Source organism: Perca fluviatilis, chromosome 13, assembly GCF_010015445.1.
Source record: "Perca fluviatilis chromosome 13, GENO_Pfluv_1.0, whole genome shotgun sequence".
Classification (NCBI taxonomy): Eukaryota; Metazoa; Chordata; class Actinopteri; order Perciformes; family Percidae; genus Perca; species Perca fluviatilis.
The window spans coordinates 4,049,548-4,193,726 of record NC_053124.1 but is presented as its reverse complement, the minus strand read 5'-3'; the positions used below and the strand labels follow the sequence as shown (position 1 = coordinate 4,193,726).

General features: G+C 41.6%; 2 protein-coding genes across 4 annotated transcripts; one reads left to right on the top strand and one right to left on the bottom strand.

Moving 5' to 3' along the window:
- Window positions 1-48,562: 48,562 nt before the first annotated feature.
- Window positions 48,563-116,716, bottom strand: lrrc3b (leucine rich repeat containing 3B). Of its 3 annotated transcripts, none has more exons than XM_039820183.1 (2): window positions 116,535-116,716; window positions 48,563-49,868 (listed from the first exon to the last, which is right to left on the bottom strand). In XM_039820183.1, exon 2 carries the CDS (start codon window positions 49,717-49,719, stop codon window positions 48,937-48,939), a length of 783 nt encoding a protein of 260 aa, XP_039676117.1. In that variant the 5' UTR covers window positions 49,720-49,868; window positions 116,535-116,716; the 3' UTR covers window positions 48,563-48,936. The 3 variants fall into 3 exon arrangements, with proteins under 3 accessions (XP_039676117.1, XP_039676119.1, XP_039676118.1); XM_039820185.1 differs by lacking the exon at window positions 116,535-116,716 and adding an exon at window positions 86,141-86,162; XM_039820184.1 differs by lacking the exon at window positions 116,535-116,716 and adding an exon at window positions 67,297-67,325.
- LOC120571302 (putative protein TPRXL) lies at window positions 68,293-82,637 on the top strand. The gene is made up of 5 exons (XM_039820186.1): window positions 68,293-68,314; window positions 81,242-81,439; window positions 81,538-81,612; window positions 81,756-81,824; window positions 82,152-82,637. The coding sequence occupies exons 1-5, from the start codon at window positions 68,309-68,311 to the stop codon at window positions 82,329-82,331; spliced, it is 528 nt and encodes a 175-aa protein (XP_039676120.1). The 5' UTR covers window positions 68,293-68,308; the 3' UTR covers window positions 82,332-82,637.
- Window positions 116,717-144,179: the final 27,463 nt, after the last annotated feature.

The following is a 144,179-nucleotide window of genomic DNA, read 5'->3' as shown; positions in this document are numbered from 1 at the left end:
AAGCCAATGAATTGAAAATCTTTAAATATGCATTGAGGATGCTACGGGATTTGCTAACTACTTTTTCACAAACCAACAGCTGTGAAAGTTGTGATAAGATGTCTGAGACATATTACAGGTGGTTTGATGTCAATATATTCATTAATTAGAAAATGGTTGAAACGACCATATTTATTGGTAACTATTAGCCTTACATTTATTTATTTTTACTAATTCACAAGTGTGAAATGTTTAATGGCTCTCCCTCTCTTTAATGGAAGTGGTTGGAGATGTCTATGTTGTAAAACAAAAAAAGTTAATGAAGATTAAAATTAGTGGAGTTGCAATTTTACGACGGTCCCTAAGTACACCTATTGTGACGGGCGCGTTGGACAGACATTCAGTTATTTGCGCTCTAAACTGTGTCCACATTTTTGGTGATTTTGAGTAAAAAATAAGTGTGAAACGTCTGTCTAAATAAGCTCTACAACATACCCAGAAACTGGGGGAAATCGAAGTATTGAAACGGAGCTATTGAAGGTAACATCCGCGAAAACCGACGAATGTCAAATATTAAACTATCTTCACCGCGGTCACATCAGTGGCCGGACAGCAGTTGCTCAGTGGCCCCACAGCAAGCCTCCACAGCTGCGGCAGCGAATGTTTGGATCGTGTGCCTCAAAAACAGACTGCAGTTCAAATAGTAGTCTGTATTAAAATCGTGCGTAGGCAAAACAGACAGCTGGTGATTGAGATGCTCGGCAGCTAACAAGAGTCTTCGGCAGCTTCAGTCCAATCCCTAGTGATTACACAAAACAAATATTAACACCAAATAAACCTAAAATGTAACTACCGCATTTAGCCCACATACCGTTCAAGCAGCGTTTGAGTCGCTCCAGAGGGAAGACGCTCCAAGAATGCAACGTGCACAGACAGCTATAAGTGCTACTCGCTTTGCATTACTGTGTTATCTCGGCGAGGGTGGGGGGGATGAACCTGCCAGCCGAAGATCTACAAACGTTTGATAGTAAAATAACGGCCGCGAATGATGGTAACAAAAAATGAGTGCAGAGGCAGCCAAACCGCCACCTTACCTGATGCCCAAGCAGACAAATCACAGTGAGCACAACCCGGAAGTGCAGCATGCTCCCGTCACCAACGAACAAGAAAGGCAGTGGGAGGACTACTGGCTGTTTTTATACGGGGCTCCACCATTCTAATTGGCCAGAAGCACGCAGGTAGTTATGAGCTGAAACTCATACTGCTACACATGGATGTCTCTTTTGTCTTTCTTTGCCACTTGGATCCTGTGCCAGATCATACTGGTATGCTCCGAGCAACCAGAGAACCCAGGAATGCCAGCCTTCTGTACGGATGTATCAATGCACTTGTTCTTCTCCAGGTAGGTGGACAACCTCTGTGCTATCACGCTGAAAAATATTTTCCCCTCAACGTTGAGAAGACCAATTGGCCGGAATTGACATATGTCTGTCATATCCTTCTCCTTGGGAATTAGCACCCCTCCAGCCCTTCGCTACACCTTAGGTATTATTCCCTTCTGCCACACTATTCTCATGAGCCTCCAAAGATAGCGTAGAACATCCGGTGCATTCTTGTAGAGCTTATACAGTACTCCATTCAGCCCAGGGGCTGATGCTGATCTTGCGCGCCGTGTTGTACTCTCTAATTCCTTCCATTTTGGAGGACCAGCCTCCAGGTTGAATTCAGGAGGTTGAATAGGTGGGATTTCATGTGGGATAACTATCTGTTCGTGCCTTTTCGTGTCGTGGTGGACCTTTTCCAGATGTTCTTCCAGTTCCTGCTTTGGAATTTCCAAGTTTCCGTTTTTTCCTTAGCGAAGAGTCCTTTGACGAACTTGAAGGGGTTGTTATAGAACCATGTTCTTGTGTGTTCCTTCTTCCTGCGGAGTTTTCTCAAGTTCTCTGCTCTTCGCAAGGTTGCCAACCGACACTCCCCCTGGAGTAGCATGAGACCCTCTCTCTCTGCATCAGAGGCCTTTTCCCAGTGCTTTCTCAGCTGCTTTCTCTCTCTGACCAGCCTTTCGATCTCCTGCTGCCTCCTGGATTTGGCTGGTGCTGGTGTTGCTTTGTCGCTTCTCCTTGTGTTCACTTTAAAGTGCTCTTCTCCGTAGTGGTAGATTATGTCGCCCATCCTTTCCAGCTTTTTCTCTGCTGTGCCCACTTGTTGCTCCAGGATTTTTGTCAGGTTGTTGTTGACTGCTTCCCACTCTCTCTTTTCAACAGCTTTGGGCCACTTCACACTCAATCTGCGCCCTTTGATCTTTTCCTCCTTGGGAGGTCTCTCAGACTTTCTATGCTTGTATTATCCTCCTTAGTGACAAGGGTGCTGATGCTCTGCGAACTTTGTTTTTTGTCCCGTCGCTGTGCTTCAATCGACTGATTTGACTGGTTGCTTCGTAAGAAGTACTGGTCAATTCGAGGCCCTTGTCTCTGCTCTCTCAAGCACCCTCACTTTCCTTGGTGGGTCCTCAACCCCCTGAATTATGTTATTTTCGCCCAACTACAGATGCACAATTGAAGTGGGCCGTGTTCTTGCTCATAGTCATGTCCGTTCCTGATCCGATACCAGCGTGTCACATATTTTATTATATGTTCTAATTGTATACTACTATCCCTGTATGGATGTGATATGATTTCTATCATTGTTGTTCGGCCTGGCTCAGGTTAAACCTTTTGTTAAACATGAACAAACACAAACAATGAGCGCTAGAACTTTATTTTATTATCAAGTTTGACAGTGAGTCACAACGGAAAAAGAACATAAATAAACTACTTTAAAGTAGATATTATTCGGGTCTAAATTATGTGGTATCTGATTGGTGCATAAACTCCAGTACTGCCCGATACCAGCATTTTAGGCGGTATCGGAGGCTTTTGCAAAACTGGTATCGGAACATCTCTAGTAATAACTTTTGTGACAAATAAAGGACATAAACCTTTAGCACCATCAGAAAAGTTCAATATTTTAGTTAGCGATAGAGATAGATAATATTTACTTTCCTCTATTTTTAAGTTTTACAGTGATGCTTCTTAGTTGTAAAACACTTGGCTAGCACTTGAAACTAATTCACCTTAATTTTGCAAATAAAACATTATGACAAAGACAATTGTAGGGGTTTGGTGTTTCTTCATAGTTGTTTGGCGTCTTTTTGTGGTCGTTTTGTGAGTCTTTGTGGTCACTTTGCATCTCTTTGTGGTTGCTTTGCGTCTCTTTGTGGTTGCTTTGGATATCTTGACCCTCAGGCACCCAGAGCCCACAGACCCCTGGGCCTGTTCCCGGTAGACGTGTTGAGAAATCCATCCATGTTCGGTGTGTTATCAACTGTATTTTTTCGCTCATTAAGTATGCATTCCGATTGTTAAGACTGAAAAATGTGTGCATGCTGGTGAAAGCAATTCATTACATGTGGAGCATTTAATGTTTGGAATTGTCAGTAATATTAAGGTTCAAGGTTCAATTTATTCACTAAAGTTAGAAGACAAGTACAATCATAATGCAGATATGTGAAATAGGACACCCTGGTAAGCTATATAAAGCTTGTGTAAAGGGGCCCAGACACTAGCAAATAATACACATTATAATGTTTGGATAAAAAAGTAAACATGTATTATACAATAACATTTACAACCTTCACAAAAAGAAAAGAGAAACCATAACTACCCTAACCCTACCTAAGTGGTCCCAAAACATTTAGTCCATCAGTCTAAGTATTGATAAAATTAAAGATGCAATAAGCAAACAATAAAGCAGGTAAATATAACAGTAGAAAAAATAAAAAATAAATTAATTCAGAGTCACTATTTAAAAGTTCCCAGCTGTTTAGAGGAGGCTATTCAAGCTTTAACATATGTTTTAATAACTGTTGTCTTAGTCTCTTTTTAAACACAGACAAAGAATTTGGTAACACTTTACGATAAGGGTACATTAATTAGCATTAACTAACCGTTATTAACAGTTGAATAAATTGTTTAATTAACATGTATTAACAATGCTCATGTTAACTAAGGTATTAATTGATGCATTATTTACCATTAGTTGATGCCTTAACTAACTGTTAATCACCGTTAACTAAGGTGTCTATTATACCATTAGTTAATGCAGTAATAAGCCTTGACTAACTATTAATAAGTTAATCAAGGTGTCTATTATATCATTAGTAAATGCAATAATAAGCCTTGACTGTTAATAACAGTTAACTAAGGTGTCTATTTTACCATTAGTTAATGAAGTAACAAGCCTTGATTAACTGTTAATCACACTTAACTAAGGTGTCTATTTTACCATTAGTTAATGCAGTAACAAGCCTTGACTAACAGTTAATCACAGTTAACTAAGGTGTATATTTTACCATTAGTTAATGCAGTAACAAGCCTTGACTAACTGTTAATAACAGTTAACTAAGGTGTCTATTTTACCATTAGTTAATGCAGTAACAAGCCTTGACTAACTGTTAATAACAGTGAACTAAGGTGTATATTTTAACATTAGGTGGTTTGTAGTCAGGGCCGGATTGGGACTCATTTTCAGCCCTGGATTTTCATGCCCACTTTACTTCACGAATGACTATATTAAAAAAATGTAATCAAAACCTTAGTATATAAGTCTGCAATAGTGCCCTGTCCTCTAAATCCTTGTAATTCAGTGTATTTTGTAAAATATCACTATTTCACTATTATAAGTGTTGCCTCACAATGTAGATTTATTAGAAAAGTTAACATCTTAACAACAACCCAATGATGTTGTATAATATCAGAATCTGTTTCTGTGAAAAAAATGAATCACAGATTAAATAAAGAAGAAGATACATTGTATTGCACTTTCTAATGACACCATAATCTATTTTTTCCTTTGAATATTTCATACAACTTTCATAATGGGTCACAAGTAATATTTGGTCATAAAAAGTGATTATATTGTAGCTAATCTGATCATGTTTTCATGTCTTCTCTTTCTGCTCTCAACGAAGGCGGTCACTTTTCTCCCTCTCCCTACCAGGCCTACCCTGCTTGCTATCTTGTCTCGTGCTGTCTGCTGTTTCTTGTACTTTTAGAGTCTCTCTCTCTGCACTGCTCCTAAACTACGAATTATGGATTTGATCAACTGGTCTCTCGGCGCAATTGACACCATATTCTCGACGAGAAGCTCGGGTTCAGGGGAACCTGACTGCCCTGCCGGAACGTTCGCAGCTGGCTACACGATGGACGCGTGGGAGAGGTGGCGGGTCGTGTGTCTGGCGGTTCTTTCCGTGGAGGACATTGAAGATATCTACCTATTCGGAACCATGATAACAGGTCTTTTGCTGATTGGCTCAGGCATTGCCCTGGTTTATCGAGAAATTAAAGCGAAGACGGGAACAGAGCAAATTACCAGGCTGCCCGTCATGGTTGAAGCTGTGGGCAGAGCTGTCGGAACTCAAATTGTGACTCTGAACTCCATGAGCCACAAATTGGATACTGTGATTATCATGGGCCCAAAATTGGATACCATCTTGGAGAGACAGTCAGCTCTGGACAAGCTGGACAACATCTTGGGGAAACTCACGGTTTTGGCAAGGAAATTTGATCGTTACGGAGACCAGAGGGGACATTTCAGAGAAGTCGGGAGTGACTAGCTGCCGGCTCCTAGCCCCAAGACAAAACAAATTCCAACCTTATCTTTTCGGCTCCTGAACCAGCGCTGGCCTTGGCCAAGGCCGGTGTTGAATACTCACTCCCCCTGGAGCACTACAGCGAGGCACACTCTTCATTTCCCCACCCAACTCCCACTGACACCTGTTGATTGTTGACTCGTACTGGGTCCTGTTTCAAGGTTGACTCCATGGCAACCGGCTGTGTATCGCAATGACAATCGTGCGGACTGAGTAAACCAGATTACGGGGGCCAGACGTAGCTTGACTAATCAGGCCTACACATACACGAACTTGACATACATACAGATACGAACTTGACATACATACAGATTTGCAACCACACCCCAGCCCCCTATCCAGCGCCTTCACCGCTTCTTTCCCCAGGCGGGCAGGTCTCGGGCCAGCGCCTTTGTTTGGCTGCAGGACCAGATGTCTGTTTGCCTGTCCTGGACTACCTCTACTCCATCACCCCCATCCCGATACCCAACATCCCACCCCCACTGCGTGTCATGTTATATTGTTATGTTGTGTTATGTGCAGCAGTGCAAATGTACTGTTATGTGGTGTGTAGCAGTGCACATGTATTGCTTGTGTGCTTATGTGCTGAGGTGTTTTTTCCTGTTCCCACACTGTTCTTATCTTTATGAGGATAGTCTGAGAGCGGCTTTTTTATTTCCCTCTCCTCTCCCAATGTCATGCTGTATCTGTTGCGAGAGTTAGGAGAGAGTTGAGATGGCGCCGCATATGGCGACTCGGTGTGTTTGTGCATGTTGCTTTAATGTTTTAATGTGATTTGCACTTACGATACCAAGACACATCCCTCGTGTGTGTAAACATACTTGGCAATAAAGCTTTTCTGATTCTGATTCTGATTTGCTTGTTCACACACTGTGATACAACAGCTTACAGCAGATGTGCCATCCACACTGACAGCAGCTATCCCTAATGCACACTGCTGGCTCTGCTTCTGATACTAAATCACATTTTATAAATTGTCATAATTCTCAGCACAAATCTCTCCTTTCTACAAAGCTTTCTGATCAAGTCAAGTCAGTGTCATTATGGTAGTGCCGAATCATCTGGCATCATTAATTATCCCAGGGCATTTTTCATATAGAGCAGGTTAACACCACACTCTTATTAATTCTTATAATACTCAGTCAATGATCAACCCTACCTACCCAAACTGGAGTTCTGGGCTTATATAGCTGCTGCTTGGTAACCTTACTGGCTCTTCATTGTCACTGTTAGCAGCAAACTGGACTAGTAGGCCTACTAGCGCGCTGCGGTGAGCTACAAGAACAAGTTTGATTCATAAACATAAACGCTGGTTTGCAGGCACTTCTCCTAACTAACTTAGCTTACCCGTCTCAACGTCTTCATTTGCGTTTTGCTAAAAATATAAAAAAAGGTCATCTGGCCGCGTCACTTTCTAGAGCTCTACTTTTTAAATTGACGCTTTTTCAGTGCCGTTTTGCGCTTTCTATTACCCGTTTAAAACAGCTTATTTTTGCTCGCGGTGGCATCCTCCAACAAGCACCAGTGACTTGTGTACGATGACGGTTTGACGGTTTGTTGTTTTTTTTAGCAAAGTGCTGCCGTCGGAGGACTCCGAACATAAATAGGTCATCATTAACCCGGCTGCTCTCTGCGAGTGGGCTGCATGAATGAAGAGAACGGTGGGCTGCAAGAAAAAATAAATACTCTAAATACAAAAAGTGGGCTGCGAGTGCAGGCAGCATAGGGACAGCATCTATAATATTCAACTATGATTTCAACCCAGTGCCATACCTGAACACCGGCCCTCACAACCAAACAACCAGACCGGCCCACCAGGAATTCTCCCGGTGCTCCCGATTAGCCAATCCGGGCCTGTTTGTAGTGGAAGTTTCCTTTACAGCAGGGCAGAGTTTTCCAAGTTTAGTAAAGTGAAACAAATAAGACAGTCTGAGACTAAAACCAAGTTGAGTTTTTTTTATTTTATTAAAAAAATACATATTTGCAAATATAGGAGCAACATGATTTCACAAAAGGCCGCAGCCCAGTGTGGAGTCAGTTCCTCAAATGAGTGAACAGAACACCAGGCTTATATGCATCTTCAGAGTGACAGCACACACTCACTTGGATTATTATGACGCTACAATTTTTACAGGCAATCTGATACACATGAAGACAATCAAGAAATACAAAAGACATCTCGGAGCCATCTCACCTCCTCCTCCCTCTACGACTTTCACCCCCCCAGTTACATCTTAACTGGCATGGGAAAACTAGAGATAGTTTTAGGGTGACCTTGTACCTTTATCGGTTCAGGCTAACAGTGCTCACATTATGTTCCAGACTGGATGTCTCACAAAGTTAGAATCAAAATCTACATATGGGAAATGAGATAAACTCTTTCAGCATTTGTGAGAGAATTAAAGTACAAATAAAACATAAAAAATATAAGGAATTATGCTTAAATGTAATTTTCCCATTACAAATGTACTAAAAAGCCTAAACTGGAAATAAAAGCTAACTAAAGTGTCTAAGTAAACCCTTAGTTGATGTTAATTAAGGTATTTCCTAATATTACTAGGTGGTTGATAAAGATGTTCGATAGTCTTACGGTTCACAGCCAAGCCATGTCATTATGAAAACACTTTGTATTGTTTATTTACGGGTTATGGTTGTCCACATACCTTTGTCCACTATATTTGTCCATCCTCCAACATATGACTTACTTTTGGTAGAGGGTGAGATCAGTGAAAAGACTCCATAGTCTCCATGCAGAGGTTTGCTTCTTCCTTTGTCTTCATGTAGACATTAACTTAAAGCCCAACCTATATAAATTATTGTGCATGCTATAGAAACATTATTTAACCTTATATGGTCACTTGATTAATGTCTAATAATACTGAATAAGCATTACTAAACCATAATCAAACAGTTATTAATGCTGTTTGGTAGCCTTATTGTAAAGTTCAGAACAGATGCACCTTAACTAACACTTAGTAAATGTATAATAATACTGAATTAGCATTACTAAACCATAATTTAGCACGTGAGAGGACGCTGGCGCTGGTTATTCGCCGCTTCTCCGTCTGCTATTCTCTTGTGTTTGTTTGTGTTCGCTGTACCCCCTACCTCTGGACAGCCTCTGTACCTCTGGACAGTCTCTCAGCTGGTTCCCGAAGCTGCCTGGGCTCCTCGACCGGACTCTCGCCTCGTCGGTTAGCCGCTAGCTGGCTGCCCCCGTTCACCAAAAGCGTGGCGGGTAATCCTAGCTGCTACAGTGGCAAACCCGATTGCTGACCTCCTTCTCACAGGCAACCTCCACCAGATGTGAGCCGCGACCGAGACCAGACATTAATCTCCTCCTGTCAGGCCGTGGATTATTTTGGCACTCACATTATTCATCCACCTCTGTGCTCCAAGCCCACGGCTAAGCGCTATCACGGAGCTCTCAGTCCCTCCGCTCGGCATCATGTTAAAATATTCAACGCGTCAACTACTCCATTCCATCCTGCATCCCAGTCATCAAACAGCTCGGACTTCTACATCGACCCCGTTACATCCACAGAAGCTCTCGCCGCAAGTTTTTTTTCTTCCACCACGGACAATCCATTCCATCCATCTGGTCACCTGCACGCTCTGTCGCACCTGTCTCACGTCATCAGAATGCTTCACCCACTGGATCACATAGGGCTGAATGCACCATCAGGCTGAACAGAAAACCCAGACTGGACTACAGTGCTTTCCCCACTTCAAATACACTTAATCATAAGCTCCAATCATTTGCAAATCGGCTCACTTTCACCCCTCAACTGCAATACCCCCACACCCCACCGACCACACGCACTGCTAACTGGGACAATCTCAGATCTCTCCAGCCAGCCCCCATCCCACCACCCTCTCACCATGCCAACTTTGCCCTCCTCAACACCCAATCGCTCAACAATAAAGCCCCTGCCCTCCATGAACTAATCCTCGACAACACTCTGGACTTCCTTCTGCTCACTGAAACCTGGCAACAACCCAACGACTTCTTCTCCCTCAACCAAGCATCCCCTCCTGGCTACAACTACATCTGCAAACCCCACCCCTGGAGGCTGGAGGTGGCTGCGCCGTCATTTTCAATCAGAACTTCCAGATCACAGAACTCCCCCTCCCCTCAGTATCATCTTTTGAATATCTTGCCTTCAAAGCTCTTTCCTCCATGACAGTCATCCTCATTTACCGGCCACCTAAACCAAATCTCTCCTTCCTCTCTGATTTTACTGAACTCCTCACACTAGCCTCATCTCTCTCTCCACGTCTACTGCTACTCTGTGACTTAAACATCCACATGGACTCCCCCACCCTCAAGCTCTCATCAGAATTCACCATTTTACTGGATAACTTCTCTCTCACCCAACATGTCACATTCCCCACCCATGAAAAAGGACACATCCTTGACCTGGTCTGCTCTACTAACCAACCGGTGCTCGACCTCCATCCGTGCCTCTTTCCCCTCTCTGATCACAAACTGATACGTTTCACCATCCCTTCTCCAACCCCACGCCCCCACCTCCTCACCTTCCGCAACCTCAAATCTATCAATCCCCACCATCTCTCTGACCTGCTCTCCACCACTCTCCACCTGGACTTAACCCTCACCTCACCTGATGACCTCACAAACCACCTCAACTCTACCTTGTCTACCTCCCTCAACATCCTGGCCCCCCTCAAAACAAAAAACATCACTTTTAACACCTCTTCACCCTGGTACACACCTGCACTCCGGAAAATGAAACAAACTGGCCGCCAACTTGAACGTCTGACAAAGAAATCATCCCTCACAGTCCATCATGAAGCCTATAAACTCCATCTCACCGCTCCATCAAATCTGCCTACCTCTCCACCATCCTCACCGACCCCTGCCAAAACCCCAGAACAACCTCATCAAGCCTCGGACCAACAGCCTCCCTACCTCTACTCCGGATCTCTGCAACTCATTCCTCCACTTTTTCACTGACAAAATAAATCTCATTTACAAATCTCTATCCCCTGTATCTGACCTCCCAATATCTACTCCAGCACCTACCATGGACCCTCCTCTCCCCATCCCTCCTGACCTCCCGACCCCTCCTCAACACTGCCTCCTCTCCCAGTTTGACCCGGTCACTCCTCCTGAAATCTCCAAACTCATCAGCTCTTCCAAACCCACTACCTGCTCCCTTGACCCCCTCCCTACTCCACTCCTGAAGTCCTGCCTCCCGGTCCTATGCCCCTACCTCACTAACCTCTTCAACTCCTCACTGTCCCTTGGAACTGTCCCCTCTGCTTTCAAAACTGCCGCTGTCACCCCAATCGTTAAAAAACCTGGTCTGGATCCCTCCTCTCTCAACAACTACCGCCCAATATACCTCCCCTTTCTGTCTAAAACCCTGGAACGCATAGTCGCCTCACAACTGCAAACCCATCTTCATGCCAATAACCAATTCCAATCTGGCTTTCGCCCCTCCACAGCACAGAAACCGCTCTCCTCAAAGTCCTCACCTCTGCTGACACCGGTTCCCTCAACAGATCCTACTTCATCTTTCTCCATAACCACACCTCTGCCACAGCCACAGTCACTCAAGGTGTTCCCCAAGGCTCCGTACTTGGCCCCCTCCTCTTCATCATCTACATCCTCCCTCTTGGTCAGATACTCTGCCACTTCAACCTGGACTTCCACTGCTATGCTGATGACACCCAGATCTACCTCAGCACCAAATCCCCCCACAATCCTCCCCTCTCCCACATCAACTCCTGTCTGTCAGCTGTTAAAACCTGGATGCAACACAACTTCCTCAAACTCAACAGCGACAAAACAGAATTCTTTCTCATCGGCTCCAAATCCACACGCAATCTTTGTCATTTTAGGCAGAACCCCACAAGTTAGAGAGAGATTAATAGAGTACACAAGAGCCTCCAAGGTTTCATTGACAATAACTTTGAGAATTTTACTAGAAATTGCACCAGCTGTATGGGAGCTTTTCATGTTAATAATGATTTTGCAAACTTTGTATCTGTCAGTTGGTTGTAAGAACAATGAATTCAGATAGTTGCCTTTGAGATAATGTCTGAAAGAAGCACCCTTAGGTTGGCAGATTTTTTCAGAGAGGTTTTTACCTACAGAGATAAAGTGATTATTGAAACTATTAGCCAAATCTATATTGTCATAATCATTTCTGTCATTTCTGTTATTGTACTTTATATAAGGTGTATATTTTAACATTACTTAAAGGGGTGATAGAATGATTATATAGGGTATTTTACACTGTTCCTTAAGGTCTCCTAATAGGGTATGTAACAGTGGTTGGGCTGAAAATTGCCCGAATGCTATTTTATTAGGCCCTTAACTACCCTGTGAATATGGCTCTATTTGGAACAAGAGCTTTTCTTCCAAATATGGTATGCTCATGAATATTTAGATAAGCTGTGCGCTGATTGGTTTGAGCAAACCACATAGAAACACATTGGAGACTCGACAGCAGGTCTCATATTTCAGACACTGTTTGTTGGGCTAATTCGTTATTAAATTCACTTCTGAGACTTTTTTAAGCGAGAAATCAACTATATAAAGCTCAAATATGGGCCGTTGCACGAAAATTGATGGCTAATTGCAAATTTAGTAAGACGTGTCGGACTTTAGCCAGGAGCTCCACACAGTCTGACGAGAAAGCGCAAATTTCCATACCTAGTGAAAGTCACCGTTTCCCTGGGTACTGGACTACTGGAATACTCTGGGCTCCGTGGAGCTCCACAGAGCTGGCTGGCTGCCAGCTGCCGGCACAACTACAGTAGCTATATTTACAGTTTGAATTTCGTCACACCACTTATATAACATCTACCCCAAGTCTTATAAAGCTAACAATGGTGTCAGATTTCAATTTAATGAATTTTTGTGAACATTAGAGGTTTTGTTAGCTGCGACTGTCCCTTCAATCCTATGTGTACAGATCGCGGCTAGTAAGCTTCATTTTCGGCGTAATTAGAGTATATTTACAGTTTGAATTTCGTCACGCCACTAATATAACATCTACCCCAAGGTCTTATAAATCAATCAATCAAGATGGCACTGGCGTAAGAGGCAGGTGTACACGTCTGCTCAATGCTTTACTTTTTGGGCTTTATATGTTTAGTTCTAGCCCACTAGTTTATATGTAACAAACTTGGCTATCAAATTTATTGAACTTTTCCTGTTTGTACGACTGATTGCAGCGATAATATTGGGCTACTTGTGTGAATAGTTAATAACAGCTCAAAAGTCTGCCATGGACCAGCAACCTGTTTCCAACAAATTAATCTGGGAAGCCATACAGCAATTAAAGGTGGAAATGGTCTCAATTCAGTCGAGTTTACAGACCATAGAAAGCTCACTGTCCACTCTTGGCGAACATGGGTCTGTACTCGAACAAAGAGTGAGTTCAAACGAGGACAATTTTACTGACCTGAAAAAACGTATTGAGACGCTGGAGAGTGATAATACTTACCTTCGCTTTGAAAGCTGGACCAAGGCCGATTTTGGTGAAATTCCACAGCCTCCGAGATCGTCAACATATCCTAAGACTTTCACGGGAAAAAAAAAAAAAAGAGTTGAAATACGAGGCCAAAAGGATCCACATCTTCCCAGACTACACCGCTGGAACAATGAATAAACGACGGGAGTTTGATAATGTTAAAAAAAGCTCCGTGAACTCGATATGGAATACTCTCTTATCTTCCCAGCAACATTGAGGATAAAATCAGCTGGAAAGATGTTCCAGTTCAAATGTGCCAAAGAAGCCGAACTGTTTCTGGACACCAGGTCTCCGGTATGACTGTCTGCATTCGCCCACTGAAGGTAGCCCACAGACTTTGATTGATATGAGTTATAGAACTGTCAGGCATATTGCTGCATTCTCAGTTTGAATTTCTTAATGCTTTGTAATGCTCTGGGGCCAGTTGTTCAAAGGTAAACTGATCGGATTGGATCAAATCTTTAAAATGGGTTGTTCAAAAGGGAAAGAAGGAATCTGAAATCAGATTAGATCACGGAATCCAATCCTAGTTTTAATCTGGATCAAACCTTCAGTTTGTGTTGTTCAAAACTTGTAGGTAATATTTGGATAACTTTGATCCAAAAAAACAAGATTATCCTGATCCCAACAGGGGGTAGGATTTCAAGGTGGATTCCAAGAAGAAAATGTAGTAAAACTTTAAAATTGGTCAAATAATATATTTGTATCATTTTGTGTATACTTTTATTTATATTTTGCACTTGACTTGTGTAACCGTTGTAACAGTGATAAAGTAGATAAAGTAGACATAGGCTACCAATTAAGCTATTTAGTATAGTAAAGTAAAAATAAAATAAAAATAAAAATGATCTTGTCCCCATGTCTAAACTAGAAACTGAAAGAGCAGAAGCACAGATACTCCTGGCAGAGGAACAAATCAAGCTGACCAAACTGCAGCAAACCAAAGCGAAACTTCAGATCCGCCTCCTAAAAGCAGGGCTTGTAAATGCTGGTCTCTCCTCCTCAGATGAAGAAGAACCCTGAACATTCTTTATTTTGTTAACTATTGGACATTTAGCCTTTTGTTTTGTTTTTAAGACATTTTAAAAATATCCACAATGTATTTCTGTATATTTTTTTTCTGATTAGCCGGTAATTTTCCTTGTTCGTTATTTTTTTACTTATTTTTATTTGTTTTGTTTTTTGTTTTTATTTATTCCTATTTTTCTATTTTTGTTTTTATTTCTGATTTAAGAAATTCAACTTACCTGACTATAATTGAACGGCAATGATTTTTGCTTCATATGGTGCGTTGTTTTTTTGTTTTGTTTTTATACCGGTACTTAAAGTGACTTTGCTCATGTCCCAATATGCGGTTATATTGACTTATGATGATGATGATGCTATTCAAACTTTTGACTGCTTTCTTTAATAATTACATAACACAATACTAAGGACTAGGCAACATGGTGATCAGTGTGCATTTAGAAATTGTAAAAATAAACAAAACAGATGGGCACCACAAAGTTTCCACAAATTTTGATTGCGCAACACATTCTCACACCCAACTCGTAAAATAAGGACGTTCGGTCAGGAGCCTTTCTCGTTCTTATTTGACGTTAAAAGTCTCCTTTAGCGTCTCATGTAAACGTGCTTGGTCGCCACTATTGCCGTCCCTTTTTCGGAGAAAAACAACGGGGAAAGGACTCCTCAAAAGCCGGGAAACACACCGCGGGTGAAGCGAACAACGGATCGCGGAGGTTAGGTTTAGGAGAAAAACAACGGGGAAAGGACGCCTCAAAAGCCGGGAAACACACCGCGGGTGAAGCGCGACAATAACGGAATCGCGGAGGTTAGGTTTAGGAGAAAAACAACGGGGAAAGGACGCCTCAAAAGCCGGGAAACACACCGCGGGTGAAGCGCGACAATAACGGAATCGCGGAGGTTGGGTTTAGGAGAAAAACAACGGGGAAAGGACGCCTCAAAAGCCGGGAAACACACGCCGTAGACGGGGGAAACAAAAGAAAAACAACGGGGAAAGGACGCCTCAAAAGCCGGGAAACACACGCCGTAGACGGGAAACAAAAGAAAAACAACGGGGAAAGGACGCATCAAAAGCCGGGAAACACCGCCGGGAGGCGGAAACACACGCCGTAGACGGGGGAAACAAAAGAAAAACAACGGGGAAAGGACGCATCAAAAGCCGGGAAACACACGCCGGAGACGGGGAAACAAAACGCCACAGACCGGGGAAACAAAAGAAAAACAACGGGGAAAGGACGCCTCAAAAGCCGGGAAACAAAACGCCACACGCGGGGCGTGAACCCGAGTCTCCTGAGTGAAAGTCCGGTGTTTTACCCATCCACCACCCCAACCACCGTCCTTATCCAGCAGTTTCCCCTTACATACCACTCGCTAAGTCTCATCCAACTGCGGCTCTCCCCAGTACGTTACACAAATACGCCGAAGGGTGCCTTTTTCGTCGCATCAGACGCTGAAGGACACTGACCAAACGTACTTATTTTACGAGTTCGGAATGAGAACGGGTTGGATTGCGAGATACAGAAAGGAACCTACTGTGGCTTCTTGCTGCTGGTTTGGACATCAAGACACCGGTGGAGACTCTACTTAAATTGCGAATTTGTAGTGATCATTTTAGAGCAGACGACTTTGAAAAACCCTGCAATCTAAAGGACCACAAGTCACTGACAACGGATGCGGTTCCATCCGTCTTTTTCCAGATGCACCAACAGCTACTGATGAACAGGTAATAACTTTTGGTAGGCTAGTTTAGTTAATAAAGCTAGCCCCTTTCATAACGTTAGCCTAGCTGCTACTGATAGATTGAGACTGACGTTAGTGGAGATAACGTTTCAATACATTGTGGAGAGCGACAACGTTAGCTAACGGTATAGCTACACTCTAATCGCTAGCCTAGGTAATATCACTGCTGTAATATCACTGCTGTAGCCTATGCTACCAACTACAGGGAACAAAGTATAACTATTGCAATGCGATGCAAGGGTAGTTTTATTTCTAACATTATTCTATCAACAGACATTAACATCAATAGTCTGGCGTTATAATTTATTTGCCTCGGGTGTACTGTGGAGTGGGTAAGACTGTTTTTAATGGCAGGCTAGCAGTTACTGTTGACTTGTGCTAGCCTAGCACCAGCAAACTCTGCAACTGGAAGGACTGGATGAAAACTGTTGAAAACGGACTCCACTGATAAATAACACACTGGCTAACTTGGAAATGAGGTCCTATGTCCAAAATTGTGAACCACCCCTTTAAGTACAAACAATATTGAATACTTTAGTACTTAAGTGTGGTGCTTAATGAACTGAATGTGTGCTGTTGAAACCTGCCTTCAAAGGGGGGTGTTTTTAAATCCACATCCAAACACACAATGGTCCCACAAGGGCTCACCCACATCCAACTGCTGGTAAAGCATCCATCTCTGTTTCCCGTTGCGGTGAATTGGGCTTTAGGGCAGACAATGCCGCGTTCTGCCAGCAGATGCCGGGAAACCGCCATTTTCCGATCCGTTAAAGAGCATTTCAACTTCTACTCCAGTCCCTTTTTGATAGAACACTTGAACTTTTACTCAAGTCTGGGTCTCTAGTACTTCATACATGTCTGGGTACATGTACTGTATGTGTATGTAAACATGTATAAATAAGTGAAACATCAAATTGTTTTGTATTTAAATTAAGTATAAAAATAGAAAAAGGGGTTAGGACTTAGGTTGAACTTCTTCCTTCTCCTTTTTGAACATGGGAATTTCTTATTTCAATCACTTACAATAATTTTGGAAGATTATGCAGAGATGTACATGTTCTTATGTTATTTTTTTTTATATATATATATATATATATATATATATATATGACTGGTCGGTCCGTGTACTTTTTCGTTCATTCGATTTTCATTTCATAAACGGGTATTAAAAAACAAAAAACGATGGTTATTTGATTTTCGTTTTAAAATACAACATTTGAAATTGAAATACAAGGCGTTTTTTCCTTTTCATGGTCAAAGGGGATGGGAGAAATTTAAAATATGCTATGATTTTCATTTTCTATTTCATATAACAAAAATAAAATCACTCGGAAATAGAAATGAAAAAAGGTTTGCTTTTTTATATTCAGAGACCGGATGTTGTCATTTCCAAGGCAACAGCGCCAGCCTAGCCTACAAGTGTTGCTTTCAGCCCAGGCTAAAATCACTTTGGAAACCTGTACTCTTGATAATGCTTGGGGGGAGTTTTATTTCATAATGTCACATTTATTTATTACCCTCTCTCCCTCTGCCTCTCTGTCTCTATCCGCCGCAGACAACTCCGCCCCAAGAGAGTCGAACCAGCTGAGGAAACAGAATTTCGGTTCACGGCTGTAACGTTACGCCACCGTTAACAATCCCAGCAAACTTTCTGTTGCTGCCGTTAAACTGCTGATCTGGCAGAGAGTCACCGGGGGTTCGGGATCAGATCACGGGGATCAGACCTCCGGTGCTGGGTCTAATATTCTAATATTAGCTGCTGCAGCTAGCTAGCAGATAGCCACCAGCCCTGTGACCTCGGTCCCCACGGTTCGCTCCCCGGTGCTGACTGACTCTGGTCCGTCTGCAGAGCTGCGTTACCCACTCTAGCTGAGCTGGCAATCTGCCGCGCTCGTGTTTTATTCATATTTTATTTTCTTTGCAGATAGTGATATGCTATGACGCACTATGCCAGGCAGGCTGGCAGTTGCTTTTAGTCGGAGTCTGTACAAAACTTCCTTTGAATATAATGTGCATATAAATAGACGGAATAAATAAAAGTCCCATGAAATAAATATAAGTAAAACATAGCTATATATTTAGGCTATTGAACTAATGACTATGCCTATGTTCATATGTTTTGCCTCATTTATGTTTCATGATCTATTTCATAGCCATATTTATGTATATTTATGTTAAGGGGGGCAAAAAACGGATAATCGGTTGCTCAGGAAGTTATATAGAATACAGTTTCCCTCAACTGCAGCCGGGACATTCTCAAACGCTTAACGTGAAAAAGCTTAACGTGGTTTAATGTACCTAAACAATGATCAATCAGATATCAGTCAGTTATCAGTCAGATAACGTCCATAATAATTGGACTTTGGGTTAGATTTTTTGACAGTTTTCAGTGGTCATGAGGAGCAATATGAGAGAGAAATTTGGTAATCATTGATCATTGTTTAGGTACATTAAACCACGTTAGGCTTTTTTTCACGTTAAGCATTTGAGAATGTCCCGGCTGCAGTTGAGGGAAACTGTAAACTTCCTGAGCGACTGATCATCCGTTTTTTGCCCCCCTTTACATAAATATGGCTAAATAGATCATAAAATAAATAAATGAGGCAATATATGAACATAGGCATTAGTCTTTATAGTTCCATAGCCTATATGTTTTACTTATATTTATTTCAGGGGACTTTTATTTATTCCATCTATGCACATGATATTCAAATGAAGTTTTGTACAGACTCCGACTAAAAGCAACTAGCAAGCCTGCCTGGCATCAGTGCATCATAGCATATCACTATCTGCAAAGAAAAGAAAATATGAATAAATCACGAGCGCGGCAGATTGCCAGCTCAGCTAGAGCGGGTAACGCAGCTCTGCAGACGGACCAGAGTCAGTCAGCACCGGGGAGCGAACCGGGGACTCAGGTCACAGGCTGGAGGCTAGCTGCTAGCTAGCTGCAGCAGCTAATATTAGAATATTAGACCCAGCACCGGAGGTCTGATCCCCATGATCAGCAAGCTTAACGGTAGCAACAGAAAGTTTGCTGGGCTTGGTAACGGTGGCGTAACGGTAACGTTACAGCCGTGAACTGAAAGTCTGTTTCCTCAGCTGGTTTGACTCTCTTCGGGTCAAATTGTCTGCGGCGGGTAGAGACAGAGAGTCAGAGGGAGACAGGGAGAGAGGGTAATAAATTCATGTGACTTCATAAAATAAAATTCCCCCAAGCATTATCAAGAGTACAGGTTTCCAAAGTGATTTTAGCCTGGGCTGAAAGCAACACTTGTAGGCTAGGCTGGCGCTGTTGCCTTGGAAATGACAACATCCGGTCTCTGAATATGAAAAAACAAACCTTTTTTCATTTCTATTTCCGAGTGATTTTATTTTTGTTATATGAAATAGAAACTGAAAATCACAGCATATTTTTAATTCCTCCCATCCCCTTTTGACCATGAAAAGGAAAAAAATGCCTTGTATTTCAATTTCAAATGTTGTATTTTAAAAACGAAAATCAAATAACCATTCATTTTTTGTTTTTTAAGTCTGTTTATGAAATGAAAATCGAATGAACGAAAAAGTACACGGACCCTGGTCCAGAACCCTACAGGGACCTCGGACAAAAACACTTCCACCACTGGGTGGCGCTATAGCAGAGATACAGTGGGACTGGCTAGGCCACTCCAGGACCTTGAGATGCTTCTTATGGAGCCACACCTTAGTTGCCCTGGCTCTGTGTTTCGGGTCATTGTCATGCTGGAAGACCCAGCCACGACCCATCTTCACTGCTCTTACTGAGGGAAGGAGGTTGTTGGCCAAGATCTCGCGATACATGGCCCCATCTATCCTCCCCTCAATACGGTGCAGTCGTCCTGTCCCCTTTGTAGAAAAGCATCCCCAAAGAATGATGTTTCCACCTCCATGCTTCACGGTTGGGATGGTGTTCTTGGGGTTGTACTCATCCTTCTTCTTCCTCCAAACACGGTGAGTAGAGTTTAGACCAAAAAGCTCTATTTTTGTCTCATCAGACCACATGACCATATCCCATTCCTCCTCTGGATCATCCAGATGGTCATTGGCAAACTTCAGACGGGCTTGGACATGCACTGGCTTGAGCAGGGGGACCTTGCGTGCGCTGCAGGATTTTAATCCATGACAGTGTAGTGTGTTACTAATGGTTTTCTTTGAGACTGTGGTCCCAGCTCTCTTCAGGTCATTGACCAGGTCCTGCCAGGTAGTTCTGGGCTGATCCCTCACCTTCCTCATGATCATTGATGCCCCACGAGGTGAAATCTTGCATGGTGCCCCAGACCGAGGGAGATTGACCGTCATCTCGAACTTCTTCCATTTTCTAATAATTGCGTCAACAGTTGTTGCCTTCTCACCAAGCTGCTTGCCTATTGTCCTGTAGCCCATCCTAGCCTTGTGCAGGTCTACAATTTTATCCCTGATGTCCTTACACAGCTCTCTGGTCCTGGCCATTGTGGAGAGGTTGGAGTCTGTTTGAGTGTGTGGACAGGTGTATTTTTTAACAGGTAACGAGTTCAAACAGGTGCAGTTAATACAGGTAATGAGTGGAGAACAGGAGGGCTTCTTGCCTCACAGGTCTGTGAGAGCCGGAATTCTTACTGGTTGGTAGGTGATCAAATACTTATGTCATGCAATAAAATGCAAATTAATTAATTATAAATCATACAATGTGATTTTCTGGATTTTTGTTTTAGATTCCGTCTCTCACAGTTGAAGTGTACCTATGATAAAAATGACAGACCTCTACATGCTTTGTAAGTAGGAAAACCTTCAAAATTGGCAGTGTATCAAATACTTCTCTCCCCACTGTACGTGTTTGGCCCTATAACTCCCAAACCGCACATTGCACATTAAAAATACACATATACACGCGTTCCCTTAATTCAGCTGAATCTCCTGATATAGGCCAAGCCCATTTCCGCGTAGATTTTTATGCGTGACAAATCACGATTTATTGAAAACCTACTTTTTCGATCTCCTCCTAGACCGCGCAACCGATCTGCACGAAACTTGGCAACCTGCCAAAAGTTATCAAAAGAATTTTTATAGGATAAAAATTGCCCATATCACCAAAAACACATTTGTGTAGCTAACTATGAAAACACCAACTTTGGTATATCTCGACCAAAATAAATGCTATCAACTTGAAACTTTAGATTGTTGTTTGCCATGACCCTCTGGAAGTCCACCACACATTTTACGAAAATTGGGGTTGCTACAAGTACAAAAAGTTTATATTTCGTGAATGGATCATTTCATTTTTACAAAATTTGGAGGGTACCATCTAGGGCCACTACTGAGGCCACCCCTACAGTGGGTTACTGATTGGTCAAAGTGGGCGTGGCCTATTGGACCCACGTTTGGATTCACCACTTATACTAAAGTCAATAAATTTTAATTTACAGGGTAGATTTACAATGGGTCAATGACCTCACCTACCACAAATTACAGATGTGGACCACTATGTGGCGCTATAATGACGTCAAATGTCTTTTTGCCGTTAGAAATGCATTAGAAATCCTTACATCGACGTGTTCCTTAAATCGAGCTGAATCTAATTATATAGGCCACGCATATTTCTGTGTTTTCACAATATTGCGCAATGTGCAAACCTACTTTTTCGAACTCCTCCTAGTGCCATGCGACCGATCTGCACGAAACCTGGTAAGTAGCATTTCCAGATGGACCTGACCAAAAGTTATCAAAAGAATTTTGGCAAAGAATAATTTGGCAAATATGGCAAAGATCGGCCATTAGGGTGCGCTATAATAAATGTTTATGTTGTTTGGCATATAACAATGTATTTAAATGAGAAATTTGCAATTGCAATATCTCTGTCACAGAAAATGCTATCAATGTGAAACTTGTGATGCTTGTTCAGCATGCCGCTCTGAGGCTCTGTACCAAATTTGGCAAAGATCGGCCATTAGTCAATGTAGACCAATTTTGGCCCTTTTACTCAATCAATGTTAATGGAATATTTGCAATGGCAATGTTCCACAGACATTGCGGCTCACACCTCTCGATATTTATTGGCATTTGCCTCCCCACCGTTACGTTTTGGGTTCCGCTTTCGCACACTCCCCGGGTCGTCGGGGGCGACTTGCGTCAGGGGCGACTGGCGCGATGAGGCTTGGACCCTGTCATAACTGCTTGCAGTTCTTTTTTTTTTTTTAACAATATATTTATTGAAAGTTTTCAAAACAAGAACAACCACAACAATGTAATGGAGTCATAGTTTAACATCAGACCCCTCCCACCCCCCCACCCCAAATGACTGTGGCGTAAGAGACGAGAGAAAGGGAAAGGAAAAAAAAAAAAAAAAAAAAAAAAATTAAAATTAAATAAAAAAAAAAAATTAATTGAATGATTAAAAGTGATTCAAATAAGTTAATTTAGGATATCAGTTATTATACTGATGCCACATCTACAGTTGTCTACAAAAAAATAAGTAAATAAATAAAACATAACAAAAAGTACAGAAGTTTGTAGGTACAAGAGATAATCGTACTAAAGAGAAGAGGCTTGGATGAAACTGTATCGTTGTCTTATATAGCATTGTGTTACACTCAATCTTCCAGCAGGTTTGCCCGCAGGGTGGGGGGGTAAAAAAACAAAAAAACCCCAAACACACATTAGTTCCCCTTCCACCCCCCAAACACACATGCCAGCAACTCCCTTAAGAACACTGCAGCACAGTTTTCCAAGTTTGAACCTGGGCATCACAGTTAGGAGATATTGTAGTACGTAGAAAGGTTACGAATCCTCCCCAGCATGCATCAAAGAGTGACGGGTTTTTCTTAAAATTAAACATTATCTTTTCTGACGTGCAGTATGATGAAAGCTCCTTAAGCCACAAAGAAACCCCAGGGGACTCCGCATTTTTCCAGTGAATGGCTATACATTTATTAGCTGCAATCAGGGCTAGTCTGATAAACCGAGTGTTACCTCGCATTAATTGGTAAAACTGATAGATCCCCCAACAGCATCAACCGTGGGTTGGTTGGGATTTCCTCCCCCAAAATCGCTTTAACTATGTCCAAGATGGATCTCCAGTACTGCTCCAGACCTTTACATGTCCAGAACATATGTAGAAGAGTACCTGCCTCAGTCTTACATCTGGGACAGTATTCCGAGTAGCTACTATTTATCCTATGAAGGCGCTGAGGTGTCAGATAGACCCTGTGAATAAACTGCAAGAGTTTATGTCTACTGTTGTAGGAGAATGATTGAGAGCTCTTACAAATCTCCTCCCATTCAAAGTCCTCAAAAGCCTGACCAATGTCTATTTCCCACTTAGTTTTTGCATTAAGAGTGTTGTTTTCTGCGAGGCTCATGAGTCTGTTATAGGCATAGGATAAAAAACCTTTAGGATTATGCTTGTCTTGTATCATACTCTCTATTTGAAAATCCTCTAAAGAGGTGAGTTTACCACCCTGTTGCACTCTAATATAGTCTCTAACTTGTAGAAATTTAAAAAAGTGTGCCGAGGGGAGCCCATAAGAGGTTCTCAGTTGTTCAAAGGATTTCAGATTATCAAGCTCGTACAGATGTCCAAATGTACATATGCCTCTGTTATACCATTCTCTGGTAATGCCATCTCTCAGTGCCCCAGGTAGGACAGGATTAAAATGGAATGGGGTAGACCTATATATTGTGCGGACACTTTGGAACTTTGCTCTGATTTCATGCCATATTTTAGATGTGTGTTTTATTATTGGGTTTTGAGTTAATTTTTTTTGAGTGTGATAGTAAATAAATGGAATGCTTGACAATATTTCTGCTGTATGAGATTGTTCGATCTGTTTCCAGGCTGGAGAATGCTCTAGTTTTTAATCCAGGTCCAAACAGCTCTGGATTGTGCAGCCAGATAATATAATTGAAAGCCAGGTAGGTTTAAACCTCCTTGTTCAATGGGGCGACAGAGGGTTTTGAGTTTTACTCTGGGAACCTTACCATTCCACAGGAATCTAGAAATCAGTCTGTCCAGTTTTTTAAAAAAGGTTTTGGGGATTGGAGTTGGAAGGGATTGGAATAGGTAAAGGAATTTATGTAGAATGTTCATTTTTATACAGTTTATTTGTCCAATCAGGGATATAGGTAAAGACTTCCACCTTTCCAAATCTGCTTCCGCTTTTTTAAGCAGGGGTTCATAGTTGAGTGAGTAAATCTGGTATAGTTGATTGGGTATCTGTACTCCAAGATAACAGAGCTTATAGGGTTCCCAATGAAAAGAAATGTTTCCCCTCGATAATCCTTTGGCAGCTGGGTTTAAAGGTATTACCACACTTTTATGTTTGTTTATTTTGTACCCAGAAATGCAGCTATATTCATCCAACAGATTACAAAGGGCAGGGAGAGATGACGCCACATTAGTCAAGTACAATATAATATCGTCAGCGTATAGCGAGATGATATGTTTTTCGTTTTCAACCATAATGCCCTCTATGGCCGGGTGTGCTCTAACAGCAACTGCGAGCGGTTCTACCGCCAGCGCGAAGAGTAGCGGGGACAGGGGACAGCCCTGGCGCGTGCCACGTGAGAGAGAAAAAAGAGATGAGGTATCAGTATTTGTTCGTATCATTGCTGCTGGGTTAAGATATAGCATCTGTATCATTCTTATCAAGTTGGGGCCAAATTTCATCTTTTGTAAGACTGCGAAAAGAAAAGGCCATTCTAAGCGATCAAATGCCTTTTCGGCGTCTAAAGAAAGGGCAATGACAGGCATGTTAATTTGTCCGGCACAGTGAATAATATCAAGAAACCTACGAATGTTATCGGAGGAAAAACGGTTTTGAATGAAGCCATTTTGATCTTTGTTTATAAGACTAGGGATCACTTTCTCCAGCCTGGTAGCTATAACCTTGGTAAATATTTTGTATTCTGACGACAAGAGGGCTATGGGCCTATAGGAGCCACAGAGTTTTGGGTCCTTGCCTGGTTTTAGCAGAACAGTAATCAGTGCCTGTTCTAAAGTTTTAGGTAATTGGCGGATTTCAATTGCATGTTTAAACATTTCCATTAAAGGTGAGAGCAGGCTAGATGCAAAGGTTTTATAAAAATCCATTGGGAATCCATCTGGCCCTGGCGATTTTCCTGCTGAAAGCTTTCCAATTGCATCTAAAACTTCCTGCCTAGTAATGTCTGCCTCTAGTCTATCCCGTGTCTCCGCAGCCAACCCCGGAACAGCCAGACCCTCCAGAAAGTTATTCATTTTGTAAGTATCTACACCCTGGGAGGAGTATAGGTCTTGATAGAAATCTTTAAAGGTTTCATTAATAAGTTTGGGATTATGGATTACCGTAGCATCCTCTTTGGTTTTAACTGAGGGAATGCATCTTGAGCTTTCCTCTTTTCGGATCTGCCAGGCTAATAGTTTACCACTTTTATCCCCGTGTTCATAATACCGTTGTTTAGTTCTGGCCATGGCATTTTCAACCACCCGAGTGGTTAACATGTTGTATTCAGTTCTTTTGTTATTCAGCAGGTGAAAGGTCATTTCATTATGAGTCTGAAAATGTTCCTTTTCAAGTTTCCTAATCTCTGATTCAAGTGTGTTAGTTTTCAGCATATATTGTTTTTTTTTCCATGATGTATAACTTATAGTTTCACCTCTCAAATAGGCTTTTAGGGACTCCCATACAGCGGCGGGCGAGGCGGTTCCTTTATTAATGCTAAGAAAACTGTCTATCTTGCTTCTTATAAGAGTATTATAATCTGCGTCAACAAGCAGGTGTGTGGGGAATCGCCATAGCCTGCTATTACGGGTGGTGGTCTTTAGAGCCATCAGGAGCATGAGAGGGGCATGGTCCGAGTGGGTCATGACCAGATATTCACATGAGGAAATAAGATGGATTCTGTCAGCATGAATGAGAAAAATATCAATTCTAGAATAGCTTTTATGAGCATGTGAGTAGAAAGAGTACTCAAGCAGCGATTTCTGCCTAACTCTCCATATATCTACAAGATTAAAATCTGCCATTTCTTTTTTGAGTGTCTTAGCTGCTTGAGAACAGGTTTAGGAATTTGAGGAGGACCTAACTTTGGAAGGGTCCAAAACTAAGTTTAAATCCCCACCTATAATGAGTTCACTAGGAGGGCAAGTGAATGTGAAAAACAAACTCTGGAAGAATTGAGGGCAATCATAATTTGGGCCATAAACATTAACTAGTGTGATAGATTCGCCTGCTATGGAGCCTTTAAGTATCAGGTATCTTCCCTGCTTGTCTCTCTCAATATTATCCACCTGTAGCGGGACATTTTTACCAATCAATGTAGCCACACCTCGAGATTGGGATGTGAAGGAGGAATAAAAGATCTGCCCCTGCCACTGACGTGTCAGTTTGGCATGCTCTGCATCCGTTAGGTGGGTCTCCTGTAGTAGAGCTATGTCTATTCTATGGTTTCTCAAAAAATTAAGTACCTTCTTGTGTTTTGTCGGATCATTGATGCCATTGGTATTCCATGTTAAGTATCTAAGAACTGCAGCTGTCATATCCTTTATCTATTTCTCCCATAAAGTAACGTACAGCCGGAGGTAACCAATTAGAGCAGCTGGCCGCTGTCCCATCTGGAAGATACACTTCTATCTCTTGTACATTGAAAATAGATGTATACATGGGAATGAAAAAAAGAAAAAAAAGAAGTGTGAATAAAGTCAAACTAAACCCTATAGTCCCCCCTCTTGACCCTCTTCCTCCCCAACTGAGGAAGTACCAAACCCTTATTCCTCCTGACGCTTTTTTAATGCAGCTATAACCTATTTTGCTGCATTGTAAAACTGAGCCAATCCTTCTTTAAAGTTAAGTAATCTGCTAGCCATTTAACCCTGTTCATAACAGAAATTCGCAATCTTTTAAGTGAGAGCACAACTTAACTGTGGTATATGAAAACAGTACCTCATGACAACACCACCTAGTATTAGCAACTTAATCAACTATTCTCTGATCTGTACAACTATGTATAGTAAGATTAAAGAGAGTGATATTTATATTTATGCAGAAAGGCATATATAAACCCAGCAGTTTAGAAAATTAAATAAGTAAAATAGAAGAAAGAAAAAAAAAAGAAAAAAAAAGAAAAAAGGGGATCACCATTAATTCACAGTCTATAATAACAGTTTCAATGTTGCCCATGGTGAATATAACATTTTGGAGTATTTTATAGACCTTTTGGGCGCATGTGTGCCCCATTAACTACTCACATACTGGATCCATGATGTGAGTAAACAACTCACATAATAACTTTACATCTCTTTACATCGACCACTGTGATGCTGGAAGGAAACGTCCGTCTGGCCCCCAAGAGAGCAAGAGGCCCGCGTGGAAGGGACAAGATCGGGGTAAATATGAAAATCCTCCGGCCAGGCGGGACCATACGAACCAGGTGCCGGGTGTGAGGAGGAATTTCCCGGGCAGCCAGAGGCAGTCTCATCCGTCCCTCACTGTCCGTATTCCATCTCCTCCGGGAGAGTGGTCCCTCTGGTACAATATGAGACAGGATCGAAATGCTTGGTCCCTACTATCCGGGACGATGGTTATTCCTGGGGCAGCACATCCGGGTGGTATTTCCTCAGGTAATTTTCAGCAGCTTGCGGCGTTGTGAAGGTGCGTCGCCCTCCCTCAAGGTCCATCGAAAAGGTGGTTGGGTGTAGGAGCCTGAAAGTAATGTTCTTTTCTTTGAGTCTCCGTTTTAGTGGAACAAAGGCTTTCCTCTTTTTTTACAGGGCTGTAGACATGTCTCTGAAGATCATGATGGTTGAATTGCCGTATTGCAATGAGCTTTTGTCCCGGGCTGCGTTGATGATCTTGACCGTGTCAGAGTAGCGGAGGAGCTGGATCACAATGGCGCGGGGTCTAGCGCCGTCTGCTGGGCGTTGTAACAGGGACCTGTGAGCGCGCTCCAGTTCGAAAGTTTCCCCGTCCATATCAAGTATCTTGAGTAGCCATTCTTGTATAAATGCCACTGTGTCCTTCCCCTCCACTCCTTCTGGGAAGCCGACCAGCCTCAGGTTTTTTCTGCGGGCTCTGTTTTCCTGGTCGTCCAGTTGTTCCCTCAGCTCTCTCAATTCACCCTCTGTGTTTTTCCTGTAGTCATCCAGCTCACGCTGCAAGGCAGTTAGCGAGTCATCAAACTCACTCTGTTTTCCCTCGACGCACTTGACTCGGTTACCAATGGCTTCGTTATCACTGACAATTTTCTCCATCGTTCCAGAAAGTCTAGTCAAGCGTCCCTCAATCATGGACTCAATCCTTTGTATCCCCTTTTCCATCTCTGATATGAACCATTGTGGGGGGTTGTTAGCTAGGTCACCACCGTTGCCGCTAACAGACGGCGCGGGAGATAGACGGTTTTTATCTTCCCTCGTTGTTGTTCCTTCGTTTTTTTTCGGTGGCATATTCTCACTTCCAGTGTTACCGCCTGTAGAAGCAGGGATAGTGTGAAATTATTTCACTAAAGAATCGGTAGAAGGCTAAATTCAGCAAGCTGGTGAGCGGAGGTCAGCGCCGTGCGTCTGCTTCCTAGGCCTCCATAACCGGAAGTACTGGGCCCGAGCACCGACAGAGGCGAAGGCCCTATTGAAACTGAAGGAATTATTATTTTTCCGTCAAATGAATTGCCTTTTTGAGGGGCTTAACATATTCAAAAACTCACCAAATTTGGCGATCGCATCAAGTATGGTGAAAATCTACGTATTTTAAGGGTTTCAGGAATAGGCGCACAAAAATGGCTCGCTAGCGCCCCCTACAAAGTAAAAAACAATTGAGCCCCTGCAGTGCGTTTAACGTAGACTCACAAAACTTGGTAAACATATGTATATAACAGGAAGTACGCCATTTTGAATTGAAAGTTCGAAATTAGTACAAATCATTTCCACATGTCGTACTTTAACGAACTCCTCCTAGAGATTTCATCCGATCAACTTTAAATTCGGTCTGTGCCATCTTAAGACGTTAAAGATGAAAAGTTGTTAAAAACTTTTCGTCATAGGGTGTGGCCGTGGTGGGGTGGCCATTTTGGGTGTTTCTCCGCCGAAAAAGGAAGTGGGTGTAACTCGAGTGTACATTGTCCAACTGGCTCAGGATTCATAAGAGTCCAACCCTGAGGACAAATAAAGGCCGATATTTACTTAAAGTCATAGTGCCCCCTAGTGGCAACAGGCAGTAGGCCTAAAAGTCAAGGTGCTATACTTTAACGCAGGCCAGCTGACAGACTTGCCTGGACCCGGGACGAGATAAGCTTAGATGGGCCCCCCGCGCCCAGATCTCTCCTTTTCCCTTGCTCTTCCTCTCCTCTGCTCTTCCTCTCCTGTTCCTCTCCTCTCCTGTTCATCTCCTGTTCCTCTCCTCTGCTCTTCCTCTCCTGTTCCTCTCCTCTCCTGTTCATCTCCTGTTCCTCTCCTCTGCTCTTCCTCTCCTGTTCCTCTTCCTCTCCTGCTCCTCTCCTATGCTCTTCCTCTACACTGATCTTCCTCTAATCTGATCTTCCTCTCCTCTCCTCACATCTCTCACTGAAATTAAGTGTGTGATCAGTCTCTGATCCATCCTGCTCAGACTCTCCAACAGGGCAGCGGGCATCTCTCTCTCTCTCTCTCTCTCTCTCTCTCTCACCGGTAGCCTGACTCTGTCCCTCCGTTGCGGGGCAGCGGGCCCCTCCCGCATCACTCTCTCTGTCACCCGACAGCAGCTGGATCTCTCTCCTCTCTTTCTCATCCTCTCCGACGGAGCTACCAAACTCAACTCTTTCTGTCAAAGAGAACGTGTTGTCTCAGGCTTTTATACAAGCTAATGGACGTTAACATGAGAGCTGGCCTGTTAGCTTACGTTACAAGGCTCGTAAACGTTGGCTGCGCTGTTTTTTACCTTGCTCTACGTTGACAGTTCCAGCTTCACCGTCACCACCTTTTTTAGGGCCCGAGCACGAAAGTGCAAGGCCCCAACGGTGCCTTGCACTGAAAGTGCGAAGGAACCTATTGTTTTTCATCAGATTATTATTTTTCCGAGTCCTTTGTCGCATTTTTGAGGGCGTTAGCATGCACAAAAACTCACAAAAATTTGCACACCTGTCACAACTGGTGAAAATTGCAAAGCCTTAATTCCGAAAAAAGTAAGAAGTTAATATACCAACTTTTGAGGGAACATAGGTCTCATCTTGAACTCCATGGAGCTATTTTTAGAAAAAAATTACAAAATTCAAAAATTTCCAAAATCTTGGTTTTCGTTCAAAAATCTTCATTATACGAACACTTGTTTGAGGACTTTAGGATGCACGAAAACTCTCAAACTTTTGCAGCCATGTGCAGAATATTAAACTCTTTCATCTGAATTCACATTTAGGCTTGGGAGTGGTACAGTTGCTCTATAGCGCCCCCTAATTGGTTTTAGCCCTTGGGAACATTTTTGACGGCCTCAGTATATACGAAAACTCACAAAAATTGGCGCCCACATAAACACCTGGGGGCTTTGCTAGACTGTACAGCGATTTGGCCCATACCTGTAAGCGGGCTCCATAGCGCCCCCTAATGCGTAGAAGGCCTTAACTTGGACATAGTTGCTCCGATCTTCACCAGAGTTAATACCCATATTGCTCTAATCATTGCAGACATATTTCCCATTTACATTCATTAGCTCCCCCCAACCGGAAGGCGGCCATTTTTAATTATGCATTTTTCAGGTGTTTTACATTCTTTCGAACTCGTCCTAGGCCGTGACTTCAATCTTCTTGAATCTTTGCAGGAAGTATCTGTTGACCCTCATAATGAAAAGTTATCCAGAGAATTTTGATAGTTGAAAAAATGCGGAAGTTATAGCAACTTACTGTCTAAACAGGAAGTTGCGTTATCTTGACAACAATTATTCCGATTGCCCCGAAACTTGACAAGGATGTTCCTCCTCGCCGGTTTAGCAACTGTGCCAAAGTTGGCTGCAATTGGCCATTAGGTGGCGCTGTTTTAATTTTTTTTTATTTAATCATCAAAATATTGACACATTGACTTTGTCTAACTACTCCTGGGACGTGAGTCCGATCGGCACGAAAACTTGCATATACACTTGGAGGACCCTCGTGACAAAAAGTTATCAAAAGAATATTGATAGCTAAAACAATGCGCAAGTTATGGAGGACCAACTTCCTGTAGGTGGGAGTGGAAACAGGAATGGTTATATCTTGCCAACGGCTATTCCAATGCACACAAAACTTAAGAAAGTTGTTCCTCATGTGCCAATGAGGCTGTTTGCCAAATATGTCGTCAATTGACCTTTAGATGGCGCTGTTTTAATTTTTTTAACTTAATTAGCTAATTTGCTTTGAGCGAAACCTACTTTTTTAACTCCTCCTAGAGCGTGAGTCCCATCTGCACAAAAATGTGCACGTAGACTCGGTGGACCCTCATGACAAAAATATATCAAAAGAATTTTGATAGCTAACACAATGCGCAAGTTACAGAGGACCAACTTCCTGTAGGGGGCTGTCGAAACAGGAAGTTGCGTATCTTAACAAGATTTATTCCCGATTGACACCAAATATGACAAAGTTGTTCCGTATAGGGGTTTGAGCATCGACGCCAAATTTATAGTGCATCGGCCATTAGATGGCGCTGTTATTTTTTTTTATTAATTATTCACATCGCGATATATGGGAAACATACTTTGTCTAACTCCTCCTGGGCCGTGAGTCCAATCTGCACGAAAACTTGGATATAGACTCAGTTAACTCTCGTGACTAAAAGTTATCAAAAGAATTTTGATAGCTAACACAATGCGCAAGTTATGGAGGAACAACTTCCTGTAGGTGGGTGTGGAAACATGAACGGTTCTATCTTGGCAAAAGTTTTGCGATTTACATGAAACTTAGAATATGTGGTCTACATGTGATGTTGCATTTGCCAGTACCCCCCGGGGCAAGAAGCGAGGGCCCGTCATCGCTGCTTTAATTTTTTTTTTATATTTGTTTAGAAAATCTCTAAGGCCTCTATTTTCTTCTTCTCTTTTCCTTCCTTTTCTGAGCACCTGACTTGTGCTGACCGGACATTTTGAGCGTACTGAACTTCAAACTTCAAATCTATTGACAACAACATCAAATTTTGATAAGTGGCCAAACCATTTTTGTGTTGGGGGTGGGGGGGTTCTTGACCACTATTTCAAGGACAATTAGGAAGAAAACAAATAAAAAGCTTTTATGTAACTCAAATATTACATATTTTTTTCCACAAATAGGCCTATTTCAAATTTTGTTTTTTCAATTGTTCCATAATTTAATGAGGGCCCAGTTCTGGGCCCCCTCCTACTCTGGGCCCGGGACAACAGACCCGTTTGTCCCCCCTATCGGCGGGCGTGCTTTAACGAACTCCTCCTAGAGATTTCATCCGATGGACTTCAAACTTGGTCTGTACCATCACAACACCTTAAACGTGAAAAGTTATTAAAAGAAAAACTTTTCATCAGTGTGGGCCATTTTGAGTGTTTAGCGATGAACAAAGAAGTTGTTGTAACTTGAGTGTACGTTGTCGTATCTACCCGAAATTTCTCATTATTGACAAGGGTCCATGCCTGAGGACATCTACAGGCCAAAGTTGACTTTTGGTCATAGCGCCCCCCACTGGCAACAGGAAATGCGCCTTATATGACAAACATCATCCGATTTACATGAAACTTATAATGTGTGCTCTACGTGTGATACTGAGCCGCCCCCTATACTTTAACCACGCCCACTTACTCAGGCCACGCCCCCTTTCATAACAGAGAGACTTCCTTTTTTATTGGTGATGGTTTGGCCCACCCCCGTATGCTTAAGCCACGCCCCATTTCACAGCTAATTAACTGTATGAGAGTCTTGTGTGAGGTATCATTGAACTCAGCAGAGACTTCCTTATTCACTGGTGATTGTTTGGCCCGTCCCTCTGTGCTTAGCCACGCCCCCTTTCGTAGAGTCTTGTGTGAGGTATCAATTAACTCAGCAGAGACTTCCTTATTCATTGCTCATGGTTTGGCCTGCCCCCTTATACTCTGGCAACGCCCTCTTTCACAGCTAATGAACTGTATGACTGTATGACGTAGAGTCTTGTGTGAGGTATCGTTGAACTCAGCAGGGAGTTCCCTTTTCATTGTTGACAATTTGCGGTGTCTGAGTGCCACGCAAATGCACGGTCACAAGGAGCGGCGTTCGCTGGTAATCCTGACGCGCGCAGAGGCGCGAGGGCCCGTCCATCGCTGCTCGCAGCTTTAATAGTATCCGCTTATCCGGTGTCGGGTCGCGGGGGGAGCAGCTCCAGCTGACCCCAACGATCCCATTCTTTCTACGCCGACCCAGAGCGGGTCGCGGCACCCGGTGAGGGGCTGCCAGCAACGGGGAGAGGCAGGGGATCCTCCCACACCGTGCAGCAGAGGAAATGCCGAACATCATCATGTATGGGATTTAAATAATAAAGGTTTATTTTAAAGTATCAGCCAATGTAGGCCTACAATAATTATAAATAATTATATGGTGTTATGTGGAGACAGAACGGACCCAAGAGCAAGGCTCAGCAAAACATGAAAACAGAAACTGGATAGGAGTGGGGAGGCAGATGCCGAGGGCAGGAGTGAGGACTTTCTGGGACTGGAGGTAGGATGGGGAAGGAGCTATGGGGAATAGGATGGTGAGGGAGCTAATGGGAGGTAGGATGGTGAGGGAGCTAATGGGAAGTAGGCTGGTGAGGGAGCTACTGGGAACAGGATGGTGAAGGAGCTGGGGAAGCGCGGGGAAACCGGGGGCAGGGGAGCCGAGGGGGAGGCACTGGAGTCCGGGGAATCAAGGCAGGAACAGCGAGACGGAGGCAGGGTGGAACAGTGAGCCGTGAGAAGGGGACCGAATGGTGAAGCCAGCTGACTGGAGGTGACTGAAGGAGGTGGAGGAGATAACTGAAAAGGAGAAACAAAGACAGGGTTAGAAACAACAAGGACAGGTGAGTGCAAAGTATTCAGTCTTTTTGAGAGCTTGGTTTGCGTGTCACCGATGGGACTGAAGCAACAATCAAGCGGAGATGATGAGTGGGTCCGGGGTTCATATACTGGGCTTGATTGTAGATGGCTGGCAGGTGTGTACGGCAGGGAGAGGTGATTGCAGGATGAGTGCAGTCAGCTGGCAGGAGAAGGCGGGAGGAAGGGAAAAACACAGGAGATAGAGAAAGGTAGGCCAACAGGGGAAACTGACAGTGGAAATCAAATAGAGCTAGGAAACAAAAACAAAGACTCACAGCCAGCCGACCCCAACCATAACAATATGGTATATTTGTACACATACACATATATATATATATATATATATATATATATATATATATATATATATATATATATATACACACACACACACACACATATATATATATATATATATACATATAATACACACACATATATTATATATTATATATATATATTATATATATATATATATATATATATATATATATATATATATATATATATATATATATTAGATTCTCACTGAAGGCATCAAAACTATGAATGAACACATATGGAATTATGTACGTAACAAAAAAGTGTGAAATAACTGAAAAAATGTCTTATATTCTAGTTTCTTCAAAAGTAGCCACCCTTTGCTCTGATTACTGCTATGCACACTCTTGGCATTCTCTTGATGAGCTTCAAAAGGTAGTCACCTGAAATGGTTTTCCAACAGTCTTGAAGGAGTTCCCAGAGATGCTTAGCACTTGTTGGCCCTTTTGCCTTCACTCTGCGGTCCAGCTCACCCCAAACCATCTCGACTGGGTTCAGGTCCAGTGACTGTGGAGGCCAGGTCATCTGACGCAGCACTCCATCACTCTCCTTCTTGGTCAAATAGCCCTTACATAGCCTGGAGGTGTGTTTGGGGTCATTGTCCTGTTGAAAAATAAATGATGGTCCAACTAAACACAAACCGGATGGGATGGCATGTCACTGCAGGATGCTGTGGTAGCCATGCTGGTGGCAGTATGCCTCCAATTTTGAATAAATCCCCAACAGTGTCACCAGCAAAGCACCCCCACACCATCACACCTCCTCCTCCATGCTTTACGGTGGGAACCAGACATGTAGAATCCATCCGTTCACCTTTTCTGCGTTGCACAAAGACACGGCGGTTGGAACCAAAGATCTCAAATTTGGACATATCAGACCAAAGCGCAGATTTCCACTGGTTTAATGTCCATTCCTTGTGTTTCGTGGCCCAAACAAATCTCTTCTGCTTGTTGTCTCTCCTTAGCAGTGGTTTCCTAGCAGCTACTTGACCATGAAGGCCTGATTCGCACAGTCTCCTCTTAACAGTTGTTCTAGAGATGTTCCTGCTGCTAGAACTCTGTGTGGCATTCATCTGGTCTCTAAACTGAGCTGCTGTTAACTTGCGATTTCTGAGGCTGGTGACTCGGATGAACTTATCCTCAGCAGCAGAGGTGACTCTTGGTCTTCCTTTCCTAGGGTGGTCCTCATGTGAGCCAGTTTTGTTGTAGCGCTTGATGGTTTTTGCAACTGCACTTGGGGACACATTCAAAGTTTTTGCAATTTTCCGGACTGGCTGACCTTCATTTGTTAAAGTAATGATGGCCACTTGTTTCTCTTTACTTAGCTGATTGGTTCTTGCCATAATATGAATTCTAACAGTTGTCCAATAGGGCTGTCGGCTGTGTATCAACCTGACTTCTGCACAACACAAGTGATGGTCCCAACCCATTAATAAGGGAAAAAAATTCCACAAATTAACCCTGACAAGGCACACCTGTGAAGTGAAAACCATTTCAGGTGACTACCTTATGAAGCTCATTCAGAGAACACCAAGGGTTTGCAGTGCTATCAAAACAGCAAAAGGTGGCTACTTTGAGGAATCTAAAATATAAGACATGTTTTCAGATATTTCACAATTTTTTATTAAGTACATAATTCCATATGTATACTATATATTCATAGTTTTGATGCCTTCAGTGAGAATCTACATCATCTGCATCATACCAGAGTTATTACATTACTTATGTTTTCCCGATTATTGTCATCTATTGTACATGCTTCCTTATATTTTCCAGTTTTGAGCTCAGCAACCTGGGTTTTGGATATTCTAAGCTAGCCATGAACCCCCCTTTGGCTGCTACATTCCCCGTGTTAGCAAACGCTAGCTAGTCTGTTAACATGAATATTTGCAAGCCTCCAAGCACAGACACACTTTAAATCCTACCTGTTGCCTATCACCATACACTTATTTAACTGCTGTTGCATCCCTTGACATGCTATCTCCTTTTCCCTCTGTGGCAATGCGAGTGGCCTATGACACTCGAGAAACAAAAAATGTCCGACAACGCCACTTGGGATAGGCCGAAGACCTTTAAAGCACACAAATCCGTTTATCAAAATCAGGGGTCAGAAACAATGAAGTAATTATAGAAAAATATACAATTTTATTTAATTAGATATGTTAAAATAGCAATATTTTCTGTTAAAAATGAATAAGTACTGGATATTAGAAAAAGTAATAAACAAGAAAAAAAAACAATTCAAATGAACAATCGAGCATGCATAATAAGAAAACAGCAAATCAACCAAAATAAAAACAACACAGAAAAACCCACATGCAATATGTAAAACAGTTAATACAATATGTACAGAGACAATTTTGTATCAGTAGCCAGACCGCTTTTGTACTAGTATCCAGACCACTTTTGTACTAGTATCCAGACCACTTTTGTACTAGTATCCAGACCACTTTTGTACTAGTATCCAGACCACTTTTACCGGAATCCAGAACAGCATCAGTGGGTTGAAGAACGCGCCGGGGAGTACTGGCCCTTTTATTAGTTGTGGCACCACGATAGCCCCACAGCAGCATGTATGAGGCTGCAGCCCGGTCCAGCGATAAATAGAATGATGTTTGTCATATTAGGCGCATTTCCTGTTGCCAGCGGGGGGCATTATGACCAAAAGTCAATTTTGGGCTGTAGCTGTCCTCAGGCCTGGACCCTTGTCAATCGTGAGAAATTTCGGGCAGATACGACAACATACACTCAAGTTACAACAACTTCTTTGTTCATCGCTAAACACTCAAAATGGCCTTCACGCTCACACCGTCTGATGAAAAGTCAGTTTCTTTTAATAACTTTCCATCTTTAAGGTGTTGAGATGATACAGACCACAATATGTACAGAGCCAATTTTGTACCAGTATCCAGACCGCTTTTGTACTAGTATCCAGACCACTTTTGTACTAGTATCAAGACCACTTTTGTACTAGTATCCAGACCAGTTTTACCGGAATCCAGAACAGCATCAGTGGGTTGAAGAATGCGCCGGGGAGTACTGGCCCTTTAATTAGTTGTGGCACCACGATAGCCCCACAGCAGAATGTATGAGGCTGCAGCCCGGTCCAGCAATATACAGAACACGCCGCCCTCAGACCCCGGCGGAGACACCCACTCCGCGCACACACACAGCGGCCCACACGAGACACCCAACGCCAGCAGCCCAGATAGGCTATACATCTACCCACACGGGGACATCCCCAGCCCAGACAGGGTCGGTTCACACCGCAGCAAACGGACGACCCAGGGCAGCGGCAAAAAGTGTGCAGCATGCCAGCCCCGACACGCCTCCACACCCAACAGGAGAGGGCAGAAAAAGAACGAGTCTACACACATGCTTAAATAGAGCCCCCACCTACTCCCAATCAAAGGGGATGAGCCCCAGGTGTGCTGGTGCGCACTCCCGTGCACAGGTAAGAGGGAGGGGCAAACCTCATCCTGTCTGTCATCTTTTCTTTTTCTATTTTAGCCCCCAACAACTTTTTTGCTTTATCCATCTTTTTCCATAGACGACTCACTACTGTACCTGCTCACTCAGCGCTCACGGCGCCCCCACTCGCAATATTACGAATCCTACTATGGCCACGCTACCGCCCTTTATATAGAGAGTGTGGCCAACTAGGGAATCGAATGTTCTGAGCTATCCCGTTACACGATTGGTTCCGAGGTGGTCACGTGTTTCGTGGACTCCATGTTTGATACCAACTTTCATCTGCTTCCCGTTTACATGTGCAGGGAATAGTGGAAAAATGTAATAAATTATTTAAAAAATGACATAAAATGCCAAACTGTTTCGTGTTTGGCTGCAATGAAAGACAGGGAAGCTGCAAAAGATTTCACAAGTCCCCCTGTGAACCAAAAAGGCGAAAAGTATGGGAGCTGTTTATTATTGTGTGAGGTAAATGTCAATTTCTCTCTTCGATATGATAACAAATTACATAGGACAAATATAGTAATACCATCGTTAATGTGTATCTTGCTGTCAAAAAAGTTCTAGCACGGCTTTAGAAATGAATGAAGTTTGAAGTTAGCCTTATGCTAGCGTTAGCTTTTTCGCTAGCACTCCACGTACCTAAGTGCTTGTGATCTTGCCATAGTCATATGGCTTTTGGTCTCGACCGAGTCCAGGTGTCTTTATTATGTTCATAATAATATTGGAGGGAAAGTGAAACACAGTTGGACGGGGATGTTGTTCGGCTTTTCACAAGTTTAGACAGCTAGCTTACGCTACGCCGACGTTTGCTAACGTTAGCGCAACAGCAGGAGCCTAGCCTGCTAGGTAAATATTACGACTGCCTTCAGAGTATTATATATATACGTTCACGTTGTCAACAACCTGTGGTGTTAGTGCTCCTTTTGTACCATTATTTTATTTAATTAAATATTGAGCTTCGCTCCTCTGAGATGGGTGGGTTTTTGTTACGTTACACACAAAGATAGCTATAGTTAGCCTGTATGCTAGCGAACATTAGAAAGGTAAACACTGCTCAGAGACTAATTAGGCGACGTGGTCACTCACTACAATGGGCATTTTTTAGAGGCCCATTTACGATATAGAAGGTAAATATACACTGGAATATTTTCGTAAGTCTCTTTTACATATTAACAAACGTTGATAATAACATGTATATGCCTATTTATGGTGAAAATAAGCGATTTATTTTAAGATAGCATATTCGCCCCATAGGGTTACACTGTAGAGTCATCTGACGTTGGTATCCAATATGGCACCCATGATTTCAGTTGGCAACATTTTCTATATAAAGGGCGCTAGGCCACGCCACCTGCCCTTCAATAGCCCAGGTCTTGGCATGGCCATAATAGGGAGCGTCCCCCGCTCCCTCTTCTACAGTATGTCAACATTCTATGATATATGGAATCTTATGAGATAGGCTACTCTAGCCTGTTAGTCCTCTACAATGTTATGTAACATTGAGGAAATGCAGAAATTATTTAGAAACGCACAAAAGCAGCTTGATATAAAAAATATTTTTTTTATCTTTTTTTTTCACCATTACTTTGGCGCCCCCATGGTGCTGTGCCCTTATGCGCATACCCACTTTTTGCGCCACTGACTAGCTGCCTGGATTTACCCTGCAGAGATCTGAGGAGCAGTTAACCATAGTCCTCATAGATCCACCGCAGTTTAGAACGCCAACACAAAGAAAGCGGAAGGAAACAGACATCACATTGTGCAGGACTAGACGTGGGTTCATATTTCTTATGCTGGCCTTACACAAAACGACTTTTCAAGCGATTCCAATTTCGCAGACTAATTTGCAATATCATAATGAAATCCTGAGAGTCTTGCAAGAGTTGGTGCACTCCCATTGTCTCAATCGTTTGGTGTAAGTTGGTCATAAAACTTAGTCTGTGTCAGTCTTTTTCCCATCTTGACATTTAGACAAAATCTATGTGTTTGACATTATTGTAAGTTATAAGTCTTGGTAGCGAAGTTAAATCACGTGAACATTGTCAACAATCAGTGAGGGTGCTCCCTCCAGCACCAAACAGGAAGCAGCAACAGCTAGAGCCAGTGTTTTGTTTATGGTCCACCCACCAGCGGCCCACCGCTTGGGGGGGGTCGCAGATAGAATTTTTGACACACGGAAAGAACACGCACTTTTGATAGCCCCAGCGATGGTGAACGTAAACTCCCATGCTATAAAAAACTGCACCAAAACATAGACTTATAAAAAAAAATTAATAAATCATCAGAGCCAGCCGCTCCATAATAATATAATATTCTGAAGTAGCCAAACTTACTGTACTACACTCCCTCCTGCAGCAGTGGTCTCCATCTCTGTTGCTTCTGGTAATCCACATTCAGACCCACAGCACGCTTGTTGTTCTGTGTTGGTTAGTGCCATAGATTCGTTATCCATGTCTATCTCTTCATCCTCCTCTTGCTCGGTTTGTTCTTCCTCTTCCTCATATTCCTCACTGTCCTGTCTTTCTACCTGGTGTGCTGGCTCAGCTGTGTCGCTAACATGCTAGCTGTATTAGCGCTAATGCTAGCTGAAGCTGCACTTGAGTTTAAAAACAAATCAGTTTGCAGCATTTTTCAACGTCAGCCAACAGTGCTCTCTTATATTTCTCTCTCTTTTTCTCTGCCCCCCCCCCCTTGTGTCGCTTGATGCCTTGATAAATTTTTTTGTCAACAACTTCCAACCGTAGCTTACAACTTCTTCAATTTTCAACTTTCCAACCACCACGCTCGCTGACGACGACCATAGACACATAAAGACGCAGACGCAGTCTACTCGGATCTACTTGATTCTGTCTTGAAATTCCCAGAAGGCATTGCTTCATTTTAACTTTTGCAAACAAATATTAAAATAAAAGAAATGCAGGTATTTCAAACCATGCACGTTAACGTTTTTGAACATCTGATCTGAATAAATAATTCTGCTACAAAACAATACAGACTGATGTAAAAGTTTGTGACTCTAGAGGGTAACCATGACTGTGATATAGAGAGACTCATATGTGGTATAAATACAAATCAGATTACATAAATCAGATTGCATAACTAATAGATGTGAAGGATTTGGATAAATTTGGCTATAACTTGGCAAAGGAACTTTGTTATTGATGCTTGAAAGGGGGCCGAGAGAAATTATAAGTGGCCGCATGGCTGTGAGAATCATGCGGCTCTCTGATTGGCCGGCCCAAACGGCCCATGAGGGCCCACGGCCCCTCTGGCATCTGCCCAAATGCCAGATTACCAGTCCGTCACTGCACCGCGCTAAGCTAAACGCTAAAGAGGTAAAGTTTTTCAACACTTCTGAAGTGAATTATCCAACGGGAGAGGCTGAACAGAAAATTTGAAATATTTCCCTTAAGTTACCAGCTAACGCTAGCGGCAGCTAGATAGCTTGGTTACATTTTTCAAAAGGAATCTAGTTGTAGACTTGCAATTTGTGAATAGAATATAATGAATTTGTGGCTAAATAGAGGTCTTTTATATGGCATTTGACCTCTGGTACTTACTTTACTTATTTCTCCAAAAAAAAAAAGGATATATATTTAGGATGGTGTACTCTCTCTTGTAACATCTGAAGAAAAACGGTGCCTGTGCAAACAAGGTCACCTACGTTCCATATCTTCTGTGTCGACATAGTGTTAACACTACTCATTCTTGAAAGAAATCACATTCCTTTAATGCATTACTCATTTACTGCCAAAAGCTATGTATTTTTAAGTCAACAGAGAAAGAAAATATACCATGAACCAATGCATACCTCCTTTATTTCATGTTCTGTATGTCATGCCATTACAACACCACCATGATAGTCAGTGCTAACATTTTCATCCTCAACTGTGAGTTAGTCTATCACACACTATCTGTGCACGGAAAACTGTGTTATGGTACAGTATAATTGAGTTGAACAGCTCTTTACATCAGCATGGTTGATTCTGTTTTTTTGTTCTAACTTGCAAAATAAACCTAAATTGACCTAACTGAATCCACTAAACAGTGAGAACCCTAAACTAAGAGGGGTTTATGTGTTCGGAACAAAGACCAGAGGTGGAGAAAGAAGATGTAAATAAAAAAATTAAATGGTGAGAGAAGTATTCAGGCACTTAGAAATACTCTCGGGTCCTTGGCTACACTCTGCTTCATTATATTGGAAATGCATTTCATAGCCTATCCTGATCCTGTTATGAGGAGTGTGAGTTGCCTCTACAAGACAAGGCTAAGGGATTTAACACATTTAAGAACAACTAATTAAAGGGATTTCAAGTATTTCACACAACATCAACGTTCCAATTTACATGTGATCCTAGTGTTTTCTACCAACATATAATCATTGCATATCCCCTAAGATGTCATTTTAACAACCATTATTGTACAAATTCTGTGACAAACAATTAAAAAATGAATGGAGAAGGAAATTTCACAAGATAGCAACAACCAAGTAGTTAGTATTTATAAAATTAGTTTTTTTTGGGTGAAAGTTTGTTACCTGTACATTTACATATCAATCTGGTCTTTCATGTGGTTTTCATTGGATTTCTCTGGTCGTATGTTCCAGCGGCTGTGATGGAAAATAAGCCATTTGGGAAATGACAGCATAAATTTTCTCTTCACCCACATTACTGTACACAGTGTTATTAAAGGGAAACAATGCATGCACTGGCAGCTTGGCTTAATTTGTCATGAATGAGATGATCGTATAGTCTACCATCCCAAACTTTGAGAAATCTGTCCTTCCCTTGAAAGGGCCTGGTACGAATGAAATCAAGTGAAGGCAAACGGTAACAATTAACAGTAAACAACATTGACTCTGAAGGACTGGAGTAACCACAAATCACCAACAAGAAGAGTCCACCGAAACTGACATTTAGTCTTGTGCTTACTTCTGATCAGTGCAGATATACAAAGACTGACTCTGATTGACAACAGCTGACTATACACAACAGGAACAAACATAGATTTTACAAACTGAAGGAAGAAATGTACAGTACAACACAGCAAGAGAATGTGCACAGATGTTATACCATTCCCAAAAAACTTAGATTCCAAAACATCAAATAAGACATTCTAAGTTCTTTGACAAAATAATCTAAACTCACTTCACTCAGCTTTTTAAAAGGCGTTCAGCCACTTCTCGCGGTCTTTATCTGCAGAGGGAGTTTTCTCAATTGTCGGAGAGAGAGTTCAGTTTCCAAGGAACTTTGACCACGTGATAACATCATACATGGGGGCAATTCTGCCAAACCTCAAAATACATTCAGGGATGTTTCAACATCTTGTGCCAATGTTCTTGCTTTCGACAAACTCTGTACATGCCTACAGTATGGTTAAAGTTGTGTTTATGGAAAAAAAAACTATGGCTATGATTACGGTTAAGCGAATTAAACACTTGGTTAGGGGGTTAGGTTAGGGGGAAATTGTGGTTACAGTTAATAAAAAGAAATACATCACCTCCACACCTTTACTTCTGACTCACTACCTAAGGCAGACTACTTCCTCCATTGGCACTGAATGTTGACGATGCACATAATTCCTGATGTGCTGGAGCCCCCAGTCAATGCTGTAACCACTTTGGATGTTGAGGTCTTTTGTCCAGAGTCCTTGTTTCGCTAGAGTAGTGTTCCTTACAACTGTTGCTTGGGATGTCATACACAAGGGTCCTGGCTTTGGGGTGTACTAACCGAGATCTCAAGGTACTGAATTATTTCTGGTAAGTGCTGACTCCCATGACTTAAATCCTCTGTCTAGATGTTACAGCAGCCTTGGTCTCACTGGGATGCTTCTGGCGGTCCCCATTAATTTAGCAGTGTCCATCCTAGTCCTATGTTAGATATCTCACCTGTTGTCACATGATCCAAGTTCCAGTTCAAGTTAGCCAACTCAATGTCAACTGAACACACTCCATCTGCTGATGACGGCTAGAAATTAGGTCAAATTCTCTGGAAAAAGCTAGTAGTTGGACTGTGGGTTAAGATTATTTTGTGGAACTACTATTTCCAAGGTCAAGAATGAACCGTCTTGCTCATTCAAGTTCAAATTTAGGGCCCCTTTTTTCAAAATGCTTTTAAATATCTACTGTTCCATATCCTGCATGGTCATTTCTGTTGACGTTCCAAGTAAATTTCAAACAAAACAGAGCAAGCTGGCCCCTCCCCCCACGTTTCCGTAACTGTCATGACTGACTGACTAACTGTCACTAACCCCCACTCCTTCCCCCAACCATCTTGTTGGTGATTGGCTGGAGTGGTTTGTTGTATTTTGGTGCACAGCCTGTGCCTCTCATGTTTGTTTGACGTTTACAACCCCTGTGTTGTTTCCAAAGACCAGGCTTTTTCACAGTGTATTCAGGGGGCAGTCAGCTAGTGGATCAAGGAGAGATGCCTACGATTTGAGACAAAAATGAAATTGCGCTGAAACCAGTGCACCTTTTAACATTCAGGGTCTTTATCAATTAGAATCCTTTACCAGGCATACACTGTAGTTTCCTGCCATAGTAATTCAGGTAACCAGAATACATATTCAAAACCAATGGATATATGGATATATTGGATACCATTCACTTTTTGTTAAGTGTTACCATGTTTGTTAATGTTTTAAGGCATAAATATACTAGAAATAAAATGTAAATGCACATGTCCAAGCAGAATGGCCAGTTTGCAGCCAAAAATAATGCTTGTACATTTTGAATAGCCAAAACTGTAATGGTTGGGATTCTGTAGAAGGCAAAGGATACACTGGTCTTCCACCAAATTCTGGAAAGAAAACTGTAATGGCCAAGAAAGCTCCTGGCTAAATCTGGAGGAACCTTTGGAATAGGACATGCTTTGTTGGTCTCAAATTTAAGACTCAAAAGGAGACTGATACTGAACCGGGACACCGCTATGGTGTCTCCTATTTTTCATCATGGAGTGTTTTCCTGATTGAAAGTGTCAAGCCTGTTTCACCTCTGACCACACTGTTGGGTCTGATCAGAAGTGTGCTTTGTTGCACCTGTAACCAGACCCAACAGTGATATCATGTTGTGCTGACACACCCGGGTGTACACTTGTACATCACTGCAGCAAGGTGAGAAGTTAAACCACTGGAGGTCAGCAAAGGACCAACTTGAGTTTGTGATTTGGAATGATTTTAGATTGTGCAACAATGACAATCAAGTTTTCCGTGTAACTGTAAAAAAGAAAGAAGAGAAGGAGGATGCTGTAATGAAAATAAACTGATTGTAAATTGCTACACATAGCACCATAAACTAAGGTCATAAGACATGTACTGTTTTGGTTCCAACACAGGTGCAATCTTGTACGAATGCTTTTTGTAGGATTAAGTCTATGGGTATATTTTAAATAATTACATAGTGTAATATATTGCACAATTGATCAATTTAACATGGATTTGAATAACATTTATGGGGTCAGTTAAAATGGTATAATTGCAAGGCAGATTAATCAATCTAATCTAAATAAAATTATATAACCACTAAAATATTTCTGGCTTGCAAATGTCCAACTTTGCTTGATTGTTAATTGATGTGTTGCATGCTAGGAAAATCTTTCAAACGTTTATGCATGTAAATTGAATTATTGAACCCTTAGCACACAATGACCTTAATGTGCTAGTGATAGACACAACACAATATATGGAAGGTTGTTGTTTCTCATGCTATCAAAAAGAAACCTTGTTATAACAAGATATCATGTTACAATAACATATTCTTGTTTCTACGCACCAAATTATCAAGTTTTAAGAGGTTACCACAACATTACTTTCACAATAAACTTTCTCGTTATTACACACAAGGGTGTGGGTTTGGTTTCATATTATTATGTTTTTTCCTTTATGACCACAATGTCATGGTCGGTTGTGTAGCTACACATTATTTTAATATGTTGCAAGGAAGCGATCTAGGCTAGTGTCTCCTTTTCAGGCTTTGATTGTATCTTTTTCCCATAACATAATATCGAAGTTGTTTTAATGAGCTAAATTAGTATGTCCTTATAACAACAAAGGTTTGTTGTAATTAAATATACTGATATTGTGTAATGAAATGTGACCGGATATAAAGGTTTCTTGGTAAAACTGAATAATGTGGTATGTAGTAAAAACAAAAAAGAGTTTCATTTTCTTGTCATAATAAGAGCAGAATGTTTTTGTGATGATGGCAACAATAGGATGCTGTAGTTTTGAAAGCAAATTGCACCATCATTAAATTCCACTCATAAACCCTCTGCTGATAGCAGGGTCATCTGTGATGAAGCTCAATGCTATGCAGGAGTTCCATGTTCCATGTCATTTCAGCTAAAACGCCTTATTCTCAAACTTAAGCACAAATCATAATTAAGATTAGCATTAAAATTATCAAATTTCTGTATATAGAGCATAATCCACAGTGACGTTATTGAAAAATAATGCATGCTATTGGCACTCACATTTACATCCACAAAGTGTATTATCCTTCAATAGCTGCATAAATTGGAGTAAATTATCCTGTTTAGACCATAGCTTCCTGCTACAATTAAAATAAGTATTGTTTCTTCAAATTTTGGGGCAGTACATTCTTTAAATGGAAACTTTGTATTGGCATCTTTTGTCAAGCTTATAACAAACGTTACATTCCTACTCCATCAAGGACAAGCTGTAGCCTCGTAAGAACTGAAATCAGCAGCATTCCAGCTATGAGAAATAATTAATAGTGCCGATGAGAACATTGCAACAGTGTGTCAAGTGTGGTTATCTGAAAATAATTCACATCCTCTGACCAATCAAGACAGCTATGAATGCCCATTCCTACCCAAAAAGAAAAAGCACATACGTAATATAAGGAATGACAAAAATATATGGTCAAAATTATGAGATACTAAGTCATCATTCTGAGATACTAAGTCATTTGGACTATTTAAGGAGTAGCTCCCCCAACTTTTGCTTTTATAGTACATTTATATTTGCCAGATGCACATACAGTAAAACATACTAGTAATTTTGGTAACAGTTGAGCACATAATGTGCCCTCAACATCTGCCATCTAATGACAAGACACATTAAAGAAAGAAAAAAGTTTATACTCAGCGTAGAAGCAATTAATGATGGTTTGGCCAAAGAGCAATATAATAATTCACTCTCATTTTAATTAATCTGTGAGTTATAGCTTACAGTTGTAATACCTGCTTATTACCATTCTTTATACGTTTTGGGTGATGTTTGTGCCATTACCTTGCCAGAACGGTGATCCTGAATTTTTAGATTAGAACCAGTGGTATCGCAACCACAGAGACTACTGGCTCTAAACTAATTTAACCTGGCTTGTAATGGTGACCTAGCAGATAACGTTAACAAGCTAGTAAAAGCTAGCTCCATCCAGCTCTATTTTTTTAAGCCATTTTATATATGATAATTTGTGTTAATATCGCATAATTTTCATCTAGAAACTCCTAATATCTCCTTATAATTTTATTATTTTGAGTATTATTTTTGTTGATATTTTTATTTTGAATCATTGCTGACCATTAATTTGTTTCTTTTCTTGACAGAAATGGGCTTCTGGTATTCTCCATGGTTTTACTAAATGCTTGAGTGAGTGCCTATTTGTCTTTTTCTATTTAGAAACAGGCCATCAGGCAAGCAGGGAGATAAGACCTCATATCTGCATACCCCATATCCAAGGCTTTAATGATCAAAAATATTACATAATGTACAGACAGTGATGCCACGTAACGCGTTACTTGTAACGCGTTACTCTAATCTGACCACTTTTTTCAGTAACGAGTAATCTAACACGTTACTATTTCCAAACCAGTAATCAGATTAAAGTTACTTATCCAAGTCACTGTGCGTTACTATTTTTGTCATTTTCCTTAGTAAAAATATATATTTTTGCTTTCTTCTTGTTTCTCGGGGAGTGAAGTCACGTATGCGACAAGTCACATTTTCAGCATGTGGACAGTTCACGTGTACCACGCAGCAACACAAACGTAAACAACAATGGAGGGAGGAGAGAGATGCGCGTTTTCTAGCGTTTTCTACAGTCATTATTTTGAGTTTGTGTCAGCTAAAGACGGCAATATTATGGTTCGTTGTACACTCTGTGCTGGTGGCGACAAAATGCTATCTAGCTACAAAAACACTACGTCAAATTTGAAGAAACATTTGGAGTCGCAGCACTGCAGTCAAACTTACAGAGCAAGTCCCACCAGGTGGTGCGAAGCAGAGAGCAGGAGGTCCCCCACCACCCAAACAACAAAAGCTGGACTTCGGTGCAAAACCAGTAAGTGGGGGAGAGTTGAAGAAGTTGGTCGGGCAGTAGGCCTATGTTGTAGCGGAAATACTGCCCTTAAACACGGTTGACTCGCTCTCTTTCGTGCCATAATAAACCAGATCCCTACTACTGGCAATGCCGAGCTGCCTCACAATTAACCGGTTGTCATTTTTATGTTGAGGCTGTAGGGGTGTTGTCGGCAGTTGCTGAATGTAACTAATAAAGTAACTTGTAATCTAACTTTGTTACTTTTAAAATCAAGTAATCTGTAAAGTAACTAAATTACTTTTAAAATCAAGTAATCTGTAAAGTAACTAAGTTACTTTTACAAAGTAACTGTGGCAACACTGTGTACAGATCAAATAGTCTCCATAATCAGGCCATGGCTTCAGAAATGCTGACATTTCTGTGCAGAACTGTCAATGTAAATGTCATAATTTACATTAATTTTAAGTGGTATGAAGATGCAGTTGGTTTAGCAAGTGTTTGCAAAACTCAATGTACATTCTATCGTGGGCTTTGAGATACCAAAATGAGGGCTCTAGGAAATTAAGTTTCGGGTGTCACATCTTATAAATATATTTCTTTTTATCAGATATTCCAAATTTTCATCTAAAAAAGCCATTATCATGTCAATGTTTAAACCTGAGATTACAATTTCCAAAGCTCCATGTGCAACTTTTGTAGAAAAAACAATGTTGGTATTATACTATTAGACTCTGTGGCCCCGCTTCTCATCTCATCTCAGATCAGTCATGAACAAACCCTGGTAATGACATACAACAAAACTTCCAAAAAACAAAGATTTCTCAGCAGATTGGGAGCTCACATCACCTAAAAGTTTGAAATAGTATACACTATAAATGTGGGTCCTGTTACAATAAACATTGTGGTGTTTGTGATGTTTGTGTGGGACACAGTCACTATGACACTGCCGTCAGACAACAGTGCTTATGTCGTCAGCCTCGTCAGGTTTCTTGGGCTTGCTTGGGAGCGACTTGAGGTACTCCAGGTGGCGTCGGGCGTCCTCCTGGTTCTGACGGACATAATACACTACATATGAAATGACCATGGCGAACCAACCAAACATGGTCACCAGCATGGCATAGTCTGTGGTCCTTTTAGCCAGGGTACAGAGGTCAGTGTCAACCGCCAAGAACGGTCGACCCTCTTGGTCACGAAGTTCTGAGCTCCTGCAGAGGACCCTGGCGGCAGCCTCGTGGTTGTGGGCCATTCCACCGATGGCTTGCTGGAGGGCGCAGTCACAATGCCAGGGGTTATCGTCCACAATGACGCGGGCCTTGAGCCGAGCGAAGGCATCCTTGTGTACGCTAGTGATGCGGTTGTGGGAGAGGTCCAGCACCTGTAATGTCGCCTCTATGCCGCTGAAGGCACCTTCCCCTAAGGTTTCCACCGCATTGTATGAAAGGTTGAGCTCCCTCAAAAGCCGGAGTCCGTGGAAGGCTTGATCGGGCACTGTGCCTATTTGGTTGTGGTCCAGCCTCAGCAGGACGGTGTCGACCGGAAGGCTGGGGGGGATCTCTTTGAGGCGGGACTGACTGCAGGTAACGTTGAGGCCGTGGAGGTGGGGGTCACGTTGGCAGATGCAGCCCTTTGGACACATGCTGGCCGAGGGGAAGCACAGGGCCATGAGGACAAGGCTCTGAAGGAGCAGGCACATGGGGATAGAACGCGACAGCCACAAGTCCAGCAAAGTCATACTGACCAGCCGTCAGCAGCAGCATCCCGCCTGGGTCCACAACACTGCCACTGGTCCCTTACACACATCGCATAGTGGCGACTAGTCCGCACTCTCTGCCAACTGGAGATACTGGAGTGGGATCAGATGTTTTCATGCTGCGTTGAGGCCTGAAATAAGATCAAACAGAAAGACAGGGTGACTCGATGGTGGCTTTTTATTTGTTGTTCTGTTTGTCACAGGTCCTTTAAATTTGCATGCTAGCTTGATATGATTGCTGACCATTTGCAAGGAGCCCATATTTTTTATTATATCCCAATCAATTGTTTCTGGCGCAATCCTGATCCGAGCCCTTTAATATTGAGTATCTGCTGATACCAAATCCAATCCGAAACAGTGAAAAGGAATAACAGCTGTAGCCCACTGAATCTGACATACGTTATTTTTCACAAGCTACTCGGCTCAGGACATCTCCATCTTTCTGATTTTTAAAAGGTGGCAAAACGTTGGAACAAGTCCTCAAGCTCAAACCTAAGTTAGTTATGAACTGACATGGCACCCAAATCAGTATTGTTATAATTAGCGTGCCTTGTTTTCACAGGGTAATATGTGCATTATATTTTTTATTCACCAAAAAAATTATTGTGTATGAAAAATAGATATTTAATTAAATTACTTTTACTATGATTACTTAGTCTCAGAATTATTTTGCCAAATTGGGAGACAAATCCAATGCCCCATAGAAATGTATAGTCATTTTTAGCCACTCTAGCGGCATAGCTACCTGGATGATGGATGGAGGACAATGATACTTTGATCAATCCAAATCTTTTGTCCAGACTGAAATATCTCAGCAAATATGGTATGGATTAAATTTTGTAGAGGCATTCGTGGTGCCCAGATGATTCATCTGAATGATTTTGACAGCAAGTAAAATTTCAATTATTTTTTATTCAATTATCCAGTGGACATGTACCATGTCTGAACATATACAAGGATGTTGGATGGATTAGCACAAAGTTTTGTTTTATCCCAGACAATGATCCTCATAACTGGTGATCCTCAGTTTTCATGTAGCATTATCAGCAGGTTGACATCTTTTGGTTCAGAATGAAGTGTCATAATGGATTGCAGTGAAACATGTTTCATTGTGAAAAGGCTGCCTTTCTCCCTTTTTGCTAGCCTCCGTTCCCAAAATTAACAATATTTTGTGTCTGCTTAATCCTTATTTTCTGTTTCATTCATGTTTTAGTTTATTTGCTACTTTATCATTTGACATAGGCCTGTTTAGTGGGTTTATGGGTTCATAGTGTTTTTGCTATGGTCCTGCCTGTGATGTGGGGGTAGATCAGCCGCTGATCAGCTTAATCAAGGAGAGTACGTACAGGTGTGCCTGATTAAGTTCTAAGAGGCTGGGAACTCCTAAGGTAAGCTGCAGTGAATGACATTTTTTTAAATATTTGGTGAGCCTCTTGTGAGTGCACATATATGCATAAATGGTAATGTCAGCAGTAACTGTTCTATTTAAATGTAACGGTATTTTCAGAAACAAAGTGTTAATGTTGCTTTCTCAGGTCAGCTCCCCCTTAAATCACCGGTGCAGGTGGTAGGGTCCAATTAGCTGAGGCTGAGAAGTGAAAAGTGCCTTCAGAAGAAGGGGAAGAGAGAAAGGACTTGGCAGCATCCTGTGAGGTTGCTGTTTTGTTTAATGTTATTTTGCCTCAGTTTAGTTTTTGTATTTCTGTGTGGCGATTCAGTTTGTGCCCTTTGGTTGAGTATGTTTTTTGTTGTTTTGTTAATAAACACCACAGTTTTTGCACGTATCCAGCTTCCTGTCGGCTTCTTAAAAATCACTTTGAAAAAGTTTCAGGCGCCCCACCACCTCATCGGCCTTGGCATGAGGTGAGTGTTTTTATTTTATTTGCTCTCACAATTGCTTACCACTTCCAGGGTTGCAACTGGAATAACAGGCTAAAGCAATGACAGTTTATGGAAAGCACAAGTGTAATTAAAGCTGCAAGAAGCGTCGGACGGGCCCTCGCTCCTCTGCGCGCGTCAGGGTTACTGGCGGACGCCGCTCCTTTCGACCGTGCATTTGCGTGGCACTCAGACAGTGCAAATTGTCACAAATGAAAATGGAATTCCCTGCTGAGTTCAATGATACCTCACACAAGACTCTACGTCGTACAGTTCATAAGCTGTGAAAGGGGGCGTGGCTTAAGCATAGGGGGTGGGCCAAACCATGACCAATGAAAATGGAACTCTCTGTTGAGTTCAATGATACCTCACAAAAGACTCTACATCAAATGGGTCATTAGTTATGAAAAGGGGCATGGCTAACGCATCACCAATATATTGATTGGTGATGGTCAAACCATCACCAATCAAAAAGGAACTCTCTGCTGAGTTCAATGACAGATTTGTTTGTCATATAAGGCTGATTTCCTGTTGCCAGCGTGGGTCGCTATGACCAAATGTCAATATTGGCCTGTATATGTCCTCAGGCCTGGACTCTTGTTGATTGTGGGACATTTCAAGCAGATATGACAATGTACACTGTAGTTACAGCCACTTTCTCGTTCATCGCTAAACAGTCAAAATGGCCGCCATGCCACGCCCACACCGTTTGAAGAAAAGTTTTTCTTTTAATAACTTTTCATCTTTAAGGTGTTGAGATGTTACAGACCAAATTCAGAATCAGAATCAGAATCAGAAAAGCTTTATTGCGAAGTATGTTTACACACACGAGGGATGTGTCTTGGTATCGTAAGTGCAAATCACATTAAAACATTAAAGCAACATGCACAAACACACCGAGTCACCATATGCGGCGCCATCTCAACTCTCTCCTAACTCTCGCAACAGATACAGCATGACATTGGGAGAGGAGAGGGAAATAAAAAAGCCGCTCTCAGACTATCCTCATAAAGATAAGAACAGTGTGGGAACAGGAAAAAACACCTCAGCACATAAGCACACAAGCAATACATTTGCACTGCTGCACACCACATAACAGTACATTTGCACTGCTGCACATAACACAACATAACAATATAACATGACACGCAGTGGGGGTGGGATGTTGGGTGCAACGGGATGGGGGTGATGGAGTAGAGGTAGTCCAGGACAGGCAAACAGACATCTGGTCCTGCAGCCACAAAGCCGGCTGGCCCCAGACCTGCCCGCCTGACTGGGGAAGAAGCGGTGAAGCTGGATAGGGGCGCGGGTGTGGTTGCAAATCTGTATGTATGTCAAAGTTCGGTGTATGTGTAGGCCTGTTAAGTCAAGCTACCGTCTGGCCCCCGTAATCTGGTTTACTCAGTCCGCACGATTGTCATTGCGATACACAGCCGGTTGCCATGGAGTCAGCCCTGAAACAGGACCCAGTACGAGTCAACAATCAACAGGTGTCAGTGGGAGTCGTGTGGGGAAATGAAGAGTGTGCCTCGCTGTAGTGCTCCAGGGGGAGTGAGTATTCAACACCGGCCTTGGCCAAGGCCAGCGCTGGTTCAGGAGCCGAAAAGATAAGGTTGGAATTTGTTTTGTCTTGGGGCAAGGAGCCGGCAGTTAGTCACTCCCGACTTCTCTGAAATGTCCCCTCTGGTCTCCGTAACGATCAAATTTCCTCGCCAAAACTGTGAGTTTCCCCAAGATGTTGTCCAGCTTGTCCAGAGCTGACTGTCTCTCCAAGATGGTATCCAATTTTGAGCCCATGATAATCACAGTATCCAATTTGTGGCTCATGGAGTTCAGAGTCACAATTTGAGTTCCGACAGCTCTGCCCACAGCTTCAACCATGACGGGCAGCCTGGTAATTTGCTCTGTTCCCGTCTTCACTTTAATTTCTCGATAAACCAGGGCAATGCCTGAGCCAATCAGCAAAAGACCTGTTATCATGGTTCCGAATAGGTAGATATCTTCAATGTCCTCCACGGAAAGAACCGCCAGACACACGACCCGCCACCTCTCCTACGCGTCCATCGTGTAGCCAGCTGCGAACGTTCCGGTAGGGCAGTCAGGTTCCCCCGAACCCGAGCTTCTCGTCGAGAATATGGTGCCAATTGCGCCGAGAGACCAGTTAATCAAATCCATAATTCGTAGTTTAGGAGCAGTGCAGAGAGAGAGACACCAGACAGCACGAGACAAGATAGCAAGCAGGGTAGACCTGGGAGGGAGAGGGAGAAAAGCGACCGCCTTCGTTGAGAGCAGAAAGAGAAAAGCCTTTGAAGAGAAAAATTTGAAGTCCATCGGATAAAATCTCTAGGAGGAGTTCGTTAAAGTATAGCACCTTGACTTTTAGGTCTATTTCCTGCTGCCGCTATGACTTTGAGCCAATGTAGGCATGTGTATGACGTCAGGGTTGGACTCTTATGAATCCTGAAAAGTTTCGAGCCAATTGGACAATATACACTCAAGTTACACCCACTTCCTGTGTCGATGGTGAAACGCACAAAATGGCTGCCCTGCCACGGCCATGCCCTATGACGAAAAGTTTTTCTTTTAATAATTTTTCATCGTTAATGTCTTAAGATGGCACAGACCAAATTGGAAGTTGATCGGATGAAATCTCTAGGAGGAGTTTGTTAAAGTATGACGTGGAAATGGCCAAAAACGCACTAATTTCGAACTTTCAATTCAAAATGGCGGACTTCCTGTTGGGTTTAGGGTATTGCTCCAATGACCTTTTTTGTACGTCTTGACATGCTTCATATGTGTAACAAGTTTCGTTAGTCTACGTTAAACGTACTGCAGGGGCTCAATTTTTTTAACTTTGCAATAAGAGCTAGCGAGCCATATTTGTGCGCCTATTCCCTAAACCCTTAAAATATGTAAATTTTCACCAGACTTAATGCAACCGCAAATTTTGGTGAGTTTTTGAGTATGTTAAGCCCCTCAAAAAGGTGATTAATTTGCTGGATAAAGAATAATAATTCCTTCAGTTCCAATAGGGTCTTCGCCGCTGTCGGCGCTCAGGCCCTAATTATGGTCAGATCTTGTGCCTGACTGATGGGGAAGTGATATTGTTAAGAATTGTGATTTACGCATTTACAATGTTGGCTATTTTTTTCTATCCTTCCTGTCTTAGGAAGCAGCAACTGTATTGCGTTTTGCCTGTTAAACCATGTCTGTGTTCTTCATATTTATGTAGAATTATAGTTTACTCTTCGTGTGTAAAATATGCAGCTCTGGTAAATGTTTGCGATTGGTCATGCTGCACAAATACCGCCTTTTTTATGTGAACGCCTGCGCCGCTGGATTGGGAAACCCTGGGTTGATTGAACTAGTTGTTAACCACTGTCGTGACACAGGTTATGCAGGACTGCAGTTGTTAAGTTAGGTGAAGCCGGGTAACTGAAATAAATCCAGGGCATGTTGATCTTGATTCGTAGAACAGGCCTCTGCTAAACTCTTGCATGTAACCATTTTGATTGTGCATGCTAATGTTAGCAATTACTTATTTAGCCTCTTAGTTTAGTTAGGTTTAGGTACAGGACCAATGCAATAGGTCCTGACATGCAATAGGTGTCACATGTACAGAGTAGATAGAACAGTAACAATGATAGAATTACAGTACATAATCACAATATTAAGAAATGTGACCATGCATTAAGTATATCAACTATGATGCAACTGATTAACCTTTGAAACAGACCAAAATATGTGTTGTGAAATTATAAATGCAAAAAGCATAGTATGTTACGGCTGAAATGGGTTTCCTCAGGAGGATGACTGGTGTCTCCCTTAGAGATAGGGTGAGAAGCTCAGTCATCCGTGAGGAGCTCGGAGTAGAGCCGCTGCTTCGCGTCGAAAGGAGCCAGTTGAGGTGGTTCGGGCATCTGGTAAGGATGCCCCCTGGGTGCCTCCCTAGGGAGGTTTTCCAGGCACGTCCAGCTGGAAGACCCAGGACTAGGTGGAGGGATTATATCTCCAACCTGGCCTGGGAATGCCTCGGGATCTCCCAGTCGGAGCTAGTTAATGTGGCTCGGGAAAGGGAAGTTTGGGGTCCCCTGCTGGAGCTGCTCCCCCCGCGACCCGACACCAGATAAGCAGATGAAGATGGATGGATGGATAGTATGTTACAAACAAGCAAAAACTAAACTGTTTATCGTAGTTTGCCATGAATCTTGGAATTTGGCAAAATTCTTCAAACCTTAGCTGCTGGCGAATACAAACCAGCCCTCTCTCCGCTGCAATTTTTAGAAAGAAGGCTCAATTTGGTCAGGGCCAGCAGACTTTTTACAATCAAGACTTGATAGAGATTTATAAACTTGAGTGAGAAAGGGCAAAGAATGTAAAACTATTTCCAAGTTGCTACACTGTTTTTAACATCTAGGAACATCAAGGTGATTTTAAAGAGTGGCTAAGCCTATATTGATGAAAAGAAAAAAACTTATTAAAGCATCTGCTATGTTACGTTTACTTTTGATTTTGCTTTGATTTATCTTTAAAACTTCAGGACTTAAAGGTACAATATGTAACATTTCTGCATTAAAATGTCTAAAAACAACCATACCTATGTTATATATTTTTTTGAGTTGTGAACTTACACTTTCCCAAATGTGAAACCCAGAGAAATCTGTTATTTTATTTCTGACATGGGGCGTTTCCTTTAGTCGCCTGTCAGTGGCGTCATATAACCTTTCACCCTCTAGTTACTCGTAACTTCCGTCAAAACATTGGCGCCCAGATGATACGTTTGAGAGTAATTATAAATTATACAATGTCACAGAAAAAAAATACTCGTAACCGTAATACTGCTTTTTCTGCCACAAGGCATCATTTTGTGATTAATTACATGCCACTTTGCAACACCGTAATACAGCAGAGATCTTATTTATTGATACATATCAATATCGGTCCAGCTTAACGTTACTATAATGTGCTGGTTGACAAGTAGCTAACGTTAATGCTAATGCTTGGTGGATAACATTATAGGGTTACAACATTGTACATGCTCATAAAGTTATTAGTAGTATGATTGTTTTGACCATGGATAAAAGCAGCACTGGGCTGAATCATGAATGATAATTTAGCCAGCTAGCACTCTGACTGCCACACTCCCCCGGCGCAAAGACACTTCATTTGGGATGAGAGCTGACAACAGCCCCGGCACATGTAGCAATAGCTAGTTACCGTTAGCCCACAGCCAGCTAGCAGCCAGCCACTACCATTACAGCAATCCTTACCCGGCCAGCACTAACAACGCTAACGGCAGTTTAATGAAGCGTCGGGAAACATTCACAACAGCGGCCATCCATAACACCATCCAGCTACGTCTCCTCCCTGATGAATTTCTCCACCCCTTCACGTTTAGCTGTCTTTATTGTTAGCTAAAAAAAAAAGTTGGGTTAATGTAATATCCTTGATAATGGAAAGGAAAGACGGTTGGGGTGGATGTTATCTGGATTTAATGAACACTTGGGTGGACATTACACGAGTTTGGCGGTCTCTTAATACAACTACTGCAAAACAGCCTTGAGCCACACACCACCCTCATGCGCCCAGATGAACCACTACTGCCACGTAGGGACAAACTCCAATATGACATATATAACATCTCCCATATTACATTCCTCCCCCTTAAGCCAATACCTTCCACCAGTGGAACAACATTCCTACCGAAAACACTGCTTACACAAAATCAATTAAACATGCGTCAGTCACTCCTAATTAACTGACACTGAAACAAAGTAAATAATTTGTAAACACTTCTTCATGTAACCACAATCTCAGCAACAATCAACATCATGGTTATTATTTCTTTCTGTTTTTTTTTTTTACTTTAACACTCATAGGGCCCTATCTTGCACTCAGCGCAATTGCCTTTGTACACCGAGGCATGTATCATTCCTATTTTGCACCCGACGCACAGCGGACTTTTCCCTCCACAGACGCACGTTGGTAAATTAGGGAATGTATTCGCGCTCCCGGGGGCGGTTCAGCGACCACCCGGTCAAGATGGGAATTTATTACTTTGCCGCATCTCGGACAACTCCCGCTGGCGCGCGGCAGGCAAATCCACCGTCATAATAGCAATCCGCCATGGAACAAGCGCGCCTGCACTTAAAGGGAATGTGAGATGACGCTCTGATTGGTTATTTTCACATTACGCCCAAACCACACCTAGCTACTTCAGACCAACCCATTTTCCATTTGCTTCGGGTGCAAGAGTCATTTATCCCGCCGGTATAATAGCAACAGCGCCCGAGATCCGCCCACAAAGCTACTTGCGTTTTGCGTTTCATACTTCATTCGTTTCAAATCATTAAAATAGGGCCCATAGTCCTTCAAATAACTTGGCTTCGACACAGGTCTCTCCAACCGGCGTGCAGGTGCAGTCGAAGGCGGTGACTGCCTTGGAGTACCTGGAGAATGAATGTCCATTACGGCTGGTTTGGCATTTTCTGCAGCTTGTTCTGCCACACCGAGTTTCTTCTTCTGGAACACAGCTTTTTCCCTCAGGAATGGAACTCGCTGCTGCTGCTGAAGCTGCTGCTGAAGATTCAGGCAGCCCCAGGGGGTCCACAAACTTTGGTTTCCCCAAGTCTTTGTCGTCATAACTTGCCAATATCTGGTCAACGTGTCTGCGCACAATGCTGCCATCTCCTAGCATGACCTTGTAGGAGACAGGACCAGTTATCTTGGTAATGAACCCGGGGATCCACTTAGGTCCATGACTGAAATTCCTTGTGATCACTGCGTCTCCCTCCTAGAAACTTCTCCCTGAAACTTGTTTGTCATTTTGTTTCTTTTGAATGCTCTGTTTCCATTTCACCTTCATTCTGCGGTCCGGATGAATCAGGTCCAACGCTGATCTTAACTTGGTGGACTATGGTGTAATGTGGTAACTAAACGGCACTCTTGACACTTTAGTGGTCAGGCTTCCGTCACCTGCCTTCTTCATCATTGACTTGAATGTCTGGACTGCGCGCTCAGCACAACCAAGCATGATAAGGAGCAGAAGTGATGTGTTCCATCCCATTTTGCTGCATGAATTCTCCGAACTCCGCACTCACAAAACATGAGCCATTATCTGACACAATTGTCTCTGGAATGCCATCATTGCTAAAACTCTTCCTTAGACATTCAATCGTGATGGTTGACGTTGCGGTCGTTACAGGGTAAGCATCCATCCATTTGGAATGAGTGTCCATCAAGATCAAAAACATGTGTCCCATAAAAGGTCCCACATAGTCAATGTGTAACCTTTGCCACGGTTTGCTCAGCCACTCCCAGGGATGAAGTGGTGCTGGAACTAGCGAGATGAGGTGTTCTTGGCATGTGACACATCTTTTAGCTACAACTTCAATGTCTGCATCCAACTTTGGCCACCAGAAGTAGCTTCGCGCTAAAACTTTCATTCTAGTGATGCCGATGTGCCTGTGATGTAGACAAGCTTCCTGCAGCCGTGTTAACACCTGGTTCAATATTGCAAGGTGGTCGCTCTGGCCCGACAGCAAAATGTCATCAAAATAGACAGCCACATTCAGGATGCTGGCCACCAGACTCTCCATCAGTTGTTGGAATATGGCTGGGCTGGAGGAGACCCCAAATGGAAGACGATTCAATTGAAACAGACCTTTGTGTGTATTAATAGTGACATATTGCTTGGATGACTCATCAAGTATCACTTGCTGATACACATGGCTCAGGTCTAGTTTACTGAACTTTTCGCCACCTGACAACTTCTCAAACCAATTTCAGTATTGGGTACTGCTCGAGCTTCGACACTTGGTTGACCGTGAGTTTGTAGTCTCCACAGATGCACACCGAATCATCAGGTTTTAACACAGGGACAATCTGTGCGGCCGACTCAGAGAACTTCACTGGCTCAATAATCCCTTGGTTTGTGAGTCTCTCCAACTCCATCTCCACCTTCTTCCTCATCGCATAGGGCACTGGCCTTTGGAGCCACGCCTTCTTTCACGTACATTTTCGCTGGCAGGCCTCTTCAGGTTCTCAGTTCCTCCTTGAAAACCTGTTCATTCTGCCTTAGCACAGCCTGCAGTGTCAGTTCTGGCTGCTCTATCTTGTTTATCAGGACACAGTTCATTCCCAGCTCCTTCATCCTTGCCCTGGCTAACGGTCACGACCACTACTGGTAGCTGCTTGACTTGGTCTTTGTATTTCACAGTAACATCTGCATCGGTACTTTTTCACCAATATAGGTTTTCAAAGTCACTGAGCAGTCCTGCAACTTTTGTGTGCACCCTGCTGTTCGGAACTTTGTATATTCTGTCTTTGACAAAATCATCACACTACAGCCATTATCCACTTCAAACTCAACAATGTTCTCATTTATGTTAAGCTGTGCCGTAATGGCGTCCACTTTTGTTATTTTTGGCTCTCTTAGGGTGTACACAGTAAATACATCTTCATCACTAGTGACATTCTCCGGAGATTCACTTATGTGATGCACAGACTGCTTTTGATCACTTCTGGAACTTTTCACAGACTGCTTGTGCTTCCTTCCCCCCATAAGCTGCTGGTCAGCAGGCAGCAAGGATTGCACACTCTCTTCACATCCTTTTTTTCCACAGCCATGACATTTTTCATTGACAAAACGACAGTCTCTTGCCATATGTTCACCCCCACACCTGTAACATGTCAATGGTGTCGCTTTTCCTTGCCCTTTAAAGTTTGACTCCACATTATACACTAGCAGTTGGGGTGCAGCTTTACTCACAGTGCCATCCACCGTTTGCAGATCAAGCACATCTCTATTTGCAGTCTCCATGGCCAGTGCCACTTTCAAGGCTTTTTCAAATGTGAGCTCAGGCTCCGCCAACAATCTGCATACGATCGTCTGCTATGCCACACAATAGCCTGTCGCGTAGCATCTCCTTCAGCTTATATCCGTAGTTGCAGTGTTGAGCGAGCTCCCGTAGCACCGCCACATACTCCATCACAGTTTCCTTCGCTGCTCTAGTCCTAAAGTTAAACTTGAATCGTTGGACAATTTCACTGGCCTTCGGCTTAAAATGTGACTGAAGAAGGTCAGTCAAATCCCCATATGACTTTTCGCCAGGCTTGTTCGGACTCAACAAGTTTCTCATTAAGCTGTACGTCCGACTGCCGACAGAGCTTAACAATATTGTCCGCTTCTTCTCCTCATCCTCGATCCCATTTGCAACGAAAAAATGTCCCAAGACCTCGACGTATTCCTCCCAAGTTTGGGATTGACTGTCAAAAGCTGTAAGTGTTCCTACCATAGCATTAGCCATCCCGAGGCCTTGGTTAGCATTAGCTTCCTCGCCATCCAACATTAGCCGAGCTCCAAAACTTCTTCTCGTTGTCGTTAACAACTTCATCCGAGCTCAGCGATTTCTTCGATGCCAGATGTAATATCCTTGATAATGGAAAGGAAAGGCGGACAGTTGGGGTGGATGTTATCTGGATTTAATGAACACTTGGGTGGACATTACACAAGCTTGGCGGTCTCTTAATACAACTACTGCAGAACAGCATTGAGCCACACACCTCCCCCATGCGCCCAGATGAACCACTACTGCCACCTAGGGACAAACTCCAATATGACATATATAACATCTCCCATATTACATTCCTCCCCCTTAAGCCAATACGTTCTACCAGTGGAACAACATTCCCACCGAAAAACGAAGATAAGATTACAGAAAAGTGAAGGGGGAGATCATTCCGGGCAGCTTGGAGATGTTCTGCTGCTGCACAATGGCCATCGAACGTCATCGCCGTCCCCGGCAATCCCCACCCACACCCGTCTCTCAGCCTCGTTGAGTAGCTAGCTACCGTTACAACAAACCCCGTCCGGCCGGTGTTGAAACCATCCAAAAGGTGAAATTGACATGTGAAATATATTGTGATAGTGTGGTTTTAGCTGCTGGCTAATGTTAGCTTGCTGGCTCACTAGCTATCTGGTGTGTTAAGGAATATAACTTGTTCATGTTTCTACATTGCGAAATCTTTTGGATCAATATGTTTTGTGTTTTTATTTAGTAAAATATGATGAAAACATCAGATTTTTATTTCATTTTATTTATGACACCATTTTAACACTTTTATTACATATTATGGTTTTCTGGCTTACATAACCTTTAAGCTTAGGTTGTACTGATTTTAGGGATATGAAGCATTTGAAGATACTCCAGAAATGACATCACAATAAGCAAACATACCAATGTAGCCACTTTCAGACCAATTCTATTGAAAAGTTCATAGGGTTAACAGTTAGATGGCTGAGTGTATGAATAAGTGTTTATTTCGTTTACATAGTACTCACTTTTTCACTCACTCATTTTTTCATAATAAATGTATTGCATTTGTTTCCTAACTTAACCCAGTCCCTGGCATCATTACTTTGTTCATCCTTGGTACATGCCTTATCTCTTTCTCTGATAGAGGATGAGATTCATTATACCATTGGTTATCTTAACCACTGACTCTAAATATTCTCTGAGATGCATGCTTATCAATTAGAGCCTAGAAGGTTGTTTTAAAAATAATACATGCCAAGTTAACATCTGCCATTTCACAAACAAGGTCCAAGTCACTATGGATCATGCAAAAAGGCTTGGTCGTTTGTAATTTCAAACACAGGTATTGATCACTAATATTACTAAGTATTTCAACTGCAGAGTATTTATGTGGAAAATGTGCAAAAATAGCATCAAGCAAGTTTTCTGAGTTGGAGTTAATCAGTTGCGACAGATTTGGAGCGTTGCAGAGGTCCTTAAGTGCTTTTGAGGACGTCGAGAGCCAGTCCCAATTTAAATCTCCCAATAAAACATAATGCTTGTCTGATAACTTATGCAAGACGTCTGAAGCAGTCTTACAGCTTCATGTGACGCTAATGGTGGGCAATAGCATCCTTCTGCTATAAGATCAGCACCATTGGGGAGATATATCTTAGGGCAGTGGTTCTCAAACCTTTTTCAAAAATGTACCCCCTGACCTAATCATTTTAGGTAGAAAAAAAAGTGTATATAAACAGGAACAGTACAGCGCTGTCAGCGATAGATTTACTAAACAACAGCCTTGTAACTGAATTAGCATTAATGAGAAAAAGAGACAAAAACTTGGAAAAATATGGTAGAAAGAAGGAAGGAAGTAAGGCAAGAATAGGTCAAAATAGTATCAAAAACTTCAAAAACAGTGACATAAGAAGAAAAAAGCGAAAGTAGGACAGTATAGGAAGGATGGCAAGATTAGGTCCAAAGAAGGTGACACAAATGTGACATTTTTGGTAGAAAAAAAATGTCTATATAACAGCCTTGTAACTATTAAACATTTTTGTTAAATATCTCACGTACCCCCTGCAGTCCTCCAAAGTACCCCTAGGGGTACACGTACCCTCATTTGAGAAACACTGTATTTCCCCTTGGTTTGGTTTTGTGTCACACAGAGAAAAATCCAAGCGTACCAAAATGCATCACTACTATTACTTATTGGTCATATGTGTCTCGGCGGGAGCAAGAAAGTAAATACAGGAAGAAGGTCCTGTGTTCTGGACACATACACATATATATATATATATATGATACGATAGCGAGCTTGACTGCAGTCTATTTCTGTGTGAGAAACACTGCAAGCTGCTACAGTTTGCATGTTCTGCCACATCATAGATTGCAAAGCACACCTGACTACAGTAGACATTTAGCTCAGACTTTTGGAGTACACATACAGTAGTGAGGTCGGATCACGTTCTCACCACAACCAAACCGCTCCAGAATTCATTTGAAAGTTAGTTTGGTCCACTTTTGGTGCACAACCAAGTGCGATTGCTGCATTCAAACCTTACAAGACGAACCGCACCAAGGAGGAAAACCAACGTTTTCAGACGTGGTCCCTTTCAGCCTTCTAAACAAACTTAGAGCGATTAGTAAGCATTTTTTACCATCTAGGCTTGCTGTAAACAGATGCTTGAACTAGTCACTAGTGGACGAGGAGTAGTTTGGTCTGAGGAAGAAAGTATACACTCAGGGTTTTCCCTGCCTATGGGAATCTATTTATGTGGATGGTATCTATGGATAAAATGTACACATCCTGCAAAAGCATCTACCATTTATTAGAATGCCAGTCTGAACTGGTTATTGACTAATGCGCAATGATAAGCATTAATAAACAATGTTCACACTTATCGAGTGCCAAATGGGTAGTTGGCACAAATAAACACACACACACACACCTCCGTGGGAAGGTGCAGCAATGCCGGATTATGAGTGAATGCAGAGCTTCATCCTGTCTGTTTCTGTGTCAGTTAAATGTGTGCGTTGATATGAGACGCTGAGGGGCAAAGGGGGCAGTGGAGTATGAGAATGCTGTTATTGGCTGGGGGTTACACACCCCGGGGCCCAAAGGCACCCCACACAGAGAAAAATAAGGGCATACTCACATGTTTCCCAGTTAAACCGTGCCTGGCCACATTTGACCCCAAAGTCCAGTTTGTTTGACTGGTGTGATTACTTTGTGTGATGCCTGGGCACAGTACGCTTCCGCACGGTTCGGTTGGACTCGGCGCAGTACGCATCAGTGTGATAGCTAAATGTGCCTGAGGATGAAACTGACATGCTCTGCATAAGCAATAAACCTGTTAAGCTGCGTTTAGCTAGGGAAACAGCAATCTGGCGATTTGCTGCAGGGTTGTGCAGCGGTGGGAGTGTCAATGAAACAGCCCATTATTTGAGAAAATGAGAATCAGCTCTTTCTATTATTTATATTTCATCGAGTGTCAGAGTCAGCCTACAGAATCCCCTCAAAATCAGGTGTATATTGCAGTGCGACCATTGTCTTTAACAATGCAAAGCACACAGAGGCATCAGTGGGACAGAGCTTTAAATAAAGACTAGGTGTCTGAAATCAATTACAAAAAAATCCCCTCCAACTGGTGGTGCTAAAATGTCCATCCATGACGCGGCCCAGCAGAGGATGAGTTTCCTGCGCCAGCTCAGGAAGTTCAACCTGCCTCAGGAGCTGCTGAAACAAATGTACTCCGCAATCATCCAGTCTGTTCTCTGCACATCTATCACTGTATGGTTCGGATGGGCTACCAAACAGGACAGGAACAGAGTGCAACGGACAGTCAGGATGGCAGAGAAAATCACTGGGACCACTCTGCCCTCCATCCAGGAGTTATGCCAGAGACGGTTTAGAACCGAGACGCCCCAACTCAGTAGTTTCCTGTATCTGTGTCACGTAGGCTACGCAACTGCCATGCCTCTTTAGGAGACTAGCAACAGGTCCAGAGTGTATTGATTCCAATGGGAGAAGTGAACATGAACACGGATTATGACCCCATAGTCACTAAAGTAAATATTGGGGCCATTTTTCACAAGCCACATATCTCGAGAGCATTTTGACACTAAAATGGCATTTTTCAGACTGACACATCAGGAGAAAATTAACTTTGTTTGAGACCTGTTTCAGGACCAAACTCTCACAAGATCAGGTAACAGTGACAAGTTAACATCAACTAACATTCGTAAACGCCCTAACAAAACTAATCTCTGTGATGCTAAATATGTCTTTTAGCTGTGTAAATATCTTAACGTTAGCAAAAGAAAATACTAATAAATTTAATTTAATAAACTTTTCGTTCATCCACACAACGCTCGCTACACTTTCAAAGTGAGGCCACGCCCATTTAGGAGACAGGAAGTGTGTACCGTTTCATAACATTGCCGCTGCTTGAAATGTGCTATCTTTAGTATAGAGGATCTTTGGTTAACTCCTCCAGAGTCAGGAAATGGGAAGTCAGGAAGCAGCACTGCAGACCCATCACACCCTGGACACAACATCACATCCTGGACACAACATCACACCCCGGATACAAGATCACACCCTGGACACAACCTCGACACAACATCACACCCTGAACACAAGATCACACCATGGACACAACAACACACCCTGAACACATCACAAACCTGGACACAACAACACACCCTGGACACAACGACACAACCTGGACACACCGTGTTTCAGCTTCTCACACTCTGGTAGGCGCAACAGACCACTGTTTGCAAAACAACCAGACACAGGGACAGTTCCTTGCAACATGCCGTTACTATGATGAACACTTAACAGCAGTCCATAGTAAATTACACTGTATTTATCCATCTACCTCAGATACTGTATATAAGCAACCTGTTATATTAATAATTCTGTATTTAGTCCAGCATATTTTGCATTGCCCTATAGTTACTGTTTATAATCCTTACAAAGCTGTTTACATGTGTGTGTGTATACTAATGCATATGCATGTGTATGTGTACAGACAAACTAGGGCTGCAGCTATCGATTCTTTTTGTAATCGATTAATCTAGCACTTTATCGATCGATTAATTGGATAATTTTTTTAAACAACCAAAACAAATAATGCATAACGAAAATTATGTGGCTGTAAAATGATCAAGCATTTTGCTTTTACTCAAAAAAAGAGGTATTTATTAGGGCTGCAGCTATCAATTATTTTAGTAATCGAGTATTCTACCGATTATTCCATCGATTAATCTAGTAATCGAATAAGAAATACTTTTGTTTTATTGAAGAGCAATAATTAAAAATAGTTTTGTTAAATTTTCAGAAAAAGCAACATTTGTATTTACATTGCTTACAATATCATCTCTCAAAAAACTAAACATTAAGTGCATTTAAGTGCCATATATTACATTGTTTTTAAAGAATTTATTTTTTCAAATGATATCAACCTCAAACTAAGGCATACATTAAACATTACACATAAATATTACATTAAGTTGTGCAACTTAACTTTCAGAACTACAAGTTTCAACCTGACACTGATCTGTATATATGCCTATATGTAAATATTAGTTATGCTCAACCTATTTTCATTTATATATTTGATTATAATGTCACTCAGCTCTGTTACACTTATGCTATTAGATCGCTGATCATCTGTTTCTCCGCAGAGAGAGAGAGAGAGAGAGAGAGAGAGAGAGAGAGAGAGAGAGTCAACACGCCAGCTCTTTAGATCAGATCGTGGTCACCACTACGTATTTTCTTGTCTTTGTTTTTGGTAGTTGTTGTGTTTGGTGTAGTGTCATCGTCCATACGACTCTGTGATTTACTTTAGTCGGTCCGCTTCGTGGAATGGAGGAAAGTTAGACTCAATGTTTTCTGTTGAGACGCTGAAGCACTGACGTCGTTCTATTATTGTGGTAAGCTAGCTCGATTTTGCAGTAGACACACGGTACAGAGTTTTAGTTTTAATTACGTTTGAACTGATTCCAAACTTTGGACACTTTCTGTCGTTTTCCCCAGCCTGTCTCTTCTCTTAGCCCCTCGCTATTTACGCTCTAGCATGTGTCGCCAGCGGTTGCCAGCAGCAGACTGAGCAGCGTCTGTGCGACAGTAATAATGATCTATGCGGAAACACCGTCCGTGAGCGATACAACATTGGTAACATTGATTTAACGAAGCTTTGAGGCAAGTCATTTTGCATCGAGGGTTTTTTGTAATCGAATTATCCGAGTTATTCAAGGAATCGTTTCAGCCCTAAGACAAACACACTTGAACAATAACAACCCCCCTCTCCCACCCTCCGCGGTCTCAAGGAAAAGAAAGAAAAAACAAACAAATAAACAAAAACAGAAATCACACCTTGCTTAGTTGCCCTCCTCTACTTCTTGTGATGCTGAGGTCATTATACTGATACCTGTGCTGCTGCACCTTTCCATAAGTCTATAGTAGATGATTTGGCTTTGTTAATCCTTGCTGTAGAGAGCTCAAGCATAAATATGCCAACCACTGTTTTATACAAAGCGAGTGGGGGGGGGGAGCCAGCTTTGAGCTATCATTTTCTTGGTCACGGTTGAGGCAGCTAACCAAACTTTATTTTGTCTCCCAAGCAGATGTAATTTGGAGTCGTCATTAAGTAACAAAACAATCGGGTCAGTAGGAATTCGACATCCTATCACATCAGATATTACTGATGTTGTTTTATATATTTTTAAAGGGGTGATAGAATGCAAAACTGATTTTACATAGTTGAATAATGACAGTTTAGTGGGTAACTAGGACATACATAGAACCTCTAAATCCCATTGACACCTCTTTTCTCTGCAAATCTCACTGTTTGAAACTGCCTCTGAAAACGGGCGAATCTCAACAAGCCTCATAGTTGACGTCAACTATTGCGGCTCCTCCTCATTTGGCTCTAGTCTGTTTGTCACGCCCCAACATTTGCATAGGCTACACAACTGACTGTCTTCTGAATCTAGGTCGTGCAGATCTTAGAAATTGTATACATTGTTCATATGCTATTTTACCATTAAATTCACTTCTGAGACTTTTTTATGCGAGAAATCAACTATGTAGAGGTCAAATACGGGCCGTTTTACGAAAATCGATGTCTAATTGCAAATTTTGTCCCTCTGTGTGTTGGAGTTCAGAGGCTGGTGCTGCCTGTGTAGCTGCCTCGCCGCCTGGCCTGCCTTCCTTCACAGACCCCGGCCTGCTGTGAGGTAGATGGAGCTCAGTCACGGCTGGCAACGGCTGGCAACCCACAGCACTCCATACCGTCACCGTTTTGGGCTAATGGACTACGAAACGCCGCTGCTCTGACAGAGCTCCAGGGCCTCCAACTCCCCTCTTCCTGGTAGCTAAATGCCTAATGTATGTGAGTGAAAGCGCGGTCAGCGAGCTTGTTACGCCAGCATTTTTACCACAGGTTCCAGTTACTATTTTAATGTGTGTAATTATAATGTGTTGAGTTATTTAAACAAACGATTGGGGAAATAAACGCCGCTTGTCCGTGAGTCTCATTGATAGAGCCTGTGGCTGGATGGAGCTCTATCAATGAGAGCTAGCTAGCCTCCTCTTAGAATTCCTCTGGAATTCACAAAAATTAATTAACTTGAAATCGGACACCGTTGTTAGCTTTATAAGACATTTAGTTAGATGTTGTGTAAGTGGCGTGACGAAATTCAAACTGTAAATATACTCGAATTAAGGCGAAAAGGAAGCTAACTATCCGTGATTTGTAGCTAGGATTGAAGGGACAGTCACAGCTAACGAAACACCTAGCTAGCTAGTCTTCACAAATATTAACTTGAAATTGGACACCGTTGTTAGGTTTATAAGACATAGTTAGATGTTGTGTAAGTGGCGTGACGAAATTCAAACTGTAAATATACTCGAATTAAGGCGGAAAGGAAGCTAACTATCCGTGATTTGTAGCTAGGATTGAAGGGACAGTCACAGCTAACGAAACACCTAGCTAGCTTGTCTTCATAAATATTAACTTGAAATATAATATAATATTATTATATTATAATATAATAATAATAATAATACATAAGTTTTATATAGCGCTTTACATGAAACTCAAAGACGCTTTACAAACAAAAGAAAGAAAGAAAGAAACAAACAAGATGAGTGATTATTGTAAATTATGGATAGGCCAATTGAAACAAATGAGTTTTGAGCAGTTTTTTATAGGTGTTCAGTGAGTCCGAGTTTCTGATGTGGATGGGGAGTGAGTTCCAGAGAGTGGGGGCAGCTATTGCAAAGGCTCGGTCCCCCAAAGTTCGGTGGGTTGATTTGGTGATGGGTTTGAGGAGGTTTAAGTCACTAGACTAAACTAGGTTTAAGTCTGGGTTACTGGACTACCGGGGCTCGGGGCTCCGCGGAGCTGGCCGGCCGTCGGCTGCCGGCATAACTATAGTATATTTACAGTTTGAATTTAATCACGCCACTTATATTACAGCTACCCTAAGGTCTTAAAAAGCTAACGCTTGTGTCTGATTTCAATTTAATGCATTTTTGTGAATTTGAGGGGTTTCATTTGCTGCTAGTGTTCCTTCAATCCTATGGGTAAAGATCGCAGCTAGCTAGCTACACTTTTGGCATAACTATAATATATTTACACTTTGAATTTCGTCACACCACTTATTACAGCTACCCTGATGTGATGTATTGAATGTTGTTTTTTGGTGGTTGTTTTTTGATGCACGTCACTGTATAGCTGCACAAGTTGTGGGTGGACTCCAGGAAGAATAGCTGTGGCTACGGCACCAGCTAATGAGATCCCAATAAATAAAATCAAACCCTTAAAAAGCTAACGCTAATGATTTCAATTTAAAGCGTAACTCTTGCCAAAATGCAACCCAGGGTCTTTTTGTGAATGTACTTGAGTCAAACTTTCGTTTAAAAGCATATTTAGGATGGAATCGCCACTTTTAAGATTCACCGTATTTTCGTTTTTTGGTCAAATAGCCTTTTGAATTGGAGTGGTAGGGGCACTTTTATGCTAGCCTCAAAATAGTTATTTTTAAAACACTAAGAAGGCTCGACACAACATGAAACTTTCCTCGAAGTATCACTAGGAGCTCTACACCTTAACGAAAGCATTGACAACATTGTTTGTGTACCCAGAGTTTACTAAAAAAAAGGTTTTGAACAACTCACTCTCGTAGCTCTTGTTGTTTCCGGCCGCAGCCATTTTATCAGTCAAAAACAATCGATTTCCGGACTTCCGCTTCCGGTCGCATGGCGTAAGCAGAACAAGTGACCAGCTCCGTGTAAATTATATTAAGTTTTAGTTTCCAGACCAGCTAATTTCAAACAAACTGAGCCACAGCGTCCGTGATATCAAAACGTCTCAGAGGAAAGGCAGACAATACATGCAGACGACTCGGGAGGTTGAGCCTCACGCCGCCACCGCAGGAAAAAGTGAAGGTGCTAAAGCTAGCGGAGCCGGCGGGGCTAACAGGAGAATGCCCAATCTCACTAGGCAGTTTGCGTGCCGAGCTGAGATCGGAATTCAACTCGTACGGGGACACCATGCGATCATTTCTTAAAACAGAAATAGAGGGCCTTGGCAAAGAAATACGCGACAAGATCTCATCCTTGCGGGAAACAACCAAAGCGGACATGAAAACTATTCGTGACGAGCTAACGGAAAAAGTTGAGAGACTGTTTTCAATGCAGGCAGAAACAGCTAACATACAGACGGGCATTGAGCAGTCCCTCAGCGACACTTCTGACAGGCTCACGACTCTAGAGAATTCTTACCAATCTCTTGCTGCTGATCTTAAGAAACTTCAGGAAAAATACATCAATTTGGAGAACAGGAGCCGCCACCAAGACATCAGGATACTAAACATCCCAGAGGGGTCCAAAAACAACACGCCAACCGCGTTTGTGGCCAAGTTTCTGTCTAAAGTGCTTGGTGAAGAAAACTTTAACGGCCCCATCCTCGTTGATCATGCCCAGAGAAGCCTTGCCCCAAAACCACGTAATGGTGAACGACCCCGACCCATAATCGCCCGCCTTCACTACTACTCGGATAAAGAAAAGATCATGTCGTTGTCCCGGACCAAAGGTAAGCTGTCCTTCGAGGGAGCACAGGTCCATATCTTCCCCGATATGAGCCCAGAGGTAAGACGACAACGAGCAGCCTTTAATCAAGTGAAAGCCAAACTATGTGACGCTGGAATCAAGTGCAGAATGTTTTTCCCTGCCAAGCTGGAGATTACAGCCGATGGTTCCAAAATGTCTTTCACCGACCCACGGGCAGTGGAGAGGTTTATTGACAGCAACAAATCATCATCACTGGAGGAGCATTGAATGTAAGAACACTAATTTGGACACTTGTGGGTGGTAATGCTATGGCCTACACGAACTGAGTAACGGACTCTCAACCAGGTACCCCAAGAATGTGAATCCTTTTACCATTTATTTATTTATTTATTATTATTATTATTATTATTATTATTATTTTTCATTTATTTTTTGTTACTTGTTCTTACATTTTTTTACTATAAATTGAACACGTATAATTTAAATTCTTTTATTTAATTTTTTTAAATTATTACTATTATTGTTATTTTTATTTATTTAATTATTTTTTATATTTATTTGCTTCAAATTTAAGGAACCCTGGGTTATATTAGACATAGGTACTGGACAAAATATGGTTAAGAAGGTCTGGAAAACGAAACGAAATTAGTTTAACTTTCTTTTTTGGTAGGAGCTTAGTGGTAAGTCAAATGTTCGCACACCTCTCTGAGTGTATACATAACCTTTCTTTTGGGAATACGCGCTTCCTCTGTAGTTACGACAGAGCAGCTAGTTCAGGGGAGTTCAGGGTGGGAGCAAGGTTTGTTGTATTTAGGTATTTTGGTTTGTTCTGTGTTTTCACCTGCACTACAATTGAATATAACTTTGATTTTTATTGGAGATCGTCCAAAAAAACAAAACTGAGTATTTTTTTATTTTTCCAACTAAACAGTTATGACTAAAAACAATATTTTAGACTCGTCTTGTCACAAAAACTTGGGCAAAATTATTTTCTGGAATTGTAAAGGACTCAACAGACCAATTAAACGTGGAAATGTATTGACCCACCTTAAAAAATTAGAGATGGATATCGGGTTTTTACAAGAAACACACTTGAGAGATCAGGATCATAAACGGTTACGAACTAAATGGATTGGACAGATATTTCATTCTAATTTCCCGGTAAAAGAGGCACAGCTATAATTATTGGTAAGACAATTCCCTTCTCAGTATCAAAAATAATATCTGATCCTCGAGGACGATATGTTATTGTTACAGGAAAATTGTACAATAAACCAGTTACTCTAGCTAGTGTATATGCCCCTAATGTTGATGATGAGCCTTTTATTACCTCTTTCTTTACAGCATTACCTAATATTGACTCTCATAAATTGATTATTGGAGGAGATTTCAATCTGGTGTTAGACCCTATAGTTGATAGGTCATCACAAAAATCATCCAACATATCAAAGTGTGCTAAAGACATTCATACACTCATGAATACCTATACATTATTTGATCCATTTAGGGTTTTATCTCCCAACACAAGGAAATATTCTTACTTCTCTCCGGTTCACCATTCGTTTTCTAGAATAGATTTCTTCTTAATTGATTATACATATTTAACAAACATCAAACATTGTGACTACTAAGCAATTGTGTTATCTGATCATAGTCCAGTATCGTTCCACATAGAGATGGGGCATGACCCGACAACCAAAAAATGGCGGTTTAATAATGCTCTTTTATCGGATGATAAAGTAATAGAAGAACTGCAAAAACAAATTGATATATTTTTGCATACAAATGATGATCCAGAGATCAAAAGATCCACCCTGTGGGAAACATTTAAAGCATACATGAGGGGCCAGATTATTTGCTTGAATAGCTTGAAAAATAAACAGCGAAGAGAAAAAGAGTTAAGAATGACCCAAGAACTTAAGGAAATTGACAGAGTTTATGCTAATTCCCCCACATCAGACCTTTATAAAAGAAAGCAGTCATTGCAGACTGAACTCAATCTACTATACACAGCAGAAATGACAAAATTCTTGACACATTTACGACACAAAAATATTATTAGCCCGGCAAATTAAAGAAGAAGCAGCGTCAAGGTTAATTACAGAGATACGAACAGATTTCGGTCAGACAACAACCAATCCCAAAATAATAAATGACACATTTAAGAATTTCTATTCTAAATTGTACTCTTCAGAATCCAAAAATGATCCAAACTTAAGAGAACAATTTTTTGATAACCTTCAGATACCCACTGTAAATCCAGAAAACAAAAAATGATTAGAAAAACCTATTTCAAACTTAGAAATAAAACAAGCTATACAGTGTATGCAAAACTCTAAGTGCCCTGGCCCTGATGGATACAGTGTTGAATTTTACAAGGCTTTTATAGATCAACACTTCTTTTAAATGTTTATAATGAAGCATTGACTACAGGTTCTTTGCCTCCAACGTTATACGATGCATGCATCTCTTTAATCCATAAATCTGGCAAGGACCCTCTAGATCCAGGTTCATATAGACCCATAAGCCTTTTGAATGTAGATAACAAAATTTTGGCAAAGGTCTTAGCCATGTGTTTGGAAAAGGTCCTTCCAACTGTTGTGTCACCAGACCAAACTGGATTTGTTAAAGACAGGCAGTTGTTTTTTAACATCAGGCGACTGTTTAACATTATCTACACTCAAAATCCAAATAAAGAAGTATCCGAAATATTGGTCTCACTAGATGATGAGAAGGCCTTCAACAGGGTCGAATGGGATTTTCTCTTTTCGGCCCTGTCGAGGTTTGGATTTGGCCCCTACTACATTTCTTTAATTCAGCTGCTTTACGCTCAACCTAAAGCATGTGTCCACACAAATAATATGAACTCTTGCTCTTTTCCTCTTCACCGTTCAACACGACAAGGCTGCCCCTTATCTCCATTGTTGTTCGCACTGGTCATAGAACCTGTTGCTATTTTGCTGTGCTCTACAGGGGATTATAAGGGGATTGTAAGAGGAGATAAGGAGCATAAAGTATCCTTATATGTCGACGATCTGCTTCTACAGTACAGGCCAAAAGTTTAGACACACCTCATTCAATGTGTTTCTTTATTTTCATGACTATTTACATTGTAGATTCTCACTGAAGGCATCAAAACTATGAATGAACACATATGGAATTATGTACTTAACAAAAAAGTGTGAAATAACTGAAAACATGTCTTATATTTTAGATTCTTTAAAGTAGCCACCCTTTGCTTCTTTTGATAGCTCTGGAAACCCTTGGTGTTCTCTCAATGAGCTTCATGAGGTAGTCACCTGAAATGGTTTTCACTTCACAGGTGTGCCTTGTCAGGGTTAATTAGTGAAATTTTTTCCCTTATTAATAAAAAAGCAAAGGATGGCTACTTTGAAGAATCTAAAATATAAGACATGTTTTCAGTTATTTCACACTTTTTTGTTAAGTACATAATTCTATATGTGTTCATTCATAGTTTTGATGCCTTCAGTGAGAATCTACAATGTAAATAGTCATGAAAATAAAAAGTAAACGCATTGAATGAGAAGGTGTGTCCAAACTTTTGGCCTGTACTGTATATATTTCAGATCCATCTCTGTCTCTACCAAAATTATGACCATGCTATCGGACTTCGGTAAAGTATCGGGATATAAAATTAATCTGTCAAAAAGCATATTGTTCCCGATCAGCTTTGGCAAAAGATCAAGTACATACGCTCACCCCTTTTCCCTTCGCTGTTTCAGACTGTTTTAAATATCTCGGAATAAATATCACGCAGGAAATACCTGGCCTCTTCAGCAAAAACTATGTGACCCTATATAAACAAATGGAGCAACAGATCTCTCGATCTCTCTCGCTGGCTGAATAAATGTTATCAGAATGAATGTTTTACCGAAATGTTTATTTTTATTTCAGTGTGTTGCAATTTTGATTAATAAGACATTTTTTGCCAAAATAGATTCTTTAGTTGCGTCCTTTATTTGGAAAAAAAGACACCAAGAATTAAAAACATTTCCAGGATGTTTCCGGGAGTGGACGCCTCTTGTGAACGTTGTGGCTATACCCCTGCTTCATTGTCACATACATTTTGGAACTGTACCCACATCACCCTTTATTGGTCTAAAATAATTGAGACTTTGTCAGCAATTTTTAATGTTAGACTCCCAGCAGATCTAGTAATGTCATTATTTGGTGTTGTACCTGCAGACATACATTTGAACAGCTCACAAATTAATGTATTGTGTTTTGTGATGTTACTAGCCAGACGTCTAATTTTACTAAACTGGAAAAATAAAATTCGTCCTACTCATCAAAACCTTCTTAGAGACGTAATGCAATATTTACAACTGGAAAAAATGAAATATTCTTTAAGGAAAAAAGAACAAACATTTTACTCAATTTGGCAACCTTTTATTAATTATTATAACATGTAAATTTGGACGGCCCTCCTAATGCCTGATTTGATATATTTTTACTTAATACTTCAAGTGTGTGCAGGATTTTTCTTTTTTTTAACGTTTTGTTTTGTTTTCTGTTTATATACATACATATACAAATTATATATATTGTAAGTGAATTGTATAAATCTGTTGGAAAATGGTAATAAAAATAACTGGGAAAAAACAAAACAAAAAAAACCAATCGATTTCCGAATGCAACATAACAGGGAGGAGAGTAAAGATGGAAAGCTCCTAAAGCTTAGTTCCATATAAATGCACGGATTATTTCTTGTTTTGTCCTTACTGAAAAACAATATTGACCTTATAGTTGAAAAAGGAGCCTCATATGGAGTCCGTTCATTCGCATTCGAATATTGACTTGTTTTGACTGCCGAGGTGGTAGCAGCTGGAAACAACAAAAGCTACGGTGAGTTGTTCTAAACCTTTCTTTTTAGTAAACTCTGGGTACACAAACAATGTTGTCAATGCTTTTGTTAAGGTGTAGAGCCCCTGATGATACTTCGAGCAAGTTTCATGTTGTGTCGAGCCTTCTTAGTGTTTTAAAAATATGCACCTTGGCTGATAAGGGCACAAGGTTTGTCAGTGTTTCCTCTAATATTGGCTGTATTTTCAGTCACTTTATGATATGCCTTTTAAGAGTTTTACGGACTTGGAGAGGAGTATCTGCAAGTAAAGCTAGCATGTCAACATGTTTGCCTGCAGTTAATATTACCAGGCCTGTTTAGCTACATGAAACGGTGTAACTTGAGAGATAGAAATGCAATTACTACAGTATATTGGATGTGACAGAAGATTCAAAGGAGAATCATTTTATATTTAATTTAATATTTTATTAGGCCTTTAATTTAGGTTGATTTCTGCAAAGAGAGTGAATAACCCATCCAACCATGAAGAATATCTTTGAGCCGGGGAAAAACTCAGAATCAAATGAAAACCTTGTTTACATTTTGAATATTAAGTCAAAGAGTAGTAATAAACTATGAATCATTGTTTAGTAATGCTTATTCAGCACTGTGTTAGTTAAGGTGCATATGTGTTCAACTTTACAATAAGGCTATCAAAGAGCATTACTGACTAGAGATGCACTGATTACAATTTTTAGGCCGATTCCGATTTCCGATTCTTCATTGAATTCAATTAATTGAAAATTCATTTTTTCTAACCACTTTAAAGAACACACATATTTATTTTCTATCTTTTCTTTAACAGAAAATTTTACATTTTGCTTACAACATACAACAGTTTTTAATTGATAATTGATCACTATAAAATAAACTATATAAATTAATCCTGGTGTAGGAAATTCACACATATCTAAAGTGCAATGTTGTGAAAGAACCATTTCCTTCTTTTCACATTCATCTAAAAAATTTGATATATTTAGCAAACTAAACTTATGTATGAAAACAAGGAAAACAGGTAATGGCAATAAAATATATAAATAAAAAATAAAAATAAAATAAATATAGCCTTGAAGTATAAAGATATTTCTCAAATCACACACACAGGCCTGTTTGAACGTCAACAGTAACGTTACCAGAAAACAGCGTGTAGTTCCTTTTTTAGCAAGTTTGCTTTATTGGTCATTGTGCATAAATATTAACAATACCGTTGCTGTCAACGGGCTTATCTGCTAACATTAGCTACCGGCGGTTACCTGGGAACAATCCAGCAAATAGACGGTACCCTAGTGTGCCGTTACCTGAAACAGATGATTTAACATCACTGCTCCTTTTACACACAGTTTAGCAACAAAACTAAATGATCAGGGAAGATTATTACGTTTTTAATGTTGGTTTTGAGCACTATGCTATGGAGGAAATATTTATTCATAATTCAAATTGAAAGTCCAAAGACAAATTGAAAGTCCAAAGAGAAAACGAAGCGAGATCAAATTAAAAATATTATTTATTTTTTTAATTTTCCATTTGGCTTATCCATTTGGATTTAATGATTGGCTTTAATTGATTCCAATTTAACATTGGCTTAATTTTGATGTAATATTTGGCTTTTTGTTTTCAATTTAACATTGGCTTTTAATTTTGATTTAATATTTGGCTTTTCATTTTCAATTTAACATTGGCTTTTAATTTTGATTTAATATTTTGCTTTTCATTTTCAATTTAACATTGGCTTTTAATTTGGATTTAATATTTGGCTTTTCATTTTCAATTTAACATTGGCTTTTAATTTGGATTTAATATTTGGCTTTTAGATTTCAATTTAATATTGGCTTTTGATTTGGACTTGACACATGTCAATGTAAATGAGGAGGCATGGTCCAAAGGCTGGTGGGAGGGTCTGAAACGAAAGGGGTGCAGAGGAACCTTATGAACAGCAGGGGGAGCTGACTGTTGGGGATCACACTGTTGAGAATCTGTCTGCAGCTTCACCACCAGGCTGGTTTGGCCTCTTATTTCACATGATAGAAACTGATGATGTAGGCTAAACACAAACGGCATTTAATGCAACAACAGTGAAGTTTTCGTGTAGTTATAATTAGGCCTGTGTTAGTGAGGACTAGATTAGGACTGTATTTAAAGCGGATTCTGGTTTCCAACTTTGCCCTAGGTGTGTCTGTTTAAAACACGGACGGACACAACTTCTCTCTTTTGATGTTTTATTTAATTAAGCAGCAGTAGAAACATGGGTGTGGGTAGCTCTGCTACGTGTGTTTGTGTGTGGTCAGATCTCGAGGACACACACAATCTCAACCTGGTAGTCAGTCATCGTCCGAACTGCGACCTCTCCTTTTTCTTTCTCTCACTTTTTTCTCCGGGTGGTGCGCGCAGTGTGAGGTGCGTGTCCGCGCTATTCTGCGACATGTAGCCTACTCTCAACTATGACTCCTGATTGACAGCCTTTTGTACAGCCCGTGTAGGCTACTTTTTCGTTCATTTGATTTTCAATTTTGAAACGATATCCAAATTTGAAAAATGGGTTATTTTAAACCTTGTTAATATTGATGACCATATGTTCAAATGGAAAACGAGCCATATTTCAGGAAATCAACTTGTCAATGATTCTCTGAGAGACTTCCAGCTGACAGCGGTGTCTGTGAGCATCACTGGCGGCCAGCAGGGAGATGATCCCGGCTTCCACCAGCTGGCTGTCCCGTCAGACTGAAGCTTCTGACATCATCGCATAAAATGTGCAATTGGCCATCAATTTTTGTTAAACTGGCCATATTCAAACTCTACACAGTTAATTTCTCGCATAAAAAAGTCTCAGAAGTGAATTTAGTGGTGAAAAGGCCGTCAATCAGTAGTGATTGTTGTGAGTAGGCTACATTAGTGCTTTCCGACCGGAGGGATTTTTGCAGTTCCTAACAGAACGTTCGTAGAACACTTTTTTTCATAGTGTTCCGACCGTTCTCTTGATACATTAATGGGGATTTTTAAGTTCCTCTGGCCGCAGTACCGTAGTTCTTACAGCTCCTACTCAGGCGCGGTAACCTATTTTTGACGAGGGGTGCTGAATAACAAAATAATGGTTGTCTGATGATTTCAACCCTCAAGAAACGTTAACATTATGACAGCTTAGGTACTACTCATTATTTATTTAAGGGGCTACCCGAAGAGCTTTGGGTTCTTTAGAAGAATTTAACTTCACCCTCCCTTTTCGCCAGCGATACTTTTTCTATGACCCTGCAAAATGATCGGGGAAAAGACCCCCTCTACAATTTATTGATGCCTTCTGTACTGATTTGCGCATGGCAAAGACGTACAGATAATAGTTGATTTTCTACAGCTGTGGCATACGTGCCTTAACCTCTGCGTTCTCATCTTACGCATCACACTCCACTGTTATGGTGTGGTGGCCATTTCAGTAGATTTACTCACTAACATTGCTGTGGAAACATAATAAGTATGGAAACTAAATGCACACTTCCTGGATTACTACATTACTTCAAATACTAAGTTACTCCTCTAGTAAACTAGTATTCACATGAAATAAAACAATAAAACATTGAAACCATTCAGCAAGGCCCTATGGGTAATAACAAATTCAACACGTGAACTGGTTGTTATGGACTCGTCACTAGGCTTCCTCAGTCATTGTATAGTTTATCCTCATGCCCTTTTGGCTGCTGCTTGCTAACGTTATTTCAGACTCTGGCTCTACAGCTGCCCCAACAGAGTTTGCCTCAGCGGTGGACGAGGAAACATCAACTGTAACATCTACACATAAAATCTTGCTAAATTTAGCCGCATTACTATGCCGGAAGAAAAAAATCTTGTATCCTTTTCTGCAACATACTCTTCTCTACAACTAACGTTCCAGTCAACTAGTCTCCTAAAATAAAAATGACTGAGGAAGCCTAGTGACGAGTCCATAGCAACCAGTTCACGTGTTGAATTTGTGCCAATTGCACATTTTCTCCTATGTTGTCAGAAGCTTCAGTCTGACGGGACAGCCAGCTGGTGGCAGCCGGGATCGTCTCCCTGCTGGCTGCCAGTGATGCTTACAGACACCACTGTCAGCTGGAAGTCTCTCAATAGAATCATGGACAAGTTGATTTCCTGAAATATGGCTCGTTTTCCATTTGAACATGTTGTCATCAATATTAAAAGGAGAATTCCGGTCGATTTCAACCCGTAGCTCTGTTGTTTGTAAATCAGGAGTACTGTCAGTAGCGAGAAAAACGAAAACAAACGGTGCCGCTTACACAGAGTTATCCTCCTGCTAGATTTTGCACCCAACAGTCTTAAACAAGGCTTAAACAGGGCAAGTTTTAAACGTGTTTTTAGCCTCTAAACATGTTCGAAATGCCATTACTAGTGCTTAGCCATGTGCAGTTATTCCTTACGAGGGAACACAGCGAATTTGACGGCAGTAGATGTGACAGAAAGGCATAAAAGTTGTGTTAATCCTTACCTCTGTTTATATACTGCTTTCCGGTCAAGTCCTCACCAATCGAGTGCCGATCTCATACAATAAAATATTCCAAAATGCATTTTTTCCACAAAAAAACGATTTGCCAAGGTCCTGTCCATAGTAATGAGCATGTATCAACAGGCTGTAACCTGACACCGCAGTGAAGCGAGCAGACCTGCAGTTTAAGAGTTCAGGAGCTCATTTGCATAGGTGACCTAGCAACGGCGGAGCCTGCCTGTCGGCAGAAGCAGGGAGGAGCTCACAGAGCTGACAGACGGAGCTTGGAGTTAGATCAGGGCTAATATGAGAAAATGGTTCGAGTTTGTGCCTTTCCAAATTGCGGCAACCAAATGAAGAGATATTTGAGCTTGAGCTTTCACCGTCTACCCCTCCGCAACCGGGAGATTTTACAGTTGTGGCTGGTTGCACTTCATCTTGATGTGCAAACTCCCTTGCGAACATTACGTGAGAGAGATTACCGTGTTTGCAGCGAACATTTTGATGAGGACGACTTCACCGAAAAGAGCGTCAAGTCCCGGTATCTGATGGCAAATGCCATTCCAAAAGCGAAAAGACCAGCTGCAGACAAATTGGAGGTAACGTCTTTATGATTTATACTTTCCAAGGCTGAAGTAATACTCAAACTTTTTTTTCCTGTGAAGAAATGTTTCGCAAAACACCACTAAATGTTGTAACTACCGTTGCTGAGATTGTAACCCGTTTATGATATTACCGACATGTAGGCTAATTATAGTAATGAGTTATATTACTGCGTTACAGCAAAAATTAATATATTACTGTAATTGCCTTACTCCCAACACTGATTATGATAGATGCATCCTCAATGTTACGGTTTTGGCCACTGAGTCTGACTACAATGTTCCTTCTCCTTCTTACTTATTTAGGGGACACCATCCAGTGACATTGAGACAGAGTTAGCTACAGTGCCACAGTCAACTCCCAAGAAGGCGTCAAGCAAATCTGGTCATCCAGCCAGTTTCAAAATACTTCTTTCGAGTCCACAGACAAAAACCCCAAAACAACGTACAAAGCCTTCATTATCTGGCATATATTTAGCACTCCCTCCTTCATGGCAACAAACAGTAAGTTGTTTTAATTATGTAACCTTTTTGCTATTACAAACATTTTCCTGTATTGTTATTACAAGGTTATTTATATTACTTTATGTTGTGAATTGAAGGACCAGGCTGCCACTGCATCTAGCCCATCTTTAAATGCCCCCCACACAGCCAGTGGACATCAGATTCTGTCTCAAGTGAGTTGAATACCTTTTCTTTTTGTTATTTATATTACAGTTAGCTGTGTCGAGATAATCCTTATAAATGTCATAATCATGTTGTAACTACAAACAGATATCTCAAACATCATTGGAATGTCATCCTTTTTTGTGAATTGTAGGACCTAAGTGCTTCTGCATCTAGTCCATCTTTGACTGTCCCCTGCACAGCCAGTGAAGATGTGTCACAAGTGAGTGTAATGTATTTTCTTTGTTTTTGCACAGCTGCCGACTATGTATGTCCTAATAATGCTTGATGTTGTATGTATGACTGAAAAAGTCAGAATCTGCCTTAGAGTTGTAGATATTGTCCTCTGATCTGAAATTAGTATTGTGAATTGTAGGAGCAGGGTTCTGATGCATGTACTCCGCCTTTGACTACTCCCCATACAGCCAGTGTAGATGTGTCGCAACTGACTCCAATATTTGTCTTCAAAGTTTTTGTAAAACTGCCAGTTTTGTCTTGATGATAAAAATTAAAAATTAAATCTGTTTTCACATTTAAAAATTTCCAATAGGGAGGCACAGAACATTCTGATGTGTTGGAGATGAGCACAAGCCTTGGGGAAATGGCTGTACAGGATCCGTCGGACACCAGTTATGCTATATCCAGCGACACACCCCCATCTAGCAAAGACTCTTTTTCTGATTCCGCCTCGGCCAGTGGAAATGGAAAGAAGTGGTCTGAAAGAAAATAGCTTGTAAACGAGTCAAAACTATTAGAACTATTTGCTCTCTGCAGAACATGTGGCTCTGCCATTGAAGACAAAACAATTATTACTCAGTCCAGCCAAATCCGAGTTCAGTGGAATTGCATAAATGAACACTCCGGAACATGGTCTTCATGTCCTGACATCAGAGGAATGCCAGCAAGCAATCTCATAATCAGTGCAGCCACCTTCTTTACCGGCACCACCCACACCACCATAATGGACTGGGCTGAACTTTTCCACACATCGATTCCAAAGAAAACACAGTTTTATGCACTTCAGTCTTCCTAATTGATACCAGTTATTCAAGAAGCATACCAAACGCAGCATGAGCAAATAATAAAGCGCCTCGTAGAGCATTCAAACTCAGGACAAAAAGTTGAGCTCTGTGGTGATGCGAGATGCGACAGCCCAGGTAAGCATGATGCTTCAACTGCAAATCATAACCATATGAGTTGTGCAGTTAAACAACATACCAAGTCATGACAACCATATAATGTAGTTACCTCTGTATGAATCTTTTTCACACATCAGGTTTCAGTGCCAAATATTGCACGTACTCTTTTCAGGACGATGCCACAAAAGAGATTGTACACTTTGAATTTGTTCAGGTAAATTAGTGTGTATAACTATGTAATGAAACACAAACTTGGGTGTCTCACATGCATTGGTTTCAACACAGTTTGGACATGGTTTGTACAATGTTATTCTCTAGGTAACCGAAGCAAGCAGCTCTGTGGCCATGAAGGTGTTGGGTTTCCAGACGGGTCTGGATTATCTACTTGAGAGGGGAGTGGATATTGAAGTGATAACCACTGACAGATCTCCATCCATCCGAAAACTGCTGAGGGACAACTACAGGAGTATACGGCATGAACTTGACCCCTGGCATGTCAGTAAGAGTAAGTGGTTTATGCGGACAAGAAAATGCTGCATTTTCTTACTCAATAAAATTGCATGGGCTCTGTTCACTTTATGTAGCTAACTTCATATACTGTACATCCTTGAATGATGTTTGGTATAGGTGTGAAGAAAAAACTTGTGTCCATTTCCAACAAGAAGGATAACAAAGACCTCCGTCCTTGGATCAAGGCCGTTACCAACCATCTTTACTGGTCATGTTACACAAGCAAAGGTGACAAAGAGGTAATTCTAAATAGTTGTGTCTGCCATTCACTAATAATCTATTAGACACCACATTCCCATCAGTGTTTAATAACATTGGAATGAAAAATCTGAGAGCAAACATAAGCTCAGTGAACAGATTATATTTTTTTTTACATTTCACCAACTTTCATGTCTTTGTTTGTGTAGGACTGTGTAAGAAGATGGACATCACTTCTCTTCCACATCTGTGGTGTACATAGATGGGAAGAGGATGGTGTTCAGTACACCTGCGGTCACCCAACCCTGACAGAAGAGCATCAGAGGCGAAAGAGGTGGCTGAAGTCAGATTCATCACCTTTTTTATGTCATGCAGTTTAGTGCTTAGAAATGGTAAAATGTACCTTGTTGTGAGTGCTGATATCATTATCATCACAGCCACCCTCTAGTGACAGTACCACTAGAGTACTTCTAAGAAACACCTTGATCTACAGACAAACACTTTATAGTCACTACTGTTGAGTTTAAAAAAGTTGGTTGTGTTTGAGAAACAATATACTGTAAGTTTAAATGAATTATATGTACACTGCAGCTAGGCAGAACACATTGTATACTGATTAGACCTAATCAGCATTTGACTGGCTCACACCATCCCAACCTTCTAAAGAATAATTACATCATGTCTGCCATTCAGCATACATGAGGAAGCTCCTTGTCCTCACACAAGGAGACCTGTTGTTTAAACAGCTTTGGGAGCCACACCCTGATGTCTTGAGCTAGATTAGATCAAAAATGCATATACCTGTAAACTTGAATAGAATTGGCACTACCATTATAAAGAGCTTCATCTGTGACCTGGAGTAACCTGGGAATTCAGAGTTCTTTTGGAGACTTCTGAACAATAGAGACATTTTTTCTTTTAGAAACCTCCTACTGCTCTAAAGTAATATCTGTTACTGAGTGACTGCTGCAGTCTAATATTGTTTTTACCATGTCATTGTCATTCATTTTTATAAAATCTTTTATGTTGAATTTTCATTGAACCAAGCCTCACTCCTTCCTCATCAATCCAACAAACACGTCTTCAATTTTTAAATTTTCAACACTACATAACCATCATATGCTGCATTTACATTGGTTCTGAGGACATGGTGGAATGTGTGTGTGTGTGTGTTTTTCCATTTACACAGGATCTCTGGAAGTGTTCCATGCAGTTATGCTGAAGTATGCAGAGAAACGACTGCACTTTGGTTATGACAGCATGAGGGCTCGCACACAACTTGCCATAATAGATCACAACAGTAACATCGGCAGACCACTTGCTATAACACAACAAGGTATGATATAAGACAATGTTCCGATTGGGAACGTTGATGATTAGAATGTAGTTGAGGACTAGAATATGGTAATGTTTGGGACTATGACATATGTGTTTTATAGCCCAGTAGTTACTAGCAGTATACCATTATTTCTTATTCCTATTTCTTATTTTTTTTTTTCTTTTCAGGACAACCAAAGTACAAAGTTGTCTACTCGCGACAGACTCAGCAATGGGTGGCAAAGCCCACGTATGAACGTACAACTCAGGCCTTCCGCAATGACCTGATGGAGCGTGTCTGGAGGAGGAGAGAAGACAGGACCATAGTTCTCTCCGAGCCCTTACCCCATCATCGACGGAGAAGAAGGCGACTGCTTCGCAACATAGCCCCAGTTCCACGGCCGGATAAGAGTGAACTGGTTGCTCAAACCAGGTCGCGTTATATGAGCATGTTCTAGGCCTAGGAAAAGAGCACTGAACTATTTTTTCTTTGTACACTTCAGACTATGTTGCAGCATGATTATGTATAAAGCCACACACTGCACTGTACATACTTTACCTTGATTGTGTCTAGATTTTGATATTGTAATTTAATTTTTGTTGTTGAAGTAAAGAGAAAAAAAGCACAAATGTAATGTGTACTGTTATATTATAAAAACAATGATAACAGGCAGGTGTTAGCAATATATTATAGAACTGTACAATTTACTTACAATTTACTTATTCAACTTTACTTGTACAATACACATATTATTACTGTTTCCTAATAGAACTGTACAATTGCTTTGCTTATTCCTAGTAATGGCAATACCAAGTATTAGTACTAGAAATAATACTTTTAGACTCCGAAAATGTCCTCTGCCTCCTTGAATCCTGTATAACTTCCAGTGGGGGAGGGGTACTCTTCTCTGATTGCTGCTATAACACAGGTAGGTAATGTTCTTCTGGTGCCACGGCCAAGGCGCTCTCCTCTCAGAACTCACTCCAAAATCACCCGGTAGGCCACGAGTCTGCATTGGCTGAGAGGGCGAGCTTTGGTTATTTCACTAAAGAAGTGGCGCATCTCTTTATAATAAATAATAATACATTTCATTTATATAACGCTTTTCATGGTACTCAAATACACTACAGTAAAAACCATCACATATATTACATTAAAAATAGATAAGCAATAAAACCAACACATACAACAATCATATTTAGAAGCAATTAAAAACAGTAGCTAACTATCAGGTGAGACATGGAGGATTATTGTATGTGGAAAGCTAATCTAAAGAGGTGTGTTTTGATTAGTGTTTTTAATGTGTATTTACAAAAAAATAAATAAAAAAGGAACCTAAGCTAGGATAGAGTTACGAAAGCCTGTTGTACTCACTCATTAGACAGCTGGCCATCAGGTCCGTCCGGTTTAGGCCGCTTCTTCCAATTTACTTTTGGGACAAAAAAAAACGCTTCCAGAACATCCTTGTAAATCAAATGGGGAAACCTCTCCGTATGGGCGAAACATTGTCCATTATCTGGGGAGCCGTCCAGACCAGGCTGTATGAGATCCCATTCCTTACAGCACAGGCTTTCTTCCTCGGTGGTCATTGCGATACAGTACCCACAGGAGCACCACCATGTCCCTGCACGTCGTGGCCTTGAAGTAGCAGCCTCTGCCTGCTCCTCTGTTTGTGCCCTTCTCTCAACAAGCTCTTGTGCCAATAACTCTTCGTCTGTATATCCAGGTTCGAAAAGATAACCCCGACCATCAAACTCCAACCTCCTCCGTGTGTTACGCATTGGATTGGGATGAACTATCCATCTGAGCTGATATTATACACTGACACAATCTCGTTATTATCCCAAAGCTCCGTCTTCGTCTCTCTCTCAGCTGCCAGTGTGAGTCTCCACCGTTGCTAGGTAACAGTTGTTCATGCGCGATAGCTCTTGAACTTTTGAACTGCAAAAGGGTCGCTCTGTTCTGCTGGGTGAGCAGTGGTGTCAGGTTACAGCCTATTGATACATGCTCAATACTATGGACAGGACCTTGGCAAATCGTTTTTTTGTGGATATTGGATTGTATGAGATCGGCACTCGATTGGTGAGGACTTGACCGGAAAGCAGTACATAAAGAGAGGTAAGGATTAACACAACTTTTATGCCTTTCTGTCACATCTACTGCCGTCAAATTCGCTGTGTTCCCTCGTAAGGAATAACTGCACATGGCTAAGCACTAGTAATGGCATTTCGAACATGTTTAGAGGCTAAAAACACGTTTAAAACTTGCCCTGTTTAAGCCTTGTTTAAGACTGTTGGGTGCAAAATCTAGCAGGAGGATAACTCGGTGTAGGCGGCACTGTTTGTTTTCGTTTTTCTCGCTACTGACAGTACTCCTGATTTACAAACAGAGCTACGGGTTGAAATCGACCGGAATGCTCCTTTAACAAGGTTTAAAATGACCCATTTTTCAAATTTGGATATCGTTTCAAAAATCGGAAATCAAATGAACGAAAAAGTAGCCTACACGGGCTGTACAAAAGGCTGTCAATCAGGAGTGATAGTTGTGAGTAGGCTACATGTTGCAGAATAGCGAGAACACGCACCTCACACCGCGTTCACAACCCGGAGAAAAAAGTGAGCGAAAGAAAAAGTCGCAGTTTGGACGATGACTGACTACCCGGTTGAGATTGTGTGCGTGTGTGTCCTCGAGATCTGACCACACACAAACACGTAGCAGAGCTACCCACACCCATGTTTCTACTGCTGCTTAATTAAATAAAACATCAAAAGAGAGAAGTTATCTCCGTCCGTGTTTTAAACAGACACACCTAGGGCGAAGTTGGAAACCAGAATCAGCTTTAAATACAGTCCTAATCTAGTCCTCACTAACACGGGCCCAATTATAGTAACTACATGAAAACTTCACTCTTGTTGAATAAAATGTCGTTTGTGTTTAGCCTACATCATCAGTTTCTATCATGTGAAATAAGAGGCCAAGCCAGCCTGGTGGTGAAGCTGCAGACAGATGCTCAACAGTGTGCTCCTCAGCAGTCAGCTCCCCCTGCTGTTCATAAGGTGCCTCTGCACCCCTTTCATTTCAGACCCTCCCACCAGTCTTTGGGCCACGCCTCCTCACGCCTCCCACATTGACATGTGTCAAGTCCAAATCAAAAGCCAATGTTAAATTGAAATCCAAAAGCCAAATATTAAATCCAAATTAAAAGCCAATGTTAAATTGAAAATGAAAAGCCAAATATTAAATTGAAAATGAAAAGCCAAATATTAAATCCAAATTACAAGCCAATGTTAAATTGAAAATGAAAAACCAAATATTAAATCCAAATTAAAAGCCAATGTTTAATTGAAATCAAAAAGCCAAATATTAAATCCAAATTAAAAGCCAATGTTTAATTGAAATCAAAAAGCCAAATATTAAATCCAAATTAAAAGCCAATGTTAAATTGGAATCGAAATGCCAAATATTAAATCCAAATTAAAAGCCAATATTTAATTGAAATCAAAAAGCCAAATATTAAATCCAAATTAAAAGCCAATGTTAAATTGGAATCGAAAAGCCAAATATTAAATCCAAATGGATAAGCCAAATGAAAAAAAGAATAAAAATAATAATATTTTTAATTTGATCTCGCTTCGTTTTCTCTTTGGACTTTCAATTTGTCTTTGGACTTTCAATTTGAATTATGAATAAATATTTCCTGCATACTATGCATCCCCACTAACCTGCAAAGCGTTTTAAACAGTAACATTAATACAACGTGTCGGAGGAATACAGCAACTCTTTTTTTATACAGCGTCTCCTACAGCAGTCGTCAGAGGCAGAGAGACCACATCATTCGCTAACGTTAGCTTCTTGTCTCATCTGGGGTCTGATAAACAGTAAATTCATCAAAGTCAGTGTGCCCAACGCTATTTTCCGATAAACTGTAGCTGTCATATTTCACAGGACCCACGTGAGTGCGGTTTTCATGTTCCAGTTTTTCAGCCTCAGACGGGAGAGAGAGAGCGGCTGACCATTCGCCTGAGATCAGTAGAGCAGACAGCTATGCAGAGCCGTGTATAATTACGACTTTATGACATTTCATAAACAGCTGATTGAGCGGCAGTGCGCCATTGCTACTTCCATATAGTGGAAACCCTGCATGTGCACGTGTGGTGCTGATGTTGCATGATGTAAATCATGCGGCGCTCAAGTGAATTTGACCGGCATAAAATCGGCATATGTCAGACTGACTGGCAGGTCGCCGGTCATGGCCGACGACGGGAAAATCTGCCAATTCCGGTCACCAGCCGGTCAATCGGTGCATCTCTATTAATAACTATTTAGTTATGGTTTAGTAATGCTTATTCTGTATTGTTATACATTAATTGTTAGTTAAGGTGCATATGTTCTCAACTTTACAATAAAGTTATCAAAGAGCATTAATAACTGTTTAATTATGGTTTAGTAATGCTTATTCAGTATTATTATACATTAATCAAGTGACCAGTTATGGTTAGGTAATGATTATATAGCATGCACAATAATTGATATAGGTTGGGCTTTAAGTTAATGTCTACATGAAGACAAAGGAACAAGCAAACCTTTGCATGGAGACTATAGAGTCTTTTCACTGATCCCACCCTCTACCCAAAGTAAGTCATATGTTGGAGGATGGACAAATATATTGGACAAAAGTAGAGAACCATCCGTATTTCCGTGTATGTTTTTTTTAAGAGCAAAAAAGAGCCGTCAAATGCCATGTATGTCTTTACACTTATTTGGCCATTAAAGCTGATTCACATTCTGAATATATATCCAGTACTACTTCATATAAACAGCTGCTCTCTTTCTTTACCACACAAATAGACAGACTCTAATAGCCAAGGCTGTCTACCACCCATACAGGCATTTTCCATTTGTCCTGGCTCAGGACATTACAATATTGTCTAATAACAGCCCATGAGAAGGTGGAGAGGCGTGGATCATCTGTTTCTGCCACACAGAGAGGACCAGTGGCAGTTCCCAGGCCCACATTGAGCTGTTTATCCAGCTGCTACTCCGCCACGGGAGGCAAAACCTGTTGTTGTATGGCAACAGGCTTTGTGCTGGATCTATTAAACCTGCACTGTGCTCGTCTGGCATGTGTCTTCATTATTACTGTTGACTAAAACCATTTCAAGTAGAGTCACAATGCGAGTAACAAAAGCTGTAAGTGGATCCACAGGGAATGGACAAAATAGAAGGAATATCTTATAATAGGTAATTGACAGGTATTGATTGCAGACGGACGTGCCGACGTGTAAGGTGAGCGTATTGTGTCACTTCCGGTGTTCCCTTGTTATAAACGCTAGTTTGCTGCTCCGGCAAAAACTTACTGAACTCTGCTTCACTGTTTAAATTAGCGGCTATTTGCCTGGATTGCATTTGAATTACAATTGTTTTACTCAAGCACTTATACTTAGCCTCACTTACAGTGACTGACTCGCTGAATTTACAATTGTTAAAACACTGTTAGCTACTTTAGCTTAGCCATTAGCAATGGCTAATTCCTCTCCCTCTCCTGCTCTTTCTTGCTCTGTGTGTCAAATGTTTAGCTATTCCTCTGCCTCCTTTAGTGATAACGATACATGTAATAAATGTAATATATTCGCTGTTTTGGAAGCAAGGCTTAGTGAATTTGAGTCACGGCTCCGCACCATGGAATCAGAATTGTATGCTTCCGTAGCTAGCCAGCACCATGTAGTTAATGCGGGCCAACATACTGTAGCTTCTGTAGTCTCTGCTAGCTGTCCCCCGACAGACCCCGAGCAGCCGGGCGAGTGGGTGACTGTCCGAGGGAAGCGTAGCGTTAGATCTAGACCAGGGAGCGCACATGATGACGGTCGCTCTAAACCGAAGCGTCTTCGCCTCTCTAACAGTTTCTCCCTACTCAGCGATACACCCGCTGAGAAGCCAGTTCTGGTTATTGGGAGCTCTATACTGCGATATGTGAAGCCAGCGGCCCCGGCGGCTACAGTAGGCCTACCTACGGTCATATGTGTCCCCGGGGCTGGAGCGGGCGATATAGAAACCCATCTAAAGCTGCTGGCAAAAAAGAACCGTAAATACAGTAAGATCATACTTCACGTAGGTGGTAATGGTCGTAAATCGGAGATCACTAAAATGAATGTTGAGTCACTTTGTGCATACGCAAAGACAATGTCGGACTCAGTAGTCCCCTGCCAAACCTGACCAATGATGAAATGTACAGCCGTACGTCATCCTTACACCGCTGGTTGTCGGGGTGGTGCCCAGCTAATGATGTGGGCTATGTGAATAACTAGAGGGCGTTCTGGGGAAAGCCTGGTCTGATTGAGAGAGACGGCATTCATCCCACCTGGGACGGTGCCGCTCTCATATCAAAAAATCTGAACGAGTTTATCAGACATAAACCATGACAACCCAAGTTTGATATTAGTAATCAGAGGTGCAGTGCAATGTGCCCCTCTGTGCTTCCGTTGGAGCAGTCGCCCACTCATAGTCTAATAAGCACGGTGTCTGTCCCCCGGCTCAGATCGGTTAAATCAAAGGTAAACAAAAGATGCGCTATACTTAACAACCTAATTGGAATTAAAACGACTGCAATAGAACAAAATAGGAAAATTAGATGTGGACTATTAAATATTAGATCTCTGTCTTCTAAAGCAGTATTGGTAAACAAGTTGATATCAGATAATAACATTGATTTATTTTGTCTTACTGAAACCTGGCTGGGCCATGAAGACTATGTTAGTCTAAATGAAGCCACTCCTCCCAGCCATATTAATACTCAAATTCCTAGAAGCTCAGGCCGAGGAGGGGGAGTTGCAGCCATCTTTGATGCAAGCCTGTTAATTACTCCTAAACCTAAATTACATTATAACTAGTAGAGTAGTGATGACTTCATGAGCTTCTTCAATGATAAAATTACAACAATTAGAGATAAAATTCATCACCTTTTACACTCAACTTCTAACGGTTCTTTAAACGCAGAGTCGTTAGAAATAAAGACTAGTCTCGACATATACTTAGACTGCTTTTATCCTATAGACCTTCAACAATTAATGTTAAAGATATCCTCAGCTAAGCCATCTACCTGTCTCTTGGACCCCATCCCAACGAGACTACTCAAAGAAGCATTACCTGTGGTTAACACCTCATTACTAGATATGATCAATACGTCTCTATTAACAGGTTATGTACCACAGTCATTTAAAGTAGCTGTGATAAAACCTCTTCTGAAAAAACCCACCCTGGATCCTGAGGTCTTCGCAAACTATAGACCTATATCTAACCTTCCCTTTCTATCCAAGATCCTTGAGAAGGTGGTTGCTAATCAGTTATGTGATTTTCTACATAGCAATAGTTTATTTGATGACTTTCAATCAGGATTTAGAAAGAATCATAAAACAGAGACGGCACTGGTGAAAATTACTAACGACCTTTTAACTGCTGCAGACAAAGGTCTCCATTCTTGTTTTACTAGATCTTAGTGCTGCATTTGACACTATTGACCATTCAATCCTGTTACAGAGATTGGAACACTTGGTTGGCATTAAAGGAATTGCTCTGAGTTGGTTTAGGTCCTATTTCTCTGATCGATCTCAATTTGTGAATGTTAATGATAAATCCTCCAAGTACGCTAAAGTTAGCCATGGGGTTCCTCAAGGCTCAGTGCTTGGACCAATTATATTCTCCTTATATATGCTTCCTCTAGGCAATATTATTAGAAAACACTCAATTAACTTTCACGGTTATGCGGATGACACCCAATTATACTTGTCAATCAAACCAGACGAAACCAGTCAGCTAGCTAAATTTCAAGCGTGCATTAAGGATATAAAATCCTGGATGACCTATAATTTTCTGATGTTAAACCCTAACAAAACTGAAGTTATTGTGCTGGGCCCTAAACACCTCCGAACTTCATTATCTAAAGATATAGCTACTCTGGATGGTGTTGCCCTGGCCTCCAGCACCACTGTTAGAAATTTAGGAGTTATCTTTGATCAGGATATATCCTTTAATGCCAATCTAAAACAAACCTCAAGAACAGCCTTTTTTCATCTTCGTAACATTGCCAAAATTAGGAATATCCTGTCTCAAAACGACGCTGATAAACTAGTCCATGCATTTGTTACTTCCAGGCTGGACTATTGTAATTCCCTACTGTCAGGTTGCTCAAATAAGTCTCTTAAGACTCTCCAGCTGATCCAGAATGCTGCAGCGCGTGTTCTCACAAGAACTAAGAAAAGAGATCATATTTCTCCTGTATTAGCTTCTCTGCATTGGCTTCCTGTTGAATCCAGGATTGAGTTTAAAGTCCTTCTCTTGACCTACAAAGCTCTAAATGGTCTAGCACCATCATATCTAGAAGAGCTCCTAATACCCTATTGTCCCACTAGAGCACTGCGCCCCCCAGAATGCATAGTTACTGGTGGTACCTAGAGTCTCTAAAAGTAGAATGGGAGCTAGAGCCTTCAGTTATCAGGCTCCTCTCCTATGGAACCAGCTCTCCGATCTGGGTTTGGGGGCAGAAACTGTCACCTCATTCAAGAATGAACTTAAAACTCTCCTATTTGATAAAGCTTATAGTTAGGGAGTGAGGAGTTGCAGTGTTCACCTAACTGGCCCAACTGCTTCTCTTCATAATTGTTAGATTAATAATACATAACAAAGTAGAGGGAGGCAGGCCAGCCAAGCCAGATCCGGCAGGGGGAGAGTTCTAAGCCCGAAAAAGCTACCTCTCCTTATGACCTGTCTCTCTTAGTTACCTGTTATAGTTACGCTGTTATAGTTCTAGACTGCCGGGGGACTTCCTTCCTTTGACACACTGAGCTGCTCTCTCCTCTCCCTTTCTATTACTGTTACTATTACTATTACTATTTGTGTGCAGCCCGTCCCAGAAATGCTTATTACTAATCCTAGCTTCTGGGGAGTTTACTCCCCGGAGTCCTTATGCTTTTTTCCCCCAGCGTATTTCCTTGGAGAACGTTGGCACCAAGATCCTGGTTGCAGCTGTCGCCGTGGTCCTGCTGCACTCCCTGCTGAGCTCAGCGATGCCCTGCAATGTCATGCTGCGTCCTGCTGAACCCTGCAGCTTCCCGCTACATCCAGTCACTGTTCCATTATTAATGTGACTACTATCGCCACTGTTCATCACACCCCCAACCGGCTCGTCAGACACCGCCTACCAAGAGCCTGGGTCTGTCCGTGGTTTCTTCCCAAGAGGGAGTTTTTCCTCGCCACTGTCGCACTGCTTGCTCTTGAGGGAATTACTGGAATTGTTGGAATTGTTGGGGCTTTGTAAATTATAGAGTGTGGTCTAGACCTACTCTATCTGTAAAGTGTCTCGAGATAACTTATGTTATGATTTGATACTATAAATAAAATTGAATTAATACAATTCAAATATAATGGTTACGCTCATAATCAGGAGCAGTTATAGCCCTTTTTTAGGGGTGCTGAAGCAAAAAAGGTCTGCGTTAATCTATTGTGAGCTAAGGAGTTCAGCTCTAGGAATATCACAACATAGTGATATTTAACCCAGAATGTAATGCTTTGATACTGCTTGTCAGCCATTAGTCAAAATCGCATGAATTTCTCGTTTTCAAAAGTTACTGATACTGCATTTAGGAAATGTCTACTTTTCTATAGATGGATATCCGATTTCATTTGTTACCTTTGCAGAAATGGCCCTGTGGCTCAGCATTAAAGGAAGTTTTTGCAGAATTATTGATGTCTTTGCAGTTACATAATTCAGTGTTTGCCCTACCATGATGGACCGAAATGATGTTAAAATGCACAGTTAGCACAGTACAATGACGTTAAAAAAATTACGTTCAAATGGTTCCAGGTACCCTAAAGCTCTGATCCTAGAATCGCCCCTGCTCATTATGCTTGGTTATTGTTAAGAACTTTTCTGGTCATATGCAAATGATACAGCGCCTTTTTCACAGGTTTCTGATAATCTAAACCAGACATCAGGATTCTTATTCATGGCAGCATAGATGAGTGTTTATGCTTTTTTGTCAAGGAGATCCATGGTATTCTTGTTGAGATATTTCAGTCTGGACCAAAGTGATGGACTGGCAAAACATTTCCCCATAGAGAGCCACTGGCGTGTCTGCATTGATCTCTTAGATAATAGCAGAGCCGCTATGTGTGTGGGGAGTGGGTGGTAGAGCGAGTGAGAGAGCGACGTGATTAGCTTTGGAGCGAGTACAGACTCTGGAGGTGTAGACGGAGAGAGAAAGTGTCTCCCCTGTGCTTTCTGACCGCTGCGGGAAAGTTAACCCTTTCCTTGATTTCCTGTTGTTCACAGAGAAAGAGAACCTGGAAATTAGTAGGGGGAGATGCAACGCTACCAAACCACGGAACGTGTCTACGAACATACCTACAACTTTACCTACGAACATACGTACGACCGTACTTACGAACGTACCTTCGTAAGTATGGACCATAAATCAAGCTTAAGAGCCATGGAGCTCCATTGTTGTCTACACATTATTTTTTTTAAACATCAGTGAGACACACTGTTGCACTGGTGACATGTACCTTCATTACCATGAACACATACACCGCCTGCTGCACGAAATACTCACTAGTGCACCAAATGTGTATTAATCCGCCGCACTATTTTCTGCTAAGAAATACAAAGGCCAGCTGTTTTGGGAAATTACTAATCCTTAAAAAAAAAAAAAAAACTATTTACAACGGACCTAAGAATTTGCCATTTCAGACAGGATAGGGTGGTCAACAAGACAGACTAACACATTGTTGGTTTTGGTGTTTTACTGAGGTTTTACTCAGAAAGAAAAGAAAATAATGAGATGATTCCCGATCAAATGTTTACATACCCTTAGATCTTAATACTGTGTACTGCCCTCTTTTGCATCAATGACAGCTTGCAGTCTTTAGTGATAGTTGTGGATGAGTACGTTATTCCCCAGATGGTAGATATGCCCATTCTTCTTGACAAAAAGCCTCCAGGTCCTGAATTCTTGGGTTGTCCTGCATAAACTGCACATTTGAGATCTCCCCAAACAGGCTCAATGATATTGAGGTCAGGAGACTGTGATGGCCACTCCAGAACCTTCACTTTTTTCTGCTGTAGCCACTAAAGGGTTGACTTGGCCCTGTGCTTCGGATCATTGTCATGTTGGAAAGTCCAAGTGTGTCCCATGCACAGCTTTCAGGCAGATAAGTGCAAATTGTCCTCCAATATTTTCTGGTAACATGCTGCATTCATCTTGCCATCAACTTTGACTAAATGTCCTGTGCCTCTGTAGCTCATACAATCCCAAAACATCAGAGATCCACCTCCATGCTTCACGGTAAGGATGGTGCACTTTTTCGTCATAGTGTCACATCTCGTCCAGTGTCAAGTTTCTGTGTTTAGTTGGTTTCATGTTTTCTGTTGGTTTTCCATTTCCTGTTTTATTTTGTAGACTCTCTGTTCTCTTAGGTCTTGTCTTGTTTTACTTCCTGTCTTTTGGTTTTCCGGCCTTTATGATTGTTTGCTCTGCCCTGATGTTCCCTAGCCCTAGTGTCACCTGTCCCTTGTTTGTTTATTTTATTTTTATTTTATTGGTTTATTTGATAGGGACCATGCATATTTATGAACATTGTTGTATATAAACACCATGTAAATATGCCAGAATTAGTTAAAATAACTACTTTCCATCTGCAGTCCCTAGGCAGGTGACGTAAGACTAACAGAGACAACCAGCAGTCATACAGAGCTCATTCACTATACATTATAAGGTACACATAATCGTGACATTGACAAAACAAACAAGCAAAACTAAACAAAAATACATGATGCATGATACATGACAAAGACGTTATTCATCCACCTCTATACTGCATTCGATTTACCAGTGAAAGTGTATGGGTAAAGAAATGTGGGAATGTTAAAAGTGAGTTCATCTCTGGTTTTCTAGAAGCCACTGTTTTAAATGAGTTTTAAAAGTGTTGAATGTAGGACACTCTCTTATTGGGAGGGGCAAGCTATTCCAGAGTTTACCTCCTATTGACAATACGTTTTGTCCAAAAGTGGTGCATCTAAATGGTATCACACAGTCCCCTTTTACAGAGGCCCGTGTGATTGGTCAGACACATTCCCTGCAGACAGTCCTCTTAAAATATGCGTGCATTCTATGATATGAGTTGCCTAGTGTTCAGCGTTCATGTGATAGTTTTGGATCCTTCAAGAGGGGTCTCAAGACTTATCTGTTGATAATGATCTTAGAGTTATGATTTGTATATTTATGGTATTTTTGTTATTTTTTATTATTGATATTTTATATTGAATTGTCATTACTGTTTTTATTACTATTTTGCTGGACAAAAGTGTCTGCTAAATACAATAACCATAACCCTTCCCAAAAGCTACAATAAAGCTGAGAGTAGTATATGCCCTGGAAAAGAGCTAATTAAGCAATTCAAGGAAAACTGATGCTTGTATCACCACTGATTTTATAGACAGACTTTTCAGCTACCCAACAGGCTAACCGCTAGCATTTTCAATGTAAGCTTAAGCAGTTAGGTTACCTGACAGCCACCAACTTTAATGTTACAGCCAAACTGCTATGTTATGAAGTGAGGCGCGCGCGCACACACACACACACACACACACACACACACACACACACACACACACACACACACACACACACACACACACACACACACACACACACACACACACACACACACACACACACACACACAGCCTCCCTCCCTTCCTGAGAGTCCCTGTTGATTTGTCTACTCCTTACCACATCGTCCTCTACTCTCTCTTCCATCTTTTCCTCACTCGCTCCCATGGTCCTGTCATGGTCACTCGCCTACTCCTCGGCTTCTTCCCTGTCATGATGTTGTTTCTGCTTCTCTGTATAGCCAAACCACCTTTCCTCCTCCTCGGCTTCAGGTAATGCTGATGTTGAAGCAGCTACTACAGCCCCTAACATGTCAGAAATTTTGGCACATTTTGAGGAATCCGCCTGTAGATTCTACGGATGGCGTGGCCATAGAGGGATTCGTAAATTTGCAGCCTGGAGTGTGGACGGGGGTTCCTGGATTTGATTGGGTGAGGCCAGTGTCAATAAAGAAAATTAACCAATGGGCCGCTGTGAGTTCTTTGTGGGCCGGCGCGGCCAAAAAAAAAGGCCTATTTATCGGCGATTCGGCCCAAAAGTGCATCGGCCCACCGGGAAAATGCCCGGTATGCCAGATGACCAGTCCAGCCCTGCCAGTTAGTAAAACAATACTCAATATGTGAAAAGATCATAGTATACAAAACAACTTGGCAGCTTTGTTGTCAAGAAATGGCCTAACTTGTTTAAAATTCCGCAAATTAAATTTAACTTTATTTGCCACCTTTTTCACATGACTTTTGAACGTTAGGGTGGACTCATACATGACTCCTAGATACTTGAATTCATTAACAATATCAAGCTCCTGTCCTCTAAGGAACACATTAGAATGTGACACCTTCATGTTTTGTTTAGTAAACGCCATACAGACAGTTTTAGGTAGCGACATGACTTAGTGAGCCAGTCATCAATGTGAACCATAGCAGATGTACAGTGGGGCAAAAAAGTATTTATTCAGCCACCAATTGTGCAAGTTCTCCCACTTAAAAAGATAAGAGAGGCCTGTAATTTTCATCATAGGTACACTTCAACTATGAGAGACAAAATGAGAAAAATAAATCCAGAAAATCACATTGTAGGATTTTTAATGAATGAATTGGTAAATTCCTTAGTAAAATAAGTATTTGGTCACCTACAAACAAGCAAGATTTCTGGCTCTCACAGACCTGTAACTTCTTCTTTAAGAGGCTCCTCTGTCCTCCACTCGTTACTTGTATTAATGACACCTGTTTGATCTTGTTATCAGTATAAAAGACACCTGTCCACAACCTCAAACAGTCACACTCCAAACTCCACTATGGCCAAGACCAAAGAGCTGTCAAAGGACACCAGAAACAAAATTGTAGACCTGCACCAGGCTGGGAAGACTGAATCTGCAATAGGTAAGCAGCTTGGTGTGTAGAAATCAACTGTGGGAGCAGTTATTAGAAAATGGAAGACATACAAGACCACTGATAATCTCCCTCAATCTGGGGCTCCACGCAAGATCTCACCCCGTGGGGTCAAAATGATCACAAGAATGGTGAGCAAAAATCCCAGAACCACACGGGGGGACCTAGTGAATGACCTGCAGAGAGCTGGGACCAAAGTAACAAAGGCTACCATCAGTAACACACTACGCCGCCAGGGACTCAAATCCTGCAGTGCCAGACATGTTCCCCTGCTTAAGCCAGTACATGTCCAGGCCCATCTGAAGTTTGCTAGAGAGCATTTGGATGATCCAGAAGAGGATTGGGATAATGTCATATGGTCAGATGAAACCAAAATAGAACTTTTTAGTAAAAACTCAACTTGTCATGTTTGGAGGAGAAAGAATGCAGAGTTGCATCCAAAGAACACCATACCTACTGTGAAGCATGGGGGTTGAAACATCATGCTTTGGGGCTGTTTTTCTGCAAAGGGACCAGGACGACTGATCCGTGTAAAGGAAAGAATGAATGGGGTTATGTATCGTGAGATTTTAAGTGAAAACCTCCTTCCATCAGCAAGGGCATGGAAGATGAAACGTGGCTGGGTCTTTCAGCATGACAATGATCCCAAACATATCGCCCGGGCAACGAAGGAGTGGCTTCGTAAGAAGCATTTCAAGGTCTCGATTATGCGTCTTCATAACACGCAAAAACGGAATACAAATTGCCGTGTCATACATACGCCAATTTATGAGATCAGTCTGGGATGCTATCTCTTGATAGTTCTTAGCATGTGTAAAGATTACAGCATTATCTGCATACATCTGGACATCAACATTTTTACATGCCTCTGGTAGATCATTTATATACAGTGTAAACAAGATTGGACCAAGTATGGAGCCTTGTTGGACCCCTAATGGACATTCACACAGTGGGGACTTTGAATCATTAATACGAACACATTGCTTTCTACTGGACAGATATGATTTTATCCAGTTGATAGCTTGCTCAGAGAAATTAAAATGTGTTCATTTAGATAAAAGAAATTTGTGATTAACAGTATCAAAAGCTTGCTTTAGGTCTAGGAAGACAGCACCAACATAAGAACTCTTATCTAAGTATCCTTTAACCTTTTCCAAAAACAAACAGTTGGCTGTTTCTGTTGAGTGATGGGCCCTGAACCCAAATTGCATAGGGTGGAATGAATTATTGCTTTTATTGAGGTATTGCATCATTAATTTACTCACCCATTTTCAGCTATTTTAGAAACAACAGGCAAAATACTGATTGGCCGATAATTTGCCATATCTGATATTTCACCTGATTTAAAAATGGGTGTGACCACGGCCAACTTCCATGCTGATGGCACAATGTATTGTATTAAGGACTGATTAATCAAATGTGTAATAGGCTGTATAAGGGTATCTTTGTGCCTTTTTAAAAAAAAAAATTGTATCGAGGCCATGGATATCCATTGCCTTAGAATTTTTTAAGCTACTGATGGTATTTGCTAGTTCTGTTTCAGTTATTTGTTGTAGGTGAAAAATCGGCTGTGCATAATTAATGGTGCAGATAGAGTAGCTAGGTTAATTTAAAAATTGGGTTATTTCATGAACAGAGTCTAAAAAGAAGGTATTTAGTTCTGTAGATATGATGGTTGGATCTGTGACTAGTTTAGTGTTAATTTTCAACTCTAGTTCTTTATTGTTATGATTTTGTTTTCTGCCAATCAGCTTGTTGATGGTTTGCCATATCTTCTTCCCATTTCCTCTTCAATAGTGTCAATGAAAAACTTGGCTTTAGCTTGTCTTAGCCTTTTTATTACTTTGTTTCTTAATTAAGTAAATGTTTGTCGTTCTGTTGTGAGACCTGATTTTAAAGATTGTTTCAATAATTGATCTCTTTCCTTCATAAGTTTCCTACACTCTTCATTAAGCCAGGGCAATGTATCCCTGCTTTTCTTTTGGCATTCTTAATTGTTGAGGTGAATTGGTCACAGTCACTCTCCAGATCTCCTTTAGAGAGGATCCCGTCCCATTCAATCTCTCTCAGTGCTGCGCCAAGGTTGTTGACTAGTTGTAACTGATTCAAATTTACATATGGGTGTGACTGAGGAATGAAAACAATGTTTTTTTAGCTTCATGGCACAGAGAATGACATTGTGATCCGACAGCCCTTTAATTAGATTAAAGGTCTTAGTAATTCTTTCTGTTTTATTTGTGAACAATAAATCTATTTTAGTTTCAGACTGATTAGTTATTCTTGTGGGTTGTTCAGTTAGCTGTGTAAGATTAAAATAGTCTGTAATGTTTTAAGCTTTTTCCTTCCATCCTTATCATTCCAATTGACCCCATCAATATGACCTCTTTGTTAAAATCCAAATTATGAAGGAGATTTTTTAACGGATCATAAAACTCAAGCTTTGCTGAGGGTTTTTGATATAGACAGATTAAAGTAAATGCCATTTCAGCTGAAAATGAAATGTTGACACCAACACATTCAATATCAGATTCCCTATGCCATTCAATTTGTTTGCATTTAGTAGTACTTTTCATGTATAATAAAACTCCCCAACCCCTCCCATGATCTCTGTCTTTCCTAAAAACATCATATCCTGGCATGGCAATAAGGGCCTCCGGGGATGAACGAGTTAACCAAGTCTCTGTCAGTCCAAGAAAATCAATATTAGAATTTACAAGCAAGTTTTCCAGTTGTTCGCGTTTGGTTGCCATTCTCCGAATATTTAGATGCCCACCAAACAACCCTTTAGCTTTGCATCGAGGGTCCCACACAGTTCGAGCCTGATTGAGCATTTGGAAAAACTTTGCGCTGCAGTGTTTTTTCATCACGGGATTCCTAGATCTGATTGAAGGCATAGTCAATGTTAGGCCTATATCATGACGGTCCGGTACGTTTCGGGACTCACCACTGGAGCGGCCAACGCCAACCCAGAAGACTCCACCACAGCCCGCAGCCCAGGGCCAATGGCCACCAACGGCGCCATCCCAGCGAACTCTGCCAAACCGCCACCAACAAAGACCCCCCATCCGAGCGACCGACAGGCCCGGCAGCACATGGGGTGAGTGGAAATAGGCCATTGATCGAGTACCGAACGGAGGCTGCCCTGGCAGCGCCAGGTGAGTGTAGGGCAGCGGCACTCCGGGCCCAGCATTGGCTACGAGCAAGGTGTTGAGGAGAGTTGCAAAGGGCGCTTTGAAGGACGCCGGTTTGTGTTTTCACTGTTGTTTGCGGTCCGGGATTGCGTTCTACATCACCAGCAAGAAGTAGTAGTATGGTGAGTTGAAGGAGCCCATGGCGTGGGTTAGATGGCATTTCACGCAATGTGGAAGACACCTTTGCGTGTCCATTGAGTTTGGAATACAGCAGGTGTTGGCTACTTCCAACACAGGTGTTTTCTTTCTTAAAGCGATATTGCACAGACAGCAACAACAGCGCAACAACGTATGGAACAATGATCCAGCGATGTAGTGAAAGTTTGGTCTTTGATGGTTTAGACAAACAGCACAAACACGCAGCACCTGCCAGGCTACATGCGTGCAGGTCTGCGTCCGCCATATTGTTTGCTCGTTAACTCTTGTATTTAGGGCCCGACAGCGGCAAAGGCCCTATTGAAACTGAAGGAATTATTATTTTCTGCAAATGAATCGCCTTTTGAGGGGCTTAACATACTCAAAAACTCACCAAAATTGACGGTCGCATCAAGCCTGGTGAAAATGTATGTATTTTAAGGGTTTCGGGAATAGGCACACAAAAATGGCTCGTTAGCGGCCCCTACAAAGTTAGAAGAATTTAGCCCCTGTAGTACGTTTAACGTAGACTAACGAAACTTGGTAAACATATGTAACATGTCAAGATGTACAGAAAAGCTCATTGGAGCCATACCGTAAACCCAACAGGAAGACCGACATTTTGAATTGAAAGTTCGAAATTAGTGCGATTTTGGCCATTTCCACGTCGTACTTTAACAAACTCCTCCTAGAGATTTCATCTGATCAACTTCAAATTTTGTCTGTGCCATCTCAAGATGTTAAAGATAAAAAGTTACTAAAAGAAAAACTTTTCGTTGGCGGGGCGGCCATTTTGTGTGTTTCGCCATTGAAACAGAAGTGGGTGTAACTCAAGTGTACGTTGTCCAATTGGCTTGAAGCCTTTCAGGATTCATAAGAGTCCCACCCTGATGACATCTACATGCCGATATTGGCTGAAAGTCATAACGCCCCCTAGTGGTAACTAGGGGTGGTACGGTTCATGAAAAAACATCTGAACCATACGGTTCGCTTGTCTCGGTTCGGAACGTGTGGGCGTAGCAGATTTTGAGAGGCGGCGAGCCGACCGCTCCTTAACGGTGGTGTGTGGAGTGCTGCACTTCACCTGTATTTTTGTAAGAGCTACACTGAGAAGAAGTTTGATAAATGCAAGTTTTTTTCAATTGTTATTCTGTAATATTTCAATCTTCATGTGCTAAAAAGGGCATAGATGTTCCTGTAAATGGCGATACACTAATTTCTTTGCCAAATAAATGAAAAGCTTGTTGAAATCATCGTCTTCCCTCTTGCTGTATCAAAATCTCACCTCGCTTTCCTCAGAGATGGTCCCAATAATGTGCTTAAAGTCAAATTCCGTTTGTGCATGATTACAAGATAGAACTATGTTTTAATACTGTGTCCTACATTGTGGATAATTAAGCTATATATCATATGCTTTAGTATATTTCTGGAGTGTTAAAGATTAAAGAAAAAATAACAACAAGAACCGTACAGAACCGAAAACCGTGACCCTAAAATCATTATACAAACTGAACCGTGGGTTTTGTGAACCATACCACCCGTAGTGGCAACAGTAAGTAGGCCTAAAAGTCAAGATGCTATACTTTAACGAACTCCTCCTAGAGATTTCATCCGATGGACTTCAAATTTGGTCTGTACCATCTCAACACCTTAAAGATGACAAGTTATTAAAAGAAAAACTTTTCATCAAATGGTGTGGGCCTGGCGTGGCGGTGTTTAGCGATGAATGAGAAAGTGGCTGTAACTACAGTGTACACTGTCATATCTGCTTGAAATTCCCCACAATCAACAAGAGTCCAGGCCTGAGGATATATACAGGCCAATATTGACTTTTGGTCATGATGCATATAAGGCTGATTTCCTGTTGCCAGCGCCCCCCGCTGGCAACAGGAAATCAGCCTTATATGAAAAACATCATCTGATTTACATGAAACTTAGAATGGTTGTGACAATAAAGTTAACTTTTGGTCTCATCACTCCAAATGACTTTGTTCCAGAAGTTCTTAGGCTTGTACAGGTGCTGTTTGGCATATATTATTGCACAGTAATTACTTTTTTCTGGCAACCCGACCGTCCAGGCTATTGTTGTTCAAGTGCCTCCATACTGTGGATCACAGTCACACCACTTTCTTGCAGCAAAGCCTGTATTGAACTTAAGGGTTCCTTCTTTGCTTTGATTTTGGCCTTGATTCCAGCCCATCACAAATTCTCCATTTATTTATCAAACTTTGAGCACTACTGACCACCATTTTGAAATCTTTGGATATCTTATATGCTTTTCCTGATTTATGATTAATCTTGACAGCTCTTTTGATTTTCTCATGGCTTAGTGAAATGGTTCATTAAAAGGGTATGTAAACTTTTGATCAGGGTAATTTTGGGTGATTTCAGTCATCATTGTTATTCAGAAAGGGCAAACACAATTATGTGATAATAAACTTAGCACAAAAAGTAAGGCAATTTGTGTTTGGTAGAATATTTCTCTGTGATAACAATAACAATACTTTATTTAAAAGAAAAAAAAACATTTTGAAAAAACGGCCTTTAAAGATTTGTATTGTAAAAATTCATACTTTTTTAGTGGAAACAAGTATTTACAGACACAATATCTTATCAAATAATTAGCAACAACAATACAAACCACCTAAATCACATCAAAACTTATAACACAGCATTTATGGCCTTCAGCTGAACAGAACCCCAGTAAAAAACTGTATACACACACAAACTGTCCCATGTAGAACTGACACCCTGGCCTAGATCCCGTCTACAGCCTAAATTTCCATGCCTGCTTCATATGTAGGCCCCTCATCCAGTTCCTGCCGATGCATTTTCACCTTTTTTGCTGTGCTCAGACTCTTGCGCCTATATTTTGCACTGGCAGTTGTAACAGCCTCAGCTTTCGAGATCCTGAGCATATAGAATAGAATAAAATATGTTTTATTGTCATTGGACAGCAGCTGTCCAACGAAAGTTTTCCGCAACTCACCCTCAGTGGTACACAAATAAAATGACAGTACCCTTATGAAGGCAAAAGACACAGAATAAAAACAATAAATACGATCAGCATATAAGTTTCTCTCATTGCATTGGCCGTCATAACTGTGCTCTGAAGCCACAACTTCTCCATAACAGCAAGCATGGCAAAGGCACCGTACTTTTCTCCACAAAGAACGTTTTTGGACACATCTAACAGAATTGAGGCACACATTTGCATTTTGAGTGCCTCCATGCTGCATTCGCTGCAGCAGGCTTTCGCTAAACATGCGGTGGTACACTGGGATTCTCTCGTGGTGTTTATGGCTACCAGGTGTTTGGCCATTTTCCACTGCTTTCCTATACCAACACCAGGAGGGATTGCACCTGATGTGCAAGGGGCTGTCATCAGTGGACATAGAGTGAAGGAGACCTGCCCAGATTGCTGCCTTCATCTGATCTAGTGAACCCTGGTTATTAAGAATTGCCCCCCTGTAATAATTCTGCAAAGTTTTGCATTTATTATAAAATTTTGCATTTATTGGCAGTCCCCACACCCTTCCCTACTAATTTACCCTGTGCACTCAACTTTCTTAGTGCTGTACCCATTCACTTGTGGGCATGATTGATACACTCCAATTTCACAATGTCATGCCCAGGGTATGGGTTCAGTGCAACCACCTCCCTAAATGCTGCACTATCCCCATCTGAGAGCATGTCAAAGTACCTGGTGGCAATTCACAGACCTGGCCTACATCTTCTTTGCTGACTCGTGCTCAATTGCCTTACTCGATCCCGCAAAGTTTTTGCACAGACACTGTGTGTCTCTTTCCAGCTGTCAAACTCCTGCTCTGTTATCTTGTTCTGTTGCTTAGCATAGACCTCATTGTCTATGACCAGTCACGTAAGGATGTCAATGCACACACCAATTCCATAATGAGAGGTGAAGCCTCTCTTTTGCCAGGTGCCATCAAAAGACACTTATATTAATGACAGCATCTGCATCCTCCCTCAGCAACTCTGCCACATATGGGTCAACATCTGCATAAGCCTGCCTGATCTTCTCCCTGGTCTTGTCTCAATTTCAGCGACTGAAATTAAATTTATAGTGTATTACTAACTGTTCATCCATATTATAAAACACAAATAGATGGAGGCTAGAATCTATAATGCCACAAATGTTACACAGAGAGAGAGACAGAAGCTAGAGATGGGATCCATTACTGCTAAACATACAGAAACAAGCTGTAACATTTTGGTCAAAAAGACACATTCCATTTCAAAGCACTTAAAACCCAAGAGCCAAATCCTGAAAACAGTCCCCTAAGTCAGCTAATGGTGAAGCTAACTAACCAGGCTCCCATCAGCACTGGTTGAAAACAACACAACAGAACAAAACTAATGAATCATTCAAAAGATCAATATTTAGAACATATTGGAGAAAGCAAACAAAGTAGACTAAATTGTTATTTGACAGGGTATCTGCACACTGTCAGAGATACGAAGAGACGGATCCTGACTAAATACAGGCTCAGTGACCACCAACTGGGTCAGACAGAGATGCACTTCCTCCTCCACTGTGAAAAACTATCTTCAGTAAGAAAGTTACACACTGGAAAAATAGCCAAAAAATGAAAACTTCCCAATGTTAACACCAGAAAAAATGCTGGAAGTTCTCCTAGGAGAGGGGACAGCAGCTCCACTGACAGCTAAATATGTATCTGCCTGCCACCGCCAGAGGGACTCACAACCAAAAACAAATTCACTTTATTAATTCTAATTTCCAATTTATGTTTAATTTTAATCATATTTTAATCATTATTTAATGATTTGTTGGGTATTTGTGAATTTTATCTTATTGAGTTTTATTTGTTTATCATATTGTTTCCGGCAGAGATGTTGCTCACTGCGCCTCTATTGTACCTCCTAAGTTGCTGTAGCTTCCGTCTTCTCCTCACAATACCGTCTTGTATTGCTGAGATAGGTTGCGTCTAAAATACTGCTGCGCTATTTTATTGTTTACTTTTCTTTTAGTGCCTCAAAGCTAATATGATATTAACTAAGCTGTTTAGTGCCGTTTTTTACAGTCAAATATAAGTTTTAAATATAAGATGCTTTGTTCAACTCTTTCTTTTCGCACCATTTTCGCGCTGTTTCTGTGCAATGTACATAACGTGCGTACATTCTGTTATTTAATGTTTAGGAGCAGAGGTGCATATAAAAGGAAACAGTAGACCAGAAGCCAATTAATGTAATATTGTCTTCTGCAGGTATGTGTATTTCTTTGTTAGACGTTATACTCTTTTTGTTATCTGTGCAGTCCCCAAAACCACATACTGTTTAACTTTGCCCACTGAAACTGTTAAAAAGTATAAAACGTTGGTTCTCATGTTTGTCACATAGACTATTGTTATAATTCAAGTAAGGTTTTCCCAGTATTTTGCAATTGCTCCTGGTGTTGGCTCGCAATGTGCATACTAAGAGTTGAGTGAGATGCTATACTGTGTTGTGATTTTTGTGTATGTATGGTAGAATTGAGATCACCCACACAATACCGTCTTCGATTGCTGAGGAGCAGAGGTGCAGATAAAAAGGACAGTAGACCAGAAGACAATTAATGTAATATTGTCTTCTGCAGAGAAAATAAATCTTGGAAAACCGTCAGCTGAGATTATCTGTCTTCATACCCCAATCACCTTTTACATATAGTAATTATATTATACAAAAACAGTAACTGTTGTGTAATGTAATTGTTTTGTAATAGTGTGTTGTATCGCCATCAGTAAAGTATAATATATATGGGACATATATATTTAATATACGACATGTAGGCTATGAATTTCTGTAAACTGCTTTGAGAGCGAGAGAGAGCACGCGCGAGAGAGGGTGTTTCCATACCTGTTACTCTCCTATGGTGACTCTGATACATTTTAACATGAAGGCCAGGAATCCCCCAACACTTTGCCCAAGCCTAACTCATCAAAACACGTTCCTGGATACGTCTTGAAGATGCGTAGATGTGTAGATACTTTGCCTGTACACATCTTTTCATAGACTGCACTCTGCGGATCGATGCTAACTTTAAGCCCTGTCCCTGCGTAATTAGGACAAATTAAACCACCAATCACTTCATTCAAACGCGCTACATGAATTATCAGCCACTGCTGTGTGGCGCTCTGATTACCTCCGCTGCCTGAACACTTGTGTTTTCCGAACGAAAATGTGATGGCATTTCATCATCTGCTGTCTTAGTTTGTAATCCCCTGTGTCTTCTTGCTAATGACAACTGTTTTCGTCTTCTCTGAGATGATTTTTGACGCACTTCTTTCGACATTTTGAACTCCCACGGAAATGTCAGAGCAGGTCACGTGACGAATCTGAACGAATCACGTTGTCAGAAATTGACATCCGCCAATGAGATTTCGCTTTTACAGTTAAATGCCCCATTGTACTTTCACGATTGGTTGCTGATAAAAAGGAAATGACCATATTTGGATCCAACAACATTGCACAGGAGAGAGAGAGCTTTCCAACGGTATATGTGATGACAGGGTGCAGACAGCAATCGCAGAGCAGCATAATTTAGAACAACTTTTGTTGAATTTAGGAGAAATCTACAGACGCAAATAGACAAAGTGTAGTAAAATAAAGACCTAAATGTGAATTTTTGACTATTTTTCACCACAAGTCTGAAAGAAGACATGTTATTGAAGACAAATAGCCCAAAATCTCAAAACCTTGACATGTTTCCCCTTAAAACTGACCCATGTTTCAGTATCTGAAATCCACCATCTAGTATCTTGGCCCCACATTTAAAAACAGCAGGGTTACCAGTGAATTCCTTACACATAGGGATTTGTATAATACTCTGAAATTTAATATATTTTTTAGAGGTAGGAAGAAATTGGTGTACCAACACAGACTTCCATGCAGTGTGTCCAACCCAAATCTCTCAGGTCAGGTCAGAGGTTCTTGAGCAACACCTTTGCAAGAGTTCCAGTTTCCTTTCCAGTATTTCAGGGATTCTTGGCCTGGGTTATGAAACCTCCCACTATTATCCATTATTTACCAGTAAATTAAGGTGCCTAAAGATTCAAGGCTGGCATGGGAAAACAAATTAAAAGTCCCATTCTCAGAGACAAAACAATGCTGCTGAGAGTAATTAAAAAAGCTACCAAGGGATTTCCTGGTAGATTTTAATTATTTTTACCAGATTCTATGAATGCTAGGTAGACCCTGACTTTTGGAGGTGTTAAACGTACAATATAACTTTCTGCCGCTAGGGGTCTCTCAACCAAAACACAGACTTTTGATGACGTTGGGAAGTTGCGTGGAATTATGGGAGTTGTAGTTTTTATTGTTAGTTTATTCACGTTACGTTGATTTAGCTAACTGTAAAGACAGCTAAACGTGAAGAGGGGGAGATATTCGGTAGGGAGGAGATATTTTCAGCACGAACAGCAGTAGCACTAACAGAGACGTAGCTAACGTTATGGATGGCCGCTGTTGTGACTGTTTCCTGACGCTTCTTTAACCTGCTGTTAGCGTCGTTAGCACCCGGCACTGGAGTTGTGTTGTGATGGCCGGGTACGGATTGCTGTAATGGTAGTGGCTGGCTGCTAGCTGGCTGGGGGCTAACAGTAACTAGCTATTGCTACATGTCCCAGGTATGTTGTCAACTCTCATCCCGAATGAAGTCCCTTTGCTCCAGGGGAGTGAGACAGACAGACCTGGGTGTGCTAGCTGGCTAAATTAGCATTAGATTAGTCGTATATCTATAGGCTAACGTTAATGTTACTGGTGAACTCATTTGTGGGTTAGCCCAGTGCTGCTTTTATCTGTGGTCAAAACAATCATACCACTAATAACTTTATGAGCGTGTTGAACGATGTTGTAACCCTATAATGGTATCCACCAAGCATTAGCATTAACGTTAGCTACTTGTCAACCAGCACATGACACATTCTATGACATTGTATGATTTACAATTACTCTTGAACGTATCATCTGGGTGCCAGTGTTTTGACGGAAGTTACGAGTAACTAGAGGGTGAAAGGTTATTTGACGCCACTCACAGGCAACTAAAGGAAACGTCCCATGTCAGAAATAAAATAACAGATTTCTCTGGGTTTGACATTTGGTGGAAACACAACTCAAAAAATATATAACATACAGTAGGTATGGTCGTTTTTAGTCATTTTAACAGCAGGGGTTGTAGCTGATTCTGTGGTCTGTCCCAGGACCATGGTCTCTGGCAGGGACCAGTGGTTACTGCCACTAGGGGCGCTAGAGACACTGGTCGCGACCAGCTCCTCAGTGGTCTTCCCTGTGGTCCCTGTGGTCTGTGAAGCGGCTTTAGTATTTTCTCCCCTTTCCTGTTGTTTTGGCAGCACTGTTAGCTGGATAAATGTCAGAGATCACAATCTTTTGTCTATAAAATACACTATATAATATATATTATGATTATTATTGTTATTATTATTATTGATAATGGAGATCCGTGTGGTCAGGACCAGCTGGTCTCTGGCAGGGACCAGTGGTCACAACCACTAGGGGCGCTAGAGACACTGGTCGCGACCAGCTCCTCAGTGGTCTGCCCTGTGGTCCCTGTGGTCTGTGAAGCAGCTTTAGTATTGTCAAACTCTTTCCTGTCGTTTTGGCAGCACTGTTAGCTGGATAAATGTCAGAGATCATGATCTTTTTTTCTATAAAATTCACTATATCAGATATATTATGATTATTATTGTTGTTATTATTATTATTGATAATGGATCTGTGTGGTCAGGACCAGCTAGTCTCTGGCACGGACCAGTGGTCTCTGGCACAGACCAGTGGTCACAACCACTAGGGGCACTAGAGACACTGGTCGCGACCAGCTCCTCAGTGGTCTTCCCTGTGGTCCCTGTGGTCTGTGAAGCGGCTTTAGTATTTTCTCCCCTTTCGTGTCGTTTTGGCAGCACTGTTAGCTGGATAAATGTCAGAGATCACAATCTTTTGTCTATAAAATACACTATATCATATATATTATGATTATTATTGTTATTATTATTGATAATGGAGATCCGTGTGGTCAGGACCAGCTGATCTCTGGCACGGACCAGTGGTCACAACCACTAGGGGCGCTAGAGACACTGGTTGCGACCAGTGGCACAGCGGTCATGACCAGCTTCTTACTGGCACAAAGGGAACTAAAATTACTGGTCCTGACCACCTCCTCTGTGATCTGTTCTGTTGTTTGGACCAGTTGAGTGATCTGTGAAGTGTTTATTTTTAATACAACTTTTCAGGTTTCTCAAAGTGTGAGCAGAGTCTCCTAATGTGAGAAGCCATAATCGTTTGTCTATCCAATGCTATTGATCACTATTATTAATAGAAATCATAACAATGATTAAATTATTATTATTAGTCGTAGTTGTATGAGTAGTACTATCGACTATGCAGGTCCGTGTCTTCCATCATCAATGATCAGGATCACTTACCCTAACTCTTTTTTGAAGAGAATTGAAGATTAATTTTCAATTGGTTTTTCGATCATGCCATGGCTGCATGGCCACTGCCTTTAAACTAATGAAATGAAGTAAACGGTTGGTGATTCAGTTCCTGGCCAATAAGAAGCCATTTCCAATTTTGATGCCAGGTGTGATCATATTGATCATATGCCGTATGCTCATTCTTTTTTTTTTTTTTTACAAGTATTTTTATTGCTTTAGAGAAGATACAATATGCAGTGCAACATTACAATGTCAATTATAACAAGACCTCTTTCAATTAACCCCATCCCACCCACAACAAACCCTTGCGCTGAGGAAAGGAAAGCTAAAGAAACAAAAAATTAAAAAAAACACCTTTTTTCTATTACTCATGATAGCAAATAGTGTAATCAGTGTGGTTCACAAATCTTAACAGTTATTAAGAGGGACGTGTAGTAAGTCTTTCAAAGTAAGCCAGCAAAGGGTCCCAGTTTTTGTAAAATGTTCTGGTTAATCCTCTAAGAAAGTATTCTATTTTTTCTATTTTTAGAAACATCATAATATCAGAAAGCCATGTGGAGGCTTTTGGTGGTGTAGATGTTTTTGTAGTATTCTCCGTCATGCTATTAAGGTGACAAAAGCAACAACACTTTCCTTCCCATTGGACATTACAATATCACCCTCTTTTACCCCAAACACGGCCATTGTAGGGCTAGGTTGTAGATCTAAATCAAAGGCTTCATTTAAGACCTTAAATATTGAAGCCCAGAACTCTCTCAACCTGGAACATGACCAAAACATGTGAAGTAAATCTTCTCTGTCCATTCTTCTTGATGCCCATGATGTTAAGGCAGAGTTTCGGAGAGTTAAGACAAATAAGAGCATGGGGCCTGATTCTATTACAGGAAGATTGCTAAAGCACTGTTCAGAACAGCTTTGTGATGTGTTCTGTAATATATTTAGGATATCTCTGGAGCAGTGAAGGGTCCCAAAGTTATGGAAGGAGTCCAATATTGTTAAGCCAAAGGTGTTCTGTTCTGTATGGGCACACTCAAAGGCAGGGTGAAAACCCTGCTGCTGTAGCTTTCTCAGACTGCATCACAATGTTTCTCCATTTGCCTCTGTCTTCTGCGTGTCTTTGTACTATTGGCGTGATTAATCAAAGCTGTCTTCTATTTCTCTTCCATCTTGTTTACTAAATGATTATTTAAATGACTAACAAAATATTAATACTACACATACAGCATATTCAATATCATGTTAAATGACAATGTATTTCATTTGTATTCCCTATAATATCCACTCATATCAACTCTACAGCATGATTAACACTTTGGTTATCAGGGGTGGTTCTAGGGGGCTTTTCGTTTATCAGTGTTTTAAGCCCCCAAACACTAGGATTAGGCAATGGTTATGGTTATGGTTAGGGTTAGGTGCCTTGAAGTCAATGGTCGCAGCACTTGCCTGGAAGGAGACGTTGGGGGCTTTTATATTATGAAAAAAATCACTATTTCTGGGATTTGGGGTGTTATTTTGTGTCTCTAGTGCTTCCACACGCATACAAACTTGGAAAAAAAACATCCATGCTGTTTTTAGTGAGATACTGGTTTCTGAATGTATCCTGCCTTCAGTCTCCGGGTGAGCTGTTTAAAATTGGGAGGGCCGTCTACGTCATTGGCCGAAACATTTCAATATTTCACCCACCACCCCATCCCATCAGAGCATACGTATCCTTCGTGCTCTCAAATCACCCACAATCCTATGCCGGTTAAAAAAAAACAATGGCGGACCTAAGTAGAGTTGGAGTATCATCGTTGACGGCGCAATAATCATTTAAATGTAAGTATCTTTAGTGTTTGCCGTACATTTGTTATCACAGTTAATGTGTTACATCAATTTAAAGCTTAAAGCGCCCATATTATGCTCATTTTCAGGTTCATAATTGTATTTTAAGGTTGTACCAGAATAGGTTTACATGGTTTAATTTTCAAAAAACACCATATTTTTGTTGTACTGCACAGCTCTCTCTCACTGCTGCAGATCATCTTTTCACCTGGTCTCTGTTTTAGCTACAGTGTGAGACCTCTTTTCTTCTTCTTCTGTACTATCTTTGATTGCACTCAGTAGCTCAGATGTAGATCATGTCAGCTAGCTAGCTCCATAGACAGTAAAAGAAAGGTTGTTTCTCCAACTTTGGTCAGTTAAAAGGCAGGATTAGCTGGAAAACTTCTTCTAAACGAGGGCGCACATGTAAATAGTTCTTTTGTAGATTATGGTGAACTTGTGTGTGTTGTAGCAGTGCTTTGCTATTGAGAACGAGGTAGCATGCTAGCGGCTAACGCTAGCATGCTACCTCGTTCTCCCCCCCCTTTTTTTTTTTTTTTTGTGGCGAGGGGGGGGTTTAAACCCCCCCCCCCGGAGACTGAAGGCAGGAAACACTGATATCTTTCTCTCCCAAAAAAAAGCAGACAATTAAAAACAGAAATCGTATCTCACTCAAAACAGCATGGACGGATTTTTTTCAAACACCCCAAATCCCAGAAAAAGTGTTTTTTTCATAATATGGGCACTTTAAAGCTTTAATGCTGGTACAAATTGCTATAATAATTAGGTAGATACACCCCGAGCTAACGTTAGACTAACTGAACCTATCATTTAACATTAGGCTGTTAGCTGGGTTGCTGTCTTTGGTGCCATTTGTGTTTGTAAAGTTTAATGTCCAGTGGCATTTTCATTTATTTTTACATGCTGTTACTGTATATGCATAACGTTAGCAGAGTTTTAGGAATTAGTGTGTTTATCAGTTGTAGCTGCAGGATGGGAGGTTAACTTAGTTTAGACTTAGACTTTACAGTAATAACAATAAAGACAAGTATTGGAAGGGGAAAGGGGGAGGGGGGACTGAAACAGACTGTGTTGACAACTAAAAGTAGGCTAGATAGTAGAAGTTCACGAAAGCAATGCAACTTAGTAAAAAAAAGACAATGCTGCTCTGCCAAATGTCTTCAAAGAAATGACACATTGATCATAAAGAACAGTGATTTAAAAGTGATAAAGCGATGGTACACTCCCAGGCCGGTGGGCAGTTGTATTGGTCTTTGCTCCAGTCTAGCACCGGACACCTTGCGATGCCATCCAGCTCGGCGCGCTGTTTAGGATTCACAAGGAGGAGCGACGCACACGGCCGCGGGCGCATGCACGGGATGCGTGTGTGTGTGTGTGTGTCCTACCAAAGCAGAGAATTAGCTCCACACTAGTTCATTATAGGCTAAGTCTTAAATAGGCTATATTTGGAATATCCATTGAAATATTCACATTTTAGATGAAAAAAGTTAATCTCAGATGTGTCCAGTTTGGGACGTCACATAGCATTACTGTATGTGCTGGGGTACATTTTCACATAATTTATATAAAAGTGGACACCTGAGTATTACACCAAAAAGCATGCTTTTAGGGATATTGTAGTCAAATATAGTGATTGTGATGTCATAATGCAGCAACAAAGTAATCTGTATTTTCTGTCTTTAAAAAACTACTAATCGATTAAAGGTTAAGGCTGGTGATAGTCTGTATTTTTTAATCAATAAATCCCATTTAAGACCCAAACCACAGCCTGATAAATCTTCTTCCTCCAAAAACACATCAATGAGCAGCATGTTGTTAGTAAGTGATTAGCTAGTAGTACACATGCTAATAAAATTTAAAATCGATTCTTTAACCCTCAGGCCGCCAACACACATCCTATAGCCTACGCATGTTAAAGATTGATGTTTTCAGCAGAAATAAATAGGCTTAGGAATGTTGGAAAGTATTAAGAGATAGCTTTGGTCTTTTCAACAATAACAATAACAACAAATGTTATAATAATATTTTTTTTTGGGGGGGTAGCGCTTGAAGGGGGTCTCTCCCAGGGTGTAATCCAATGTAGAACCGCCACTGTCTGCATGGACAGCGGGGATACACCGAGAATCCAGCTGTTGCCTCACATGTGGAAAAACTCTAGTGCCTTTTAACACAACTATTGAATTGAATTTGAGTTAAAGCTATACTATCATATGACCTAGGCCTACATATAGCTACATTTGCAAATACAGCTGATCGTTTCTATGACCTGGACAAACAGCAGCAGATTACAGAAAAATTAGTTTTCCAAACAGACGTCATGTTATCAGCGTTTCCAGTCCAATAAAACCAAGCGTTGCCTGAACGGTGGCCCCGATACGCCTCATAAATGAAAAGAACGTCACGCAAAAATCCACTTAATAATTAGGTATTTTTAAATATATTCATCTTTACTGACAAGCAACAGTGAGATGTCTTGTCAAAAAATCTGATTCTGAATCTATAGGGGAGACATTACATTTCGGCACACACCGAACACACCCAGTAACAATTATTTCACTAGCATTTTAACTTTTATAAATGGTTCGCATTGGTCGCTACCGGCCTCCACGGTGCATTCTATTGGGAAAAGATGGAAAGAAACTGCTGGCGAAACAGGAATAAAGTTGGAATTTAGCAAGAAATAAAGAACTGATTGTAGCTTCTGTGAATGCCGAATGAATGTGTGGCATTTGAACACTTGAAAACCATATTTCGTTTTTTGTATGTGTTGCATTATTTCGGTAACAACCAAATAAACATTAAATCGCTTTCTTTTCAAATGGCGTCTTGCAGGACGTTGCCTGTGAAAATATCACGCATCAGCCTACCTGAACTGCCGACACCGTATCAAAGCTTAATGGTGTCTAATTGTGACAAAAAAACAGAATGCAAAATACCAAGCACAGGCCTACACATTTATAATAATCCAATATCTACATTACAGATAAAATATATTTTAAAAAGCAATTCCTCCATGCAAAAATGTATAAAAGCAGCGACCATTGCAGAGGACAGACAGTGCAGACAGGCATAAAAGCAACAGGCGACACAAGTCTCCTCACCTGCAGACACAGCCATAGCTGCTGGAGTGAAAGCTGCGTTTATATGATCCGAGGCAGCTCGCACAGGCTGAGGGCAGCCTGCATGCTGCAAGTATCCGCTCACTGATACGCACAAGTCGCAGTGTGAATTCGCATCTTTACTTATCAGTATAAAACACAGCACAGGAGTGAATAGGGAGAAAGGGAGGGGTTCTCCGTGTGAAGTGACCGCGTAACAATGATACCACGTCCGGTCTCCACTTTCAGTGTAAAACCTTATACAGAAGTCGGTGTTAGTATGCCATCATATTTGATGCTATTCCTGCAAGTCCTCTTAAATTTTTAAGAAAGGAATTGATATTGTGTCTTGTAGTAACAAACATATAAGAAATGTTTTGGACTATACCATAATTTCTACAGCAAAAATCTTTTGGTCTTCTATTGTGAGCGATTTAAAGTGGAAAAATGCATCAACTATTCTTGACAAATATTGTATTACTAATAAGGTAAAAGAAGTTTCGTTTAAGATTTTGCATAGAATTTACCACACCAAAAAAGTGTTGGAAAGATTTCAAATGAACATTGATTATAATTATGATTTTTGTAATTTGGAAAAATAAACTATATTTCCATTTATTTTATCACTGTGAACATACAATTGCATTCTGGGAAGATTTGGAACATTTTATTAACAGGAAACCCAGTAATATGATGTCATGTTATATTTTGTACTTCATGGTCCGGACAATTTGAATTATGTTGTGCAGTGTTTACCCTGCAGAGATCTGAGGAGCAGTTAACCATAGTCCTCATAAATCCATCAGAGTTTAGAACGCCAACACAAAGAAAGAGGAAGGGAATGGACATCCGGCCGAAAAGAGTGAAATCCGGTGGAATTTCCGGCGGCAACGGAGCAATCCCGGAAGTAAAACGTCCTAGATATAGACTATTCTGGATCAGGCCCCCTACTGTTGTGCCATCCGCGTACTTAATGATGGGATTTGTACCTGACTTTGCACAACAATCATAGGTCATCAGGGTGAACAGTTTAGGGCTCAGTACACACTCCTGCAAAGATCCGATGCTCAGTGAGATGGTGGATGATGTGTTGCCGGCCGCCTACCTGCACAAATTGATTAGTGGCGGCGCCAGAGATTTTCTTTTGTTGGTGCTATGGGGTTGCTCTACGTTTCAGTGAGGGTGCTCTGAAATTTAGAGTTTTCCTTGGTACACGTACAAACATGTGCAAAGGTATGCACCCACCTCCGTCTCATCCCTCTAAAACACATTTGCTTGTTTCCTCTCTCCTCCCATGATTTCCTCGCATCTCTCCCGTGCTTCCTCGTTGGAACAGACTAAGGCTGGTTACACACTGGATGCGTTGCACGAGCGTGTCAGCTGTGTGGCGTGTCTGTTTATATTTCAGCTCCCATATTAACAGGTTAGAGCTTACACACTGTTTGCATGGTGTGAGCGTGACGTAAACACGTGCCTGCTAGAAATAGAACCGACGCCTATTTTTCACGCGACACGCAAGCATGTTGGAAGAGTTTCCAGGCGAAAAGGAAAAGATGTTTATATGTCATTTAGACACAAATACATATTAATAAATGACATGTTGATGTTTGAAAGTCTCTAGGTTTTGATATAAATGCAGACATAAATGTAATAAACAAAACGATTTTCTAATATTGCACCTGTCAATACAGAATGAAATATTCTGTAGCCTATTTTGCCGTCAATACTGCCAATGTTGTGTTTGCTGTAATCAAATCAGTATATATTTATGTTTAACATGGTTTTTCATTTTATCAATGGGAAACACATGTGTCCAGACAAGGCTAGCACCAGCAGCACCAGCTGTGTAACCGGCCTAAGACGCGAAGAAGGGAGGCAAGTAGAAGAGCCGGGATGCAATTTAAGTAAAGTGAGAAGGACCCATGTGGTCATGATCATATCAATCTAACCATTCGTCCTAGTTGGTTACATGTTCGCCATCTCTCTCAGTCTCATTTACAGATTTTGATGAAGTCTCCACACGTTGACATTTAGAGAGTAAAAAAACAATCCATTACTAATGTTACACTCACTTTTTCTATCCTAACGGCTACCAAATATTGCGCTCTTCTTTAGATGTTTTTTTATTATAAAAAAAGTTTGTTTTATTAAATTATTTACTCATTTTTCAAATATAAATTATAGTATTTACACATTAACAAAAATATTTTTATAAATAAACCACAGGAATTTCTTGGGGGTGCTATGGGAATCCTAGGGGTAGCTACAGCGCCCCCAAGCCCCTCCCTGGCGCCACCTATGAAATTGAGCCCTCTTTGTGAGAAAATCTAAAATCCAAGTCCAAGTGGGCCAAGTTTATTGACCAGATGCTGGGGGGGGTTATGGTTTTGAATACCGAGCTAAAGTCAATAAAGACCATCCGTACATGCATGTTTTTTTATTAACTCAATTAACTCAAATATAATGTAAAAGATGGACTCAGTTCTGTTTTGTAAATCCTAATCATTGTTGAGCTAGGCCTCATTTCCCCTCCCGCAGTTAGGCATAAATAGATGTAGAAATCCCCTTAAACTCTATTTGCATATCCATACTTGTGCTGCTCCACCACTCATTAGACCCATCATTGAAAACTATTTGTACAGAGATTTTTAAATTGTAAATATTTGTCATACTTTGGAAAAAGTATATACTTTTCAAGCACTGTTTTGGTGTGGGTTATATTCTGGAGGGAACTGTGAAAAATACTAAGATTGTTTTATTATTTATTTATACTGTTTATTGATCCCCAGTGGGAAAATTACAATTTACACTCTGTTTTTGAAATCACTACACACAGGCCTGAAATACACACACACATGCTCAGGACCTATTCATGCAAAAATAGAGAGATGTCAGAGTGAGTGGGCTGCCAGTGCTGGACCAGCACCTTGGTGAAAATTTTTGCACGTTCTGCACTGAACCATTTAGCCTCTTTTTTCTTATGGTAAACAGCTATTTTGTATATATTTGTTTCTATATTTAATGTTTATTTCATAATAACGATTAATATGTTAAGTTTATGTGTGCACTAACCACTAAGGCAAATTCCTTGCGTTACTTACTTGGCAATAAATCCCTTTCTGATTTCTGAATTTGCACCATTTCAGATTCTTGAAAAAGTTCTTTGAATTATCCTTGGCATCTGTTATCTGTTTTGGATTGGTGTTCACTCCTTCTCCACTGCACCCCCCTCCCTTGTCTGTCAGATAGTGGAAAATAACACTGCGCCCCAAAGTGCGGCGCTTTTATTTTGAAAGCAGAATCACCTCATTTCCTGGTATTGTTGTGGTTGCTGCAGCAGCTTGACGTAGAGAGCACATGAAATGAATGGATCCATTATTTGGCATGGCAATAGATACTGCATATGTTTGTGTGTGTGTGTGTGTGTGTGTGTGTGTGTGTGTGTGTGTGTGTGTGTGTGTGTGTGTGTGTGTGTTTTGTCGGTTCTATGCCAATGGCACATGATTTTGTGTATGTATTTATCTGCATCTACAATATTTATGTCCCTGTAAATAATTATTCACTTACACAAGTTGACTTAAATAAATTGTTAAAATCTGTTGTGTGTGTGTGTGTGTGTGTGTGTGTGTGTGTGTGTGTGTGTGTGTGTGTGTGTGTGTGTGTGTGTTTGAGAGAGAGTGTGTTGACAATTTCCAAAAGCCAGTGATTGTACTGATCTATTATTATTATCTGTAGTATTATTGTTGATGGTGGTGTGTTGCGGTTGCTGTTGTGGTTTGGGGGATTATTTGAAAGACCCACAGCTGCTGGTGCCCATAACATACCAGGGATTACAGACAAATTGTCTATATACATTATCTTAATGCTGTTTCTATGACAGAGCTCTTTTTGGATTAATAGAATACAACATCTCCGCTTTATTCTTGAGGCTGAATGCCATGTTGTGGAATATTACAGTTATTATGAGGGATGTTTGCTCATGAGTCTGTCCTGTTGTTTCAGCAGGTCACACCGACCCAAAGGGAACCAGGTCACAGCACCGCACATTCCTACCAGTCCAGGCCAAGGCTGTCTGCCGAGCAGCCAATCATTCTTCACCCTCAGTCCAACCTAGCAGGACAACACATGTACAGTATATGCAGTCATTTCCATCTCTGACAAAAGAACATCGGCAATCTTACAGTACAGTTTGTTGTCATAGCTATGAAAGTGTCCAGGACATTGCATCTTTATTTCAGCCTTATTAAAGTGATGGTTCGGAGTAATTTCACCCTAGGGTCCTTTGCACCATGACCTCGAGCCAAACACCCCCCAGAAGCTTTTTTCACCTGGGTCGAACATTGGGAGAGTTAGCGTAGAGTAGCGTTAGCCGCTGAATAGCTTAGTGCAGAGGCTAATGGATCCGAAGTGTCTCTTAACATTACCCCACTAATAATGCCCGAATGACTAAAGGTCTACACTAGTATATATAGGTTATGCACTCATAAAACGATGGATTGTAAAAGTTTGGACACCAGAAGGTTATGTAAATAACACTTGCCTGCTGGCTTCTGCTCTCTGCTGTTGTTGTTGCTGTAAGATGTAAGTTAGAATCTATTAATTACAACAACCGAAAAGAGATGCAACAAAAATATTTTTAATTTAACTTATTTTTTAAAGTAAGTGCTGTAGTATAACTAGCAGGAGACAAGTAATAATTGAGGTAAGTTTGGAGACATTACCTTATTTAATCATTAAATTAATAAATATTTTTGTTGCATCTCTTTTCGGTGTTGTAATTTGTAGATGTCCCTAAGCACTCTTACTGCCCGGTAGTAACAGCAGCAGCAGCAGCAGCAGAGAGCAGAAGCCCGCAGGCAAGTGTTATTTACATAAACTTCTGGTGTACTTACAAATTTTACAATCCATCGTTTTATGAGTGCATAACCTATTTGTACTACTGTAGACGTTTGGTATAATTTCGGGCATTATTAGTGGGGTAATGTTAAGAGACACTTCGGATCCATTAGCCTCTGCGCTAAGCTATTCAGCTGATAACACTACGCTACGCTAACGCTCCCAATGTTCGACCCAGGTGAAAAAAGCTTCTGGGGGGGTGTTTGGCTCGAGATCATGGTGCAAAGGACCCTAGGGTGAAATTACTCCGAACCATCACTTTAATGGACAATTAGCGACATTAGACCAGAACAGTGCCGTAATCTAAAGTGAGATCCATCATTATTTCACACCATTAGACTTTCTTAGAAGATAATTTGTAACAAATTACAACAAAACCGTACAGTAATCTAAAGTGGGATCCATCAGTTGTTTCCCTCTGTTAGATCTTGTTAGATCATATTTGACTTTCTTGAAAAGTAATTGTGACACACTACAACAACAATAGCTAATTTATACACAGATTTGCATAGTACACAGGTAAAATAACAGAAGTATTTATTGATTGATTTGTATTGCAGTTGGCTGTCTGGTCTTTCACAGCGGGATGCTGGGCTGTTCCAATGTTTGCCTGTGAAGAGGGCACAGAGGGCTAGATTTACTAACACTAGCGCAGTTTGCGCTGCGTCCGTTTATGCGAGTTCGGTAATAGCGCACGTTTTGCTTCCACATTTTGCTTAGTATTTATCAACCCTGACACCCATCAGGCAATCAGCGTCTTTCTCCGCCCACTATACCGTAAATTGCGCTGTAGCAAAGCGGTACTTGTGCTATGATATGGCTGAGTGCAGACTGCAATATTCCCACTGTTGATGCAATGACTGTTTGAAATGATCCTGATGCCAATATTTGTAATGTAGGGAGGAGTTTAACAACTGCTGGAATGGGATGTGAACGCTGAGTGGGAGATTCAATTTCATCTTTGATTTCTTCCAGCAACTCTAATATTGCATGGCTGCTTGATCCGTAACGCTAAATGATGTTGTGTTCACTGACAAAGTGTGATTCTTGTGTTTAAAAATATTTTCAGCCTCGCCTATGTCTTCGTCTTGCTCAAATTACTGTTGCCATTTCACCAGCGGCATAAAGGTCTACGAGGAAACTCGATTGCGGCTGGTTTAGACCTGCTTTTAAGAGGCGGAGAATTTCCCCCGCAGAATAGAGGCGCGCTCTTACTGACAATCTTTGTAAATACCACGGAATATATAATTAGGGGCACTTTGCGCTTATCCTCCCACCTTTTTGGGTGGAACTCCCACTTTCACCACGACCCTCCCACGAACGCATATTGAAAGCGCAACTTGTCTCTTCTCGCTCATGTGGCAGACAATCTGCGATTTTACCCAAGTGCGCCCTGTTTGTAAATAGCCCGCATCGGTTACGTCCGTCTTTGCGACCAATTAGCGCCTGGAAACAGGCGCAAACGGCTTGATAAATCTAGCCCAGAGTGTTCTTAGCCTTTTAGGTGAAGATTGGAAGTATTAACGTTACCTACAGTAACATTAATATTACACCCGATACAGCATAGTGGTGAATATTGTTAAATATAAATAAAATGAAACAAATAATACCAATACATGAATATCTGTGAGTTGTCACAGCATTACAGCATTAAAGGTGACCTATTATATAGCATTTTCAGGTTTATACTTGTATTTTGTGTTTGTACTAGAACATGTTTAAATGTTCAAAAACCACTATTTTTCTCATACTGCCCATGGCTGCTGCGCCTGTATTCACCCTTTAGTCTGAGTCACTCGGTTGGAGCGCCTGTCTCTTTAAGCCCCCCCCGAACAAGCCCGGTCTGCTCTGATTGATCAGCAGTCCGCATCTCCGAGTTTCCTGGAATCTCAGCTGTTGTTGGCCGTTGTTGCCGGAGACTGACTGCAACCGAGTATACAGCAGGACTTTGTAACATAAAAAATCACCATTAAAGGCTTCTAAACCAAATACTACACAACCGGACATGTCCCAGCAGTAATGTGACCCGAAATTGGGGAAAAATGACCAACATTGGCCACCAAGTCATACAGGTATCTGGCGTAAGCATGAAGTTAAATCGCTTGAATTTCCAAACTTTTTCGTCTAAATGTCATACCCAAATTAAAAGTGGTACAGCTCCCATGTACTTTGACACTCAGGGGTGTGCCTGAAATCATTGGAAAGGAAACATTCTTAAGTTTTTGTTACAAGTGTCAGGGTGATTCTAGGCCTTACTGACACAGAGTTACAGAGGCTAGAATGGAGGTTATTTATTTCCGTCCAAGTCATACATCTGTAAAATTATTAAAATACACTGCTGTAAACACATCTAGTGAGATACAGACAACACAAGGTCATAGCAACATGTCTCAGCTTACTACAGAAGAAAACCCAGAAGCCAAAAGACTCAAGAATTGATTTTATATGAATTCTTTTCTACAGATATGTCTGTTCTGATTTCCGTTTGAAAAGTGCAAAGAAAAAAGCAAAAAACTGCAAAATACAACTGTTTTGTTATAAATAAGCTGTTAAAAGTAAGAAGTTAATTTGCCTCAGTCTTAATGAGTTCTCTATCTACGTTGCTGTCACTTTAAGACTCTCAGCTGGTAACCGCTATGTCGCATGAGCGGTAGTTAGGAAGGTATGGGATTAGTTTTGTGACTTTAATTCCAAGCAAAACGTCTCAAGTATCAAACAAAAAACACAAACTCAAGCAAAAAAATTGTCACCTCAAAGGTAAAACTTAAAACTTGCAAACAAAACATTTGTGTAGTTGTAAACTATTGGTCTTTTATTTGTTTGATATTATGTCCTTTTGTTTACAGTTCCCTCTGCTTCTTTCTCAATGATCAGTCTTTTGCTTTCTCCATCACGTTTGCAGTCATGCTCCCAGCTTTCTCCTTTGCGCTCCCTGAGTTTTTGCTTGCGATTCTGACACAAACATCTCGCGTGGGCGGGTCTTACAAGGGTGCGTCCCCATTGGCTAATGAGTGTTAAGGGAAGGTTTGAGTGACAGCTCAGCCTCAGTGCAGGTAAACTAACGTTAGAGACTCAGAGTCTGGTCTGGAGGACACACAAGCCACTCCACAGGGGATTACTACAAGATTAATAAAGTGTATTGATCATATATATATATTATCTGTGATCTACGTTGCAAGCATGGTTACTAGACATTTGTTGTTTCGTTGTGTTAAGTTACTAGCTAGCTAGCTAGTAAAGCTTTTTTAAGTTAGCATTTAACGTTAGCTATACTGCTAACGCTATCTAAAACTTGTAGCCACCGGCTACCTTACTGAGTTAATTTACCATGGGAATCATGTATTCTTCGTGAGGCCTTACTCAATGGAGCTGTATTAAGACTGGAGCGGTGGGCCATCAGTGAGCTCAGGAGACCAGATGATCCCAGGTGTCCAGGAGTTGTGTGTGATATTCCTGCACCACCCTCAGAAGTGTTGTTGCAGACACAAGTCAGCAGAGAAATACAGCTTGCCTTAGGTGAAACTGAATATGTGAAATATATACATAACCCAATTACTCAGTATGTTTGTGTATTGTTGGTGATGAAAAACTGACCCTGGCCTGTGATGTACTGCAAATAATGGGTTCCAGCTTCTTCTACCACCGGGGCCCCAGCAAAATATGTTCAAATATCCATTATGTATGTGAAGTTTTATATTGGACTAAAAATAAAGCATTATAATAGTCTCAACCTTATTTCCTGTTTTATATAATGAACCAAACAGATAAGGGTGAATGTAAAAAAATGTTTTAATATATTATGTGCATTTTAAAATATAATTACAGTAAGACAATGTAAACACAAATTAAATTACAGGACAGTATACTGTAGTAGGATATATTGACATACAATGGACTAAGAAACTACAAGTACACCAATGAAAACTTAAGAAAAAGATTATTGTAAGTGTTAATTGAGTATCTGAGCAAAATATGATCAATACATACGCTATTGGTCTATACGCTGGCTGTTTGAAGCCTTCGCACACAGTGTTTCCTCCACAGAGAGATCGAAGGCTCCTCTCCCTCTGCTGCTCCCACGTCCTCCTGGTTGGTCTGCCTGCTGCCTGATGTGAGCTGTGATAGAAAATTATAACAAAGTTTCTTACACAAATCAAATGGTAACAAAGTTCTTACTGATAACTGAGGCTTCCAAGGTTGTGTGATTTACAATTAAAATAACTTGCTTTTAAGTAGCCATTAGCAAATGTGTAGGCTTTAAAAACACTATGAACGTTTCCTTCTGCTGACCTGCTTGCAAATGCAACAGAAGACATGTAATTAGAGTTAGGATTAAGGCCTCACGAAGAATACATGATTCCCATGGTAAATTAGCTCAGTAAGGTAGCCGGTGGCTACAAGTTTTAGATAGCGTTATCAGTATAGCTAACGTTAAATGCTAACTTAAACAGCTTTACTAGCTAGCTAGTAACTTAACACAACGAAACAACAAATGTCTAGTAACCATACTTGCAACGTAGATCACAGATAATATATATATATATGATCAATATTTACACTTTATTAATCTTGTAGTAATCTGCTGTGGAGTGGCTTGTGTGTCCTCCAGACCAGACTCTGAGTCTCTAATGTTAGTTTACCTGCACTGAGGCTGAGCTGTCACTCAAACTTTCCCTTAACACTCATTAGCCAATGGGGACGCACCCTTGTAAGACCCGCCCACGCGAGATGTTTGTGTCAGAATCGCAAGCAAAAACTCAGGGAGCGCAAAGGAGAAAGCTGGGAGCATGACTGCAAACGTGATGGAGAAAGCAAAAGACTGATCATTGAGAAAGAAGCAGAGGGAACTGTAAACAAAAGGACATAATATCAAACAAATAAAAGACCAATAGTTTACAACTACACAAATGTTTTGTTTGCACGTTTTAAGTTTTACCTTTAAGGTGACAATTTTTTTGCTTGAGTTAGTGTTTTTTGTTTGATAATTAAGAAGTTTTCCTTGGAATTAAAGTCACAAAACTAATCCCATATGAAGGAAACGAACGCTACAAACAAACGGTTCAGTGATTTATGGTTGTAGTGTAGCAAGCCAACTACAGCTACATTTGCCTACATTAATGCCTAGAGTAGCATCATTGGTATGTATTCATTCACCGTTTTTTTTTACATTACATAGGTTTATAGATCATTAGTTTGATGTCAGTGTTATTTTGTCTATAGAGTTCGGGATCATTTCGTCACGTCGCAATGCATTGTGGGAATCACTGTACGGAAGTAGATGTACTGTATAGTAGGCAGTAGGTAATTGAAATTGTAACGTTGGTCATTTGAGAATATTAGGTTTTATTTAGGTTATTTTAAAGGAGAATTCGGGCCAATTTTTACGTTAATCTTGATCGCTATAGCTACATGAGTACTTTCGATAGAAAAAAAACGACCCGAATCAGTGCAGGTAACACGGAGAAGCTGCAGCTAGCTACGTGTAGAAGCGTCCCCTGAGCTAAAACGGCAGTTGTCGGGGCAAGTTTTAGAGTGCCTTTGTGCCTCTTAACAGACACAAAATAAAATTAATATGTCTGTGCCACATGAACAGTGCCCTTACGTATCAACAACAAGATGCGTTTTCAACTCAGACATTGTTTAAATTCACCTACCCTTGTCCCTGTCTCGATCCTGTCGGTAGCTAGGTTGCCCTGCTAGCTGATAGCCGTTAGCTGCTAGCTGCCGTCCGGTGAGTGTATTCAGACAGGCTTCTGTGATAATCATCCCAATAACAATCCACGGAGCGGTGGTGGTGTGGCCAGTTACTGAAGGCTAGCTTTAGCTTGCGCTTGGAGCAGCAAGTTCATCTGCCTGTTGCCCCTCTGTCTGTCTCGTTCTATCCAACTCTTGTGAGGCTAGTTCTTCGTCTGTATATTCGGGTTCAAATAAATAAGGACGACCATCAAACTCAAAAGGCTCTTCAGTGTGTTGTATATCTGCAACCCAGTCTCACGGCAGTTCGTGTAAATGTACACGTTATTCTTAATCTATTGAACGTGTTCACGGAAACGTTTTTCTCGTTTTTTTCGTGTAAATATACACGTTTTTCGGCGCCGGGGGAAAGGACGCCGGGAGGCGGCCTCACGAGGTGCCACACGCCGGCCGGGAGGCGCCCGGGGAAAGGACGCCTGGAGGCGGCCTCATGAGGTGCCACACGCCGGCCGGGAGGCGCCCGGGGAAAGGACGCCTGGAGGCGGCCTCATGAGGTGCCACACGCCGGCCGGGAGGCCGGGAGGCGCCCGGGGAAAGGACGCCTGAGGCGGCCTCATGAGGCGCCACACGCCGGCCGGCGCCCGGGGAAAGGACGCCTGGAGGCGGCCTCATGAGGTGCCACACGCCGGCCGGGAGGCCGGGAGGCGCCCGGGGAAAGGACGCCGGGAAGCGGCCTCATGAGGCGCCACATGCCGGCCAAAACAACGGCACGGCCGCCACTCGCGATCGGGGAAACGATGCGCCACACGCTGGCCAAAACAACGGCACGGCCGCCACTCGCAGGACACGGGAAATGAAACGCCACAATAACGAGACGGTTAGGGTTAGGAAAAAAAAGAACTGGGAAAGGAACCGTCACACGCGGGACACGCCGAAAAAGGAACTGCAACGCGCGGGACAAAGGTACTGCCACACGCGGGACGCGATCCCGGGTCTCCGGTGTGAAAGCCCTGTGTTTTGGACTGGAAATGTTTCAGGAGTAATGTGACATGCAATTGGGGAGAATTTAACAAGAGTAGCAGCCAAGATTACATATTTTACTGACATTAGCATGCAACTACATGTGACAATGTTAATGTCAAAAGTGAAGAATCTGGATATATAATATCCCTATGTGCCACTTATATTATTGTTGCATGTGAATTGCTGTGTTGGTGTGTTCTTTTATTCATTATTTGCATGTGTGTTTTTAAGGATTTTAGTGTTTGCATGTTTATTTTAATCCTGTTTGCTGTGCCTGTGTGTTTTTATAATATAATGCATGTGTAACTGCTTTTTATGAATGAACTGTTCACCAAGGCAAGACCACGCCCCCTCCTTTTGACTTTGAGCTTGGACTGATGGGCTGCTGAGTCAAGACGGGTGCGTAAAAACTAATGAACTGATTGAAGACAGGTGTGGCAGAGACCGGGAGGAGTGAAAAAGAGACAACGGAGAACAGACAGGCAGGAAGGAGACACGGAGAACAGACAAGGGAGACACGACGGAGAGCAGGAAGCGAACAACAAGCGACGAGGGGTAAAATGTGGGCCTCAGGTGGCGTAGGACTGGTGGTGGAGAGGGACCGAGAACAGGACTGGAGGTGAGGCTGGACGAGAGGACGGTCGAGATCTGCGAGGCCTGTGCTGACACTCTATGGGCGTACAGGAGGATGCTGTGCAGTGAGATGTGTGGTCGACAGCAGAACGGAAACTGAGAAGATGGTCAGAGAGGAATAGTCGCGCACCACCCCCACCACGGAGCGAGAGGAACCGAAAGACAGGATAGGGACACAGACGAGGAAGCAGAGGACATGGAGATGAGCATACGGGCTGGAGCATTGACAGCCGTGACGACCGAAGGAAGTGCAGGCGAACGAGGTGGTGCAGATCGGGACATATCGATAGAGGCTGGAGCAGGGGGATGCAGTCTCCGGAATGAAGGAATCAACGCCTGTGCCTAGATAAGTAAAGGAAAGTCCTCTAGCCACCCACTCCGGGTGTGTAGAAAAGAACTGTACTTGTGTGTTACGCTTGACTAAGTGCTGCCCTTATTCCCTCCCCCAGTGCCTTCAGTGGGAGTATCACAACGTGGAGTGGCGTAGGGGAGGACGAGCCCAGGCTATCCCCGACGGAATCGGCCAGCCCCCTCGGGACCTGTGTATTGAACTGACCAGTGTTCGAACTATACCGTGGCCGCCGGGAGGCCACACTTTTTCCACGCGGGCGTCGTGCGCGGCTTGCGCAACTTACAATGACTTACAAAGATACATAACAGCTACAAGTGTATGCACTATACAGGATTTACCCTATCATACTTTATCGACAGGAATAGATAGGGCAAACAGCCACCAACAAATATATAAACAATAAGAAGAATACCAGAATTCCTCTGTTCAATTAGACCATAGCGACGCAGCCCAAGCTTCCATCCTTAACAAACAGCCATGTACATGGGCTCTTCCAGGCTCTCCACTGCTGGCTGTTCCAATTTAACGGGAGAGAGGAGCGAGAGGGGTTAGGATCATCTTCAGCCAGAGAGGACATTATTTCTTCAGCTTCTTCTTGCGTTGTCACCCCGGTGGGAGGTGTGCTAAGTGGGCTTGCAGCAGGTGAATTAGTCGTGCTATTAACGTCATCGCTTCACAGTTTCTTAGTAAAACCAAAATTAATTAAACTGCCTTGTTTTCTCTTTGCCATGGCTATATGATTGTTACTGCCGAATGGATTTCAAGGACTTTAATGGCCTCCAACGTTTATATTTTTTCTACGAATCTTTGAGTTAACATGTAGCCTACTAAACATGAGTTGGATTTGCACCGCAGCGCCGCCACGCCTTGATGCTCATAACAAGAATAACATGTATAGTTTTCTTTATTGAAGTGAATTGGGTTTAAATCACCATCACGCATGAATTATATTTTTGCAGTTTTACACATTATAATCCACGATGATCACATTACACAAAACTGAAATTGCACGTCAAAATGACACATTGTCAATATTTTTAGAGACCCCCCAAAATTTCACAAATCACGTTTTCAGGGGAGCCCATGTCTTATTAAGGGGAGCCGAGCTCCCCCTAGCTCCCCCGTAGTTCGCACCCTGGAACTGACTATGTCACGTGGACTTGGACATTGGAGTGGAAGCTTGGACTGACAACATCGGACTTTGTTTTATTACCCTTTTGTATTCGGAGGACTGCTTTTATCTTTTCTTTTAGCCAGTGTTTTAAATAAAGTGTTAAATTATTGACGTGGTTTCGGGTCCATTGCTGTCAGTGGAAACAATATTGCTGGTATTATTTTAAAATAACCTTTGACATTAACTTAGCTTAACTTAGCTTAAAAAGAAAAAACACTCCATTAGTTCCTGCCTGGAGCAGATGACAAATCATAGAAGGCCGGCTAAGTGTAATATGACACGGAGCCGAATGTAGAAAAAGCTGTTGAAACTGGAGCGTTTAGAACAGTCTTAACGTTTTTGCTCAAGGGGATTTCTTTGAAATACGTTTACCTCATTATTTTGAGTTTTGGCCACGTTTAACATGATAATCTGACATTATAATATGACAGAAAATACGGAAAAGCATAATAGGTCACCTTTAATAAAAGCATTAAATGACTATAAATGAGATTGCGTTCCCTCTGGATGAAACATTCACTGCAAAAATAAATTACAGAGCAAGCTAGCTAGGCTAGCCAGCTAACGTTGGCATTACACTGCATTACATGCAATTACAATTACAGCATCATTTATATGGTGTCTATTTAGGGTATAACTGTGTTTGTTTACTGTTTAATAAAGACCACATATTTAGTTTTGGTCTACTTTAGGTCATATTGGTGTACTGTAAAATAAAGTGTGACCTCATTGTTAATATTATTATTTAGATAGCTAAGAGGCTATTTACAAAATGGTAAAATCACAGCTGACTGACTGATAACAGGACAGGATCTGTCTGAGGCAGCCTTGAAAACACTGTATAAAACGACAGGAGTAAAGGCAGTATGATACATCTCACCTTGTTTTGTCCTAAAAAAAAATCCACTTACCAAATCAAAACTCCTGACAAACTCAGTTTGATCTATGGACAATAGTCTCAAACATTGGCATTGACAGATTTCTTAGTTTGGGGACTATTACTTTCTGGTTGTTATGGAAACCGAGTGCTCATTGAATCACTTTATAAGTTAAACAACACGTTTTCAGACAGTGAATGCTGTTTTTATCTGTGTAACAATATTCACTAGCGGTCTACACTGCAGCAGAGATGACTCCAATTTCCCCACACGTTGTGTACTTTGATGTGTTTTTTAATGTGACACCATGACTACTACAGTATTTAATTCAAGGATAACCTTGGGGAGAAATTGTTACATAACATTCATGTAGGGGAGAGTGGGGTAAGATGAGCCAGTTTTTACTTATGTGGATGTCCAGGCAAGGGAAATTGAGACAGAAGTACAACGAAGACATAATTTGGGTTGTTGCCTACCAACTGAAAAGGCACCTATGACAAAGAGCCTTGAAAATATGACCTCAGAAAAAAAAAAGTGTTCATGTGACTCAACTTACCCCAGGCTAGGGGTAAGTTGATCCCAGTCAGTGGGTAAATTGACCATCCTATTTTTCATGTTTTAATGCAAGCATAATTTAAAAACATAATTTTCCTCTTTAAAAAAAATTTAATAATACACTTACCTATACAAACAATGTTAATTTTTTTTAAAGTTACCTCAAACAACACAAAACAAACAAATGTTCCCTTTAATCTTTTATTGTTTTGTATTGGTGAACAATAGTTTTAAACAGTTCTCTTAAGTGAAGGACTGCCAGCATAGTTTTCAGGAGCAAGAAATATATGGACATTCCATCCATCAAGGTTGCTGGGAAATATGAGTTCCTCCAACCTTTTGAGGTTTAGGAAGCTTCTTCAGCACATCATTCAGGGAATTTGAACCTATAAAACAAAGACAAGAGCCATGATGAAAAAAATCTGAATCATTAAGCTTTTCAAGCAATGCTAAAATCATACTAAACAGCCCTGAATACATATCCTTGTCACTAGGGACAGGGAACTTTGGGACTGGGGACTGAGGGAACGCGGAACTGGGCAGACTTTGACAGAACCGACTCAGACAAAACAGACATGGACAGAACAGGCCCGGACAGGACATACTCAGACGGGACAGATTCAGACAGGACAGACTCAGACAGGACAGACTCAGACACAGACGGGACAGACTCAGACAGGACAGACACAGACGGGACAGACACAGACACAGACGGGACAGACACAGACACAGACGGGACAGACACAGACACAGACGGGACAGACACAGACACAGACGGGGCAGACTCAGATGGGACACAAATCAGGGCTCCACACTAACTTTTTGCTTTGGTTGCACTGGTGCGCCTAACTTTTTTTTATTTAGGTGCACCAGGACAAAATTTAGGTGCACCCAAATTTTTCCTCGCATCGCCGTAATGCTGAATGGCGATACACGATATATTGCTCTGTATTTTTTCACAAAGTGGGCTAAATGTTCAGTTTTAAGTCAAAGCCACTTTTCACAAGCTCTTTTATTAAAACAGATTGTGATTAAAATAAAATGCAAAGACAGGGTTTTCTTTACCAGTTTGAAAATATACAGCTGCAACAGCTGAAAGTTATCTAAAATAAATAGCCTGAGAAAGCTCCTTCATAAGCTTTCAACAACAATAACAGACTGATTAAAAGAGAGAGAGGACGCCCGGATAGCTCAGTTGGTAAATATAGAGGTTTGACTCCGACCTGCAGCCCTTTCCTATATGACAGGCATGAAAACGGGTCAGGGGTGAAAAAGGTGAGAAGGATATTACCCCTCTAGGGGGGTCCGGGGGCATGCCCCCCCCGGAAGAAAATTTTAAATATTCCATATTTTAAAGCATCAATCATCCCCCCACTCTCTCTCCCCTTTCATGTATTCAGCTTTCCTATCAAAATAAAGGCCGAAATCTTAAAAAAAAAAAAAAAAAAAAAAAAAAAAGAACGATCGAAAGACTGGGGGAGTGCGATGGACTGAAGCGTAGGGCTATGCTAGGCTAATCAGAGACTGACGGCTGACTCATTAGCGCCGTTACACCAGTCTTGTGTAGGCTATGAAATGTCTGTAGGCCTATCGTCACTGCGCTGCATTTTTATGAACTATGATCCAGCATGCTCCGTCACGCTATTACTCAACGAACTGAAGTTAGTTTAATAATGTGTTTTTCGCCGTGGCGGCCGCAGTAACAGAGTTACCAGCGGAAACACTGGTACCAATACAGGTTTCCCTCTCATACTTAACAATATACAGCTGTGTTAATAACAATTAAAACTGTAGACAAATGTCGGGAGTTTGGACCAGCGGCGCTGTGTCTCTCCATGTTGCAGGTGAGCCGGCCGGTGTGTGAGTGAATGGGGGCGGGGATGCGCGGAGGAGAGATCCAAATCCAAACACAGGCACGGCTTTCCAGAAGGAATGGGTCATGTAACGCAACATTAAACCATATCGATATAAACAACATCGCTCCGTTAGTGGAGAGGCAGCGGATGCGAGGACGTTAGGTGCACCGGTGCGACCTAGGCAAATTTTGGTCGCATTTGCGACCAAATTGGTCGCACTCTCGAGCCCTGCAAATAGTGATGGGGACCGAGACGGGCACGGTGACAGGGACAAGGATGGGCACGGTGACAGGGATGGAGACAGGGACAGTGACAGGGATGGAAACAGGGACAGTGACAGGGATGAAGACAGGGACAGTGACAGGGATGAAGACAGGGACAGTGACAGGGATGAAGACAGGAACAGTCTTAGGGGCGGTCCCTGAGGCGGTCCCTGAGGCGGTCCCAGTGGCGGTCTCCGGGGCACCGGAGGCCGGCAAAGTCTCAGGGGGGGGTCTCCCGGGCAGTCCCAGGGTTGCCGGAAACTGGCAGAGTCCCTGGGATCTGGGAGGGTGCTAGGTAGCCGGGGGTCATGAAGGCTGCTAGCTAGCCTTGAGTCACAGAGGCCGCTAGCAGGCCGGGAGTCTGGGGAGAGGCCGCTAGCAGGCCGGGAGTCTGGGGAGAGGCCGCTAGCAGGCCGGGAGTCTGGGGAGAGGCCGCTAGCAGGCCGGGAGTCTGGTGGAGGGCTGCACGTCAGCTCAGAGTCAAGGGGGCTGCACGTCAGCCTAGGGTCAGAAGAACTGCACGCCAGCTTGGGGTCAGAAGAGCCGCACGCCAGCCCGGGGTCAGGAGAGCCGCACGCCAGCCCGGGGTCAGGAGAGCCGCACGCCAGCCCAGAGTCAGGAGAGCTGCACGCCAGCCCAGAGTCAGGAGAGCTGCACGCCAGCCCAGAGTCAGGAGAGCTGCACGCCAGCCCAGAGTCAGGAGAGCTGCACGCCAGCCCGGGAACAGGAGGGTTGCACGTCAGCTCGTGAACAGAAGGGTTGCTAGGGAGCGAAGACTCTGGGGTGAAGAGTGGAGCATGGCGACGGGAGCCACGACGGCCTTTTCCCCGTCTACGTCCTCCGCGGGTCCCACAGTAGACTGCCAGGCGGGTGCCCTCATAGGATTGCTGGTGGTTGGAGGCGTACGCTGACCGGGTAGCGTCTGGGTAGTCCAACGAGGGGCCTGGGGAAGCCGGTGACTGGGCAGGTTGATTGACGAAGCACGCACCGACGGCCACAGTGTTGGCCGACTGGGGAGGAGACAGGCTGGTGGTGGGTGAGTCACTGGAGGCGGCTTGTAGAAAGTCCTCTAGCCGTTGCTTGATTTCCTCCAGCTGGGGAACAAAGTGACTCACCCAAGGTCTCTCTGCCAACCACTGCTGCTGAACGGTGAGCTTCTCTAGGAGAGGGGGGTGCCGGTCAGGCTCAGAGCAGAGAAGGCACTGTACGGTCCAACCGAACTCTAACACCTTCCTTGTAAAAAGAAGCTTCTCTGCTGGGTCCATGATGGTCAGTTCGTTCTGTTGTGTGGAAGCAGGGAATGTGGACCCAAACGCAGAGAGAGGCAGGCAGGCAGGAGGTGGATGTAACTCAGGGATTTAATGGCAACAAAAAATGGCAGTACAAAGACTGGAAAACTAGCAAACAAATGCACAGACCGACAGGCAAAAACACAGGCAGGAAAAACTGACACACGCAGGAGCAAAGCAAGAGGGCACAGACTCAAAGGCACGGATACAAAACGAACTGACAAGACACAAAGGGATTCACAGAGGTTAAATACATGAGGTAGGGAGCAAACAAGGAACAGGTGGTGACATCAGGTGAAACACATCAGGGCGGGGCAGGACAATCAACAAAGGCGGGAAAACGCAGGAAGTAAATTGGACAAGACAAGACAGAAAACCAGACTACCAAAATAAAACAGGAAGCAGGAAAAACAGACAGAAAACATGACATCAACTAAACACAGACACTTGACAATGCTAGACAACAAAAGGGGGGAACAGAAAACACTGGAACAAACTGAAACACAAATATACAGAAAAACATAAACACAACAGGGAACAGAAATGAACAAAATGCAAAACAAAAACACCGAAACCATAACAGGAAACACTTTTTAAGGTGCACGAATTCACAATTCTGCACAAAATATGACAGTATAAGTTATCAGAACTTAAATAAATATACACTATATCCATAAATATGCCAAAAATATATACAATCAAATATATAAAAAAATTAACAAGAGCAGAGAGCAGAATATAAATTTTAGAATATACAAATAAAATATAGAAAAAATATCAAAATAGCACAAATCCTACATCACACAAATGTGAAAACACACTAAAGACAATCCAGTTATTATATAACAGGAAACACACTTTTTAAGGTGCACAATCCCCACCTCCAACAATGCCAAAAGACAATGAACACAATTCTGCACAAAATATGACAGTATAAGTTATCAGAACTTAAATAAATATACACTATATACATAAATGTGCCAAAAATATATACAATCAGATATATAAAAAAAATTAACAAGAGCAGAGATAATAAGAATAAATATTCTAAATAGCACAAATTCATCACACAAATGTAAAAACACAAAAGAGAATCTAATTATTACACTATTGTACTAAGAACAGAAAACAAACTAAAACCTGACCTTTCTGGCCTTCCTTGATGCAAAATCATTATGATGACATCGTATGAAATCTGCTCCCCTATTGAGTTATTGATACTGATGATGGCAAGGCCAGTGAGCCATTTCTGGGACATGGTTGACTTCAGGTATGACTGGATCAATTTTATTTTGGAAATGCTCCTCTCTGCTTAAGCCACAGTGACTGGCAGGTAAGTGCAAAAGTTGGGGTAGATCTCCGATAGATCCTTGTCATGCATAAAAGTGATAAGCTCAAGGAGGCTCATGGTCTTTGATGGCAGGTCAGGGAAGTTCTTAATTTCCTGCACAAGCTCTCTACTGTCCAAATCAGAGTGCCCCTTAAAGTGCAGTGTGGTGCCTAGTGCCTCACATTGCACTGGCAGCTCCTCATCTGCAAGACTTGGGGAAATTTGTCAACCCCCCAGAATTTCTTTCCCACATTTTCCAATGTGGAAAATCTCTCCTTGATGGCTGACGTGGCTGCATCAATAACAACGCTGAAGAATCCAACCTCCGACTTCTTAAGTCCATCACTGATAGGTTCATCATGTGATTCATATGAGAAGTGGCACTTTGTGGACCTCAGCCTTTTTTGTTTTAAAACAGCCTCCACATTAATTTCTTCACAAATGTCTTTGGCCGCCATCTGTTCAGGCACAAAGCCACTTGCCCTGTAGACCTTCAAAAGACTAATTGCTAGGTCCACATGCATATTAGGAGACTGCATGAGTTTGCTGGCATGCTGTATTGCAGATAGCATGTCATACCAATCAACCGTGCAGATGCTGAAGCCTCAATTAAAGCCTCTCTCACGGCAGCTCCCTGGTACCTCATGGGATCAACGCTCTTGACCTTGTTCTCCCTCCTTGTTTCTGCCCACATCTTTAAAGTGATGCTCGCATAGCTCTTCAGTATGGCCCATCTTTGTGTGGAGGCTGAAAATAATGTGTATAGCTTTTGCAGGATACCAAAGTAACTTATATATATATATATATATATATATATATATATATATATATATATATATATATATATATATATATAAAAAAACTCAATAGATCTCTTAGTAGCATCACACACAACTAAATTCAATGTATGCGGCCCACATGGCACAAACAGAGCTTGGGGATTCTTTTCTAAGGGACCGTTCAGTATTTATGGAATGGACCACCAGAGGAAAATAGGGGAGGGTCACTTCTTTTTAGTCTTTTCTGAGGGGAGGGTCATCCAAAATGTTTTTGTCCGGGGAGGGGGGGGGGTACTTTTGTATTCATAGAAACAGCAACATTTGAAAGTGTCTTTTTTGGTGCATATTTTTCCAGGTACCTCTTAGTCTCAGCCCTCCTTCGCTACCAGATGGGTCTGACCCATCATGAGTTTGGCTGTGGGGCAAAGGGAGCACTGCCCCCCTGGTGGCTGAAACGGGTAATTGCATTGTTTAAATAAGTGGAATAATAAAACGTATGGCATGACCAGATATTTTATAAATATCTTAGCTAAATAACACAAAACAACTAAATGGTGGTAGGTAATACATCTGATTTCATATACTGCTTCAGTAAAAAAAATATTTCCTGGTTGACGATGCGAGCAGCAGGACGCAAAAAACGAAAATGAATGTTGCTAGTCTGGACAATTTACCGTGCCAAGTTTATAATAAAGGTTAACTAAATGCCACATTTGATGTCAGCTTACTAATTGATTGCAGGTTTTGTGTAGATTTGGACTTCTGTTATTCCACTTTGTTTAAACGGTGAAGTGGAGGAAGCCTAGTGACGAGCCCATAGCAACCAGTTTGTGTGTTGAATGTTACCCAGAGTGCTTCGCTGAATGGTCTCAATGTTTTATTGTTTTATTTCATGTGAATACTAGTTTACTAGAGGAGTAACTTTGTATTTGAAGTAATGCAGTAATGCAGGAAGTGTGCATTTAGTTTCCACAACAACGTTAGTGAGTAAATCTACTGAAACCACACCATAACATAGGAGTGGGATGCGTCAGATGAGAATGCAGAGGTTTAATCACATATGACATGGCTGTAAAAGAACAATGGTAATTTGTATATCTTTGCCAAGCGCAAACCAGTGCAGAAGATATCAATAAATTGTTGGGGAGGGTCATGACTTTTTGTCCAAATCATTTTGGAGGGTCATAGAAAAATGATTACTGGTAAGGGGAGGGTCATGTCTATTTTGGCTAAAGGTCCCAAAACTCCTCCGGCAGCCCCATAAATAAATAACAAACAGTTCCTAAGAGCCTGACTTGAACTCCCTTATTTTTGCCTTTCCTGTTTGCCCCGTTGTCTGTCCTCTGCAGTCTTCAAAAGGAATTCCCAACTCTTCAAGTCTCGTCAGGATCATGGATGCCAAGTGCTGGCCTGTGGACTCCTCTGCCTCCAAAAATCCCATAAAATGTTCCCTGATATGGGGCTTCTCCATCAGTGACACCACTCTAATGACCACTGACAGCTGTTCTGTGTGGCTTATATCTGGGGTGCAGTCCAGAATTACTGAAAAATAACTTTGCCTGCTTGATGTCATCCACTATAGCAGATATGATTTTGTTGCTCAACAAAGAAATCAGTTCATTCTGCACATGATGGCCTAGGTAGCTAACATGTGGAGGGAGCTCGCTACCCAAACAGCACGAAATGAGGATTTGGAGGCACGGTCACGCTGCAATAACCTGCATTACCAGGATAAAGGAAAGACGGGAGGACGGGAAGCGCATGACGGATTTTATATCTCAGTGCCTGAAGGAGACGCTTGGTCTCGATAAGCCCCCTTTATTGGACCGGGCACACCGTATGCTGCGCGTGAGACAGGGTAACAGTGACCCGCCAAAAGGCTTCGTCATCAGATGCCATTACTACCAGGAGAAGGAGGAGATACTAAGGAAAGCTGGGCAGACGAAACAACTGACTACAGGGGATGGTGATAAGAACTGCATCCAACCAGACTACACACAGGCAGTAGCCAAGCAGCGGGCAGAGTTCAATGAAGTGCGTTAGGGCCTGTTAAGGAGCTGTGAGGGAATCCACTACGGCCTGTGGTACCCAACAGAGCTGAGGATAACGTCGCTGGATGGCGTGCACACAAACTTTAAAGACCCAAGACAGGCCAAGGATTTCATAATGAAAAACCTGAAGCACGCAACCTGAAGATGTGACAGCGCGGAATGACGTGGTTTCCCACATCCCATATACAAAGGTATGTTTGACTGACAGTATCTGATAAAGACTTTGGGGATCTTAATATCTCCAATCACCAGCCAAAGACCGTCAGCAAAGGAGCAAATTTACGACGAATTTACTGGTTGACTTAAAATGTCCACTTCCTTAAACCTCTTCACTGTTCATTTTTGGCAGAAGGCCTTGTTAGCATAACTGGATGGTTTGGAAACTCTACCGAAAGTTAATGTTCTTCTATTGTGTCCAGTATGTACCAATAGAAATCTAATTTTATATTTAATTTTGGTTTTGAACTGTTAGGGCCCTGATAACGCATGACTTGACTCTGTCTATGTTGGTTAAGGTTACTCACATAAAGTGGAATATAAATAGGGTGTTAGATTGGAAATGTATTGAGTGTGTACTGTATTTGACTACAGTTAAATGTTAAACAGTTAAACAGTTAAATTGTATGATGTTTTAAATTGTTAACTTGCTGCATGTAAAGCACTTTGTGATTCTATCTGTGATAGGTGCTATATAAATACAGTTTACTTACTTACAGTTAAGATCAGCTGCAACATGTTATTCAAGTGGCTGAGGAGCTTCATCTTAAATCTCGCCAAGAATTCTACGAGCTTGGGGAACGAGCCAGCAAACTACTAAGTCATCAGCTAAGGCAATCTGCAGAGGCTGGATTTATAGCAGAGATAAACACTCCAGAAGGGATAACCACAGATAAAAAAAGCATACATAAATAATTCAGAAAGGTTTATGAGGACCTCTATGCCACTGAAAATTGTGATAGCACGAAGTTAGCTCAGTTTTTTGATTGTCTTGAGATTCCAACCGTAGGCCGACAAGACAGGGCAGATCTCGACAGCAACATTTCAGCAGCTGAAATTGATCGGGCAATTAAAAAGATGAAGAGCGGTAAGCCTCCAGGGCCGGATGGCTTCCCTATTGAATTTAAAAAAAAATTCTCATTCAAACTAAGCCCTCTTTTAAAGGGGTGATAGAATGCAAAACCGATTTTACCTTGTCATAGTTGAATAACGACGGTGGGTAAATAGGACATACATATAAGCTCAAAATCCCATTGATACCCCTTTACTATGAAAATCTCATATTTTGAAACTGCCGCTGAAAACGGGCGAATCTCAACACAGCTAGTTGCTTACGTAAGCATCTCAAGACCTGTACCTTAGTCACGCCCATGGGTGTATTAAGAGAACGGTCACGCCCCAACAGTTACATAGGCTACCAGTGATGCCACGTAACGCGTTACTAGTAACGCGTTACTCTAATCTGACCACTTTTTCCAGTAACAAGTAATCTAACGCGTTACTATTTCCAAACCAGTAATCAGATTAAAATTACTTATCCAAGTCATTGTGCGTTACTATTTGTCATTTTCCTTATCAGAGGTGGGTAGTAACGAGTTACATTTACTCCGTTACATTTACTTGAGTAAGTTTTTGAAAAAAATTATACTTCTAGGAGTAGTTTTAAATCACTATACTTTTTACTTTTACTTGAGTAGATTTGTGAAGAAGAAACTGTACTCTTACTCTGCTACATTAGGCTACAACAAGCTCGTTACTTTTCTTTTTACCTCTTTGGTATTCTACGCGTACGCCTCATTTTAATGTTTTATTTTGACAGAGAGAGAGACTTCCGCTAAAGGCTCTACCACGTGACTGTGTTTCACCAATCGTAGTTGTGCAGTCTCGTCACCGTACTCAATCTCAGTGGCGGGACCGGACCATGGATGTATTAAGAGAACGGACGGGTCAGCTTTATAGTCGTAGCAAAACAAAAATGTCAGAATCAACCGCCAGCAGACACAGAGGAGGAGGAACACCCCAGAGGTCTGTACTACAAATCCAGATCAACATGTCCTGGATTTCTTTCAGTAACCCGGCTTCACCTAACCTAACAGCCGCGGTCCCGCATCAGCTGTGTCACGACGGTATTTATCAACTAGTTCAACCAACCCAGGGTTTCCCAATCCAGCCATGCTTGTTCACATAAAAGAGGCGATGTTTGCACAACATGACCAATAGCCACATATTTTACATAAGAAGAGCAAACTATAATTCTACATAAATATGAAGAACACACGGTTTTACAGGCAAAATGCAATACAGTCGCTGCTTCCTAAAACAGGAGGACAGCTGGCAAAAAAAACAGGCGACGCTGTGCGTAAATCACAACATCAATATCACTTCCCCATCAGTCAGGCACAAGATCTGACCATAATTACACTTGTGCTTTCCGTCGTTGCTTTAGCCTATTATTTCTGTTGCAACCATGGCAGTGGAAGCGATCGTGAGAGCAAATAAAACATATAAAAACATAATTCAAACCTTCGCCGTGTGACTGGACTACCACACACCGCTGCCCTGACAGAGCTCCAGGGCCTGCAGCTCGCTGTTCTCCCTCCCCTCTTCCTGCTACCGGACGGCCGGTGAGTGACTGAGAGCGCGGTCAGCGAGCTTGTTATGCCCGCAATCTCTTACCGCAGCCTGCAGGTTCCAGTTAATCTTATAATGGATATGTGTGTTGAGTTATTTAAACAATCAGGGAAATAAACGCCTCTTGTCCGCGAGTCTCATTGATAGAGCCGCGGTGAGCTGGAGTCCATCAATGAGAGCTAGCTAGCTTCCTCCTAACTCTGACATTCACAAAAATGCATTCAATTGAAATCCGAAATCGGACAAGTGTTACTAAGCTTTGTAAGACCTTGGGGGACCTGTAATATACATGCCGTGACGAAATTCAAACTGTAAATATACTATAATTATGCCGAAAGTGTAGCTAGCTAACTGCGATATTTCCCCATTGTATTCAATGGGACATATATCTAGCTAGCTAGCTGCTCCTCCTAACAAGACCCTGAGATCATAAAAATACCTTAAATTCAAATCGGACACAACGGTTAGCTTTGTAAGACCTTGGGCTAGATGTTATATAAGTGGCATGACGAAATTCAAACTGTGAATATACTATAGTTATGCCGAAAGTGTAGCTAGCTAGCTGCGATATTTCCCCATGTTTGAATTTCGTCACGGCACTGATATCACAGCTACCCCAAGGTCTTACAAAGCTAACGTTGTGTCCGATTTGAATTTAAGGTATTTTTATGAACTCAGGGTCTTCGAGGAGAAGCAAAGCGCTAGCTAGCTATTTTTTCCTTTAATATGGAGCCCAGTAGTGTAGTATTCCAATCAATAGGTAACTTATCCCCTGGGTTATGGGGCGCACAACAGGCTGCCGCTTTCTCGTCAGACTGTGTGGAGCTCCTAAAGTCCGACACGTCTTACCAAATTTGCAATTAGCCATCAATTTTCGTAAAACGGCCCATATTTGAGCTTTATATAGTTGATTTCTCACATAAAAAAGTCCGGGAAGTGAATTTGGTAACGAAATATTGAGAATATGAGATTCTGTCACGTCTCTAATGTGTGTGTATTGGGGATTCGCTCAACCAATCAGCGCACATCTCTAATGTGTGTGTATGGCGATTCGCTCAACCAATCAGCGCGCGTCTCTAATGTGTGCGTATGGCAATTCGCTCAACCAATCAGTGTGCAGCTCATCTAAATATTCATGAACATACCATATTTGGAAGAAAAGCTCTTGTTACAAATAGGGCCAAACACAGGGATGCATAAGGGCCAATAAAATATCAACCAGGCCATTTTCAGCCCAACCAATGTTACATACCCCATTAGGAGACCATAAGGAACAGTGTGAAATACCCTATATAATCATTCCCTTTAAAAAACTTATATACTGAGGCATTGGAGCGCAAGACTCTCCCTCCTACAATGACCCAGGCCACCATCTCAGTCCTTCTTAAGAAAGGAAAGGATCCTCTGAAATGTGAGTCATTTCGACCTGTGAGTCTACTCTGCTGTGACTACAAAATCTTGACCAAGGTTCTGGCTAGTAGATTGGAGTCTGTTATACATCCAGATCAATTTTGGCAACATACGAAGGCTCTTTAATATTCTTTATTCTCCGGAAACTCCACCTACAGCAGAGGTTGAGCGATCCCTCGATGCTCACAAAGCATTTGACCGGATTGAGTATCTTTTTGCAACTCTGGGGAGGTTTGGTTTTGGACCGGCTTTTTGTTCGTGGATAAGGATCCTGTATGCTACACCGCAGGCCTCCGTCCGTACTAATAAAATAATCTCCAACTATTTTCCTATATGTAGGGGAACAAGACAGGGCTGTCCATTGAGCCCACTTCTGTTTGACCATGCCATTGAACCACTAGCGGTTGCACTTAGGAGTGCCGAGGAGCTCATGGGTGTTGTTAGGGGAGAGTCAAACTCAAAAACTGTCTCTATATGCGGACGACCTGGTACTTTAACGGTCCGATCCTTGAGCCTCTATTCCTAAGGCATTAGAAATTATCTCTAGCTTTGGGGAGATTTCAGGCTACAGAATCAACCTTACTAAGAGTTTGCTGTTCCCTATTAACGACCAGGCTCAACAGATGTCTTTTGAGGCATATCAACTAAAAGAAGCTCGTGACACTTTTACCTATCTTGGCGTTTCAGCAAATACAGTGATTTATTTAAGCATAACTATAAACCAGCCCTGGAAACGGCCAAACAGGACCTTATCCGTTGGTCAGCGCTGCCTATATCGCTTGCTGACAGGGTTAATTCCGTCAAGATGATATTTATGCCCAGGTTCTTATTCTTGTT

Excerpts from the sequence above, each read along its gene's own strand:
- lrrc3b (XM_039820183.1), bottom strand. The coding sequence starts at position 49,719 with ATGACTTTGCTGGACTTGTGGCTGTCGCGTTCTATCCCCATGTGCCTG.
- LOC120571302 (XM_039820186.1), top strand. Across the intron at positions 81,440-81,537 it reads CTCCTTCATGGCAACAAACA|GACCAGGCTGCCACTGCATC; the intron begins GTAAGTTGTTTT and ends TGTGAATTGAAG. Across the intron at positions 81,613-81,755 it reads GACATCAGATTCTGTCTCAA|GACCTAAGTGCTTCTGCATC; the intron begins GTGAGTTGAATA and ends TGTGAATTGTAG.